The sequence below is a fragment of the Ursus americanus genome, chromosome X (genome assembly GCF_024610735.1).
Source record: "Ursus americanus isolate L20-20 chromosome X, mUrsAme1.1.p, whole genome shotgun sequence".
NCBI classification, from domain to species: domain Eukaryota; kingdom Metazoa; phylum Chordata; class Mammalia; order Carnivora; family Ursidae; genus Ursus; species Ursus americanus.
In genome coordinates, this window is record NC_142164.1 from 15,757,778 (window position 1) to 15,901,508 (window position 143,731).

Consider the following 143,731-nt stretch of genomic DNA (forward strand, 5'->3'; position numbering starts at 1 on the left):
TCCTATGACTGTTACGAGGAACAAATGAATGAATATTTTCTAGAAGGGCTTAGCACAGAGTAAGCTCTAGGTCAGTGTTAAACCAAAGCGAGAACAGGTACAGTCCATGCCCATGCAGATGACATTCTAGTGGGGAAAATGACCCAAAGAGTAGACGTGGTGTCTGTGAAGTGCTGGGAGAGAGGCAAAGCATGTAGTCATGGGCCTCTGGGGAAGGAGCATACGCTCTAGAGGGCGTGGAGAGGTCAGGGGGACACACGGAGAAGGTTCCCTGAGGAGATGACTTTGAAGCTGACACACAAGAAACAAAGTAGCCTGGAGAAGGAGGGCGGGTGGAGGTGAGGCACGGCGCAAGGGGACGAGGGAGGGCATTCTAGTCAGGGAATGGTGAGGTGGGCAAGATGGTGAGAGACATAGAAAGAGACCCAGTAGAAAAACAAAGGAAGTTCTGTATTAAAGGGGAGGGAGGGCAGGGGAGCAGGATGGGAACAGAGGTGGCTGGAGATGAGCTCGCAGAAGTGAGCGGAAGCCGGGCCGCGTGGGGCCTGGTAGGTCCTGCCAGGGGAGTTGGACTTTCATTCTGGGAGCCATGAGGCACCATTGAGGGATTATGTTTGGGTACTATCGTTCTGTCTTCAGCTTGGAAAAATGGGTTAGATGACGGCAAACATGGAATCCAGGAGACAAATTAGGTGTCTCTTTCTTTATTCTAGGTGGGTCAGGCTGTCATGCTAACAAGGGGATGAGGGGAAGCGCATGGGTGCGAGGGACCCTTAGGTGGTAGGATAATCAGGTCTTATCCATTGATGGAATGTGGGTGTGAGGAAAAGAAAGGAGCCAAGGAGGGCCAGTATTCTGGCTTGGGCAACAGGGCAACTGTAGGGCCACCCACTGAGACTGGGGATGAAGGAAAAGATGGAATTTGGGGGTGGCTCAGCCAACAAATGTTTATTAAACATCTACTACGCACCGGGCCTTGTTCCAGGAGTTACACAGACGTCGGTGGGCAAGAAGGGCCAAAATCCCTGCCCTCAGGAATGGAGAATAAATAAACAAGTAAATACCTAGCGCGAGACAAACGCTATGGAGGAAATAAAGGAGGGACACCCGAGTGTAAGTAGGAGGCAAGCTGGTCTAAGAAAGGATAAAAATAAGCCTCCGAGGGAGGAGATGCTGCCCCACTCTGGCAGGTTTGGGGGGAATACATCAGAGTTGTGGGTGCTTTGTTTCTGGAGCACTCACTACATGCCACGCAAGGCGCTTGGTGCTTTGCCCACCTCGTCTCAGGGCAGCAGTCCTGCGAGGTGAGGCCTTCTCATCCCATCCTGCCAGGGGAGGAAACCAGAGTCCCTCAGCTGGTCGGCCACCCGACCCCAGAGCCCAAGCGCTCCTTCCCCACTCTGCAGGAACAATAGCGGGATGAGAGGGTATGAGCGGAGGGCCGGAGAGCCCAGACACGTGTGAGAGGCAGCCCAGCAGGGACGAGCTCACCAGCACGATGCAGAGGGGCCAGAGAGAGGAGGGTGTGAGCGGTCCACCCGGCCCGGGCAGCACCACAGGCCTGGAGACTGGCCTCTCATCCCCCAAACACTGGCCTGCGATAACCCAGCCTATGAGGTCGTGTGGGATCTGGCTTTGCCGTGCTCTGCCTCCTGACACCTGTTGATTTACCCAGGCCCGGGGAACCTTCTTTGTGAAACCTGATGGCAGGAGGGCCGGTGAGGTAACCCTGGGGCGTCTGAGAGCCAGGCCTCTGCCAGTCGAGGGCAGCGGATTGCCCGGCACAGGGGCCTAGCACGGGCCTTGTCAGCTGCTCCCTTCTGCCCTGGGCTCAGACACAGCAAGTCAGACAGACATTTATAGACCCGGGTACTCTGAGAGTTGGCGGAAGCTAAAAGTAAAAATAGCTGGTGATGAAATTTGGCCCAGGGCAGCCCCCAGACAAGCTCCCCAGCGGGTTTTGCCACTTGGGTAACTTCCTGTCGCCAGGCAGGGCGTAGGAGCCTCTGGGCTGAGGGGCTGGGATCTTCTGGGGTGTTCCCCTCCTTCCACCTCACCACCCGGAGGCCGCCGCCCCATTCCCCCATCCTGTGGACCCTCAGTCAGAAAGTCACAAGGCAGGAGCATCTTCACTCTGTCTGTAGTGCTCCCGGGCAGCGCACCACACGCCCGGGGACCCCAGGCCCAGCAGCAGGGCAGCCCGCCCCGGCCTCTCCTGCCTCCAGCACCCTGGAGCCCTCCGCCTCTGCCGTCCCCCGCATCCACCAGGCCTGGGAGTCCCAGGGAGCTTTTACTTTATAGACATGACTCAAGTTCATGTCTCTCCTTATCCCTCCGCTCAGGCCCTTTGCATCTGAGGATCCGATAGGACTGACATAGCTTCAGTTTCCCTTTTTGACCTCTGGGGAGGATTAGGGCTGTGAGGAATTCTTCAGCAGCTTACACCAAGCCGTAGCCACTTAAAAAAACTACTTCCTTTCCTGCTAAAGCAGAGATTTCATCATTTTGCCCTCCTCATCGTAACACTATTTTTCAAATTTTATTTTTTAAGATTTTATTTATTTATTTGAGAGAGAGAGAGAGAGCACAAGAGTGGGGGGAGGGGCAGAGGGAGAAGAAGAAGCAGACTCCCCACTTCGCAGGGAGCCCAAAACGGGGCTCGATCCCAGGACCCTGGGTTCATGACTGGGCCAAAGGCAGACGCTTAACTGACTGAGCCACCCAGGTGTCCCCGCTATTTTTTTTTTAAACAACATATTCTTTAAAATGCAACAATAGTAGGACAGTATTTGTACTTAGGTGTAGGGAGAAGCCCTATAGCTAGTTTGTTTGTCATAAATCACTTCATTTGTCACAGATATATTAACTAGATTTCCCATTTTCCCCTCCTGCTACCTGGCGGTGGAAGGGCTCTGGACAGCAGAGCTGGCTGGCCCTGCACTACCACCTTAAGAAGTCACTTCCCTGGTGTTCAATTCACCAGATATTTATTTAGGCCGGCTCCGCCTGGGACTCTGCTAACTGCTTCGGGCAAAAAGATGGACAGGACATGGTTCCTGCCTTGGTGAGTGTCTCCTCCACGGGGGAGGCTGGTTATAGAAGCAGATACTTTCAGTACAACGTGGTAAATGCTGAGTTACGAGGAGAGTCACGTAGGGTTTTATGTGAATGCGGAAGGGTAGGGTGTAGCCAGCTAGTTATCAGGGAAAGCCTCCTGGAGGAGGTGGTATCCATGACAAAGAAAAGAGGCGGTTGTATTCCAGGATAAAGGACTAGTACGAGCCAGGGTCTGAGGTCCTGAAACAGATTAATGTGCATGATGGCCTTTGACGTGACCAGTGCATCCATCCCACAGTGTCTATGAATGTGGGCTGCTAAAGGCTCACAGCCTCTCTCCCTTCTCTGGAAAGTTGCCCTGAGGGGTGAGAGCCACGTTGGCCCAGAGGTTAGGCACTATGGCATGTGGGAACCCTGCCCACCTCCCCCTTGCCTCAGAATGGGATCACCTTGTGGCGTCACTCACACTTCATAGTGATCCGGGATGTGGCCAGAGCCAGACTCCAAACGAGACCGCATCCTTACTTAGCCCCATTCCCCGCGCCATGGTGCTTTCCTCATTCCCTTTTCCCTGAGAGCTCTCCCTCAGTAAACTGGAAACACCCAGATTCTTGTCTCACTCAGGCTCTGCTTCTGGGGAACCCAACCCAAGATAGTATGTTTGATGAACTTCTAGAAATTTGGCATACCTTGTATTCAAAGTGTGAATCTAGGAATAATTGTAAGAATTAAACCCAAAAATTAGGCAAGGGCCGGATCATAGAGAACCTTGTGTGCCGTGTTCAAGACCTTTGAGTCTTTTTTATTTTTTATTAAGCCTTTTATATTAGACTAAAGCACTCTTCCTCAAATCATGCCTCCCACCTTTAATGATGTAGCCTCCCCACATTTAGTGACTTATTCATTTAGGTCAAGGCATGGGGGACTATGGGGTTCTTAGTTAAATACAGAGCTCTGTGAAAGTGATAATCCATTGAGACATTAATAGTCTAATTCACCTTAAGGTATGATGTAGGTGTGAGAGATTGTATTTTCCAAAGATGGCCACACCTATGGATCTCACCCATGTGCTCATACAATGTGGCTAGCATTCTTCCCACTGCGAGATAAGGTCTATGCTTCCTGCCCTTGAATCTGCGGATGTGGGCTTGTGACTGCACTGGCCAATGGCATGCAGTGAAAGCAGTGCTGGGAGATGTCCGAGGCAAGGTCATAAAGGCAATATGGCTTCCACCTGGACCTCTCCCACACAGGCGCGTGCTCTCTCTCGATCTGTCAGGATGCTCCTTCTTGGAACTCAGTCACGACATTGTGACGAAGCCACACAAAGAGGCCACACGTTGGCATTCTGGCAGACAGTCCCAGCTAGGCCCCAGCCAACACCAGCATCGATCTTCAGACATGTGAATGAGAAAGCCACTCCTGATGATTCTAGCTCCTGGCTTCTGAATCTTCCAGCTGAGGGCACAGACATCATGGGACAGAAACAAGTTTCCCTTAGTGTGCCTAGTCTGAATTCCCCACCCACAGAAACCATACAGATGATACGTGATTATTGTTATTTTAAGTCACTACGTTTTGGGGGAACTTACTTTGCTGCAACAGATAACTGACACATCTGTCTAGACTCTGAAGTGACAATTTCCCCTTCAAAATTACTCCTCTAGTGGGGTGCCTGGCTGGCTCAGTCAGTAGAGCAGGCAACTCTTAATCTCAGGGTTGTGAGTTCAAGCCCCACATTGAGTGTGGAGCTTACTTGAAATAACATAAAATGTAAAAAATTCCTTCTCTAGCTTCCCTACCCAGGCAATTGGTACCCCCATGTTCTTTCAGCGACTGAGCTCTCCATTTGCATACAACTAGCCTTTAGGTCCCATAGATTTTCCTTTCTAGGGTGTCTCTGCCGTCTGTCCTTTCCCTTGGTGCTTGTCTTTCCAGATTAACCTAAAGCCCAGCCCGAATCATGTTCAAACTCCTCAAAAACTGCCAACTTTCACAAAAGCACAGCTTCCACATGGAATTATACACTTCCAGCTGCAATTTATATATTGCAAATAGACATATATTCTGAATATATCTGTACTTAGAGAAATTACATTTTGCTTGTTCGTTGTAATAAATTCAGATTTGTTACAATACAGATTTGTCACAATACAATACAATACAATACAATACAATACAAATGCTGTTATAGTCCAGACATTTGTCTAAGGGTGCATGTCCATATTCTAGGTATGTGTGTATTCTAGGTCTCCTAGGTATATAAAAATATATACACGCACAGAGGTATATGCTACACACACATATACAATAGATATGTTTAAGATTTTTTTTTAACAAAACTAGGATCACAGCACACATTATGTTCTGTAATTTTGCTTTTTTTTTTTTTTTCCATTTTGCCTTTTTACCTAACATTGCTTCCTGGTTATCTTTCCATGACAGCACCTGCCGATCTACTTCATTCATTTTAAGAGTTACACAGTATACTCCACCATCATTTATTGAACCGTTTCCCTGTTGAAAAACATTTGGTTGTTTCTACATTTTGCTACCAACTAGCGCTGCAGTGAGTATTGTTGTGCAAACGTCTTGATGCACTTGTGCTATTTCAGTTGAAGTGGTTGGAATCCTGGGTATGTGACCACTGGATCATAGGGTGTGGACAATTTAAATACTGATAGGGAATGCAAGATTGTCCTTCTAATGGGGTTGGACCAATTTTCACCCACGTACCACTCTAGCCCAAACAGCGCCATATAAATTTGCACTATATAGCCATTAATATGGACAAGGTAGCTCTCGAAAGCACTGTCATGAGAAGATGTTCACCAAAGTGAAAAGGACAGAAGGCATAGTGTAATTCCATTTCTGTATATATGCATAAAATGTCTGGAGGTATATATAACATGGCATTAACAGAAGTTCTTTCTGGGAAGTAGGCAAGTCTGGAGAACTTTAATTTTTTTCCCTTATAGTTAAAAAATTGTGTTTAATACTGTCAGGAAAGATATTTTCCATTTTGAGAAACACTGCATAAATGATGTAAATGTTAGAAATGTGCTATGCATGGATAAAAGAAAAAAGGAACAAGACAGGGAAACAATGAGCAAGCAGTTAGAGATCTACAGTTGACATCAATTCACATCTGCTAACTGTGGGAACCAACTACAGAGACATAATTAGACTCAGCATCAAATGGGCTTTACAAATACACGGCCATTTCCCATTGTTTAACATAGCTCACATATAAGGGTACTGAATAGCTCTTTGGCAAACGTGTGGTAAATCAAAATTCTGATTAAATGAACTCTATTCTAATAAGCTACTGAAACAATGAGACATGTCAGAAAATAACAATTCTCAATTAAAAGAGAAAAAACCTTCAGTGGCTTCCCTTCACTTAAGATGGTGTTTTGTTCATTGTGGGGAGCAAAGCATAATGTATAGACTTGTCGAATCACTATTGTTGTACACCTGGGACTAATGTAACATTCCGTGTCAACTGTACTTCAATTTTAAAAAAATTTAATAAAAAGGAAGTTTTATTAAAAAAAAAAATAGAGAGAGAGAGAGAGATGGTGTTTACCAACCTTGCCGAACAACAAAATCACTCCAGGTCTTATTAAAAGAACAGATACTCAGGCACTGCCCCAGACCTGAATTTGATTATAACCCAGAAATCCTCACCAAAGGAGTCTGGAACTCTATATATGTTTTAATTTTTTATGCATTTATGCATTTTATGCCTGCAACATGGGGCTCGAACTCACAGCTCTGAGATCAAGTCACATGCTCCACCCACTGAGCAACCAGGTGCCCCTAGAACTCTGTCTTTTTAACATGCTCTCAGATGAGTCTTCTAATCAGACAAGTTTAGGACACTACATTTGTGACATACAGAAATAAATACAAATGCTATACCTACACGTTTACAAATGTCTGTGACTCCTGTCCGCGTTCGTAACTTCGTGTGAGGCATTGTTCCAGGCATTGGAACATACTGGGTATCACGTAGGAGGAATTTGTTTTAATTGAGATAGAATTCACATACCATAAAATGCATCCTTTTAAAGAGTGCAATTCATTGGATTTTAGTACATTCACCAAATCCTGCAACCATCACCAAGGTCTAATTCCAGAACATTTAATCAACCCCAAAAGGAAACCCCGTGGCCTTTAGCAGTCACTCACCATTTCTTCCCCATCTCACCAGCCCTGACAACCACTAATTTAAGTTCTGGCTCTATGGATTTGCCTATTTCTGACATTACATATAAATGGAATCATAACATGTGGGTGGCCCTTTGTATCTGACTTCTTTTGCTTTACATAATGTTTTCAAGGTTCACCTATGCTGTAGCATAGACCGGCCCTTCATTCCTTTCCAGGGCTGAATGCTGTTCCATTGTATGGATATAACGCATTTCGATGATCCATTCTTCAGGTGGGGCATGTATGGGTTATTTCCAGGTTTTGGCTATTATGAGTAAGGTCTGGGAAGCCTTCAAAACTACCAAATTTCCAGGTCTCACCTCAGACCAATGGGAGAAAAGTATCTGAGGGGTGGGGGATAGGTGGGGCTGGACATTTTTTTTTTAATTGAGCTCATAGGTGAGCCTAATGAGAAGCCAGAGGTGAGAGTCACTAAATAGATATCCCTAAGGGAGTGGTCTTAGATGCAGTCCCTGAAGAAAAACACATTTCCAAGCCCAACCCCACATGTAACCATTCCGAATATCTGGGGGGTGCACCTAGAAAACCGAGCTTTAACAAGCCCTCCAGGCAATTCTGATGCACACTCAAGTGTGAGAACCACTGCACCTCACACTGCCATCTTCAAATCCCCCAAATTCTGAATTTCAAAACCTATCTGCAGACTTCTGTTTCCAGAAAGATTGAGTAGAGGTGCTTTCCCCTGTCCTCCCATGAAGTATAGCTAAAAAGTCTGGACATTACTTATAAAACAAACCCAAGAAGACACTGAAAGGTGGGAAGGAAAAGACAGGTGGAGGACAAAACTCGGGATACAAAGGAACTCGACAGCAGTGAATTCTATCCGCACTGGGTGCTGGAGAAGCTGGCAACCCTGAATGCCAAAAGGCACAGACAGAAAAGCCCCAAGCTCTCTCTAGCCCAAGACCAAGGAGAGGGGCAGCCTAGCAAGACAGAAACCTTTTAGACAGCAACCACTCTACTCCAGCCAAACTCCACGGAAAGTACTGTGGCCTCAACCCAGCCATGCCACTGAAGTCCCAGTGTAGAACCCAGACTCCCCCTTCAAGAGGCTGTCACAGAGCAGCCTCGTCCCCCGGCTAGGGTGGAAAGGAAAAGGCCTAGTGAAGAGTTAGGACTTCACCACTGCTGGTGGTGGAATATAGGGCACCCTGCACCACCCACACTTCCCAAACATCGGCAAAGAGCATGTAAGGAGCAGTAACGAAGCATTCCAATCTCTCCCAGCCAAGCAGGTATCAGTGGAGACCATAGGAGGAGCCAGAAGTACCGTCCCTACAGAGCACTAATGAGGAGCCGCCCCAGCCAGAAACGTTGCTTCCCTGGATCTTTCCCCACTTATAATATAATTGTCTTAGGTAATTGACAACCCAAGGTAGTGTTTTCATTTTTGCTTCAACTCTCAAACACGGTTTAGAAAACTTGTCATCTTTTGAGTTTTTAAAATTATGTTTTCTACACTCACCCGAACTGGTAAAATGTTGATACCAGAGCAGCCACGACAAAGCTGTACCGAAAGATACATAAAAAAAAAAAACCACTATACATACCTCAAAATGGAATTATAAAATAAATGTTCAAATAACCTACAGGAAGGCAGGAACTACAAAACAGAGAGAAGTATCAGGCACAGAGGAGCATTACATAATGATAAAAGAGCTAATCTGCTAAGAATCCTGAAGATGTATGCACCAAATGGCAGAACTGAGAAGTTCGTGAAGCAAAACCTGATAGAACTGAAAGGAAAAATAGATCCACGATTTTAGTGGAAACTTCAACACTTGTCCCTCAACAATTGATAGGCAAACCAGGCAGGAAATCAGCAAAGATAGAGAAGAACCAAACCATCAGCCAAAAGGATCTAGTCAAAATTTATAGACTATTCCACCCAACCACAGAAGAATGCACATTCTTTTCAGGCCCCTGTGACACATGATACCAAGATAGACCAGACTCGGGGCCATATAACAAACCTCAACAAATTTAAAAGAATTGAAAGCAACACAGTTTGTTCTCTGACTGCAATGGGACCAAACTAGATATTAGGAAGAGAAAGTGAACAGGAACACTTTTAAACACTTGGAAACTACAGAACACAATTCTAAATAATCCATAGATCAAAGAAGAAGTTTCAAAGGGAAATTTAAAAATTCCTGAAACTGAATGAAAATGAAAATCCGACATACAATTTCTGAAACCCAGCTTCAGCAGTGCTAAAGGGGAAATTTATGGCACTAAATGTTTACATTAGAAAAGAAAAGAATCAAATCAAATCTAAGCCCCCACTTTGAGAACTTGGAAAAAGAAGGGGCCCCTGGGTGACTCAGTCAGTTAGGCAACCAACTCTTGATTCTGGCTCGGGTCATGATCTCAGGGTCAAGAGACTGAGCAGGCCTTAGGGCTCCACGTTCAGCAGGGAGTCTGCTTGAGGATTCTCTCATTCTCCCTCTGCCCCTCCCCCCACTCGAGCGCATTGCACGTGCACACACACACACGCACACACTCTCTCTCTCTCAACTAAATAAATAAATCCAAATTAAAAAAGAACCCAGAGGAAAAAAAAAGAGCAGAATAAATCCAAAGCAAAGAAAAGGATGAGAATAATAAAAAGCAGAAGTCAATAAAATTCAAATAGGAAAATATTACATATAATCAATGAAACAAGAAATTGGTTCTCCCAGGGCGCCTGGGTGGCTCAGTCGGTTAAGCGTCTGCCTTTGGCTCAGGTCGTGATCCCAGGGTCCTGGCCTTGAGCCCCGCTTCTCCCTGTCCCTCTGCTCCTCCTCCTCCTCCTCCTCTCTCTCTCTAACGCTCTCTCCCTCAAATAAATAAATAAATAAATAAATAAATAAATAAATAAATAAATAAAATCTTCAAAAAAATCACAGACGTCCACCCTTGTTGTGCCTTGCAGTCTTCTTCCTAATGCAGTATCTCAACCTTGGCTGCACATTTGGGAACTGAAAATATCTGCCTGTCCCGACCACACACCAGAACAATTGAAACTGAGTATCTGGGGGAGGGGAGCCCAGCATATCAGTATTTTTAAAGTCTCCTTAAACAATCCCACTGTGCAGCCATGGCTGGGAAACACAGTGAAAACAGGAAAGGCAGTGACCTGGTCAGGATGTACTCTAACATAGGGAGACAGCAGAGAGAAGCAACGTGATTGGGCCGGGGTGGGACTTCTCAGCCCTGGCTAGGTTGCTAACGGCGGCGGGGGTGGAGATGGAGTCCGAGAAGCCGCTGTGAGCTCGAGCCCCGGACCACCAGCAGAGCCCTGACGTTGTCCTATGCACGTTCTGCAGTCATTCGCTGCACTGGAACAGGACTCCGTGGAGGCAGGGGCTATCTATCCTGATCTCGGCAGTCTCCCCAGCACGCAATGCTCATTAAGTCTTTGCAGTATCAACTAAAGCTTGAGTTTTTTTAGGACCACCTGCCTCCGAATCCCCCGGGGCCGTCATGGAAACAACAGATGCCCTTCACTATTGCCCCACTGCTGTTTCTAAAAATCTGTGCAGAGTACTTCTACGATTGCTCCCTTGTCTTTCTCATTCGGCCCGTCTTCCTAGCAGCCTCCAAAGTACTCCAGCAGAAGACTCTTTCAAGGTGCTTATTAGCAGGATGGGAACATTCGTTCATTCACCAAATACTTACTGGTGAATAAGCACTAGACTCTGGAGAAACAACATTCTAGTAGGGAATATATGCAAGAAGTCTATGGCTACATGAGTAAATATGTAACTATAAATCACGCGAGACGTTCCATGAAAGGAAAGATGATGTGCTCTAAGAATGAGTAACAGGAGAATCGAACAGCCTGGGCAATCAGAAAAGGCCTCTCTGAGAAAGCTGTATTGAGCACATTTGCAAAATGTGTGAGTCAGTCCATTGGAAAGGGACCGAAACGAGTTTTCCAGGCAGAAGAGATGGCCTTGGGTGATTGTCCAGAGTCAGGAAAGAACTTGGTGCTTTTGAACTGAAAGCAAGCCAGGGGCCAGAACACAATAGTAAGTGGAGAGTGGCTGATGAGGAAGGCACGAACAGTTCAAGCAGGGCTTTGTCTGAGAGAGGGAAGAGCTCGGGTGTCTTCCGGAATATGATGGGAAGCCACTGGAAGGTTCGAGCAAGGGAATGGTATGATCTGGTTGACGCAGCTGCTGCGTAGGCAAAGGACTGTAGCAGGGCAGGACTGGAAGCAGGGAGTCCGCAGGGGAGGTTCCCAGAATGCTCTGGGTGGAGTAGTGAAGGTGGGGAGAAGTAGATGGTTGGGATGTTTTTGCTGGAGAAAGGAGTCTGTTTCCCCATGCTGGCCCTCTCCATACTCTGCAAGTGAGACATCACACATACATGTAAGGCCAGACATACTCTGGGAGGGGGAACTGTCTCCGATGCGCAAGAACGGACCGCAGGCGGAGACAGCCTTGCTCCAGCCATCGCAGTTGGAAAGAAAAGCGTCTTAGGAGAGATCAGTGACAAACGATTCTTTCGAAACGCAATTGAGCCATTGGTTTGTGAATTTACTTTTTTCACTGAGGCGGAATTTAATTCAATTAAAGGCACAGAGCCTGCGTGCCCAGTTTTATGATCTTTGAAAAATGTACCCAGCCACGTTGTTATTACCCCTTGTGCCTTTAGCAGTCAGTCCCTACCCTCTCCTGTTCTTTAGCTTTCTATAATTGGAATCATACTGTATATATTCTTGAGTGCCTGGCTTTTTTCACTCATCATAATGTTGTTGAGATCGTGTTGCGTGTAAGAGCAGACCATTCCTTTCCACGGCTGAGTAGCATTCCATTGCAAGAATACATCCCGAGTTGTTTCTCCATCCTTCTGTTCATGGACGTTTGAATAGTTTCCCAGTGGCTAACTGTGGCTCTGAGTTTCCTTAGAGTTTCGTTACAGAGTAAGGCACAGCTTTGACTCACTTTTCTCTTGTTTATCTCCCCATTTTCTACCTCGAATTTCCGTCCATTTGTACGTATTTACCCTTCGATTCATCAGTTCCCAACCTTACAATCTTCCAGCCTTGTCCATGGGAACGCACTTGTGTTTTTATCTCCACTTCAGGGGCATGTTTTCCAGGAATCCACGTATTTTCACTCGGGTTGTGTCTATCCCTAGAAAACAGACGATGAAAGTCGGCTAGATTCTCCGGAAGAAGACTCCCAGATGTGACAGCTATCCAGATAGGTGGCGAATTGTTTAAAAACCTTACACTTTCCAAAACCAAAAGAATTCGTGAGAAAAATGGCATTGTTTTGCATTTTCGAAATTCTCTTCAGTGTCTGGGATAATAAAAGACGGCTGGATTCTCATATTGGCTTCTGTGTTCAATCGGTTGCCACATGTTGTTTTGGTTACAGTACGCAAAGAGAATCAGGACTCATACAGATATGTAGTTGGAAAAAAGACGAGTATTTTAATAACTTTTTCATGTAATTATGCCTATTTTTCTTTGATACTGCACCAGGTGCCGTGTGTTCTGATAGCTCTGGGAACTTTGGAAGGTAAGAGGTTGGAGTGATCTAATTTTGGAAGTTTTGAAGGAGCTATACACTCTCCCATAGATGCTATACATGGTCCTATAGACAGCCCAGGCTTCAACCAGGGCAGGATTTCTCAGCCTTGGCTCTATCAACATTTTGTATTGGGTCATTCCTTGTCATGTGTTGGGGTGGGGGGAGGGATGGCGCATAGTGGGATGTTTACCAGCATGCCTGGCCTCTACCCACTACTCTACTCTACTCCCCCACAGTTGTGACAACCAAAGATGTCTCCAGACATTGCCAAATACCGCCTGGTGCGGCAAAGTCACCCCCCCCCCAATTGAGAACCACAGAACAGGCACTCCAGAAAGGCCCTTTTGGCCGGACTGAACAATTCAAGATGAAAGTTATGTAAGGAACTTCAATAACTTTGCTGACATTTCTCTGTTGGGAATGCAATTGCCAAGAGCTATTTATTAAGTGCTATTAGGCGCCTCACACACATTAACCAATTTACTCCTCACATCAACACTACGAGGTAAGTATTAATATTCCCATTTTACAGATGAGGTCATCAAAACTCAGAAAGATGGCCACATGCCCAAGAGAGGGGCAGAACTGGGATAAGTATCTGTGTCTAATTGACTCCCACGCGTATGCTCCGAAGAAGCAGCGTGTTAGTTGTGTTAGAAATGTGGTTTCCTGGGGCACACACTGCATAACCCTCTCTAATGACCTTATTGAGATAACAGAGTCGTGCCTGATTTTAGGTGGGAAATACAATCGGGGGTGACTTCTTGACCTAGTACCTGGAATAGCTTTGGGGTAAACTTAATTGAAGCATTACTTTGATGGATTGCAGAGACTTCTGGGGTAAGATCAAAGAGACATAAGTATAAGGCCTTGAGGGACCAAATTACCCATCTCATTGGTTCTAGAAGCCATGGCAATAATTAATCAAGCAGTCTTGTGAAGGTGCTGGCAGGACTTTTCCGATACCTCAGATTATCAACCCCAAGGAGGGGGGTGGGCAATACCACCTCTGATTGACCCCAGGCTGGGCTGTTAAGTCCTTTGCTTTAGCTTAGGAGAAAAATGTTTGGGGGAATGGTAACCAGGCACTCTAACCTCTAGGGCAGTGTTCTTCCAACTGCCCATCACAACGTTTTTGGGGTCATGAAATCAATTTAGGGGATGACCAGCAGCATTTAAGAACAAATAAGGAAGACCAGAGCAGAAAGCATCCAGGGTCCCCCCCACATTATTGGCAGGACTGGCTACAGAATATGGAAAATGTAGGGCTCCTTCATCACAAAGCAGGAAAAAGGTGTTTTTAAAGGCACTCAGATATAAAGTTTTTCCTTTCTTCTGCAGTCTCTGGCTTGACTTGTCACGGTGTTTGTTTGTTTTTTTTTTTTTTCCATTTGCTATTTATCTATTTGTTATCCTAAGTAAAAAAATAAAATTTAAAATTCAAAACATGAATTTCACTAGACTTTATTATGTTTTGCAACACCGGATTAAAATGCAAATGTAAGGGGCGCCTGGGTGGCTCAGTCGGTGAAGCGTCTGCCTTCCGCTTACGTCATGTTCCCTGTTCCCAGGGTCCTGGGATTGAGCCCTGCGTGGGGGAGGGGGTCCTTCCTCAGCGGGGAGCCTGCTTCTCCCTCTCCCTCTGCCTGCTGCTTCCCTGGCTTGTGCTTTCTCTCTCTCATTCTGTCAAATAAATAAATAAAACCTTCAAAAAAATACAAAATAAAATGCAAATGCAGAATCACCAAAATTGCACAATTCATATTTTGTAGCTCATACATGCATATATACTCAGTTCTTACCAGAAGAGTGAACACACTGCACAAAATGCGTTCAACTATTCTGATTTCATGTTCTAAATTTTTAGTTACTGTTTTTTCTGTGATTGAGGTGTAATTGACATAGAACGTGATACTAGTTTCAGTGCACAACATCATGCTTTGCCATTCTCATCACAAGGACAAAATGTTATTTCCTTTCTTGATAACATGTGCATTCCACCAACCATCTCTACCTGCAGCTTACGGTGGGTAAGGACAGAGGAAAGGGAAAGGGTGGGTTCATCCTTGCCTTCTGTGTCATTATGTTCAGTGTAAGTGGTCAGCTCACACAGGAAAGCAACCCACTTAAGATCTGCTAGGGTTCCTTGGTCTTCATGTCCCCAGAATTCCGCTGCTATCTTTCTGCACTGGAAACAAGCTCGGGTTGGAAAGGCAAGTGTGGCCTCTCATTTGTCGCCAATAGCGCTCCCCCAACCCCACCCCACCCCCGCCTTACTCAGTTGTAGATGCAACACACTGACCTCGCGCTGGCCCCCAGTCTTGCTGAACTCCCCCCCACCCCCGCTTCATGGGCTCACCGGAGCTCCCTGCTCGTGGGGCATCAGCAGTCATGCAGGCTGCCCGAATCTCATCTGCTCTCAGGCATGCTCCCCCGTTCCACCTGAGTTCACTTGCAAAACACAAGCTCAAAAATAAAACTATTAAGAAGGTCAAGACAGCAACAGCAGAACATTAAACCAAGTGTGGGGGCCCCTCCTGAGCTCGGAGCCCCAGGCTGCCCTGTGCCTAGGAAGCCGGCCCCGATTATAAGGTATTGTTGCTGAATGCTTTGTTTCACGGGTGCGTGTGAGAGTGTGTGCTATGTGTGTACTGGGATGGTCCCCAAAGTGTGACAGCCCCTGCTTCTGCCCTTCCCCTCCCCTACTAGGGGCTGGAGCTTTTTCTGGAAACAGTAAACCGATTTTAGTTAGAAGAGGACTGAAGCCAGATCTTCAGTGTGATGCAAGTTCTGTCTGCATTCTCCCTTAACCCCTGCATCTCAGGTGCCTGTTACAAGACAGACCAGGGTCACCTCTGTTTTGAGCAGGCACCCTTGACCCCACCCAGGGAGGAAACCAGAGTGGGCCAAGGAGAAAAAGGCAGCCCTACCTCCAGCCTAAATTTCTTGAAGCTCAAGGGGCAAGAGGTGCCCCTTGACCTCACTTGTGCAGGCCAGTTTCCCAGGATATTTAATTACTTAGAGGTGCGGTACTAAGTAGGCTCTTTCCTGGGGCATCTTTGGGATTATATCCTACCTTCAGGAATCTGTGGGGGTTGGCCAGCAAGGTGGGCTTTAAGGATCCAGAGATCTTTCGCCATACCTGTCTTTTTCCTGTTCATGTAACAAACCTTGGCATTAATTTTATGTCTTAAATTATAAGTTTTGCAAGTTCCATAAAGAAGAAGATACAGAAAATTATAAAGAAAATGAAAATCTCTTACTGCCTAGAATTCCATCATGACCACTATGAACATATTTTGTGTATTTTCTGCCATTTGTTTTTTTCTGTATTTCGAGTTTATTTAAGTCATCCCTACACCCAATGTGGGGCTTGAACTCACAACCCTGAGATCAAGAGCCACATGCTCTTCTGACTGAGCCAGCCAGGTACGTCTGCTGTTCATTTTTTCTATGTGTCTGCACTACAATTAAAGACAATGGTACACTGAACTAATACAATGTTATGTCAATTACACCTCCATAAAAAGACAATGGATCATATTGTGTATAGAGGTTGGAATCTGGTTTATTCCACTTAATATTATATAAGATTCAGTTTGTCTCTCCCTTAGACTATGCTGCACATGCAACGACAGAATCTCTCTCCTGCTGTCTTCTCTATTTCTTTCGATGCATTAATATCATTGGTTCACTTAAAGTTAAATTAGTTGCTCCTTGTAACTAAGAAGCATTTTTTCCACCTGTTAGTTTCCCTCCCCAAGTTTCATCTTTGCTCTTGTAACTTGCACCCTCTGCCACTAATGGGGAAAGGGAGAAGATTTTTCCCTTGGAGCTAGAACCAGACTTCTACAGCAAGTTCAACTTTTTATCAAAGAAAGAAAGAAAGAAAGAAAGAAAGAAAGAAAGAAAGAAAGAAAGAAAGAAAGAAAGAAAGAAATTTATTACAGGTGCACCTGGGTGGCTCATTCCATTAAGCGTCTGCCTTCAGCTCAGGTCGTGATCCCAGGGTCCTAGGATTAAGCCTGTGTTGGGCTCCTGCTTGTCTCTGTGCCTCCCCACCCCCAGCTCATGCTCTTTCACTTGTTGTCTCTCTCAAATACATAAATAAAATCTTTTAAAAATTATTGCAGCTTTATAAGTTTGAACGCAATACCCATTAAATCTGTTGATCAAAAATAAAACACTAGAGGGGCGCCTGGGTGGCTCAGTCGTTAGGCGTCTGCCTTCGGCTCAGGGCACGATCCCATGTCCCTGGGATCGAGCCCCGCATCGGGCTCCATGTTCCACTGGAAGCCTGCTTCTTCCTCTCCCACTTCCCCTGTTTGTGTTTCCTCTCTCACTGGCTGTCTCTCTCTCTCTGTCAAATAAATAAAATCTTAAATAAATAAATAAATAAATAAATAAATAAATAAATAAAACACTAGAGGCTCCTGGGTGGTGCAGTTGGTTAAGCACACACTCTTGGTATTGGCTCAGGTCATGATTTCACGGTCCTGAGATCGGAGCCCTGGTCAGGCTCTGAGCTCAGCGGGGAGTCTGCTTAAGACCATCTCTCTCAACACGTGCCCTCCTTAATACCCCGTCCTCAATATCACGTGTTGTGATGTGCACTGTGTGTTATACGTAACTAACGAATCCTTGAACACTACATCAAAAACTAATGATGGACTACACAGTGGCTAACTGAACGTAATAATAAATAAATAAATAAATAAATAAATAAATAAATAAATAATAACCATCTCTCTCTCTCTGCCCCTCCCCCTGAGCTCTCTCTGTCTCCCTAAAATAAATACATAAATCTTTTAAAAAATTAAAAATAAAACACTAATTAGGTACAGCTTTTTTAAGTAACTTGGCATCTCTTTCTCTTTTTTGGTGGGGGAGGAGCAGAAGGAGAGGGAGAGAGAGAATCTTAAGCAGGCTCCACACCCAGCGGGGAGCCTGACACGGGGCTTATTCTCACGACCCTGAGATCATGACCTGAGCTGAAATCAAAAGCCAGATGCTTAACCCCGACTGAGCCACCCAGCTGCCCTTGTCCTTTCTTACTTTTAAAACCTGACCTTGGTGATAAGAATTTCTCTTGTCCTTATGCCTACCTGCACCCACCTTGGCCTCTAAACTTTGCACCATTTGGTTCTCTGGCTTCAGCTGTCTGCTCCCCACCTGGGAAGGCAGAGACAGTGTTTTACTGATAAATATAGAACTGTGTTTTAAAATTTTTTTGAGATTTATTTATTTTAGAGAGAGAGAGAGAGAGAGAGAAAGAGTGAGCAGGGGGAGGGGCAGAGGGAGAGAGAGAATCCTGAAACAGACTCCCCACTGAGTGCAGAGCCCAATTCGGGGCTCAATCCCCAGGACCCTGAGATCATGACCTGAGCCAAAATTAAGAGTCAGCAGCTTAACCAACTGAACCACCCAGGCACCCCAGTTTGAAAATTTTTCAAACAGCTTAATTATAATAGTAATTATAGAAAGTAACTACACCTTTCCCCCAGACCAGAACTTTTTTAACACATTTATACAGAAGAAAAACAGAGGGTGCAAAATAAACACAACAGATTTCCTTCCCACTGTTAGAGGACTTCGCTGATCCCATGGTTCTTGAGCTGAACTTCCTCTCCTCATCCTCCTCTTCCTCCCACGTCTAAAGAGCATTACCCAGTTTCCTCATTCAAGTCAATACCAGTCAGAGAGTTGGGATGGTGGGGTCCCGGTTATCCCATTATGTCCAAACATGGAAAGAGCATTTGGAGAGAATTTCTAAGGAAATGCCTCTGTCCCTATTGTGATCGTAAGTATATTCTAGAATAGATGAGAAATGATGGTGGCCACAATCCAAGGATCTCATAGCTCTAGTTATCTTCAGTTTGCAGACTATGAAAGTCATGGAATGTCTAATTCTGGAAATCATCCCATCCTGCTGTTCATTTTGAAGACACGGAAACAGATCCAGAAAGTGAAGGAAATTGAAAGTCACATATCTAGCTAGTGGCGGATCTGGGGCGATAAGGCCAAGTTACCTGACTCTGTGAGTTCAACACTTTCAACTCTGCCAAATCATCTTAAACTGGAAATTCTCCCCTTGCAGAAGGATTTTATTTTCTTTTATTTAAGGATTTTAGGCTCTGATGAGCAGCCGTGTGCTGAATGGCAGAGGAGCTGGCGGCATATGTAAATTGGTGGGGTGCTCGTTAAAAGGGAAATGTATTTATTTGTTCATTCATTCAATTCCACAAAGATTCAAATATTTACTGTCAGCCCGGCAGGTGTAAGCAGTGTGCTGCACACTCTGGGGGGTTGGGACCTTCGTGCAGCTCATCTCTTATTAGGAAGGTCATTAAAAAAACTACTTTGTAAGAAAGTCTCAGTGCCATGAAGGCGGTAGAGACACAACCATGCAGGAGTTTAGGGGAAAGACAGTTTGATGGTTTCTAAGAGGGATCTGGAAGGGCGGTGGGTATGGAGAAAGGACAGGTGGACTTGGCTTTGAAAGGCAAATGGTTTAGGGTTTCTTGAAATGGAGAGGAAGCAGAAAATTCCATCCTAGATCTGGCTACACATCCAAAGCCTGAACTCTAAAACATTTACTATATAAGCCCTTTGACTAGGTTGGGATGGAGGGCTGGGAAACAGCACAGGGCCTCTAACGCCATGCTAAATGATTTGGATTTATTCTGTACGTAACTGGTAGCCATGGAAAGTCTTAAAGCGCGTGGTCCGATGAGCACTGTGCTCTCATTCCAAAAGCACTAAGCACTTAGAACAGTAGGTCCTGAGAACAGATCAAAGACGACAGTGCAAAGGCCAGGGTTCCATCAGAAACTCTGGTGGCCGGGAATTATTCCGCGGCTTTAATTGCTCAGAGCCCTTTGCTAAGCTCTAGTCTGTTACACTTGGCTGGTCAAGTTAAGAGCTGCCAAATCTATTCCCTGAGCTATAGAGCGAACCAGGATTTTCTCAGAAGTCGGGGTTTATTCAAAGAACTTTATTATAGGTTTTCTTGGAGGATGGTTTTACATCCTTTTTTAAATTAGGAAGAAAAATGAATGTCATTTCCTGATTCCAAAATTTTCTAACGTTATGGAACTATGTGAGTGTTAGAGAAAGTGAAAGTGTCCCATAGTCCCAGCCCTCGAGAGAGAACCTACTGTGAAGTTGGTACCTATTCCTCCGGACATTTTGTCTTGTCTGCGTAGTAGCATTTATTAAGAAAAAACAGTTTTTAAACAAACTGTTCATGCCACTTTTAAGCTTTCTCTCTTCGCTGATTTATATAGCAGGAACATTGTCCCAAACCATGTAGATCTACCTAAGTTTTTAAAAATAGTGCTCCATTTGGCACCTGGGTGGCTCAGTTGGTTAAGCATCCAGCTCTTGATTTCAGCTCAGGTCACTATCTCAAGGCTGTGAGATCGATTCCCGTGTAGGCTCCGCCCTGGGCATGGGGCCTGCTTGAGATCTCTTTCCCTCTCTCTCTGCCCCTCCCCCCTCAAGGAAATAAAAAAATCTTTAAAAAAGTAAAAGTGAAAATAACGCACCGTTCTATATTTTCTCAGTTCTTGGGTGAATAGACACCTGGGTTGTTTTCACGTTTCCTGTTACAAACAAATGAGACAATAAACATCCTTGCACATAAATCTTTGCAAGCTTGTGGCAAATTTCTTCTTACCACATTTGTGCTAAATTTTCAGCCCTGGAAATGTTGGATCACTGGGTCCGAAAAGTTCTCTTTCAATACATGCCATCCAATTGCCTTTTGAAAATGTTATACCAATGTTCACTTTGAGTCAGAGGATGCTGGTTTGTCCATCCTCTTCAATACTATCGAAGTTTTAAACCTTTCCTACTACAGTGGGGAAAAAAGATACCTTATTGTTCCAAATCTCAATATATGCTAAACCTCTTATTGAGGGCAAATTAGGAAACATCACTATTGAGGAAGTTAACTGGTCTCTATCGCTCTTCTGTATAACCTGCGAATATCTGCAGAAAGTTCTTAGGGCCATTTCTCAGGGCCTGGCATGTCGGGTGCCCATGCTGGGAACACACACCGAGACATATGTCTGGTATATATTACCTCGTAGAGTTTGTAGCTAGGAAGTAGAGATCCAAATGGGTAATAGGTGTGACTCAGGGTGCACCCTGGCCCAATCCAAGGAAAGAGCCCAATCAGCCATCAAAAGACACAGAGGAAGAAAATCTGTATCAGGTAACAACGACCTAGAGAGTGTAGCGAAAGCGGGTCTGCAACCAAGCCGTTTGTCCTGCTTCCTTTACGCCACGTAGCAATCACATTTTCCAAATGGTGACAAGAGCATCGCTAATACTGTGCCTCGAGCAGTGTAATCACTTTGCCAGATGATTTAGCATTGCTGGCCCAAACCCAAGAACAGATGATGGCATGATTTCCAGTCAGGAAAAACAACAACTGTAACAAAACCATTAAAGCCCAAACCTTTGAGTGCTTGGCTCTCTGGACACAATAAGCCACAAACCCGCTTAGCACACAATGTTCGAAAGTAGTATCAGCTTAGGAGAAGTAGAGCGCTCACTCAGCTGGTGTTGGTCTAACCGGTCCTCTTCTTCTTCGGAGCATATCGGAGGAGTCCCCTTCCCCACGCCCCTTGGCTGCTGGGAGGGGCCAGGTGACTCATTCTGGCCAATGGATGGTGAGATGAAGTGACAGATTTCACGACTAGAGCACAGAATTGGCTGTGGGAGACCCAGCCCTTTCTCTCCGCGCTCCCACAATGATTGTGGAAGCACAAAATCAGAGCGGCAGCGATCACTGAGTCCCCACGTGGAAGAGAGGTCCCCAGCGCGTCTCCCCTTGCAGGGGACTTTGTGAGAGCAAAAAATTAAATGCTATTGTAGTCAGCCACTGAGACTTTGGCGTTGTTACTGCAGCATGACTAATACGGTATCCCTTGGCCAAAATGAATCCGTTAGGTGGCCTCGCAGGTGGAGAGGCAGAAGGGTCAAGTAAGAACCCCTCGTGAGCGCTGCTTCTGTGCCCCGGACAGTGCGTGGTGCATGCGCAGTGCAAACTGCGTGAACCGTGGTCGGACTCCTCAGTCTCTGTTGTCTTCGGTTCCCTGCTTCCCCGGTGCATTCCCCTAACACTCTCACCTTCCCGCTCTCAACACTCTGGCCAGACAGAACCACGGGCGGTTCCGTGCACAGGTCAGGATCTCTCTCTAGGCCTTGGTCAGTGCTGCTCTTTGGACTGGGGATGTCACTTGTCCTCTCCAACTCCCGGCCTGCCTCGCTCTTACTCATCCTTCATGTCTCAGGATCATGACACCACTTCTTGATTCCTTCCCTGCCGCCCCAAGTCTGGGTTAAGTGCCTCTCTCCTGGGCTCCCGCAGCAACCTGGGCCTCCTTCACTGTATTACTTATTGTGCTTGCCTTTTCATCGGCCGGTCACCGCCACCCGGTGACAAAGGACTGGCTTGCTCACTTTTGGGATCTAGGACCACATCAAGATCCGGGCACAGAGGACATCTGCAATACATTTTTGAATGAAACAAATACAATATTCCATCGTAATACGACAATCCGTGAATGAATGAGCTTGCTAGGTTCATGGGGCACCAAAGGGGCTGGCCTGACCAGAGTAGAAGTATGTTATGAGTTACAGGAAATAAAGGCGTGGGGGCAGCTGGGGCGAAGCCTGATGGGGGAGGGTCTTGATAGGCTAACCGATAAGTTTACACTTTCTGGTATTGGCAATCCAGCGAACCACTGAAAAGTTCAGCCCGGGGGAGTGAGTGTCATGGGTGATGTTGAAGGACCATTACTCTGGTATCTGGTCCTGTGGGATGGACTGAAGGTGGGAGTCACTGTGGTTACCCAGGCCAGCGAGTGATCATTCAGGCGGGAGAAAATGACAGCCTGAGCTAGGCTGGCAGAGGTGAGCCTGGAGAAGAATAGACAGTGGATAGAACGTTTTAAGTCGTAGTTCACAGGAGCCTGGGAAAACCGCCTCACAGCGCTCACAACATAAGAGCTAATGTTCTCTCAATGCAAATGTAAGGTTGTATGTCCTTTATTCGTCATTATATTTTCTCAACTGGCCAGATGGCAGACCATCACAGTGGGATCAGAGGAAATGAGGAAGGCGAGAAGCCAGAGAGGAGAAGAATCCCCACAGAGGTATGAATGACCGAGAGCCTTCCTCACTCTCACCTGTGTGGGGCATTTTTATAATAATTGATTGGTACTGGCTCTCTATGATAACCTTATGTACTTTGAAAAAGCTCTCCATATTATTAACTAGGGACTGGAATGTGAAATGATGTTCAAAGGGTTTTTCTCTCTCAATTGTCCTAGCTCAAGATTTGGAATACCTGGGCTGCCATTCAGAAGGTCCTCCATATTTACTCGAGTTTTTTTGTAACAATATGAGCTCTGAAACCAAACTACCTGGACTCAATTACTGGAGGTACCATTTGATAGCTATGCTGTCTTAGGTGATTTACTTAACCTGCCTGTGCCTTGATTTCCCCATCCGTAAAATGGCCACAATAACAGTACCTCCCTCATAGGATCGTTGTGAGGCTTAAGTGAAATAGTCCCCCATGCTACTTTATATTATTATTTTTCTATCTGCGCGTACTGTCTCCCCAACTAGGTTGTAGCACATATCATTGAGGCCAGGACCTGTGTCATCTTTGGAGCCAATGTCCAATAGGCATTCCTTGTTAATTATGAGGAAACCTGAAGTAGTATGTTCCATTAATACATTGAGATTGAACGACAGATCCCTGCAAATGACATGAGGTGGGTTTTAGTTTACTTTCCATTTAAACTGAAAGTAGGTCAATGAAATGGGTCACCTGCCACCTTAGCTTTATAAAACAAAACCAGACACTTCTCAGACAATAATGACTCTCTCAACTACAACTGAGAACCCAGCGCACAGCGTGAAGTTTTGGCTTCATTTTGAAGCAGTTCCAAGAGGTCAAAGTGTTTTTAGCAAAGTAAAGGATTTCTGCTGTGGTTTTGGTAATCTAGGACTTTTAGGTTTGCTTCCTAAAGAAAGTGCGTTGTTCTGGAGAGCATGTAATTGGCTACAGCTGGATCTATCCTGATTTGTTGCCTAGTGACGGCCAAAGGAAGTCACCCTATGGTGAACCGCAAGTCTGTTTGCCATTACTGCTTCACACAAAATGGCCTCGTAGCGAGGTTTGCTGAAAGCAACGCAGGGCTCATTTGATCTCAAAATGGTTTCCTTGGGGAGGTCCTACATTCTGGTTTGCTCTGGGGTGCCCTGGGACCACCAGCGAGACTTGGGATGACATAGGAAAGAGTCCGGTGGCTCCAATGAAGCCTCCTAGTTACTCCACATCAGCCCCCACAAATCTGGGTCTTTCAGAAACTCCGGGGGAACTGACTATTCTATACACCCCCCTCAAGATTACCTAACTGCCTCCGGGGTCTGGACCCAATTAGAATCAACTCTTTAATCAACTCTGATCCTTCAAGCTCTTTGACTCCCTTACTCTCCACATACATAGGGTTAGTTTCGTAGGGCTTCTGTAACCAGCACCACAAACTGGCCGGCCTAAAATAACAGGAATCTATTGCCTCACAGTTCTGGAAGCTAGAAGTCTGAAATTCAAGTGTTAGCAGGGCCGTGTTCCCTCTGAAATCTCTAAGGATTCCTTCTTTGCCTCTTAGTAGCTTCCGGTGGGTTGCCAGCAATCTTTGGTGTTGCTTGGATTATAGATGCATCACTCCAATCCTCTGGCTTCACACTGCGTTCTCCCTGCCTCTTTATGTCGTCTTGCCTCTGCGCCTGTCTGTCTCTGTGTCAAATTTCCCCGTTTTATAAGGACCCATAAAGTCTTATTGGACCAGAGCCCACACTAGTGACCTCGTTTGAACTGGTTTACCTCTGTAAAGGATCCTATTTCCAAACAAGGTCACATTCTGAAGCCCCGGAGATTAGGACTTCATCATCTCTTTTTTGGAGGGAACACAATTCAACCCATAACACACCGTTTGGGGTTGTTTTGGTGTGTTTGTTGGTTGGTTGGTTTGGTTTTTTTACTCTCACCAGATTTCAGTCCCCTGTTTCAGTTCCATGTTCTCCTACTCAATTAACGCCTTTCTGTCTTCAATTCTTTCTCAGTCTAGACTAAATGCACGGTACATCATTCGATGACTCCCTGTCCTATCCCCCTTGTATTTCCATTCCATTTCTCCAGAACTCCGATCCTGGATCCATCCAAATACCTCTGCCTTCTTTCTGCCTCCTTACCCAGGGCTGCTGAGCACTGCAAGAGAAAATCCTGCAACCACGTGGATGGGTGAACTACAGATTCCTGGTCTCCGACCTCAACTCAGTCCTTGATGCCATCCAGCCATCCTTCTCCATATCCCAAGTCAGCAGACTCAATCTCTCTCCACAGGTTCTGTCAGAGTTCTCCAGAGAAACATAACCAATAGGCTACATCTCTACTATCTATCTATCTATCCATCTATTGAGAAAGAGCAATTGTAAGACGGACTCACATGACTGTGGGGACTGACAAGCTGGAATTTGACAGGGTCAGCCAGCAGGCTGGAGACCCAAGGAAAATTTGATGTTGCAACTGGAGTTCAAAGGCAGTCCACTGGCAGAATTCCCTCTTCTTGGGGGACCTCAGTCTCACTCTCAAGGCCTTTGACTGATGAGACTCACCCGTATTATGGAGGGCAATCTCCTTCACTCAAAGTCCACTGACTGAAACACTAATCTCATCTGAATTAGACTAGTGTCTGACCAAATATCCTGGTACAGTGACCCAGCCAAGTTGAAACATAAAATTAACCACCACATTTTTCCATGCCCCACAAGAACAATTCCTTCTCCACTTTTAACCCTCAGCTGTGGCAAAAGGACTTTGCTTCCTACTCTTCAGGGAAAATCGACATTGTTGGGCAAGAAGCCCCTCAGCTCTCTACCTTCCTGCCACTAAAAACTCACCCACCTCAGCAGCCATCCTTGTCTCCTCTCTCCTTGTCACGGTGGAAGACGGGGTGCTGCATCTGAGCCCAGTCTGTCCACCTGTGCTCTGGGTCTTGATTACCATGGCATTTTCAGGATCTTCATAATGCGGGGAATATGGCAGCCCCTCAAACACTTGTTGACTGACTGACTGAATTCTCTCCTGACTCCTCCCTTCCATTTCCACCCCATTACCCTCATTTTCACATTCTTCTCCGCCCTTTAATGTTTCTCACCAGCGTTTAAACAAACCCAAGTCTTTCCCATTAAAACAACACCAACATAATCAACATCTTGACTCCGGCCCTCTCTAGCTATTATCCTTTCCTCTTCCTTCATGGTACTGCTTCTCAAAAGAATTGTCTGTATTTGTTGTCTCGAAATCTTGCTCTCCTATCCACTCCTCAACTGCTGCAAGCTTGCTTCTACCCCAATTACTCAATCGATATTGGTCTTGACAAAATTCAGTCCTTTTCTTTCTGGTCATCTCCCTGGTATGGAATGCTGTTGACCACTGTCCTCCTTCCCTGTGCCCTCAAAATTCTCTTCCTGTGACATGACTTCTTATCTAGGCTGGGACTGCCTGGATAGAATCCAGTCCTTCTATTACTTTCTTGCTCAATTTCTGCCCCCCTCTTACCCTTTCATCTTACCTGCTTGGAAGAATCCCACCACACTTCTGTTACTGAAAGACCTCATGGTTCCCCCCATGGTGTTCATTTTTCCTCACCTGTAATGAGTAATTAACCCAACTTGTTCAACTACAGGTGTGTTCCTGCTGGTCATTGGCTGAAAGGCACTGACACTTTCATGCTGCCTAAATATTTGGGGCATAAGCACTGGCAGACATCAGAAAAAGTAAAATCGAAGTATGGAAAATTTTCACTCCTCTCAAATAAATAAATAAATCTTTTTAAAAAAGAAAAGAATTGTCCCCCAAAGGTTTTTTTGATCCATGTGATAAAGTTGCATCCCCAAACAGGATCTTCCCCCAGTTTCTTTCATATCAATTCTGCGTCCTCCACCAGAGGAATTCATGCATTTATTTCTCATCTTCTGGCAGCGATTTTCTGGCTGCAGCCCTGAGCATCATGCCACTTCCAGCCTTTCCTCTCGAGCATTTCATTCAACCAGGAGGGTCTGAGATGGCACCTGAGACATCAGAATCTACTCTACCTTGGCGTGGCATGACATGAGGCATCTCAGGGCCCCAGGTCGATACACTATATAGATAATCAGCTTGGTTGTATCTTACTTGGCACAAATTAGCTCCTAAGTCATACTTTTCTGACTTTTGGAAACAAACAAAGGTTTTAAACCTGAAACTCTAAAAGATGTGTGCTTGGGAGTGTCATTAGTCCCAAACTCACAGCCTGCAGAGGCGGAAATGGGATCTCAAAAGGCTAAGGGCCAAGTGCACACAGTTAGTGAGCCATGAACTTGGGATGCCGGTCAGCGCTCCCTGTATGTGATGCCGCTGCCTTGTTCCAGCCCGTTTCACTGCAGGCCGGGCTGCTTCTCTCCCATAGCCCTGGCCCTTGGCCCTATCTTGGTTGGCTCCAGGGGCAATTCCCTTGAATCCAATAGCAACAGGATCTATGATGGTTCCTAACATAGCAGTTACTCATTGCCTACACCACACCTCCAGAAACATCCAGCTGTCCTCTCTTCTAGGCTCCACAGCCTAAGACTGGGGTTACTCTCAAAGCTGAGACAGATCCTTCTTCCTGAAAACCCTTCCAGGTCAGGAGCTCGGAAGCACCCTTCTGTCTTATCATGTTTTCTTCTCTCCAGCGCTCCCCTCAGTGCTCCATCCGTAGGGAAGGAAAAATTCTTCCTTTACCCTTCAAGGCCTTCCAGCTGGACTAAGATTTAAATCGACATGAGACAGATTAACAGGAGACAAAAACAAAAATTTTATTACATGTGCACGGAGGCCCAGTAATGAAATTGAGACCTAAAGAAATGACCAAGGCAGGTGGTTTTTATCCTTTTTAGACAGAGACAATAAATCTGTGAGGCACTGGCAGGACAAAAAAAAACTTAACTTTGTGGGGCGCCTGGGTGGCTCAGTCGGTGAAGCGTCTGCCTTCAGCTCAGGTCATGATCCCAGGGTCCTGGGATCGAGCCCCATAATGGGCTCCCTGCTCAGTGGGAAGTCTGCTTCTCCCTCTCCCTCTGCTGCTCCCCCTGCTTGTGCTCTCTCTCTCTCAAATAAATAAATAAATAAATAAAATCTTTAAAAAATTATTTTAAAAAAAGAAAAGAAAACTTAACTTTGGGAGCTTCGGTTAGGAAGGAATTCTAAACAGAATTTCGGCCAGGGTCGTACATTAGTGCAAAGTAACAAGGGTTGTTTCTACAGCCTTCTCTGCTCTGAATTTCCCACCTCTGGGGACAAGGATTTCTCTTTATCTCCTGGTCCCGGAAGGGCACCTTCCACATGGGAAATTTAGTCTCTGCTTTCAAGGAGACAGAGGAGGGTCTGAGTGTCCTCACGCAGGCTCTCTCTTCAGTAACTTTTATTTAAAATGATCAAGTGCCAAAGTGGAACATTCTGGGGCGGCCTGCCCTTGGCCACTACACGTCCTCTGTCTGGATATAGTGTCCAAAAAACTGCAGGTACAGGGATTACCCTGTACTGAGAGCCGTCTTTGAAGAATCTTGGGGGAGGTGGGGGGAAAGGAATGCCTTTCATCGGTCTGGTACTTCCTAGTTTCAATCCAGTAAACCCTTAGATCAGTGGATCTTATATTTCTTTTGGCCACAAGCCACGGCAGGAAACCGATGAAAGCAGCGGACCCTCTCCCAAGTCACATTAGCACAAAATTGTACCTACAATTTTAGGGCCATCAAAGACGATCCGAATCCTATCCATGGTCAACAGATAATTGTGGAGGATTTGATCACAGTGGTTACTTCCCGGTCTTAAGCAGAGATACTTTCCAATAATTGTGGGAGAATTTGAACCCTGCAGGTTACTTCCTGGTCTCAAACAAAACATGAATAATTGTTGTGTCTGGAGTGGGAGGTGGGGAATTTTATTCATGGCAGGTTTTTTCCTTGGCTCATTCACACAGATGGCCTTCTAAATAATTGTGGGGATGTTATCACAGCAGGTGGGTGCCTAAAGCCTTCCTTCTAATGTACTTGCAGGCCCAGGATGCATTATTCTGCACAGTCAAAAATAGTTTCAGGCTCCCGACTGGCCTGTAACAGTGGGCACAAAAATCTGCTTATGATGGCTTCTGGTTCGCTGTTAACCAGAAGCTTCTGGGTCGCTGTTAGGATTAAAGATGAGTTAACTCACAGTTAATTTTGCAAAGAGTTTTCCCTGAAAACCACCAGGGGAAGAGAATTTACACCTGACAAACTTAGAACCTTATAGGCAAAGTAGAGTCAGGAACCAAAGGTCAAATTGTTAGTCTCTAAAAGCTCTTAGAAACGTTTTTTTGGATTTCACTAAAATGAAATGTGAAAGATGGCCTATCAAATAAAAGGAACATCAATGTTTTATAGAGGTCTTAAGCTAGAAACAGTCATAAACAGTTCTGTGCAATTTCTATCTACCATCCCTTAATCACTAGACCATTCTCAGGAACTCCATTCCCATTTGATCTTTAGTTGTACTATATTTTTATTTTTTATAATAATTTTTTATTATGTTACGTTAGTCACCATACAGTACATCCTTAGTTTTTGATGTAAAGTTCCATGATTCATTACTTGCGTATAACACCCAGTGCACCATGCAATACGTGCCCTCCTTAATAACCATCACTGGCCTATCCCAGTCCCCACTCTCCTCCCCTCTGAAGCCCTCAGTTTGTTTCCCAGAGTCCACAGTCTCTCATGGTTCATTCCCCCTTCTGTTTACCCCCCTTCCTTTTTCCTTTCTTCTCCTACCGATCTTCCTACTTCTTATGTTTCATAAATAAGTGAAACCATATGATAATTGTCTTTCTCTGCTTGACTTATTTTGCTTAGCATAATCTCCTCCAGTCCCATCCATGTTGCAGCAAATGTTGTGAAATCGTTCTTTTTGATGGCTGAGTAATATTCCATTGTATATATGGACCACATCTTCTTTATCCATTCGTCTGTCGAAGGGCATCTCGGCTCCTTCCACAATTTAGCTATTGTGGACAATGCTGCTATGAACATTGGGGTGCATATGGCCCTTCTCTTCACTCCGTCTGCATCTTTGGGGTAAATACCTAGTAGTGCAATTGCTGGATCATACGGTAGCTCAATTTTTCACTTTTTAAGGGACCTCCACACTGTTTTCCAGAGTGGCTGTATCAACTTGCATTCCCACCAACAGTGGAGGAGAGATCCCCTTTCTCCACATCCTCGCCAACATTTGTGGTTTCCTGCCTTGTCCATTTTTGCCATTCTAACTGGTGTAAGGTGGATTCTCAATGTGGTTTTGATGTGAATTTCCCTGATGGCTAATGATTTTGAACATTTTTTCATGTGTCTGTTAGCCATTTGTAAGTCTTCATTGCAAAAGTGTCTGTTCATATCTTCTGCCCATTTTTTTGATTTGATTATTTGTTTCACGTGTATTGAGTTTGAGAAGTTTTTTGTAGATCTTGGATACTAGTCTTTTATTTTTAAAATAACACTCTTGTGGGCCACCTGGCTGGCTCAGTCAGTAGAGCATGCGACTCTTGATCTTGAGGTAGTGAGTTCAAGCCCCATGTTAGGGTGGAGTTTACTTAATAAGAAAAAAATTGAAGTAATACTCTTCTAACAATTTAACTGGATAGAAATTCTATAACGTGAAAAACAAAAGTCACCCAAATCTCACTCTCCACTCAGATCATCACTATTAATGGAAGGATATTTGGACTGCTTTCCGTTTTGGCCTTTTTTTTTTTTAGGCTTATTTTTTAGGTGTGTGGTTTTTAGAGCTACAGAGATCACAAGGCTGGATTTGAAGACTCCCGTGAAGCTGGGGAGAAGGGGATAGGAATAGTCCAAGTTCAAAAGCCACAAACCCTGTGTGCTTATTGTGATTCGGCACTTTTTCTTGAATAAAAGCTCCTCGGGCGGTTGCAAGCCTGGGGTTAACATCTGGAGTCCTGAACACGTTGACCTTGACCATTTCTGCCAGTGTGTTCATTGCTTTTCTGGAGGGGCAGGTTTTTGAAGGCCCTCATGCTGCCATTGCAGACTTCCCCTTGCTGCTATCCAAGCCTTTTGTATTTCTCGATTGTTAGAAAATACGGGGGCCACTTGGCAAGGAGCTGTGGCCAGCCCCTAGAAGCTGAGAGTGACTCCCAGCGGACAGCTAGCAAGAGTGCCCTAAACCCACAAGGAAAACAATTCTGGTAACAACCAGTGAGCTTTGCAAAAGGATCCTGAGCCACAAATGAAAATTTCAGCCTGGTTTAAGACCCAAAGCAGAGGACCCAGCTAACCTGCTCCCAGACTCCTGACCTTTGTCCTTTTCATCCTTGACCCGCCCCTTCCCCTGCCAAGGCCCCACTTCAGAACTGATATCCTTAATCCAGAATATTGAAGGGGCTTTGTGATAATGGAGCTTGTTTGCACAAATACCTTCTAGGACCTAGGGAAACCCGAAGTCTTTCATTCTTGGTCCTTCTAAGGAAGTGACCAGGTGGCAAGGAAAGAATTGTTTTTTCAAAGTCACGCTTATTATGCCCCCCAGGTGTGAATAGCCCCACACAATTTACAGAGGCCTGGAGAAATCACTCTAGTCAAGGAATCGCTGTTCACGAACTTCCCTCAGCAGATACTTGTGTTATTCCAATAACCTGACCCAGACGACTCGAAGCAGTCCCTGTCCCCAGACACACTCTGTTCTCGAACAGGAACACCTGAGATCCTGAGATTTATCTCACATTCTTCAAACCTCACTAATAAGTCACCTAATCACACAAGCAGAAGGACGCAAGGCACGGATCTGGCATTGAGGGACGCTGCACGCGAGACCTCGTGAAGGGTGTGGAAAGAGCCTGCTGAACGTTCAGACCTTGCCAGCCTTCTTTCTTACTGCCACGCTTGGAGATGTGCAGGGACTTGAGTCCGGAAATGCTCATAACAGCTTCTTTTTTTTTTTTAAGATTGTATTTATGTATTTGAGAGAAAGCACAAGCAAGGGGGAGGGGCAGAGGGAGAAGCAGGCTCCCAGCAGAGCAAGGAGCCCGATGCGGGGCTCGATCCCATGACTTTGGGATCATGCCCTGAGCCGAAGGCAGACGCCCAACGACTGAGCCACCCAGGCGCACCGCTCATAACAGCTTCTTAACATAAGTCACTCACCTCCAGCAAATCATGCCCCAAATGCCTCAGGTCATTTCAAGAGGTCGTGGGCTCCTCCCTGCTCCAGACCCACGCATCCCATTCCTGCCCTTCTGCTCGGTGGCTTCTAAGAGCCCTGATGTAGTCGACTTGGACCAAGCCCAGGACGAGGGAAGGAGGTCTGGCTCTGTTTCCTTCCCTCCTCACCTCCATCTGCTGGTAGAGTGCTGCATTTCACGGCTGTATGGAGAGTCCGATTAAATATAGAGCACCAGCCTGCGGCGGGCCCCAGGGTACCAGGACTTCACGGAGGGATCCAGTTCTGCGGTCCTGGGTCAGGACACACCACAACACCAGGAAGCCCTATTCCTGGTTTTACCCAGGCCAGCGTGGCCCAAGACAAGGGCTACAGGAAGCATTTCCAGCCTCATGGGAGTGCTTGTGAGATCAGGAATCAAAACTCTAAAGCTTTCTATTTAAGAATATTCTGGTGTCCAATGTTCATAGCAGCAATGTCCACAATAGCTAAATCGTGGAAGGAGCCGAGATGCCCTTCAACAGATGACTGGATTAAGAAGTTGTGGTCCATATATACAATGGAATATTACTCAGCTATCAGAAAGCACGAATTCTCAACATTTGCTTCAACATGGACGGCACTGGAGGAGATAATGCTAAGTGAAATAAGTCAAGCAGAGAAAGACAATTATCGTATGATTTCTCTCATCTATGGAACATAAGAACTAGGATGATCAGTAGGGGAAGAAAGGGATAAAGAAAGGGGGGGTAATCAGAAGGGGGAATGAAGCATGAGAGACTATGGACTATGAGAAACAAACTGAGGGCTACAGAGGGGAGGGGGTGGGGGAATGGGACAGGCTGGTGATGGGTAGTAAGGAGGGCACGTATTACATGGTGCACTGGGTGTTATACGCAACTAATGAATCATCAGCCTTACATCGGAAACCAGGGATGTACTGTATGGTGACTAACATAATATAATAAAAAATCATTATAAAAAAAAGAATATTCTGGTGTATCCATTATGGTTTTAAATGGTCTTTAGAAGGAACGGGGCTGAAATGTCTGTTGTCGGTGGCAGGGACCCTGCCTAACAGACAGCTTTGGCGGAGGCAGAAGCAACTGGTAATCGAATGGCCAAAGAAGTAGACAGAAGTCCCCACATTGCTCATCCCAGAACCTGCCAGAAACTGGAATTCTAATCTCAAACTTCAACCCGCCTGGGGACACCCTGATGCCAAATGTGTACCCTCCTAGGATTTTTCCCATGAGGCTGCCTGACTCATCAAAGACAGTTTTTTTTTTTTTAAGATTTTATTTACCTATTTGTCAGAGAGAGAGAGCACAAGCAGAGGGAGCAGCAGGCAGGGGGAGAAGCTGGCTCCTCACTGGGCAAGGAGGACCCCAATGTGGGACTCGATACCAGGACGCCGGCATCATGACCTGAGCCGGAAGCAGACGCTTAACCACTGAGCCACCCAGGCGTCCCATCAGTGACGGTTTTGAGCAAAGACTGGGGTGAGGAATTTGTAGAGAGGGGGGAATAGTGGGGACCTTTTTGTCCCCAGTCCTGGAGGAACTTGGTATTAGGTAAGGAATTAAGTTATAGATTTAGGTGCAAGGACATGGGACAGGGGCTGTTAGCAGCACCAGGCAGAAGGCTGGGGCTTGGTGGCAGAAACAAAGCATGAGGGGCGCTTGGGTGGCTTAGTCTGTGAAGCATCTGCCTTTAACTCAGGTGATCTCAGGGTCCTGGGATCCAGCACCGCATTGGGCTCCCTACTCAGCGGGGAGCCTGCTTCTCCCTCTGCCTCTCCCCCAGCTTGTGCATGCATTATCTCTCTCTCTCAAATAAATAACATCTTAAAAAAAAGAAAGAAAGAAACAAAGCATGAGCCTGGCCTCTGGGACCAGAGGAGAAACGTGCCTCTGGGCGCAATTGACAAGAGCAGAGCACAAGCGTGGGGCTGAAGGTCAGGCAACCTAGCCCCCACCTCGGCTCTCCCATCTGCTCCCTGTTGTCTGGCTCTGTGCCTGTCACCATGAGCCTCCTTTAGTTCATTTGTAAAACCTTCCTGGAGCCTCCAGCTACCACAGAGCCACGCTTTTCAAATTCTAATGTGGGGGCCTCAGAGTCACAAGCTCCCAGGTGATGCTATTGCTACTGGTCCACAGACTGCACTTGAGTACTAAGCAAGCCTAGAGGACTGCCCGATGGGGGTGGCTCACTGGCTGGTACTGGTGGAAGGCCAAAGGCCGAACTCTAGTGGCCAGCCATCCAAGCTTCAGCCAGAGCAGCTTGCCTTCGATGTGTTTTACATATCAGGGTTCCACCTAAGATCTTATTTGAAAAAAAGGGGGATCCTTTTGTTTATTTTTTTTTTTACAGAGCTTGAAAACCATTGGATTACAGCCCTTTTGGGGTAGGTAATATTTTAACCTACTTCTGTTATGGAAATTTTCTTTTTTTTAACATTTTATTTATTCATGTGAGAGAGAGAGAGAAAGCACGAGGGGGGCAGAGGGAGAGGGAGAAGCAGGCTCCCCGCTGAGCAAGGAGGCCGATGTGGACTCGATCCCAGGACCCCGGGATCATGACCTGAGCCAAAGGTCAACAACTTCTATGATGATGGCTGACTGGATCCTCATTTATGAAGATCCTCAGTAATGAGACTGAGTTTAGACAACACGAACCATAACTTCTAAAGGACACACATCTCCAGGGGCGCCTGGGGGGCTCAGATGGGTAAGTGGCTGCCTTTGGCTCAGGCCGTGATCTCAGGGTCCTGGGTTCGAGCCCCGCATCTCCCTCTGCCTCTCCCCTCCGCTGGTGCTCTCTCCTTCTCTCTCAAGTGAATAAGATCTTGAAAAGAAAAAATAAATAAATAAATAAAAATAAAGGACACACCTCCGGAATGAAACAGCCAGCATGTGGAGCAAAAAGGCAAACACCGGGAACGTAGCATCCAATGTGCTTGCCGTGTTTGGTCAGCCACAGATTTAGGAATTCAAGGAAGTCTTCAACATGACTGCTCAGCACAGAGACGGTTTCATCAGCAAGGATAATTTGCATGCTAGGCTCACTTCTCTAGGGAAGAATCGGACCCGGCGTACCTCAATGCCGCGATGAAGGAGCCCTAGGGCCTGTTAATTTCACCTTGCTCCTCATGACGTTTGCTAAGAAGTTGAATGGCACAGATCCAGAAGCCGTCATCAGAAATGCTTTCACTTGCTTTGATGAAGAAGCAACAGGCACGATTCGGGAACATTATCTGAGAGAGCTGTTGACAACAATGAGAGATTGGTTTCCAGACAAGGAAGTCCGTGAGTTGTGCAGAGACGATTGACAAAAAGGGAAATTTCAAGAACATTGAGTTCACATGCATCTTTAAACATGAAGCAAGGGGCAAAGAGCTCTGAAAAAACTCCAGATAAAAACTTCCAATTACTGTGTCTTCCTTTATTTTATTTTCCAGATGCTTACCTCCCCTCTCATAGAACCTGTTGAATGAGACTTAGTTTCACAACTTTGACTTTTAAAAAAAATGTTTTTATTGCAGATCTTTCTGCCATTGAGCACCTGCATAATGAGATTGGAAATGGAGGTGAGTTTGTAAGCTGTATTGAAAAAGAGATTGCAGGGGCGCCTCCGTTGAGCATCCAATTCTTGCTTTCAACTCAGGTCATGATCTCAGCGTCGTGAGATAGAGCCCCACGTTGGGCTCCGTGCTGAGCTGGGAGTCTGCTTGAGAGATTCTCTCTTTCCCTTTCCCTCTGCCCCTCCTCCCCTCACCCTGCTTGTGCAAGCCCAGGAAAATATATCCATATTTCTGGTCTTGCTGGATTTTTTATTTTTATATAATGAAAACTGGAATCAAGATTATTCTGACTCAAATGGAATATAAAGGCAAGTTAAACAAATGAGTGGTAGTTGGGGATAGTCTTTTTTCAGGTTTTCAACTTCATATAATTCAGATTTCATGGTAAAATGGATTTTTCACATATGTGGGACAATGTCCTTCAACAACTTTAAGGTACACTCACATTATCGCGCCCGGAAAACTGGCTGTGCCTTTGTTTTCTTCACATTTCTAAACGTCAGACATTTGAACTACTGAATGATAAATATAGAATGTATCTGAGAAAATATTCAACATTTTATTGATCTAAGATTCTTTTTTTTAAGATTTTATTTATTTGACAGAGAGATAGAAAGAGAAAGAGTATGAGCGGGAAGAGCAGCAGGCAGAGGGAGAAGCAGGCTCCCCGAAGAGCAGGGAGCCCGATGCAGGGCTCGATCCCAGGGCCCTGGGAACAAGCAGCGAGCCGAAGGCAAATGTTTAACCAACTGAGCCACCCAGGCGCCCCTTGATCTAGGATTCTAAGAAGCAGTAAAATTCTGAACATTTACTATGCATAAGATATTGCACATATATGATTTTCACTGATTCCTCCCAACAACTTCATAAGATAGATTTTTATTAGCTCCATATTTTAAATGGGGGACTCGTTTATTCCTTTTTTAAAAAGATTTTTAAAGAAATCATATGTACAGGGGCTCCTGGGTGGCTCAGTCGGTGAAGCATCTGCCTTTGGCTCAGGTTGTGATCCCAGGGTCCTGGGATCGAGTCCCAAGTGGGGCTCCCTGCTCAGCGGGGAGCCTGCTTCTCCCTCTGCCTCTTACTCTCCCCCTGCTTGTGCTCTCTCTCTAATGAATAAACAAAACCTTTAAAAATAAAAAAAATAATGAAAAAGATTAGAAACAAAAACAACTTAATTATTTCTTGAATGCCTTATGTCTGCCTGACATACGCTGTTCGGTCTCACCTATATTGTCCATAAAGAACACTGTGGAAGCCAACACATCTATGAGGTGCCTAGGTCAGGGCGTTGTTCCTCTTCAATAAATATTATCAGTGATGATGATCAAACCAAAACAAACCAACCCGAATGAAAAGCAACAGCAAAGAAACATAAAGATTATCTTTGGTTTCTGAAATGCTGGGATTCCAAATTCTTCCCACTACAAACAAGCCGGGCTGGAGAGCCTCGCTGGCTGGGCTGGACACACAAGTGGGAAGTAACCGGGCCCTGTGTGGAGAGCTCTCAGGAAGCGGGGACAGGAAACTGCGATGTGTGACAGGGCCTACTTCTCCCTGGCAGAGGAAAAGGCAAAGTCACCGGAAGGAACAGAGTTGGGGCCGGAATGAGGCCAGGCTCCTGTGCTTCGGTTCTCCCAGAGACACTGGAGAGAGAGAGAGAGAGAGAGAGAGGGCACCAAGAGGCTTGCTGCTGTGGCTGCTGGGGGCCAACGATGAGGCTCGCTAGGACTCAGGACGTTTCCAGCAAAGCCGGGCGCAGAGGAAACCCAGGACCTTCGGGGACCTCCCTGCGGACCGCAGCTGCAGGACAACCGTCAGATAGTAGGCGGCTGTCGTTCCCGAAGCTGGACACACGTGGACGGATGGAATCCCCTCTGTTTTAGGCTCTCCTTTCTCTCCGTTTGCATCCCTGCGGCACCCCGGGCCCGCAGCTGAGCGCGGGCGGAGGAGAGGGAACCGACAAGGTGCAGACACGGCGGACGGAAGGAGTCGTGTCCGGGCCCGGGCGCGCCGTGGACGGTGCCCCGGTGTGCAGGGCGCCCCAGCAGCTGTGACCTACCGGGCCCCTCCTCTGCACCCCGCAGCCCGCAGACGGCGGCCTCTGGTCCCCGGGACAGCCTGCGAGGAGGCTGTGGCACATGCTCCTTTTCCCGCCACGAGACTGGGGCTCAGGGAGGCCCGGGGCTGTTCCCACGGCCCCTGAGAAGTGCTACAGCTGCTGTACCCAACGACAAAGTCCGTGGCCTTGACACTGACACGGGGCTGCCTTTCGGCGTCGCGGAGACGGAACAGCCTGTGTGACGAGCTACGAAGGAGGCTCACAGCTAATAAAGACCAGGCCTCCGTTACTGCCGGCTTCCCGGTGGCGGGCTCCGTGCTCAGAGCTTATTCCTTGACGTGCAGGACTTCCCTGATGGCTCGCAGAACCTCGGAATTGCTAATCCTTGTGCACACGAAGGAAGCGAAGGGCAGAGAGTAAGTACGAGAGGCCTGGCACCGCTCGTGACCCGGAGAGCCAGGGTTCCAACCCAGCTGCTTTCCCCCTCGCAAGCCTGCTGGCACCGCAAGGCGCCTCGCTTCGAGATGGGACTAGCCATCTCCCGGTACTAATGGTGTTCTCAGCGGACCCTGCGGACACGGGGCGCCCTGTTCCCCCCGCTGTGCCTGAGAATCACGGGTGTAGCACGCATGGCATCGGAAGCCCAGCATCCGTTCACGGGTCTTCTGTGCTCAAGATCGTGCATCTCGGGTAACTCGAAAACCTGTGCTTCTCCTCCTCACTGTGCACCCACTTACAGGAAGCTAGTTCTGCCAAAGCTGGGTGCAGGGCTCTTTACCCTGGCCCGAGTCTGGGCTGCGCTGAGAGAGCAGCGCCACCTGCTGGCCACTCTTTTGAACCACATCAGAACGCCTGGCGGGGCTGTTGCTCTGGCCTTCAGCGAGAGGGCCAGGCAGCCCGCAGAGCAGTTTTTCCTAAGCGGAAGGGAAGGAGGTCTTGGGGCACAAAAAGGTGGTGGGGGACGTAGGTGTCAAGGTGAGCCTGCAGGGCATCTGCCTTAGCCCTTTGGCTGTGATTCCCGGGGTGATAGGGTCTGACTTTTTCTTGCATTTGACATTGGGGAGGAGCCCACCCCGCAGTTCAGCTGAGAACTGCAGTCCCCCCCCCCCCACAGGTGGCATATACCCTGGTTTCCTCTCTGCCATGTATGTCTTGGTTTGGGGTTAATTTTTGTATGTGATGTGAGGTTAGGGTCAAGTTGCATGCTCACGGGCCCGCTTTTCTAATGTTTCCAGGACTACTTCTTGAAAGTATTATCCTTTCTCCATTGCATTGCCTTGACGCTTCTGTCAAAATCCATCGTCCGTGTAGTTCTGAGTATATTCTGAACTCTCCGTTCTGTGCACTGATCTCCATCGTTCTGCAATAGCACGAGGCCCGGTTGATGGCTGTGAGCCTTGAACCTAGGTAGTGAAGTGCTGAAACTGTTCGTTTTCAAAATCGTTTGGCCGTCTTCCGCCTTCTGCATTTCTGTGTAAACGTTGGGATCAGCTTGGCAATTTCTTTAAGGAGTCCTGCTGTGCGTTTATTGGGAATGCACTGAATCTACACGTCAGTTTCATGGAGTTGACACTTAGCAATACGGAGTCTTCAAATCTATGAGCACGCACAGCTCCGCATTTACACCTGCTCTTTCATTTCTTTTGAGGTTTCACGGTACAGTCTTGTGTATCGTTTGTCAAATTTATCCCTAGGTACGAATCATTCTACAGATGGCCAACAAGCAATGGAAAGAGGCTCAACATCCTTAGTCATTAGGGAAATGCAAATCAAGATCGCAATGAGACAGCACTTCACACCCACGAGGAGGACCATCATTTAAAAACAGGAGAATAACAAGTATCAGAGAAGATGTGGAAAAATCAGAAGCATCATACGTTACTAGCGCGAACACACGGTGGTGCGGCCTCTCTGTGAAACACTGTGGGGGTTCCTCGGTGAGTGAAACAGAGAACAGCCATGCGATCCAGGAATTCCACTCCCACATATGGATCCCAAAACGTGAACTCAGGTGTTCAAACACAACTCGTTCACGAATGTTCCCGCAGCGCTATGCATAAGAGCCAAAAGGTAGAGACAACACAAATGTCCATCACCGGGGGAATGGCTAACCAGAAGTGGTCTATGCGTACGGTGGCATAGAATTCACCCCCTAAACAGGAACAAGGTGCTGACCCAAGCAACAATCTCTCTGAACCTCCGAACCTTATGCTGAGGGAAAGAAACCAGACAGAAAAGGTCACATATTGTACGATTCCATTTTTATGAAACGCCCAGAAGAGGCAGAGAGACAGAAAGCACCGTTTTGGTTGCGAAGGGCTGGGGTAGAGAAGGAATGGACAGCGACAGCTTCCTGGTATGGTGTTTCCGTTCTGGGGTGATGGAAATGTTCTGGAACGTGATACTGGTGACAGTTGCACAACATTGTGAAAGTGTTCCAGGCCACTGGATCGTATACCTGAAAATGGGTAAAATGGTACATTTCACGTTCTGTGTACTTTGCCACAAGAAAAAGTCAATCGATCATATATGTAGGGATACGTTAATAGTCTCTCAGTCTGTTCCGCTGATTTACACACTGATCTTTGCACCAATACCACACTGTCTTTATTACTGTGCTTTATAATAAGTCTCGGGATACCTATGGTAAATCCTCAACTTTGTTTTCCCTTTTCACGATGCTTTAGTTATTTAAGGTCATCTGCATTTCCACCTACATTGTGGAATCAGCTCGTCAATTTCTATAGGAGACTCAGCTGAGATTTGGATAGAGCTTGTGTCCAATCTACAGATGAAATGGGGGAAGATTGCCATCTTGACAATATTCAGTCTTCCAAACCATGAAATGTCTCTATCTATACTTTTCTTTTTAAAGTATTTATTTCTTTGAGAGAGCGAGCAAGTGAGCGCGAGCAGGGGGAGGGACACAGGCAGAAGGAGAGAGAGAATCTGCAGGCAGCCTCCCTGCTGAGCACGGAGCCCCACGCAGAACTCATCCCAGGACCCTGAGATCATGATCTGAGCCGAAATCAAGGGCCTGCCTCTCACCCAACTGAACGACCCAGGCACCCCTCTATCCAGAGCTCCTTTAAATCTTCCCGGCAATGTTTTTCAAATTATTTTATTTCATTTTTGAATTTTTGTTGCTAGTATATAGACATACAATTGCGATTTTAATACTGATCTGGTGTCCTGTGGCCTTGCCGAATGTACTTACGGGTCTAGGGCCTTTTGGTCTCTGTGTAGCTCTTGGGATTTTCTCCATATAGGATCATCTGTGAGTAAAGATCGTTGTACTTCTTCCTTTCCAATCGGAATGTTTTTATTTCGGGGCATGAGGCGCGTGCCCCGCTGGCGGGGCTCTCCTGTGTACTGTGGAAGAGAAAGGGCAGAAGCGCGCCTCCTGCACTGTTCCCCATGGTGGAGAAAACCTTCATCCCTCCACCGTTAAGGATCGTGCATACTCTACGATTATGTGGACACTCCTCCCTAGGTTGAGAAAGTTCCTTTCTAGATACCAGTTGTGTTGGAAATGTTTATCACGGCTGGGCGTTGGATTTTGTCAGCTCTCGCTCCCGCTCCTACCGTAACGGTCAGTTCCCCCCCTTCCTCTGTTAGTACGGAGTAAAACTTTGATTGACTTTAAGCTGTGAAACCAACGTTGCATTGCAGGGAGAAACCCCGCGTGGTCCCGCTATGTATCTCTAGGGTGTTCGGACCAGGCCTGCCTGCTCTCCCTACTGACCATTCGCAAGGGTGTGGTCCCCGAGGCACAGGACAGAGAACCCACTGTTGGGGATAATGAGCGGCCAGCAGGTTCTAGGGCGGCAGCCTTGCTCAAAAGCCTTCCATGACAGGCTGTCATCTTCCTAAGGACCCCACAGGGGAGCCCCCGTCCCCCTGAAGCACATGCAGGGGCACCTGCCGCAGCTCATTTGTCTAGGGCCACCATATTGGTGATGTCACCAATGATGGGAGGAGACAGGAACCCCCTTGCCCTCCGCCTCTTAGTGGCCCCAGGAGCCTGGCTGCTGCCTCCCCGTTGGCTGGATGGTGGCCAGGGCGGGCCCTACACGGGGAGCGCTCGGAGGTCCCCAGCTCAGGGCTCCGGCCAGCTCCTGGGATGGCAGCGGCGCTCCTCGGGGGGCACAGAAGCTGAGACACAGACACAGAAGGCACGGACCCTGAGAGGCCGCTGTGACCACAGAGCATCCACGAGGCAGAGGCTGCGAGAGAGGCAGGCCCTTGGCTCTGTTTTGTGGGGCGGGCCTTGCAGGTGGTGGTGACCTTGGGATCTTGCTCAGCCTTGGGGCCAGAGCTGTGGCTTTCCTCCAGAGGACGGCGGACACTGCAGAGGGGGCGGCCTGAGGCAGCTCGGTGCCCTGCCAGGGGCATCTCAGTCCCTCTGTGCCCCATGCAGGGATCCTCTCCAGCAGGGCTCCCCAACCCCGGCTCCAGGCTGCAAGCGTGGCTCCTTCTCGTGGGCCTGGGGTGGGTGTGATCCCGAGTTCCCGACAGCTGGGTCTGCATCCACCCGAGCCCCAAATTCTCCTGTCCCACCCCAGGGGTGACGGTGCTGGCAGAGAAGCATCTGGGGTGCTTCCGCTCCCCCGCATTTCCCCAGAAGCCCCAGCAGATCCTTCCTGAGGTCCCGGATGCTGGATCACCCTGATTGGAGAGAGGCTGCCTTTGATGTCAAGTACACATGTACTTGAAGCCAAGCGGTCAAGTCCTAGGTCTGTCGCTGTTAGGAGGCCAGAGGCCACACTGAAGCGGCTCACCTTTGTATCCTGAAATCCTGCCCCAGACTCTGGCACTGAAGGGTGACTCAGGGGACACCGGGTCACTGTGCCGGCGGGCACCCGTGAAAACAAGAAGGTTCTCTGGGGTGGCCGGTGGTCCTGCTCTGAAGGGTGGATCTGATGAGCCGAACCCTTTTTTGTGCCAAGCGCTGGCTCAGGGCCACCCGGCCTTCCTGCCACGTGGTCCTCAGAAAACCCCGCAGGGAGGCAGGAGCAGTGGCTCAGTGGCCATTGCCTGCCGTTGTCCCCTGCCTTTGGGGCGCCTCCTTCCACAGGATGAGTGCAGGGTGGGCTCCAGAGTGGAGTCTGGAAGGTTCTCCTCTGTGGTCTGGTGCCCGAATCCACACTCCAGCCGAGTGTGAGCCCTGCAGGGGTGGCCGAGTCTCAGCGGGGTGGGCCGTGGAGGGCTGCTGCTTAGCCCTCTTCTCTCCCCTTCCTCCATGGAGGGGAGCAGCACACCGAGGGGAGACGGGAGGGGGGCTGCGAGCCTGCCCAGAAAGGGTGCGAAGGTGGCCGGTGGAAGCCAGGGCCCGTGGGAGGAGGGAACTAGAGCATTCCACAAAGGCAGCCCGGGAGCCTCAGAGGGTCCCCAGCACGTCAGTGGGAAGCAGGTAAGAGACGGAGGATCCGGCCGGAGTGCTCCCCATGCGGGTAATGAGCTGCAAACACCGACAGGCGGAGACAGAGGGGATCCGGGGGTGACCCCTGTGCTCCAGAAGGGCACTGCCGGTACTGTGTCCTCTCGTGGTTGGCAATACACATAAGATCTTCTAAACTCTAAACTCGAGTTTCTCTTATAAAAGGGGCCACAGAACCTCGGAGGCACGGCTGAAGCAATGGCATTTCCCATTTCCAACAAAACAAACCAAAGACCCACACGTGGCCCAGGACGAAGAGGGGCTGTTGATACTGGGAAAGCCTGCGCACCAGGGAGACGCGTGGTCCCAGCTAGGTGCAGCCACAGCAGTGAGCCCTGGGGAGGAGGGCGGCCGGCCCAGGGGAGGGGCGGAGCACAGCGGAGGGGCAGGCGGGAGGCAGGAGCACAGCGCCAGGGAACTGACCCACGAGGCCTGTCTTGGCGGCTGCCGCCTGAGGACGTGTCCGCACACCCACCTGCCAGAATCAGGGGTCTGTACTGAGGCCTTCACCGGGTTCAGACACACATGCCCAGCGGACGGGCTCAGCCACACCTCACTCTCTCACGGCTGCAACCTCGGAACAGCTCCTCGTGGGGGGATGGTGGGGGGAAGGTCCACTCCAAGGACAGGGGAGGAGGTGAGGAACCTCCTGGCGCTCGGAGCAACCTCGCGGGTCATCCGGGGACCACAGCCTCGCCATGACCTCCTCCGAAGGTGGCCGTGGGGAAGATGGGGAGGTGACGGGAACAAAGCAGCCAGCAGGGCCCCGGGGCCCCGGGTGGGCTCGCCACACCTGCCAGTTCCCTCCGCTTGCTTTCCTCTCCTCCTAGAGACCAGGCTGCTCCAGGTGAGGCCGGAACCAATGTTGAGTAGCCATCGGCTCGCAGAAGGCCACGGCCACCCTGAAGGCTCCCTACAGGCCACGTGAGAGTGCCCGTGGCCGGCCTGGGGCCACGCGATGGTCCGTGACGAGCTGGGCTCAGGACGAGACCCTGGACCACAGCGGAAGCTGCCTGCCCTCCTCAGTGGCAGGGAGGGTGCGCCTCCCTCTCCAATGTGCCCGGGACCCTGAGCTCCTGGGACCCTGCGCTCCGGCCTGACCCCCCCCCCATCTCAGTGGTGGCAGGCTACGTGATCTCTGGGCTGGGGTTGGGACCAATGGCGACTGCACGGGACGGTCTGGACACAGCAGAGGGAAGCTCAGGGCACTGGCAGGGACTGGGGTCCATCCCTCCTGTGGTGGCCAGTGCTCAAAGGGTCTGATTCGTCAGGGTGCTTTGACCCCTGGACGTTCCCAGCAGGTGGAGCACAGCCAAGACCCTTACCCCAGGCTGTGCTCCTCAGGGGGACCATGACCCTGCATCCTCAGGAGTCCTCCCCCAGGGGACTGTGGGCCTTCCTCCTTCTTCTACCTCGACCACTGGGCTCCCCAGGCACCCTCCACCAGCCCCCTGCCTGCCTGCCTGCCCACCCTCAGCCCTACAGTAGTTGGAAGCCATGGCCAGGCTTCTATGGGGAGTCACTAGGCTGGGGCTCTCAAGGGACGGTTCGGGTCTCAGCGTGGGGGAAGGGCAGCAGGCTTCCAGTCCCCACCCTCTTATCTTTTCCAAAACTGGCCACCCACCGGGCCGGCAGGGAGGCAAGGGGGATCTTGCCACCTGCTGCTGCAGACGGGCCTCCAGGGGACCCAAAATGCTGTGCAGGGAGGCTCTTCGACCCCACCTCCCGCAGCCCACCCTCCAGCTTCCACTGGATGAAGCGTTTTCTAAGGCCCGGCTCTAAAACGGAGAGAAGACCCAGGTGCCAGGCTGTTCAAATAAGGTTGTGAAAGGGACAGATCGCCACCCCTCCGGCCAGGCCCGTGGCCCTGCCTTCTCCTCCAGGGGCCCTGACCCAGGCGGGCGGGTCTCCCCGCATCTCCTGACCGGGCCTCCGCCCCGGCCCCGCCCCCTGCAGCCCTCCCAGGTGACGTCACCGCCAGCCCCCCTCCTCTGAGGCGACCGCACCGCACCACAAGAGGCGGCCCCCAGTTTCATGTTATTTTATTGAACTCAGGGAGGGCTGTTTTTTTAACTGAGACTGACAAGATCTGACAACACCGGGAACGAGAGCATTTCTCGGAGCAGCCGGTGCTGCCCGGGACAGTTAACCACGCTCGGGGAAGTGACAGTCACCCTACTCACCCCTGTCTGGGTTTTGTAGAAGCGCTGCCGCCTGGAAAACAGACTGCAAATAAATAAAGTGCATGGAGAGCCCGTCAGGCGGCCAGGGCCCGGTGCGGGGAGCGGGGCGGGGGGTGGGGGGTGGGGGCAGGGCAGGCTGCGAACTACTCAAGGCCAAACCGGTCAGAAAAGCAAGGCAGCAGCACAGGTGGGGGCAGTGCAGCCCCGGCCGGTCCCTCGGGGGGCTGTGCGGAGACTTGCCGGGCCCCCGCAGCGGGGCAGGCAGGGGCTGGGGCGCCCCGCAAGGCAGGGCTCTCCGGCCAGGGCCTTGAGGCTCCCCCCCCCATGGGGAAAAGGAGTCACAGGCCCCAGGGGGCTCCAGCAGAGCAACAAAGCCGCAGCTGGGGAGCAGGTCACCCCGAGGGTGAGGCGGGGCCTTGCAAGGGGCACATCTGTGCATCAGCTAAGGAGGCCCCTTGTCCTCTCTTCTCACGCGCTGTCCCCAGACATCTGCGGATGGAGTGGTCGGGCTGGCAGGCTCCCAGAAGTGGTCCAGGGTGGAAAGGGATGGGGCACAGGAAGCGCCACGAGGACACTTGGCACAAGGAAGGGAGCCATCACACCCTGTCTGTGGGAAGCTGCAGGGGACACATGGTGGCCTCCTCTGGCCTCAGTCCCCGGGCTGAGGTGGGCAGAGCTCTTCACTCAGGACCTGGCCTCCAGCTTCGTAGCTGAGGAGGGCAGGAGGTGTGACACTGGGCCACTCTGTCCCCGGGCCTGGCCAGACTGCTTGGGTTTTCAGTCCCAGGAATTTGGAGCCTGGGGCCTAGAGCAACCAGTGGCAGAGCCGCTGTGGGACCGGGGTCCTTCCTGGCTCCCCTCGGGGCCACGCCTGGCCTTCCTGGTGCACCAGGGAACCCCACACCTGGGGCCTCCAGGACCAATCCAAGCCCATCCAGAAGAGGTTCTCCAGCGGGATCCTGGGCTGGGGGGGGGGGCGAGCCTGGGGACAGAGAGATGGGGTCATGCGTGGGTCCCAGCCCCATCCCAGGTTTTCCCTTTACCCTCCTGGTTCCCTCCTGTCCCCAGGAGCCCTACCCCCACCCTGCCACCCAAACTGAGAGGCTTGTGCCACTCAACTGCTGAGGAGCCCTTGGTCCAGCCTGGGGTGGGGTGGCAGGGGTAGGCCAGGCTCTGTGGGTAAAGACATCCGCCCCGCAAGGCGTTCTAGGACTCTCTCCTGTGTCCATCTCAGCTCTGACCACCGTCTTCCCTGTGACCTCCCACTCCACTCCAAGAAAAGCCAGCTCCCCACACTACCTACCCTGGACCTCACTCTCTCTGCCCCTAGGTCCCCCAGGGGGGCCTTCGGCTCCCCTCCCCCACCCCACCCATGCCAGGTTTTCTCCAAGGCTGGGGGCAGATTCAGCCCCACCACTTCTTATCTGTATGACCAGGCCAGACCTCTCCCTGTCCCAGAGCCAGCTTTTCCAATGATCAGGTGGGAGAACAGAACTCCCTCAAAGTGTTGCTAGGAGCTGCAGTGCTGAGTGACAGGGTGGCATCCTTCCCCATGCCAGAACCGGACCACTGGCTACCCCAGCCCTCCGTGCCTCTGCCGGGAAGGTCCTTTCTCTCCTCCTGGGCCAGGCCCTTCGCCCAGCTGCTCCCCAGGCAGCTCTGGGGCCAGGGGTGGCCCCTGGGCAGGGATTGGAGTCTCCTGACAAGGCCAGACAAGGGGTGGGTCACCACCTACAAACGCTGGTTCCTGAAAAGACAAAGAGATGGAGACTTCACAGTGGCCTCCCCAGGGAGAGTGGTGCCAGTTTGCCCAAGTGCAGCCTCCTCGAAAGCCCCTCCTCCACCCGCTCTCTCCACCCCAGCCTGAGAGCTGCCCTGGGCTCAAGGAGATCCCCATTTCCAGGCTCCTCTGGGTGCACAGGGGCTGCTGGAGGCAGTGTTCAGTGGCACCGGGAGGGCAGACACAGGGGCTGGAGGGAGGGTGGCTGCGATGGCACCAGAGCAAGACTGCAGGGCAGGGACAGGGCCGAGTGGCCTTCCCACTGGCCTCCCCACTCCTAACGTCCAAGTGCCCAGCGCCAGAGGACGCCCCCAGAGCGGGCGGGGAGCAGCAGGCACAGCAGGAGCAGGCCCCGACCCCAGGGGCCTGAGGGCTTAGAAGGGGCCCGACCAGGGCTTTGACCAAGAACACAACCACCCTCCCTGTCTGGCCCCCTAAGGGGTGAAGGGTGGCAGCATCTTTTCCTTCTAGGGCCTTCCCCGGCACCTCCCCCAGCCCATTCCCCTCCATTCCCTGGGGTTCAGGTGGCAGCATCAGGGCCTCTGGGGAAAGCCAGGCGGGGATGGGCTGACCCTCTGAGATGCCCGGGCCGCCGCCACCCCTCACTCCTGTCTGGGAATGAGGACCAGGGATTCCGGGACTCCTGTGGCTCCCCGCCTGAGCAGCTCAGGGGCTGGCTTCCTGGGGTCCCGTCCACAGTTCCCCCTGTCACCGAGATGTCATGGCAAACGCCGCCGCCAGCCCGCGGGTCCAGCCTCTGGCCTCCCACCTTGCGGATCGGGGCCAGTCAAGTACCTGCTGCAGAATTTTTCCTTGCTGCTTCCCGGGCTCTGGCCAATGTGAGGCAACAGGTCGGCCGCACTCAAATCGGGTTTTCTGTTGTTTTTTTTTTTCTCGAGCCCGACGGAAAGGGCCCGTTTGGCGAGTTTCTGTGCAATAGGTTACCGGCGGCGCCGCGGGCAGGCGGGTCGTGGCCGGGGCCGAGCGGCTCGGCGGCCGGGTGGCCGGCGTGGGCCCGCAGAGGTCTAGGGCCCGGGGGCCCGGGCCGCCCCGCCTCCTGCCCCCGCCGTGTCCCGGCGGCCGGCCCTCATGCCGGCGCCCCTGTCCATCGCGGCCCGGCGCGCGGGACCCTCCTGCCGGGGCTGCGGCGGCGCCCGCTCACTCGATCCGCACCTGCAGGCGGACGTTGAGCATCACCGAGGCCACCACGTAGAAGTAGGGGAAGTTCATGCGCAGCCGCCAGGCCAGGTCGAAGAAGGTGATCAGCGTGCGCGTGAGCCCCTTGCAGAAGGCGCCATACGAGCCGCGGGCGGCCGCCGAGCGCGACAGCCGCACCACCAGGCCCGACAGGGCCGCCGCCGCCGCTGCAGCCGACAGAGCCGCCGACGCCGCCATGGGCCCGGGCCGGCGCAGGCCCCGCTGACCCAGGGGAGCGCGAGCGGCCGGGCAGGTGGACGCGAGGCCTGAGGCGCCCCGCCCCGCCCTCGGTCACCCCTTCCCTGGCTGGGCCGGCGATGCAGCCTCCGCGGCCACCGCCACCGCCCCTACGGAGCAGCCTATGGAGAGCTCCGCCCCTCGCCGGCTGCCGGGGCGGCCGCCGCCAGCGTAACCCCGCCCCTAGTGTGGACACGCCCCCTCCCGGGTCCACAGAGCGGCGACTGCCGACACGGGACCGCCCCCGGACCGCCCCCGGGAACGCCCCCATCAAGCCCCGCCTCCTCCTGGGCGCCCAAGGGCACAGCCTGAGGGCAGGAAGGGATTGAAAGGTGGTATTCCCCAGGGATCGCTTTTGGGGATTGTCTGGACCGCTATACTGATTCTGTGCAGATGGCGTCCCGGGAAGGCTCCGCCTGTTTACCTTATCCCCCTCCCCACTGTCTCCACAGAAAACCCGGCCAGCCAACCCATTGTACCTTTCTTTAATTCACATTTCTCCGCTAACTCAGCACTGTGAGTTTTACCAAACCCACAGGCTCATGGTTTTCTTTTTGGTATATTTGCTGGTCACGTGTATTTCTTTATTGGTGAATTACCCGGTTACCCGCATTGTCTTTACCCTTCACCCCATGGTGATTTCTAAGTACTCCTCTTAAGTGTATCTTTGCCCTGGATACTGCACAAGGTCTTCTCAGGTTTTCATTTGCCCTTGTTCACGGCTGTTTTCTTTGCTGGTGGGCTTCAAAGCCCTTTCCTGGTTTCATCCTATCTTTATTCTAAACCAAATCCAACCCAAACTCGACCACGTTTTCAAGACTATTGAAATGATCAAGCTGCATTACAGTCATGACTTTTAAAAAGCTGTCTGCAAGAAGTAGATTCACCATGACCTCATCCCTGTTTTCACAAGGAGGGCTGGCCTGAGTAGTGGGCTCTCTCAGGATGCCTGTTCATCATCATACTTGAACATGTGTGACATCTGTGCAACAGTGGAACTCAGCAGAGTTCTATACGCTGGTTGAGCAATTGTCATACCTACGTGGTCATGAAAAAAAAGACAATTTCTTTTTTTAAAGATTTATTTATTTTAGAGAGAGAGAGCACAAGCAGGGGAGGAGCAGAGGGAGAGGGAGATGCAGACTCCCCGCTGAGCAGGGAGCCCCATGAGGGGCTGTTTCCCTGAACCCTGAGATCATGACCTGAGCCAAAATCAAGAGTCGGACACTTAACCAACAGAGCCACCCAGGCGCCCCCCAAAAGAGAACTTCATAAGCACTATGTTATTGTGTGGCATCATGACTTTATCCACAACGCAACCATGCATGGGTGTGAATGCATAAAAAATGCAAGCGCAGATACATCAAAATACTCAACATTGTTTACCTCTGGTTAAGGCTGTAGGAAGGAAGATGCACTTTTGCTCTCTGTATATATATATGTATATCCATTTATATATCTATATTTGTATAATGCCATGAAAAAAATAATCATTTGAAAAAGAAGGGGCCACAGAAACTCGGGCTTAATTAAGCCGCATAGAAACCTTTTGTTCCGGACTGGATCCAGCCTCATTCATTTGCATAGCTTGTTTCCTCTAATCATTTCTGAAACCCTTCCTTGGCCTCATCTCATTTATTTTTAACATTTTCTTTTGAAATAATTATAGACTCACAGGAAGTTGCAAAAATAGTACAAAAGAACCTTGCGCCTTCACCCAGCTTCCTCAATGGTTACATTTTCTATAGATGCAGGATAATATCAAAACCAGGAAGTTGACTTTGGTACATTGCTGTTAAGCAGCCTATAGGCCTAATTCAGCTTTCACCGTTTTCCTAAACTGCCTTCTTTGTGTGTGTGTGTGTGTATCACTCTAGCCATTGCAGCCCATGTCAGGATTCCTGTAATCACCACTACAATCAAGATACAAAAATATTCCATCAGCACAAAGAACTCCTTGGTGCTCCCTCTTCGTACTCACTCAGCCATGTGTACAGATTTTGTTAGAGTCGTGTCTATTTCATTTTATTTGGAGTGACTGTAAGTGGTACTATGTGTTTAATTTTGGCTTCCACATGTTCATTGTTAGTATATAGAGCAGCAATTGAATTTTTAGTTTTTTTAAATTTTGAGATAATCATAGATTTACATGCAGTTGTAAGAAAAAGTACAGAGAGATCCCATGTACTTTTTACCTAGTTTCAGACAGTCATAACATCTCTCAAAACTGTGGTACAGTATCAAAAGCAGGATATCGACACATCTATCTCTCTTGTTCAGATTTCCCCCAATGTGCAATGTGCTTGTTCGACTGTGTGCACGTCTGTCTAGCTCTATGCAACTTTATCAGATGTGTAGGTCCAGGCATCACCACCACAGTGGACATACAGCATATATATAGCATACAGTTCATTTCTTTTTTTAAATAAAAAGCTATAGTTTAAGGATTTATTTATTTATTTGAGAGGGAGGGAGAGAGAGAGAAAGAGAGAGAGAGAACATGCATGCACAGAGGGAAGGGCAGAGGGAGAGACTCTCAGGCCGACTCTCCGCTGAGCCCCTCTGGGGGCTCGCTCCATCTCACAACCCATGAGATCATGACCTGAGCCAAAACCAAGAGTCCAGGGCTCAACCGACTGAGCCACCCAGGCGCCCCTATGGCTCATTTCTTTTTATTGCCAAGCAGTCTTCTTTGGTACGGTTGCATCATAGTTTGTGTGTTATTCACCCATGAAGGCCATCAGGGTTGTTTTCAGTTTTTGCCACTAGGAATAAAGCTACAGTATTTGTTTATAGGTTTTCACGTGAACAAAATTTTTTATCTGGATAAATGCTTCAAAATTCAATTGCTGGATTGTATGGTAAGGACATGTTTAGTTTTGCGACTCTACCAAACTGTTTTTCCAGAGTGGCTGTAACATTTTACATTGCCATTAGCTATTTATGAATATGTCCAGTTTCTCTGCATCCTCGTCAGCACTGGGTGTTATCACTTTTTTTTTTTTTTTGGCCGTTCTGATGGAGTGATCTTTCATTGTGGTTTTAATTTGTATTTCCATAATGGCTAATGATGGCAAAAATCTCTTTATGTGCTTATTTTCTATCTGTATTTCCTCTTCAGTGAGATGTCTTTTGTCATTTTCTAATAGAGCCATTTGTTTTTTATTAAGTTCTGTGAGTTCTTTATATATTCTACATATAAGTCCTGTGTCAAACGCATGGTTTGCAAATATTTTCCTGCCAGTCTACAGGTTGTCTTTTCATTCTGCTTTCTCAGAGCTAAATTTTTAAATTTTGATGAGGTCCAATTGACTTATGCATTGTGGTTTGGGATCAGATGTAAGGACTCTGTTTTACCAGGTCTTAGGGCCCAGAGATTTTCTCCTGTGCTTTCTTTTTAAAATTTTGAAGTTTCATTTCACATTTAAATCTGTGGTCCATTTTGAGTTAATTTTTTGTGTAAGGTTTGGAGGTTTGGGTGTAGGTTTGATATTTGACAAGAATGTCCAATTGCTAGAGCGTAATTTCTCGGGAAGGTTATCCTTCCTTCATTGAATTTCTTTCCCATCATTGTAAAAAATCAGTTGAGCATATTTCTGTGGATTGCACCATATTCTGGTACATTGGCCCATGTGTCTATCCTTTCTTTAATACCATACTGTCTGGGTTACTATAGCTATCTAGTTTGTGTTAATAGCAGGTAGAGTGATTCCTCCCACTTTCTTTTTCTTTTTCAACATTTCTTTAACATTTCTAGGGCTTGTGTTTGTCCGCACATGTCTATGTATTTAGAAAACCTAACCTATGCTAGAAATAGTGTTAAACTTATAGACCAAGACTTACAGGGAGAATTGACATCATTTCTGTTTTTAGTCTTCCAATCCATGAACACAGTGTGTCTCTTTATTTAGAACTTTGATTCCTTTCATCAAAATATGTAGTTTTCTGCATTCAATCCTATACATGTTTAACAAATGTATTCCTAAGTATTCCTTTTCTTTGAAGCAATAGTAAATGATACTTTTTATTTATTTTATATTTTTTTATTTTTATTTTTTAAAGATTTTATTTATTTATGTGACAGAGAGACAGCCAGCGAGAGAGGGAACACAGCAGGGGAGTGGGAGAGGAAGAAGCAGGCTCCCAGCGGAGGAGCCCGATGTGGGGCTCGATCCCGGAACGCCGGGATCACGCCCTGAGCCAAAGGCAGACGCTTAACGACTGCGCTACCCAGGCGCCCCACGACTGCGCTACCCAGGCGCCCCATAAATGATACTTTTTAAATTTCAGTTTCCACATGCTCATGGTTACTATGTAGAAATTTTGTAGAATTCATTAAAAGTGTGTTATTTTTCACATGTTTGGATATTTTCTGGTTAATTCTCTGCTATTAATTTCTAATTTGATCCCGTTGTGATCAGAAATTGAACTCTGTATGCTTTCAATTCTCTTACATATTTTTAGATGTATTTTATGATTTTAAGAGCATTACTGTGCCATGTCTCCAGAGGAGTAATGTCTCCAGAGCAGTGTGGGTAATAAAAGAACTGGATCCATGTCTTGTGATGAATGATTGAAAGAAATGCTCATAGTTTAGAGAACAAAGACTTATAAAGCAGATGTGACAGCTCTTTTAAATACTTGAAGGTCAGGCGCCTGGGTGGCTTAGTCAGTTAAGCATCTACCTTAAGCACGTGCCTTTGGCTCAGGTCATGATCTCAGGGTCCTGGGATCAAGCCCCACATCGGGCTCCACAGGGAGCCCGCTTCTCCTTCTCCCTCTGCCTCTCCCCCTGCTGGTGCTCTCTTTCTCTCAAATAAAATAAAATCTTTTTTAAAAAATCACAGATGTCAGGGACAGCCTGCTTCTCCCTTTCTTCCCCGCTTGTGCTCTCTGTTGCTATCTCTGTCTCTCTCTCTCTAAAATAAATAAATAAAATCTTTAAAAATAAATAAATGAATAAATAAATAAATACTTGAAGTTCGGGGCGCCTGGCTGGTTCAGTCCATAGAACATGTAACTCTTGATTGGGGGGGGCGAGTTTTGGTGGTTGTAAGTTGGAGCCCCACGTTGGGTATAGAGATTACTTAAAAATAAAATCATTAAAAAAAATACTTCAAGGTCTACCGTGCTCAAAAGGGATTAAACTACTGCTTTACTATTCCATGGTTTAGAATTTAGGCCAATGGGGGGCACCTGGGTGGCGCAGTCGGTAAGCAGCTGCCTTCGGCTCAGGGCGTGACCCCAGTGTTGTGGGATCGAGCCCCACATCAGGCTCCTCTGCTGTGAGCCTGCTTCTTCTCTCCTGCTCCCCCTGCTTGTGTTCCCTCTCTCGCTGGCTATCTCTATCTCTGTTAAATAAATAAATAAAATCTTAAAAAAAAAAAGAATTTAGGCCAATGGGCTGAAACTGTTCTTGGCCAACGTAAGAAATGGACAGGCCTGAGGAGTAATGAGTCTCCCACCATCTTAAGCGTCCTAGAACAACCTGGAAATTAATTATTGGTCAGGGATATTGTTAAATTAAGTTTTCCACGATGAGGCCATCAAACGTCAGTGGCCGGAACAATCCTTTACCATTCCAGGCTCTTTTGCTTCCAAGTTCACTCATGTTTATGTTCATTATAAAATTAAGTAATTTTATTTTGTAATTTATTTGGAAACATATTTTTTGTATAAGAAGCATAAAACTGTGCTTAAAAGTGGATTAATCTTAAATGTAAAATTTAAGTGTAAAAAGTAAAACAAAAATTTAAGTGTAAAAAAAAAGTGACATTCCTGTAGACAGCATGGAGTTGGGTGATGTTTGTAAAAAAAAAAAAAAACACACTACTCTGCTATTTTCTTTTGATTGTCATTCTTACGCCACTTACATTTAAAGTAATTATTGATATGGTATTGATATGTCTGTTATTTTACTGTTTTCTGTTTGCTCAGTTTGTTTCTCATTCCTCTTTCTCTTTTGTCTTCCTGTAGGATACTTGCGCATGTTTTAGGAATCCCATTTTTACTTCTACATAGTGTTTTTTAGTCTATTTCTCTGTATAGCTTTGTATCACTTTGTTTTATTTTATAGTTTTAGTATTTATTTTATAGTTTTTCAGTGCAATGTGCATGTGTACCTAGCACAGTTGACTGGTATCAGCACTCAAACCCATGGAATGACAGAGAGAAAATGTACTTCCATTTAGGTCCCTTTATCCTCCTCCCCTTTAAATAGAAATAGCTTAGCTATTTCCTCTATGTACACCGAATCCACACCAGATGACAGTATAGCTTTTGCTTTAACGGTAAAACAGGAACTTAAAAACTCAGGAGGTGACGGTGATTCTCTTCTATTTACTGCTGCTACTTTTTCTCACCCCATCCGTCTGTCTTCTTGCCTGGAGCGCCATCCTCCTTGCCTTATCATTTGCTTTCTGATTTTAGGGGACTCCCCGTAGCCATCCTTTAAGGGTAGGTCTGCTGGCAACCGATTCTCTTAGATTTCCTTCTTCTGAGAACGTCCTCGATTCGCCTCATTCCTGAAGGATGTATTTGCTGAGTATAGAATTGGCGGTCGGGAGGGAAAGGAGAAGCCGAGTCCTGCCTGTTGTCAGGGGGGGGTCGCGGCGGGGGGATTGAAGGTCGGCTCCCCACCCACCCTTCTGAAACTGCGAAGAGGAAGGTGGGTATTGTCCAAAAGGTGTCCCATTGGGGCGCCTGGGTGGCTCAGTCTGTTAAGCATCTGCCTTTGGCTCAGGTCGTGATCCCGGGATCCAGAGATTGAGCCCCGAGTCGGACACCCTGCTCAGGGGGGAGTCTATGTCTTCCTCACCCCTCCATTTGTGCACGTTCTCTGTCTCTCTCCCAAATAAATAAATTAATTAATTAATTAAAATCTTTTTTTAAAAAAACCACAAAAGGTGTCCTATTCTGTTAGGCCACACTTTTCCCGGCCTTGGGCCGGGGGGGGGGGCAGCTTTCCTTGCAGCTTTTCTTCGTTGGCGGTTCTGGGCTGCAGGCTTCTCTCCAGGCATGTATGGCGGGCAAGGGGCAACCCGGGGAACTCATTGTCCTTCCTCGAGTCCCAAGCTCCCCAGGCAGCCTTCCTTCCACCTTGCAGAGTTTTTCTGTGTGAGGGGCCATCAACATACAATGAAATGTAACTCTATCAGTTTGAGGAGTTCTGTTAAAGTTATACATCCGTGCAGTCATCACTACAATCGAACATTCCATCACAACCGCAAGTTCCCTTGTGCTCCTCCCAGTCACTCCTTCCCTCCGCACCCACGCTCGGGCCTCCCCTGGTCTGTTTTCTGTCATCACAGATTTGGTTTTGGTAGTCACTCCCTTGCGCAGTCCACAGCCTTGAAGGTGGGCTGGGCTCACTGACTTAACATTTAATAGCAACGCTTGCTGGTGTGAATCTTTTTAATTTCAGCCATCCTAATGGCTGGGTACTGATATCTCACTGTGGTTTTCTTTTGCATTTCCCTTATGACTAATGATGCTTAGTATCTTTTCATATGCGTGTTTGTTATTCAATATCTATTTTCTCCGGAAGTGGCCATCCAAATCTTTTACCCCCTTTTAAAAGTCAGGTTGTCTATTATTGAGTTGTAAGAGGCCTTTATATATTTTAGCTACCAAGCCTTTCTGGGAGAGATGTTTTGCAACTATTTTGTCCCAGGCTGTAGCTTGCCTTTTAATTTCTGCCGTGTCTTTCTGTCATGAGCTCCCTAGGAAGGCGCATGCACAGCTCGTGTCTTTGCGCAGTGTCCCCTGTATCCAGTCCTTGAGCACAGTTAACATAATGATAAAGCAGGCTCAGGATCCCAAGCTCAATGACATTTCACCACGTGTTTCACTAGCTTCTTACACGGCACACAGAGCAAAGCACAAGACAAGTCACCCACCAAACGAGATAGGATGGGGGGGGGTAGGAAGTGAAGGAACCAAAAGGGAAGTCGGTCTGTGGACGCGCAGTTGAGCTAAGGCTCGCGCCGGGCCGGGTCAGCTCTCGGCACTCACTGCTTCTGATGTTCCAGCAGCCAAGGATCTCAGCTCTGTTCCGAGATCAATGGGGCAGAGCTTTCTGTGGCAGCTGCCTTTTTAAGTGTCAGACATCGACGGGTCAGTGTCTGAGGAGTCTGACAGTTTGCTGCCAAAATCCTCTTTTGAAAGGCATTTAGTCAGTCTTGGGCCCATGCAGACCTCCTTTACTTCTGCGGGCTGTCACTCCTGCGTGTGTCCCCTGCTGATGCTGGTCTCGCGATATCTGGTCTTAGCAGCTACATCATTGCTTGACACAGGCCCCTGCTTGACAGGAGTGACGCCATCTTGCTCTCTAAGATCTTTCAAAGGCCAGAAGTTTTTAATTTTGATAAAGTTTAAATGATCAGCGTTGTGGTAGGGAGTAAAAACCTTGGCCTGTCTCCTCCCATCCTTGGATATCATGACGTTGCTTACCCTTGACCAAACCCAACTGCCAGCCTGGGGATGAAGGAAGGTAATGCAGTCTGGGAGTTGCAGCCTTCCTGGGCACATAGCATATAGAGATAGTCATATGTACATAGCATGTCCAATAGTCATCTTGTTCAGGAAGAGTTGATGGGAAAAGTCCAGCACTGGGGCGCCCGGGGGGCTCAGTTTATGAGGCATCTGCCTTCGGCTCAGGGCATGATCTCAGGGTTCTGGGATCAAGTCCTGCATCAGTCTCCTTGCTCAGCGGGGAGCCTGCTTCTCCCACTCCCTCTGCCTGCCACTCCACCTGCTTGTGCTCCCTGCCCCATCAAATAAATAAATAAAATCTTAAAAAAAAAAAAAAGTCCAGCACTGGTCAGCCTCTGCGCTTATCCTGTGAGGAGAGTGGAAGCAGAAGTGACTGGAGACCAGCCAGACAAGTACGTACATCTCTATGGAATGAGAGGTGAGGGGCATTGGGCTGGAACCACAAACCATGTCTTATTCACAAGTCTCCCGTGTCCAAGTCTGGAAGCCCCTTGGCTCATGCTCAGGAAACCTCAGCTTCAAGCGTGAATTTCCTCAGCCAAGAAATGGGAATCTCGCTCTGTGGCGAGGAATGTTGCGAGGACCCAGTGTGATTATCTTTGTAAAGTGCCCAGCACACAGGAGATAGTCAAGGAATCGGTAGCCCGTATCCTTAATCCATAATCGGGAGCAGCACACGAATGGTGCCTGGTCGAGCGTTTCTTCCCGCTCCCTCCTCCCACCCCCCGCTCCCCACCCAAGCTTGGGTCAAGATCCCAGGGTCCTGGGATGGAGCCCCACGTCTGGCTCCCTGCTCGGCAGGGAGCCTGCTTCTCCCTCTGCCTGCTGCTCCCCTGCTTGTGCTCTCTCTCTCTGTCAAATAAGTAAATAAATTCTTAAAACAAACAAAAACTCTTTTAACTCAGAAACTCAGTCCTCTTGAGTGCCTTTACTGTAGGCTGGGGGAAGGCCTCCCTGAGTTACTTGGTTTAATGAGCAATCCCACTGAGAACTGGCATTTAAAAGAGGGCAGGTGCGCCTGGGTGGCTCAGTCGGTTGAGCATCTGACTCTTGATTTCGGCTCAGGTCATGATCTCAGGGTCATGAGATCAAGCCCTGCGTCAGGCTCTGAACTCAGCTCGGGGTCTGCTTGTCCCTCTCCCTCTGCTTCTCCCCCCACTCCTGTGTGTGCTCTCTCTCTCTCTTTCTTAAATAAATAAATAAATAAATAAATAAATAAATAAATAAATAAATTCTTTTAAAAATATAAAACAAAGTTAAAAAGGGCAGAGGCGAGTCCAGGAAGGGTTACTCTAATTGGTGGCAATCTCAAAAATCGGAAAACCACTCCCCCAGGGAAAGGGAAGGTCACTCTCCCCCAAATTTATGGTGAGGTACGGCTCCTTGGAGCACTCTCAAGGACTTGACTCCTAGCCGAGCTTTTGTCTTTTCACTCCTGTGCATTCTGTTCAGTGGGTGTTTCCTCATTGGTGGGACTGTTCATTTGCTATAAATTATGGGTGACGTATTCCACAGCAAACAACGTACTGGACTGAGTGTGCTGTCCTTCTCCTTGTTATTACCCTTATTGACAAGAGAATGAATTGCCACTGAAGCTTTAAGGCAAGGCCACTGACTTAAACCCCGTGGACTACCTACGTAGGAAGCACTTTTGCGAGTCATTGATGAAAAAGCAACAATGTCCAAAAAGGTTGGATGTGCTCACTTTTTGTTCTTTTTGAAACGACGTTTCAAACAACAGATGTACTATGTGCTATGCAGAAGGCGTAGAGACTCCGGACATGTACAATGAGATTTAAAATCACCGAAAATTGGGGTGTGTCCGACTCTTGATCTTGGCTTAGGTCTTAATCTCACGGTCGTGAGTTCGAGCCCTGCGTTGGGCTCCATGCTGAGCGTGGAGCCTGCTTTTTAAAAAATATAAATAAATAAATTAAATTAAATCACCCAAAATCCACCTACCTAGAAGTATACCCTCTGTTAGCGTTTTAGCATATTTGTAGTTAAGCTTCCCTAACTCCCTACCTAGACTGGGCGGAAAGTTTTCATGTGTCTACCGTGCTATTGCATAAAGGAGCCCAGAATAGCCTAGTCAATGGCAGATTTCCAAAGAGCAGACCTATGAGCTTCTGCTAGAGCTCTCCTCGCAGGGTCATACCTTGCTTGGACCCTTCTCCATCGGATGACACGGTAACTGAGGTCTGGGCAAGGACTTCACCAGAGGGGGCGGAGCAAGAGATGCCAGGGGGAAGCATGGTGGGAAAGTGGCAGAGAGAGACCAGGACTGTTCCTAGTGCACAAAGGAGCCTGTGTAGCCTCCCACTCAGAGGGTAACTTTATCCCTTCTCTAAATGTACCATCTATGGGGCACCTGGCTGGCCCAGTAGGTGGAGCATGGGACGCTTGATCTCAGGGTCGTGAGTTCAAGCCCCACGTTGGGTGTGGAGTCTACTTAAAAAAATAATACAAATTAAAATAAATAAATAAATAAATAAATGTATTGTCGACCCAACAAACCCAATTTCTTGTTTTTGCTGTTTCCCCCTTGGCTGCTGAGTGGCTGCCTCTCTCAGGATCCTTGTCAAATGAGGATATATGCCAACACCTGAAGACAAGCCTTGTTTTAAAAAAAAATTCTAGGTGGGGGAAAGGCACTCCTCCTCCTCTTCTCTGCCCCCTGCTGGAAATCTCAGGCCTGTACTTGCCACCTTGAGCGTCTCCTTCAATCCTCCTACTGACTAGGTTATTTTTCTGGAGCTTAGGTTCCAACCACAGATGGGAGGCATTAGCCTTGGGGAAAAAATGTAGCCGTGTGTATTCTTTCCTGAGAGAAAAAGGGTTCCTATTAAACCAGCCAACACAGGAACCCCCGCAGCAACAGTCCTTTTGAAAGAGGCAGTAGGAGCACTTGGGTGGCTCAGTTGGTGAAACCCTCCAGCTCTTGGTCTTGGCTTGGGTCCTGATCTCAGTGTCTTGAGATCGAGCCCTGAGACTGAGCATGGAGCCTGCTTAAGATTCTCTCTCTCCCTCTGCCCCTCCCCCTGCTGGCACATGCGCACTCTCTCTCTCTCTCTCAAAACAAAACAAAACAAATCTACAAAAAGAGAGAGAGAGAGAGAAAAGTAAAATGTTTAAAAAAAAAAAGAAAGAGGCACTAACTTGGTGGAAATGACCATTTTGGTGGTGGTGGTGGTGGTGCTGGTGGTGGTGGAGGTGACCCCTATGGGCCACACAACGACTTTTATCTCCCTTTTCACAGAGGAGAGTGATTGTTCCGGCGTTCATCATCATATGTGACGCGCTCCTCGTCCCAGTCACCATCTAGTTGTCACACACCGAACCTTTTGCTTCTCTAGTAGCCATTTTGCTGCCCGTAGTCTCATGTGGGATCGTGAAGTTATTCCAGCAGCCATCCTCACGTCTGTCGTGTTCCACAGAACCTTCCCCTTACCGCAGCCGTTCTCGTCACGTGTGCTGTCTCACACTGACGCTCCTTATTCCAGAGTCCACGCTATGCTGGTTGTCTCACACTGGAACTTAACCTTATTGCAGTGCTCACCTTTGTTCCTGGCCCACAATGCAGTGTGGCCCTTTGAAGTCATTGTCTTCACGCCTGTGGTCTCGGTTTAGAAAATGGGGTGCCTAGGTCAGTTAAGTGTCCCACTCTTGGTTTCGGCTCAGGTCATGATCTCAGGGTCATGAGATTGAGCTTTGTGTCCGGCTCCATGTTCAGAGTGGAGTTTACTTAGGACTCTTTCTCCCTCTCCCTCTGCACCTTCCCCACCTCTCTCTCTCACTCTCAAACAAATAAATAAAATATTTAAAATATATTTAGAAGGGGCACCTGGGTGGCTCAGTAGGTGAAGCGTCTGCCTTCGGCTCAGGTCATGATCTCAGGGTCCCGGGATCGAGTCCCACATTGGGCTCCCTGCTCAGCGGGGAGTCTGCTTCTCCCTCTCCCTCTGCTGCTCCCCTGCTCGTGCTCTCTCTCTTCCAAATAAGTAAAATCTTAAAAAATAAAATAAAATATATTTAGAAAACAAATGTACTTATGTTAGGTTAGCAAGTATGATATTCAATTGTTGGTAACAAAACCCAACAAGAATAAAATACAAGCATTTGTATCTTATGTTTACATGCATCATAAAGACAACAAAAACATGTTTTGAACTTTTACAGGAGATGAATATAAAATATAAATGGACTGCTTTCTATCATCATACCCAAAACAAACTTAAAATTGATTGAAGACTTAAATGTGAGACCTAAAACCATAAAACTCCTAAAAGAAAACATAGGCAGTCATCTCTTGGACATCAGCCTCAGCAACATGTTTATGGATCTGTCTCCTCAGGCAAGGGAAACAAAAGCAAATATAAACTACTGGGACCACACCAAAATAAAAAGCTTTTGCACAGCAAAGGAAACCAGCAACAAAACAACAAGGCAACATACTGAATGGGAGAAGATATTTGCAAATGATATATCTGATAAGGGGTTAACATCCAAAATATACAAAGAACTTATACAACTCAACACCAAAAAACCAGCCTGATTAGAAAATAAGCAGAGAGCTTGAACGGACGTTTTTCTGAAGAAGAGAAACAGATGGCCAACAGACACATAAAAACATGTGCAACATCACTCATCATCAGGGAAATGTAAATAAAAACCCTGATGAGATATTATCTCGCATCAGTCAGAATGGCTGGTATCAAAAAGCCAAGCAATAACAAGTGCTGGTGAGGATGTGGAGAAAAGGGAACCCTCGTGCCCTGTTGGTGGGAATGGAAATTGGTGCAGCCACTCTGGAACATAGTATGGAGGTTCCTCAAAAAGTTAAAAATAGAGCTACCCTATGATCCAGTGATTCCACAACTAGTTATTTACCCAAGGAAAACAAAAACACTAATTTGAAAAGATACATGCAGCCCTATGTTTAGAGCAGCATTATTTACAAGAGCCAAGATATGGAAGCAGCCCAAGTGTCCACCAACAGATGAATGAATAAAGATATGGTAGACACACACACACACACACACACACACACACACACACACACTGGAGTTTTACGCAGCCATAAAAAAGAATGAGATCTTGCCATCTGTGACAACATGGATGAAACTAAAGGGTAGGGTGCTAAGTGAAATGGGTCAGACAGAGAAGGACAAATACCATACGATTTTACTTACACATGGAATCTAAAACGAACAAATAAAAACAGACTCTTTTTTTTTTAAAGATTTTATTTACTTATTTGACAGAGAGAGACACAGCGAGAGAGGGAACACAAGCAGGGGGAGCGGGAGAGGGAGAAGCAGGCTTCCCACTGGGCAGAGAGCCCAATGCGGGGCTCGACCCCAGGACCCTGAGATCGTGACCTGAGCCGAAGGCAGACGCTTAATGACTGAGCCACCCAGGCGCCCCCAAAACAGACTCTTAAATACAGAGAATAAACTGGTGTTTGCCAGAGGGGAGGAGGGTGGGAAGATGGGCAAAACAGATGAAGGGGAATATGAGGTACAAACGTCCAGTGATAAAACAAGTCCTGGAGATGAGAAGTACAGCATAAGGAATACAGTCAGTGACACTGTAATAACATTTGGTGACTGTGCTTATCATGAGAACATTGAGTAATGTATAGAATTGTCGATTCATTCACCATGTTGTACACCTGACACTAATGTAACGTTCTATGTCAATTATACTTCAATATTAAAAATACACATAAATTGGGGCACCTGGGTGGCTCAGTTGGTGAAGCGTCTGCCTTTGGCTCAGGTCAGGACCTCTGGGTCCTGGGATGGAGCCCCGCATCCAGCTCCCTGATCCGTGGGGAGCCTGCTTCTCCCTCTCCCCACCCTCCTCTCATGCTGTCTCTCTCTCTTTCTCGCAAATAAATCTTAAAAAAATGTAAAAAATAGGAAAATCTGTCCCTTGTTTATTTTTACCCCAAATTTTCTTCTCTATTCAGTAAGAAAAATTTTTACTTTTCCAAAGCCTGTGACAGCTCCCAGTAGGAATTTCTCACTCTAAAGTTCCCATTTCATTTTATGATACATGGGTCGGGTATTCATGACGCATTTTTACATGGAATAATTTCATGCCGAGCCCGTGTCACTTCTGTGGAAGCCGAGGCAGCTGACAGCTAGCACTGCCCCCTGTGGGAGCGCCCGACACACGTTGGCCACTACGGCCACGGTAGCCACGGGTGGTGGCAGGTGGCCTTCCTCATTCCTCCGATTTGTCTTCTTCAACCTTGGGGACGCCAGGCACATCAGAGGAAAGTTCATTCAGTCTTTTTCTATAAAGGGTCTTCAGGAAAGGATTTCTCCTCATTTACAGGACCTGATTACATCTTCTGATTCTGAAGACTCGGCCGTCTCTGTGACTCCAAGCACCGCAGCAGTGTGTATTTACAGACGGAACAACGGAAGGCTGGGGCGTCTCAGTTGCTCCCTGGTCCCGTACAGTCGGGCGGGAAGGTAACTGCACGCACTAGACTTCCGGCTGCGGGGCCTCATCCAGCGCCTGGCGGGCTGCAGAAGTGGGAGCTGAAGCACGGCTTGCATGTGGACCAGATGAGCAGATGCCCTCAATGCCACCAGAATCTGGTCCACAGAATGTTCCATCCTGCTGGGATTCAATTGTTTCCATGATCACTTGTCTTAATATAATTTTTCCTGCCACCTTTGCTCCTCATTAAGGCATTTGTAATCAATGTTTTTACTCTTTCCCCGGTTCATTCAATGATCCAGCGCGAGGTGGATTTCTGTAGGAGACCTGGTCACTGAGAGATGGCCGGCCCCTTGGGAGCGGCACCCCGCCCCTGACTCCCCAGGCAGCTCCGATGTGCTGGTGCACTTCCCCCCACCCCGCACCCCACTCCCAGCCCCCGGGACCTGTAGCAGTCATTCTTATGCTGTTGTTGCACACTGGACAGTCACATTATTTGAGTCTTGGTCTCCCGACCAGTAGCTGTTCCCGGTATTATCATCATTCTTGTGGTCTCACAATAAACCTTAAACTTACTCTACCGAACATTCTCAGACTTATCTCACTTTTCACTTAAACTTCTCCCAAGGCCAGCTTCATGCTGTGTCTTAGAGTGAACCTTACCCTTTCCTGAGCTGGAATCCTAATGGGCACCTGGAGAAAACACTGGGTGCCCAGCACTGTCCCAGGCCAGGTCTCCAGGCTGGCTGCGTGACCCTGCTACTCCTCGGCGCCCACCAGGGCACATCGCTGCGGGCTGCCTCAGCGGCAGGAAGCGGTTACAGATGGCACAGGCTTCGCAGCAGGAGAACTGCTGAATCTCCTGAACCACACAGAGCTCCAATCCAGTGTAATTACCCCAGGAACCGTGAGGCCATGACCAAGAAGCAGACCACCTCTGTACAAGTTTATTCGGTGTGGTTTCAAATCAAAAGCAAGACACTCCTGGGGCGCCTGGGTGGCACAGTCGTTAAGTGCCTGCCTTCGGCTCAGGGCGTGTACCCAGGGTTCTGGGATCGAGCCCCACATCAGGCTCCTCCGCTGGGAGCCTGCTTCTTCCTCTCCCACTCCCCCTGCTTGTGTTCCCTCTCTCGCTGGCTGTCTCTATCTCTGTCAAATTAATAAATAAAATCTTTAAAAAAAAAAAAAAAGCAAGACACTCCTGAAACCAATATTGCACCGTATGTTAACTAAAATTTAAATTAAAAAAAATTTTTTTTAAGTAAGACAGGGTGCCTGGGTGGCTCAGTCAGTGAAGCGTCCGACTCTTGGTTTCGGCTCAGGTCATGATCTCAGGGTCGTGAGATCGAGCCCTGTGTTGGGCCCCACGCTAGGCGTGGAGCCTGCTTAAGATTCTCTCTTCTTCTGCCTCTGCCTCTCTCTCTCTCCCCCTCTAAAAAAAAAAGACATTCAGGGGCACCTGGATGGCTCAGTCTTTAAGCATTTGCCTTCGGCTCAGGGTGTGATCCCAGAGTCCTGAGATCGAGCCCTACATCGGGCTCCCTGCTTGGCGGGAAGCCTGCTTCTCCCTCTCCCACTCCCCCTGCTTGTGTTCCCTCTCTTGCTGGCTGTCTCTCTTTCTGTCAAATAAAGAAATAAAATCTTAAAAAAAAGACATTCAAATCCTCCAAGCCCACTTGAAACCATGCATTGTTTATTCCTCGAGGGAACGAGGTCATCACATTACCAAGTGCAGACAAGAAAGGGAAACCTTGAATGAGTTTTGTAAAGTGAAATGCAGAGGACTAAGGCTTCACGGATAAATTTCTGGTAAGCAATACCTCTTTGAGGCAATGCAAGTGCCCTGTGAGAGACCAAAACGACAAATGGGTTCAGACTACCAAGAGCCAATGGCTTTTAGCAGAGGAGAAAAGGAGAGTGAGCCATTTCCTGAGGGCAAATCAGGTTCTCCGTACTAAGGACTAAATCCTGTAGCGACATGCACCTTTACTATGAGCAAATGACTTGTACTAAGAGGCTTTCTGGCATCACTTGGAAGAATTGAATTTTCAGTTCCACCTTTATACCAATATGGGTGACCCATTCTCTTGTGTATGGGGTATGGTCTTGGTACTACAGCTCTATTAATCCAACGGCTTATTGACGCTCTTAACCTCAGAGGCCTTTAAAGAGGTGAATCGGAGTGTAGGGGCATGAGAAAGATAAGACATGCCCTCTGAGGAGAAAACCAGACACCAAAGTGTGGAGATTCCATCGTCAGAACGCAGTGCCTCGAGAAGCAGGTCTGACAGGAACTTGAAGATTGCCAGAGTGGCTAAAAGGCGCGTCCTGGCTTGACCTCATCACTCTCAAGGAAGGTGTTGTGGACACAACAGTTTCATTCAGCTTCTCAAAGTTCTTCAGCAGCTGGAGTGGTTGAAGGATAAGGAGGAAGTTACATTCAGAGGGGTGGTTTGGTTTCTCTATTTCACACTTTCGACTTCTCTAGACACGTGAAATCAGGGTCAGTGTAGGTGGGAGTCAGGGCAGGGGCTTTGGTGAAACTGAGAGAAAAGGAATTTTGTCTTGAAAGGGATTATGACGAAGTGAGCAGTTCAAGGGACATAGTGTGGCGTGAGGTAAAGAGTATTATTCATCTAGACATTCTTCTTTGGCACGTAGCACTTCAAAGTGCAGGCCGTGTGTGGGCACCTGGGTGGCTCAGTCGGTTGACTGTCCGGCTCTTGATTTCAGCTCAGGTCATGACCTCAGGGTCATGGGATCGAGCCCTACATCAGGCTCTATGCTCAGCTTGGAGTCTCCTCGTGCTTCTCCCTCTGCTCCTCCACCACCCCCAATTCCTTGCTCTCTCAAATAAAATCTTTTTTAAAAATTATTTAAAAGAAACCACAAAATGCAGGCCATGTTGAAAGATGAAGAGGTGGTAGGAGTGTCCAAGACAGGGAGGGTCATGGATGGAATCCGCCATTGCTCTGTCAAAGGGAAATTCTGAGTGCCGCACTAAGTGACTGTGTCCCCTCAGCATGAACTACTCATATTGTTCGGTTCAAATAAAAACCTAGAGGGATTCTTCAGTGACTCGGTAGTTGTGTGTCATTTGAATATAACCTGGTTCTCTAAGGTATGAATCAGGTTTTCAAGGCAATCCTTGGAGGTAAAATTTCTATTTCGCCTATCATCGTTTCGTGTATATTGGGAGTTGTGGTGGGTTTCACACATTCAGAGGCAAGAGAAATGATATCTTCATATCTTTGGATCCTCAAAGAATGTGAACGTAGGCCTTGCAAGACCTCTGAGAAGATGGAAAAGGCTGGATAGAGACTAACTTATCCATCACTCTGGCGAGAAAAGCAGCTACGACCACTCTTCAATCCCAGTAGTTAAAATTCCGGAGCTGGGGGACTGAGTGCATTGATTACCAATGCTTCGGAGAGACTAGGAGGTGAGCTGTCTTCCCATCTGTTCCCGCTCTGTGACAGAGGACTAGAAAAGAAGCAGAGGCTGCCCAGGGCTTAAGTGTGAGCTTTGGTTATTTATGAAATGACTCAGCCCATATGCCTAGGCTAGAAATGACAGGAGGCTTCAGGAGGAAAGCTCATGCAGTTTCCTGGAGGTGGCCACGACTGGCTCCTCTTTGGACTGTCGTGTGCCTAGACGTGCAAGAAGACAAGTAACATCTCTCCTCCCCCAGCTGATAGTGAGCCATTTGGGGCCGATTCACCCCTAATCCCCTCATCGCCTGGATTTTAGCCTGGACAGCATCCTCCACACGCTGGGAAGCAATCCCTGCTGATTCAGGAGGGCCACTGTCAGGAAAACCTCAAGGCGCCTTGTGCAAGTTCTCTCTCTGCTTTCAGGGGGAGACAGACCACTAAGGAATCCGAGGGAGCGCCGTCTCTGCTTGGTGCGGATGGGCTGGGCCTCTCCTAGGTCCCTTGGCCTCCTGCTTTTACTGCCAGCCTTGAGAGCTGGGCAGCTCTGAACAATTGCTATATGACATCCAGAATGTACTCCCAAAAGACCTCTTACCAAGGGAACAGGGAGAATGGGGAGCAACCCAATCTCTTCTGTGTCACTGCCCCTTCATAAACACCAAGGACACCCATGAAGACAGTAAAGTAACTCAGAGGTCCAAGGCTGTATTCTAAATGTCGGCCTTACATCTAGAATCCTTACTTTCTAGGGCTTTACGGTGCTCACCGAATTTTATCACATATTACTTTTTTTTTTAAAGATTTTATTTATTTATTCGACAAAGATAGAGACAGCCAGCGAGAGAGGGAACACAAGCAGGGGGAGTGGGAGAGAAAGAAGCAGGCTCATAGAGGAAGAGCCTGATGTGGGGCTCGATCCCATAATGCCAGGATCACGCCCTGAGCCGAAGGCAGACGCTCAACCACTGTGCCACCCAGGCGCCCCTATCACATATTACTCTTAAAAAAAAAAACCTAAATGGGGGCGCCTGGCGGGCTCAGTCCGTTAAGGCGCACGACTCTTGGTTTAGGCTCAGGTCATGGTCTCAGGGTCGTGAGATCGAGCCTGCCGTGGGGTTCCACACTCAGCGGGGAGTCTGCTTCCGAGTTCCCTCTCCCTTGGCCCCTCCCCTGCTCTTGCACGCCGAAGCTCTCTCTCTCTCAAATAAAGCTTCTTTAAAAAACCTAAATGAACTTTATTTTTTTCCTAAATGAACCTTAAAAGCAGAAATAGAATGAAACTCATTTTCTAATCACAATGTGGCAAAACAAAAAGTTAAAAGGAAAACAGCAATATCGTAGAGCTTTGGATCAAAGAGGAATTATAATGAAAGCTGCAATTACACATAATTTTAAAATCATCAGTAATAACACGGTGAGGATTAATGTGCCGACTTGACTGGACTAAGAGATGCCCAGATAGCTGGTAAAACATTATTCCTGGGCTGGCCCGTGAGGGTGTTACCAGAAGACATTATACTAGCATCTGACTCAGTGGCTGAGTAAAGCGGTCTGCCCTCACCAAGTGGGTGGGCAGCACCCCAGCTCGAGGGCCTGAACAGAACAAAAAGGTGGAAGAACGAGCACATTCCCTTGCTCTCTTCCTGAGCTAGGATGTCCGGCTGTCCCTGCTTTCAACACAAGCTCCTGGTTCTCTGATTTTCAGACTCTGGGACTTAACGCTGCAACCCCCCAGTTCTCAAGTCTTCCAGCTTGGACTGGGAGTTACACCATCGGACTGGGAGTTACTGATTGATACCACCAGCCGTCCTGGCTCTCCAGCTAGCAGACAACAGACTACGGGACTGCTCAGTCTTCCTAACTCCATGAGCCAATTCCTGTAATCAATCTCTTTCGCTCTCATTTTCTACACACACACACACACACACACACACACACACACACACACACACCATTGGGTCTGTTTTTCTGGAAAACCCTAACATACAGACATTACGTATAAAACTATGGAATGTGAGTAAGCCAGATTTAGAGGAAAATCCATAACTTAAGTGCTTTTATCATTAAACAGCAAAGAATGAAGAGACGATATCCTGAATGTTTATTGAAAGCCTACACTGTGTAAGGCCTGAACGATACACATTTCATTTAACCTTCAGAGCACTTACGAGATGGTTGCTGGTTTGCGTCCTTCACGGCACTGAGGAGGGAGGCAGGGACTGTATTTTGCCATTATCTTTTGGAAATGTTCAGAAATGTAACTAGGCTCATCCACCAGGATCTCTGTTTCCAAGAATTATTTCACTGTTTCTTGACTCAATGCCACAAGCGTTGATCAGCGCCTGTTACATAGAGGACACTAGAACAAAGAAATAGGTAACAGATGTTCTCTAAGCTGCAAAATCCAGTTGTGCGTTGATGCTATAAATGGGGGGGAGACTGTGTCTCATATGATGACGGCAACTAAGCCTCCTCGCTAAAACCGACCGTCCTGAATGCTCAGAATGATGCGTAAACCCAGCAACCTGGCTACAGAGAGCACAGGGACTGCAACACAGGGTGGGAGCGGGAGGCAGTCGTGGTGCTTGTCGCCACAGCTCAGGGAGGCGGTTCTGAGCTGCGCGAACTACTATTCACGTGATCGAAGCAGGAAGAGCATATGCATTTCCACTTTATTAAAATATTGCATAGATACAGAGCAGTTGGGCACATCCATTCTAAGGCACTGTCCTGGTTTGAATGCAAGTCCACAAGAGAGACAAGAGAAGCCGTTACATTCCATATGGTTCATTTCTACATTCAGACTCCTCCCACGTTACAGGTTTATTGCTACTGGGATCGCAACGTCAACCCCACGCTTATAGCAGCATCGTACAGGGACCCGGATGACAAGAATTAAAGACACACCCTGGCTCTAGCACTTGATAGGATTTGGCACTTAATTCTAAACTCTCTTGCATTGTTCTCCATGTGTTTCCCAACTCTTGTTTAACTAACGATAGTATAAACTCCTTATGAACCTGATTCATGGATTAATGTCTTTACTGGTTTCCATTAAGCCTAGAACAGGACTAGTTGGGCACACAGTAGTTGCCCCTGAAATATTTATAGTCAATATCACTTCCAAGAACTTCAATGGAACAGAAAAAATATATGTACTTTCCCTAATTCTAGGTTAGGGAAAGAATGACTGGTATCTTCATAAAGAGAAAATACTTGAATGTCCTACCTCTTGTATTTTATAACAAGGAACTAGGCTGAATGAATATTTTCAGGTATCAATAGCTATAACTGACAAAGAGAGCTCTTCCCTTGTTACAGGACTTTCAGTCATTACCACGATTACATGAGAAGGTTTATATAAGTAGCAATACGTGTGTGTGGGTATAAGTAAATTTCAAAGAGGCTGAGAATCACTGAGCAACGTGTAAATTATCTCAATTAGTGACCCTCACCTCCTTAAAATGATATGTGTGTGTGTGTGTGTGTGTGTGTGTATTATATCAGAAAAAATGTATATATGTAAAGAACTTTTCATGCCACCCTTGAAACAACCGGAGATAACTAGGCTTAGATATACCTGTTAAAGAGGGTGTGTTCCAAGGAGTATTTGCAGAATACTAGTTCTGTGGGTTATCGCTGGGTGTACATGAAAAAGGGTTCTGGGGTCAAACAGGTTGGCAAAACACTGAGCCAAAAGAGGGGATTTTTTTCCCACCTTTACTGGAGGGCCTCTCAGACATTCTCCTACGCGATGGGCCCTGCGAATCTAGAAAGTGGAGACAGCAGGGAGTCCCAAAGTTATCTGTAAAGCATCTCGTAGAACTGAGGGCTCTACGACACACACTTAGGAGGACACTGCACTAAAGAACGTATAAAATTTTTAAAGCACTGAGAGACACAGGGATGAATACCAAAGGAGAGCACGAGGCAAAAGACACTGGTTCTACTTGTATGAAATCTACTGTCAAATGGATTCTTCCACAAAGAGCTTACTTATTCTGTGAACGAAAGCCATCACCAAATTCATACTCTGCTCTAAGCAGCATCACCCCAGACCGCCAACTAAGCAGATTAGCAAACTCCGCACAATTCCTAAGTGAAGGTTAAAAATCTTAATTTCCTTAAACATAAAAACTTTCCATGGACAGACCCCCGTTCTTACCAGGCAAATGTGTTCCTGACACATTTTTATCATTTGACAAAATACACTGTCTCCTTTCTTGCTACTTAGGACACATAAAGCTTTGAACTAATACGATCGCCTTTAATAACGACAGCAGAATAATTCTGGTGCTGCTACAGGAGACACAATTATCCATCATATTAACCCTACCCTGAAAAGGATTGTCATCAATTATATGCTTTATGCTTTCTATCTACGATACGGTTGGCCTGGGACACAAAACATTTCACTGTCATTAAAAAAAAAAATAAGAGAATAAACCAAATCTGGGAACATTGCAAGAGTAGATGGATATTCTAGAATTCATATACTTTGGAAGATGGGGTTTTAAAATCATTTTTAAAACCTGTTCTCAGAAGCTCAAACGAAAAGATTCTTCCAAGACAAACAGGCTGCTGTTGGTTAAGATTTTTTTTTTTTTGAGTTCCTGTCAATCTCTGTAGGAGCCTGTCGCCTCTCACGATTCTTAGAGAAGTCCTCTAAAGTGAGTGACCTGGTGCATAATAAGGCCTGCCCTCTGCCTGAAGCTTTTTGAACAATGACTACACTTGTATGGCTTCTCCCCTGTGTGAATTCGTAAATGAATAACAAGGCTTGGTCTCTGTCTAAAGCTTTTCCCACAATAATTACACTTAAAAGGTCTCTCTTCCGTGTGAGTTCTCTGATGCAAAGTGAGAGCTGTCAGTCTGCTAAAACTTTTACCACAACTGTGACATCGGTGAGGTTTCTCACCCGAATGCGTTTTCAGATGTCTTTTGAGACTCGATCCGTGACAAAAGCTTTTTCCGCACTCCAGGCATTTGTACGTTTCTTCTTCGGAGTGGGTTCTCTGGTGGCCTATCAGGTGGGACCGCCGAGTGAATCGCTTGTTACACACGGTGCACTCATAGGGTCTCTCCCCTGTGTGAAGCCGCTGGTGTCGATAAAGGTCCGAGCTGCGGAGGAATCTTTTTCCACACTCAGGGCATTTGTGAGGTTCCTCTCCTGAGTGAATTCGCTGGTGCCCTGTAAGTTGTGACTTCCGAGCAAAACACTTTCCACACTGAGGACATCGGTGAGGCTTGTCCCCTGGACTCTTTTTCTTCTGGGGTCTGGGGTTGAGAGGTTCTTCCAGGTTGGAGTTTTCAGGTTTCTCTCCTGCAGAGGGGGCCTGATGCTCTACCAGTTTGGTTAAATCGGTCTGTAAATCCTCTGGGGGACTCTCCCACTGATTCTCCAACTGTACATAGTCCTTCTGCAAAATGGGACCGTGGAGAGCATTCCCCTCCAGAGTAACAATAAACGGGTACATGTTCTCCAGTTTTTTCTGTTTTGAAGTATCATCTTCATTTTCTATCCCAATCTCAAAACCTGAGAGAAGAAACAGAAATGGCAGCTGTCACTGTGTCCCACAGAGGAAAAAAAAAAAAAAAACGAAGGAAAAAGTGAAGAGTTGTATTAAACCACCAGTAGGAATACAGAAATTCTGAAGGAGAATCCCAAACGCTTTATCCTGATCAAGGCTGAATTTTTCTTTGCTTTCTTCTGTGGTATCAGTGCACAATTACTCACCTATCTTGGAATCAAGTAATTGCTTCATTTCTTTGGACTCTTGTAGTTCTTTCACCCACGCTTCTTCCCGAGGCTCCAACGGAAAGCTCACGTCAAGCTTTGGTATTGGGTATCCTGGCCGTAAGAAAGACGAAAAGCGTAATAGTTGACGTCATCAAGGTCCTTCCTTGATGATATACCTTGGACATGTGGCCGCTGAATGTCTACCTCCTTCCCAGTTAGAATCACTCCACCTGGGGCTTCTTACGAGAGTCTCTCTTCTTTTTTAAAGATAAGAACAAAACATGAAATTCAAGGCTACTCTCCTCTAATCTATGGAAGGGAAGTGATTTTTTCTGTGTTGAAATCAATGCACTAAATGATTTCTGTATCTATTTTGATATTCGATTATTCAGGTTAGAGCCAAAATAGGAAGTAAATCTTCATAAAGTTTTGGCATATTAAAACTGAGAAATGTTGCTATTGAGTACCAAGTGAAGAGAGAGCTAAAAGTAGGGGTTATGAAACTGTTTACTAGAATAATTTCCATTGAGATTTTCAAATTAAAATGGAAAATGACGAAGCTGGCAAGGAGCAAAAGCAGTGTTTGTTTCAGCCCAGGTCTAGAAGTGCACTCTCTTGAAATTAACCCAAACAACTCTCAAAGTCAATCTAAGAACAACTAGAACAAAACGGTGCCTGAGTGGCTGAGTCCATTAAGCAACCAACTCTTGACTTCGGCTCAGGTCATGATCTCAGGGTGGTGAGATCGAGCCCTGCATCAGGCTCTGCACTGAGCGTGGAGCTTGGTTAAGATTCTCTCTCTTAAAAAAAAAAAAAAAAAAAAAAAAAAAAGAACAACTAGGACAAGATTCTACACTACTGTCCCCTGTGTCCTATCACCCCTATCCCCACCGAGAGCTATGACTTGCGTTCTCTTTCCCCGACCCTTCCTCACCTTCCTCAGCTCTGGCAAAGTATACTGGTCTGCAATAAAGTGTGGGAGGGAAATTGCTGATTTTAAATCTAAATGCAGGGGCGCCTGGGTGGCTCAGTCAGTGAAGCGTCTGCCTTTGGCTCAGGTCATGATCCTGGGGTCCTGGGATGGAGCCCTGCATCAGGCTCCCCGCTCAGTGGGGAGTCTGCTTCTCCCTCTACCTCTGCCCCTCCCCCCCACTTGTGCACTCTAAAATAAATAAATAAAATCTTTAAAAAAAATTAAATAAATCTAAATGCAGGATTCTGTTTAACTATTAGCATTAGGGTGCTTGAGTGGCTCAGTCGGTGAAGAGTTTGCCTTCAGCTCAGGTCGACTGGGATTGAGTCCCACGATGGGCTCCCTGCTCAGCAGAGAGCCTGCTTCTCCCTCTGCCCCTTACCCTGCTTGTGCACTCTCTCTCGCTTTCTCTCGCTCTCTCTCTCTCTCAAATACATAAAATCTTTAAAAATAAGTAAATATTAGCATTATTTTCTTAAATATTATCATTATTAAAATAACATTAGCAAGTTAATGAAAATTTAAGTTTCAAAACATGTCAAAACAGGAAGTGGACTAAAATACCTTGTTTTATATTTTCATGGAAAAAAAAGACCTTTTAAGATGAACAAAAATGCATTTCAAATAAAATTCTGTTTCAACTCACTATATTGTTTTTGTTTAGATTTCAAAGCTATGAGTGGGATCAAAGGGTAATATGGCAGAGGTCAAACAAAACTGGGGGTCACAGATGGCAGGAAGGCCACCATGAAGGGAAAGTGAGAGCAAAGAGAAACTTGAAATAAGCGGAGCAGCAAAGGCGTCAGCGTAAAATATGGATTTATGACCTAAACACAGCATGGGAGATGGACTTCCAGCATGGTACCATGAGGAGCTATGCAGACTTACCTCCTGCTGAAATTGGTGAAAATTATTAAAAATAATAAAAAAAACAAACATTGGTCCTAAGGGCCTATAGCAAACTAGGAAACATCAATTTTTTTTTAAATCTGCTAAAATTCACAGATAATAGGGAGAGTCTTCAGATTTTACTTTTTCTTAAAGATTTTATTTATGTATTTAACAGACAGAGAGAACACAGGCAAGGGGAGCAGCAGAGGAAGAGGGAGAAGCAGACTCCCCGCTTCACAGGGAGCCCGATTTGGGGCTCGATCCCAGGACTCTGGGATCATGACCTGAGCCAAAAGTAAACACTTAAACGACTGAGCCACTCAGGTGCCCAGAGTCTCAAGATCTAAACTACCAACAGTTCTCTTCAGTGCCTCTCTCAGCTCCACTCTAGACTGGCATAACTGGCATAACTAAGGGCCTGGGGCAGCCGCTCCCCCAGCTCTCTTTCAGAGTGCTACCTTCCTGGGAAGGGCAGGATGTCAGCCTTTCTCATCCTACCCCCAGCTAACCATTGTTGATTCTAAAGTCCAAGCAATGTGGTTGAGAGGTGGGGGCTCCTTTTATCTACCCAGTCCCTGCCGGCGGCGTGAAGGCTCTACCCTGGGTGGAGTATTGCTGCGAATCCTAGAGGACTCCCTGATTGTCCTTGTAAAGCAATTGTGATTGTAAGGCAGTGGTTCTATGCCTGCAGAGGCAATTCAAGACCTGAGACCCAGACCTAGTGCTCAGCTCCTAGAGTGGCAGTGTCACTCAGAGATAAGCACACCATTTCCCTGCCTCCAGAGCGAGGTATCAGGGGTTTGACCTGGGGAGAAAAACAGGCCGTAAAACAGGCAGCACCTACTGTACTGGCCAAGAAACTGATTCACTGGCAACAGAGTGAAAACAGTCAAGCCTAAGGATGCTCTCAAAATGAGCAGAGGTCATAATGCAAGGCGACTGGAAGGAAATGGATAGAGTTATTGACCATACACCGTCAACTGTAGGCTGACTAGTTTGCGGGAGAGAACTGGGGGAAAAGACAGCTAGGAGGTGCCCTCCTGGGATCAGAACAAATCTCAAAAATTGACCTCAGGAATTAGCCCAACAAAGGTGTCTGAAATTGACTGGATTCATCTGCAGAGAAATTATGCTCCAGGGCACTGTTGAAAACAACCGAGCAATTAGCTGGCAACTAATGGCTGGGTCAGGTCAGAGAAAGAGACAGCCGAAGAAAACCCTGCACAAAGTATTGTCATTCAAGGGTGACTGTGTGCACACGCAGGGCCGTGCTCCCCGAGGAGCAACATCAAATGTGCACCATTTCAGGGGTGCCTGGGTGGCACAGTCGTTAAGCATCTGCCTTTGGCTCAGGGCGTGATCCTGGCATTCTGGGATCGAGCCCCACATCAGGCTCCTCCGCTGGGAGCCTGCTTCTTCCTCTCCCACTCCCCCTGCTTGTGTTCCTTCTCTCGCTGTCTCTCTCTCTGTCAAATAAATAAGTAAAATCTTTAAAAAAAAATGTGTACCATTTCAGAGTGGACTAGACTTCGCTAAAATAACGCAGCCATTTACCAAACAAATAAACAAACAAATAACAATAACAAGCCCTGGGGAGAAGAAAGAAGGACAGAGAGTTGCTACAATATATTATCTGAAATGTCCAGTTTTCGACAAAACATGATAAGACACGCATGTAGACAGGAAAGTATGACTCATACACTGGGGGGAAAAAAGAGCAGGCAACAGAATCTGCCTATGTGAGTGACTACATACTAAATTCAACAAAGACTTGAAAGTAGCCACTATGAATATGTTCCAAGAATGAAAGGAAACCATGATTAAAGAAGTAAAATTATGGTGACAAACACCACATCGCATCAAACAGAGAATATCCGTAAATAGGAAGTATAAAAAAAGCATCCAATGTAAATTCTGGAGTTGAAACGTACAATAACTGCAATGAAAATTCACTAGAATAGCTCAAGAGGAGATCTGAACCGTCAGAAGAATTAGTGAACTTGAAGATAGATCAACAGACATTATACTATCAGAGGAACAGAGAGAAAAAAAAGAATAAAGGGAAATGAATGGAACCTGAGAGAAAAGTGGGGTGCCACTCAGTGCACTAACTGATATATAATGAGAACCAGGAAAGGTGTGAGAGAAAGGAGCAGGAAAAAAATTGAACAAATAATGGCCCCAAACTGCCCAAACGTACTGAAATACATTCATCTACACATCCAGGAAGCTCAATGAGTTCCAAGTAAGACAAACACGAAGAGATCTACAAACAGTTGCTTGATAGTAAAACTCCCAGAAGTCACATAAAAGGAAGAAGCCCTTGAAAGAGAACAAGAGAAAAATGACTTGTCACTTACAAGGGAATCCAAATGAAATTAAAAGCGGAGTTCTCATCAGCAACAGTGGAGGCCGGAAGACAGGAGGACAGCACATTCAAAGTGCTCAAAGAAAAATGAAAAATGCCAACCAAGAATCGTAAATCCGGAAAAGCTATCTTTAAAAAATGAATGCAAGGGGGCACCTGGGTGGCTTAGTCATTTAAGCATCAGACTCTTGATTTCAGCTCAGGTCATGATCTCGGAGTCATGAGCTCGAGCCCCGTGTCAGGCTCGGCACTGGACGGGAAGCTTGTTTGAGATTCTCTCTCTCCCTCTCCCTCTGCACCTCTCCCCCGAGCTCACACTCTCACTCTTTCTCAAAAATAAATAATAAAAAATGAATGTGAAATAACATTTCTGATAAGCAAAAACTAGAGGTCATTGGTAGCAGTCTTGCCTAACAAGAAATACTAAACAAAGGAAGTTCCTCAGTCTGAAAGCTAGTGATTCCAAATGGTAATTTGAATCCACATGAAAAAAAAACAAACGGCAAAAGTAAAGGTGATTATGTAATTACAAAAGACAGTATAAATACTAATTTGTTTCTTTTTCCTCTTAAAAGATTTTAAAAGCAATGGTATAAAACAATATGTATGTAGTGCATTGTTGGGCAAGTAATCGAGAAATGTAATATATTTGCACAAATGAGGTGGATGACAGTAGAACTCTCCTGGGCTAAAGAAATGATTCCAGTTAATAACTAAAATCTAAAGGAAAAATGAAGACAACCAGAAATATAAATAAGGTTAATACGACAAAAGCTATAATACCTACTTGCATTCTTTTTCTCTCTAGCTTTTAGAAGTCTTAAAATTATATAAACTAATATCTTTAACAACACACAGTTGAGTGTCAAACTTTTTTGAGTTTCTAACATTTTTAATATAATATGTCTGACAGCAATACCACAAGAAGGGAGAAAAGAGAATAGAACTATATAGGAGAAATATTTTGGGGGGGAGGGGCAGAAGGAGAGAGAGAGGGATAGTCTTTTTTTTTTTTTAAGATTTTATTTATTTATTTGTCAGAGAGAGAGACCACAAGCAGGGGGACCAGCAGGCAGAGGGAGAAGCAGACTCCTCGCTCAGCAAGAAGCCTGATGTGGGACTTGATCCCAGGACCCCGGGATCATGACCTCAGCAGAAGGCAGACGCTCGACCTACTGAGCCACCCAGGCGTCTGGAGAGAAAGAATTTTAAGCAGGCTCCACGCCCAGCACAGAGCCCCACAGTGGGCTTGATCTCACAACCCTGAGATCATGACCTGAGCCAAAATCAAGAATTGGACACTTAACTGGCTGAGCCACCCAGGCACCCCAGGAGAAATATTTCTATATTTCACTAGTATTAAATTAATGCAAGTCTAAAGCTGATTATATTAAGAGGTACGTGCTAATCCCTAGAGTAACCGCTAAGGAAATAACTCAAAAAATGCCAAAAATTCATTTACGTAAAGTGTTACATTCAAAATATTTACTTAGCACAAAAAAAAAAAAACGCAGCAAATGAAAGAAAGAGAAAAAAGATAGAAGACATACAGAAAACAAAAAGTAAAACGGCAGATGTAAATTACACCATATCAAAAATAAGATTTTTGTATGGATCCAATATGTATGGATTAAACAATTCAATCCTGGGGCGCCTGGGTGGCTCAGTCGTTAGGTGTCTGCCTTCGGCCCAGGGCCTGATCCCAGGGTCCTGGGATCGAGCCCCACACTGGGCTCCCTGCTCTGCTGGGAGCCTGCTTCTCCCTCTCCCACTCCCCCTGCTTATGTTCCCTCTCTGGCTGGCTGTGTCTCTCTCTGTCAAATAAATAAATAAAATCTTTTAAAAAATAAAAAAAATAAACAATTCAATCAAAAGGCAGAGACTGTCATACTAGATTTTATTTTATTTTTTTTAAAGATTTTATTTATTTATTCGACAGAGATAGAGAAAGCCAGCAAGAGAGGGAACACAAGCAGGGGGAGTGGGAAAGAAAGAAGCAGGCTCCCAGCGGAGGAGCCTGATGTGGGGCTCGATCCCAGAACGCCGGGATCACGCCCTGAGCCGAAGGCAGACGCTTAACCGCTGTGCCACCCAGGCGCCCCTGTCATACTAGATTTTAAAAATCCAACTATATGCTGTCTATGGGAGACACTTTAGATTCAAAGATACAAACAGACTGAAAGTAAAGGGATGGACAAAGATGTATCTTGCAAATAACCACCAGACAGCCAGAGTGACTACACTAATAGCAGACAAAACGGACATCAAAACAAAAAAAAGTTACTAGAGATAAAGAAGATCATTTTATAATGATAACATGACGAATCAATCAGGAAGATATAACTATAACCATATGTGCACTTAAAAACAAGAGTACCAGGAGCGCCTGGGTGGCACAGCGGTTAAGCGTCTGCCTTCGGCTCAGGGCGTGATCCCGGCGATCTGGGATCGAGCCCCACATCAGGCTCCTCCGCTATGAGCCTGCTTCTTCCTCTCCCACTCCCCCTGCTTGTGTTCCCTCTCTCGCTGGCTGTCTCTCTCTCTGTCGAATAAATAAATAAAATCTTTAAAAAAAAAAAACAAGAGTACCAAATACATGATCACAAAAACTTACAGAAACGGTAAAAGAAACAGACAACTGAGCAATGACAGCTGGAGACTTCAATCCCTCTTTACACTGCTGGATAGAAAATCTAGGCGGAAGATCAATAGAAGACAAAATTTATAAACCAAAATTTATAAATGTCACAGACGTTTATAGAGCACTCCAACCAAAAAGTGCAGAATATGCATTCTTCTCAAGTGCACGTGGAAAATTCTGCAGGGCAGTCACGAGGCTACACCATAAAACAAACGTTCAAAAATGTAAAAGGATCACAGTGACAACGTATATTCTCCCAGCAAAATGGAATGAAATTAGAAATAAATAACAGAAAGAAATCTGGGGACTTCACAAATACATGGAAAATAAACAACACACTCCTAAACAATCAATCAAAGAAGAAATCAAAAGGGAAATTAGAAATATTTTGAGATAAATGAAAATGAACATACAATATACCAAAACTTAGGAACGTACCTAAACCAGTGCTTAAGGGGAAATGTATAGCTATGAATGCCTTTATTAAAAAGAAAGAAAAATCTCAAATTAATAACCTAATTTTCACCTTAAAATATTAGAAAAAGAAGAGCAAACGAAACCCAGAGCAACGAGAAAGAAAATCATAAAGATCACAGCAGGATTTAATGAAATAAAGAACAGTAAAACAATAGAGAAAATCAATGAAACCAAGGTTGGTTCCTGAAAAAAATTTAACAAAATTGACAAAACTTCAGTAAATTGACCAAGAGAAGAAGAGAGAAAACTCAAGTTATTACAAACAGAAATGACAGGGGAGACATTACTACTAACCTTACAGAAATAAAAAGGATTATAAAGTAATACTATAATACATACAGCTGTATGGAAATACATTAGATAAATGAAATGTACAAATTTCTAGAAATATACAAACTACCCAAAATTGATTCAAGAAGAAATATAAAATTGGAATAGACCTATAACAAGTAAAGAGACTAAACCAGTAAACAAAACACTTCTCACAAAGAAAAGCCCAGGCCCGGATGGCTTCAATGGTTAATTCTACCAAACACTTAAAGAATTAACACTGATTCTACATAATTTCTCACTGAATAGAAGAGAATGGGATACTTTCCAACTCACCTTACTGGCATAAGGAAAGAAAAATGTATCAGTGCAATAGAATCAATATTCCAGAAATATCCTTGACATTTAATGTCAACTGATTTTTGATAAAGGTACCAAGACAATTCAATGGGGAAAGAATAGTCCCTTCAACAAATGGTGCTGGGACGACTGGATGTGCACATGCAAAAGAATGAAGTTAAACCCCTACCTCATACCATACACAAAAATTAACTCAAAATGGATCAATGACCTCAATTTAAGAGCTAAATCCACAAGACCCTTTGAACAACATATAGGTATAAATCTTCATGACCTTCAATTAGCAACAGTTTCTTAAATTTCTTAAATCCAAAGTATAAATAACAGAAGAAAAAATAGAAATTCTTCCTAAACATCTCCAAAAACTAGAAAAGGAGGGAAGACTTCCCCACTCATTCTATGAGGCCAATATTACCCTGATAACAAGATCTGATAAAGACAGGACCAAAAAAAACTACAGACCAGTATCTCTGATGAAAATGGATGCAAAAATCTTCAACAAAATACTAGCAAATCAAATCCAGCAACATATGAATTATACACCAGGATCAAGTGGTATTTATCTCAGGAATGCAGTGTTGATTTAACATTCAAAAGTTAAGGAAATAGGGGCGCCTGGGTGGTTCAGTGGGTTAAGCGTCTGCCTTCGGCTCAGGTCATGATCCCAGGGTCCTGGGATTGAGTTCCAAGTCTGGCTCCTTGCTCAGGAGGGAGCCTGCTTCTGCCTCTGCCTGCTAGTCCCCCTGCTTGTGCTCTCTCTCTCTGACAAATAAATAAAATCTTAAAAAAAAGTGAAGGAAACATACCATTACAAAAGAATGAAGCGTAAAAACCACATGGGTCATCTAAATAGACACATTAAAAGCATGTGACAAAATTCACCAGTTTCTTGATAAAAAACACTCAGTAATCCATGAAGAAGGGAATTTCCTCATGCTGATAAAAGGAGTCTATGAGGGGCGCCTGGGTGGCACAGCGGTTAAGCGTCTGCCTTCGGCTCAGGGTGTGATCCCGGTGTTGTGGGATCGAGCCCCACATCAGGCTCCTCTGCTATGAGCCTGCTTCTTCCTCTCCCACTCCCCCTGCTTGTGTTCCCTCTCTCGCTGGCTGTCTCTATCTCTGTCAAATAAATAAATAAAATCTTTAAAAAAAGGAGTCTATAAAGGACCCACAGCTAATATCATAAATAACGACAAAAGACTAAATACATTTCCCCCCTGAAATAAGGAGCAAGACAAGGATCCTCAGTCTCACCATTTATGTTCAATATTGTACTGGAGGTTCTAGCCAGGGTAATTAGGCAAAGAAAAAAAAAGAAAGAAAAGATATTGAGGGGCGTCTGGGTGGCTCAGTCGGTTAAGTGTATGCCTTTGGCTCAGGTCACGATCCCAGGGTCCTGGGATCAAGCCCTGTTTCGGGGAATCCCTGCTCAGTGTGAAGTCTGCTTCTTCCTCTGCTCCTTCCCCTGCTCTTGGTCTCTCTCTCGCTCACTCTCTCTCTCTCAATTAAATAAATAAAATCTTTTTTAAAAAGAATGGAATATGAGAAGTAAAACTCTCTTCTCAGATGACATAATCTTTGATATAGAAAATTCTAAGGAATACACTAAAAAACAATCCGAACTAATAAATAAGTTAAGTAGGATTACAGGACACAAGACCAATACACAAAAATTAATTGTAATTCTATATTGTTTTATTTTTTATTTTTTTAAAGATTTTATTTATTCATTTGAGAGAGAGACAGAGAGAGCTCAAACAGGGGGAGCAGCAGAGGCAGAGGGAGAAGCGGACTCCCCGCTGAGCTGGGAGCCTGATGTGGGGCTCCATCCCAGGACCCAGAGATCATGACCTGAGCTGAAAGCAGATGCTTAACCATCAGGCGCCCCTCTATAAATTTGTAAAGAACAATCCAAAAATTAAATGAAGAAAACAATTCCCCACTGAAAATACTATTAAAAAGAATAAAATACTTAGGAACAAATTTAATAAATGCAGTTTAAAACTTATACTTGGGAAACTACAAAATACTGTAAAAACCAAAATAAGATCTAAATAAATGGAAAAGCACCCCGTGTGCATACATCACAAATTTAATATTGTTAACATGGCAATACTCCCCAAATTGATCTACAGATTCAATACAACCCCCACCAGAATCCCAGCTGACTTCTTTGTAGAAACTGATAAGGTGAGTCTAAATATTATATGGAATTGTCACAAACTCAGAACAGCCAAAACAATCTTGAAAAATAAAAAATTTGAGAGCCCTCACGCATTTGTATTTCCAAATATACTGTAATGCAATAATAAAGACATGTGGTGTTTCCATATACATCAATGGAACAGAAATGACTGTCCAGCAATAAACCCATATACCTGTGGTCAACCGATTTTTAACAATGGGTTCAAGGCCACTCAATATGAAAAGAATGACCTTTTTAGCAAATCATCCTGAAACTGAATATGCCAAAATATATATAAATAGGGGCACCTGGGTGGCCCAGTCCCTTAAGCATCTGCCTTCGGCTCAGGTCATGATCCCGGGGTCCTGGGATGGAGTCCCCATGTTGGTCTCCCTGCTTAGCGGGGAGCCTGCTTCTCCCTCTCCCCTGCCCCTCCCCACTGCTACTGCTCTCCCTCTCAAATAAATAAAATCTTTAAAAATATATATATATAAAAATATATATATAAATATATACATTATTTGGACCCCCACTGTGCAACTTATACTAAAATTAATTGAAAATGAATTAAAGCGTTAAATGCAAGCTAAAACTATAAACTCCTAAGACAAAATTTAGGGGTAAATTTTCATGACCTTGTATTAGGCAATGATTTCTAAGATATGACATAAAAACACAAGCAACAAAAGAAAAAATAATTAAATTTTTAAAACCTATGCTACAAAGAACACTATTAAGGAAGTGAAAAGAAGGGCACCAGGGTGGCTCAGTCAGTGAAGTGTTGGCTTTTGGTCATGACCCCAGGGTCCTGGGATGGAACCCCGCCTCTGGCTCTCTGCTCAGCAGGGGAGTCTGCTTCTCCCTCTCCCTCTGCCTCTACTCGTGCTCTCTCTCTTTTTTTTTTTTAAGATTTTATTTTTATTTTTATTTCTTTGACAGAGAGGCAGCGAGAGAGGGAACACAAGCAAGGGGAGTGTGAGAGGGAGAAGCAGGCTTCCCGCCGAGCAGGGAGCCCGATGCGGGGCTCGATCCCAGGACTCTGGGATCATGACCTGAGCCGAAGGCAGATGCTTAACGGCTGAGCCACCCAGGTGCTCCTACTCGTGCTCTCTCATTCGCTCACTCTCTCTCAAATAAATAAAGTCTTTAAAAAAAGAAAGTGAAATGACAAACCACAGAACACGAAAGAATACTTGCAAGTCATGTATCTAGTAACAGATTTTTATCTAGAATATACAAAGATCATACACAACTCAATAATAAAAACATATATAATCCAATTTTAAAATAGGCCAAAAATCTAAATAGGCATTTCTCTAATGAAGATATACAAGTGACCGATAAGCCCATGAAAAGATGCTCAACACCATTAGTCTTTGAAGAAACACAAATCTCAATTAGACAGCACTTAACACCTACTAAGACGGCTAGAATAAAAACGTCAGATTCTTCTCAAGTGCACATGAGACAGTCTCTGGGATATAGACCATATGTTAGGCCACAAGTTAGTGCCAATATATTTAAAAACAGAGATATCATTCAAAGTACATACTCCAGCCACAATGGGATGAAGTTAGAAACAGAACAGAGGGAAAATTGGAAAACTGACAAACTTGTGAAAATTAAGTAACACCTCTTACACAACCAATGGATAAAGAAGAAATCACAAAGAAAATTAGAAAATACTTAGAGATAAATGAAAATGAAAACACAAAGTACCAAAACATATGAGACACAACTGAATGCGGTACTAAGTAGGGGATTTACAGATAGCTGTAAGCACTTACATTAGTAAACAAAAAGGATCCCAAAACAATAACATAACTTTACAACTTAAGGAACTATTAAGAAAAGAAAAATACTAAGCCCAAAGCTAGCAGAAGGAAGGAAACAATAAAGCATAGGCAGAGATAAACAAAATAAAGACTAGAAAGACAATAGGGAAAATCAATGAAACGAAAAATTGGTTTTTTAAAAAGATCAATGAACTTGAGAAATCTTTAGCTAGATGAACTAAGAAAAAGAAAAAGAATACTCAATTTGTTAAAATTAAAAAGGACAAATAAAGTAAGATGAAAATAGAGAGGGAGGCAAACCGTAAGAGACACTGAACTCTAGGAAACAAACTGAAGGTTGCTGGAGGGGAGGTGGGTGGGGGGATGGGGTAACTGGGTGATGGGTATTAAGGAGGGCACGTGATGGAATGAGCACTGGGTGTTCTTTGCAACTGACGAATCACTGAATTCTACCCCTGAAACTAATACAGTATATGTTAACTACATTGAATTGAAATAAATAATTAAAAAACTAAAGTGGTGATATTACCAATGATTCTACATAAATAAAAAGAATTGAAAGACAACTATGAACAACTGTACATAAACAAATTGGCTAACCAAATGAAATGGATAAATTACCAGAAACACAAAACCTACCAAGACAAAATCATAATGAGCTGGAAAAATCTGAATAGGCCTATAACCAGGAAGATTGAAGCAACGATCAAAAATCTCCTGACAAAGAAAGGCCCTAAACCTGAAGCCTTCGCTGGTGGATTCTACCAAACATTTAGAGAAGAATTAATACCAATGGTTCGTAAACTTTTCCAAAAAAAAAAAAAAAATGAAGGGGAGGAGACACTTCCTAACCCATTCTGAGGCCAATATTACCCTGATACCAAAGCCAGAAAAGACACTCTAAGAAAACGACACACCAAAATCCCTTATAAACACTGATACAAAAAAACCTCAACAAAATATTAGCAAATTGAATTCAGCAGCATATTTAAAGGATTATACACCATGACCATGTGATATTTGTTCCTGGAATGCAAGGATGTTTCAACATATGAAAACCAGTCAATGCAATATGCCACATTAACAGAATGAAGGAAAAAAAATACATTATCATCTCAAATGATGTGGAAAAGCATCTGACAGAATTCAATACCCTTTCATGATAAAAAACACTCAACAAAACAGGAACAGAAGGAAATTGCCTCCACATAATAAAAGCCATATATGAAAAACCCAGAGGGAACTTTATACTCAATGGTGAAAGACTGAAAGATTTTCCTCTAAGGTCAGGTAGAAGGCAAGGATGCCTGCTTTGGCCACGCTATTCAACACAGTACTGCAAGTTCTAGCTAGAGCAATTAGGCAAAAATAAATAAATAAATAAATAAATAAATAAATAAATAAACAAACAAACAAACTGGAATATATAGAATATATAAAAAAAAAGAAATAAAACTGGAAAAGATGAAGTTAAATGATCTCGATTGGCAGATTATATGACCTAATATGTAGAAACCTTGAAGATTCCATTAAAAAACTGTTAAAATTCATAAATGAATTCAGCAAAGTATCAGGATACAAAATGAACATGCAAAAATCAGTTCCATTTCTATATACTAACAATGAACAATGCAGAATTCTCGAAACTACGAATACAATTCCATTTACAATAGCACTAAAAAGAATAAAATACTTAGGAGTTAAGTATGTGAAAGACTTGTACAATAAAAATTACAAAACATTGGTGAAAGAAATTCAAGCAGATATAAACAAAACACATCCCATGTTCATGGACTAGAAGACTTGATATTGTTAAAATGTCAATACTACCAAAAGTGATCTACAGATTCAATACAATCTCTATCAAAACCCCAATGATACTTTTTTTTGCATTAATAGAAAAACCCAGGGGCACCTGGCTGGCTCAGTCAGTTAAGCATCCAGCTCTTGATTTCAGATCAGGTCATGATCTCAGGGTTGTGAGATCGAGCCCCACAATTACAATTCTCTCTCTACCTCTCCCTCTGCTCCCAACTGTTGCTCACTCTCTCACCCTCTTAAAAAAAATTAATAAAAAAATCCACACCTAAAATTTATATGGAATCTCCAGGGATGCCCAAATAGACAAAAAAAATCTTGGAAAGGAAGAACAAAGCTAGAGGTCTCACACTTCCTGTTTTCAAAACTTACTAAAAAGTAACAGTAATAAAAATAGTTTGGGACTGGCATAAAGACAGGCATGTAGACCAGTGGAATAGAGAGCCCATAAATAAACCTTCATATATATGGTGAAATGATTGTTAACAATGATACCAAGATCATTCAACAGAGAAACAATACTCTTTTCAACATATGGCGCTGGAAAAACTGGCTTATGCATGTGCAAATAAATGAAGTTAGAACCTTACATAACAGCACGTGCAAAAACTAACACAAAACGGATCAAAGACCTAAAATTAGGACCTAAAATTATAAAAGTCTTAGAAGAAAGCATAGAAGAAAAGCTTCCCGACATTAAATTCGGCAATGATTTCTTGGATATGACACCTAAAGTATTGGCAACAAAAGAAAAAAGTGGACACAGAGTACTTCACGAAAAATTTAAAAATTTATCCATCAAAAGCTTCAACAGAATAAAAAGGCAACCCACAAATGGGAAAAAATTTGCCAATCCTACCTGATAAGGAATTAATAGCCAGAATATATAGAGAACTCTAAAATGCAACGACAAAGAAAGCAACCTGATTTTGCAACGTGCGAAGGATGTGAACAGACATTCTCCAAAGCAGATATCCAGATGGTCAATAAGCACACGTTCGATACCATGAATCACTTGGGAAATACAAATCCAAACTGCCCTGAGATGCCACCTCACACCGATTAGGGATCTTACTATCACAAAACGGAAAGCAACAAGTGTTGGTGAGGATGTGGAGAAACTGGAAAAGTTATGCACCGTTGATGGGCATGTAAACTGGCGCAGCTGCTGTGGAAACCAGTGGGGCCGCTCCTTGAACAATTAAACACAGAATTCCCATACGATTCAGCAATTCCACCTCTAATTATATGCCCAAAAGGAGCAAAAGCAGGGTCTCAAAAAGATATCTGCACACCCATGTTCATACAGGCGTTATTCACAACAGCTAAAACACAGAAGCAACCCAAGTATATGCTAATGGAACCGGATCGACAAAATGTGGGGTATACACACAGGGACGTATTAGTTACTCTTCACCTGCAGGAAAATACTGACACGTGCAACAACCTGGGTAGCCCTTAAGGACATTCTGCTAAGTGAAATCAACAACAGATGCTGTACGATTCCGTTTATACGAGGTACACAGAGGAGTCCAATTCAGAGAGACAGAAAGCCGAACGGCAGTCTCCAGGGGCTGGGGAGATGCGAAGTTATTGTTCAGATGAGTACGGGGTTTCAGTTTTGCAGAACGAAAGAGTTACGGAAATGGATGGTAGGGATAGTTTCACTTTATGAATGTATTCAATACCATGAACTATAGATGTCAAAATGATGAAGATACTAAATCTTATGTGTATTTTACAACAATAAAAAAAAAACTGAAAAGAGAAAAATAGGCTTCCTGAGCAGGGTCATCAGCCGAAGGGGTTTTGGATCCCACATGATGTCCCCTGGCCATTCCCAGAGCGGCATCCCTCCCCCTCCTCCCGATCACAGAGCCCCGCTTCCATCCACTCCTCAGGGTTTCTAACCCAACCCCAAGCCCGGGGAGCTCTCGAGCTCTCAAAACACGAACCACAGAAAGGCAAGCAAACCCTGGCCTTACCAGGGTCCAGGAAGGGCTGGCAATCCCCCGCAGCACCGTAGCCCAGCTCCGGCAGCCCCGCCTGGGGGATCCAGGCCTCCGCCACCGGGGCCTCCGGGGCAGGCGCCATCACCTGCAGGGCCGGCGACTCCAGGTGGATGTCGGGTGGCACGTGTGCCGGTCCCACTGGTGCCAGCTCCTCCAACAGCATTTCCTGCCGATCCATCTGGGGGAAATGGCACAACCCGTCACTCTCCAGCCTACACCGGCACCGCCCGGTGGCAGCAATGGGAGCCGCCCGCGTCATTGTAATTTTCCAGGACCCACATAAAAAAAGAAGACGTGCGTGATTACACCCAATAGGGCTAAAATATCACACTGTCAGAATGTAATCAGTATGAACGAGTATCCACGAGACATTTCAGCCACTTGGTCTTCCATACTCAGTCTTCTGAATGTGGTGAGCATTTTATACCTGGAGCACTTCTCCGTTTGGACCAGCAGGTTTCTAGCGCTCAAGAGCCACGCTTGGCTGGAGGCTACCACGCTGGGCAGTGCACGGTGAGGCCACAGGCAGATCAAATTCTACAGAGCAAGCCAAACCCGGGAGACAGAAAGGAAGGGAACACCATAAATTCATTCTATCCTGGGGGGGGGGGAGGCGGCGGGAAACTCTGGAAGACTCTGGTTTGGGCAGGCTAACCGCACAGCCTTATCGACACCCAATGCCGGGCCCCTACGGCCCAACGGGAAGCCCTTTCTCCCTTCTGCCAAAGGTTCTGCCCTGTGCCAGGTGCTTCTGGGCGGGGTGGGGGGGCAGTGGCGCCGCCACCGAAGGCTGGTGTGGCGCGACGGCAGGTGGCTATCAGACCTCAGCAGGCGGAGACGGGAGTAGGGGTCATTCCCACTGCGGAACTGCTCCAGGTCCCCACAGCTTTGGAGTGTCCCCGCACAAACTTTCATCTAGGGAGAAAGAGCTGGCAAGAACCTCGCCCTGCTGCTCATAGAGACACAAGGTACTTGGGCATGATTTAGCACCACTTGAATCTCTAGGAAAGCCCGGCTCTGGAAATCAAGCAACCACTCTGTCGCTTACTGTGCAGATCTCCTGACCCGTGTGGCCACTTTGGAAAATCACGGAGCAGCCGTGCCGCTGGCTGTCGCCTTCACAGTGAGTCTCTGCACAGACGCGAGCACGTGACCACCTCCTGAGGTCTTCCGGTGCCTTCAGGCCCCAGCGTGTGTGTTCACACGCTCATTCGATCATGACAGACTACCCTCCCTTTCCTTTATATCCGTTCTGGGCTCCACTGGACTCGGGTTGGCAACATTTTCTTATGAAGAGCCAGATAATAAATAATTTACACTTTGTGGGGCATGCTGGTCTACTGCCTACAGTTCTTGTATAAACAACCCTTTTAAAGGGTAATAACCAGGGACACCTGGGTGGCTCTGCCTTCGGCTCAGGTCATGATCCCGGGGTCCTGGGATCGAGTCTCACATCAGGCTCCTTGCTCAGCGGGGAGTCGGCTTCTCCCTCTGCCTGCCGCTCCCCCTGCTTGTGCTCTCTCTCTCGCTGAAAAGTAAATAAATAAAATCTTTCCAAAAAATAGAAATAAAAAGGTAATAACCATGATTAGCTCACAGGCAGCAGAAAACAGGCCATGAGCTGCATTTGGCCCACAGACGACAGAGCACTTCTTAATAGTAATGTTTCTGGTTTTGTGTAAGTAGGTTAGATTATACATAAGTTTCATTTCAGGCCAGTAGAAGAGGCAGTACCAAATATTTGCTACAGAACAGGAGTTGGGTTTAATAGTTGAGACTCCCTGAGCCCTATACGCTAATTCCTGCAGAAGGGAAAACTGAAAATTACTTCAGGGAAAGCATGGAGCTCAAAACGCAATGTCTGATCTAGTATCAGATGTCTCTGCCACTTCTATTTGTCTGATTACCAAGATCCCAGACTCTTTCCTCACCTGCTGCTCTGGTATGTCAAGTTCTCTCTGTAAGTCTTCTATCAGCGACACGACTCTCTCTCTGTTCTCTGGGCAGTGTTCCCTCACCCAGGTCTCTATCTCCGTGGGCAGAATGGTTAGAAACTGCTCCAACACCAGCAGCTCCAGGATCTGTTCCTTAGAACGCATCTTTGGCTTCAGCCATTGACAGCAGAGCTCCCAGAGTTTGTTGAAGGCTTCATGAGGCCCGGCTGCTTCCTTGTACTGGAACTGCCTAAAGCGCTGGCGGAAAACTTCACAGTCGGCATCATAGTCTTGAAACACGGAGCCCTGATTCAACGAGGCCTGGATTGCACAGCCCAGGGCCACCGCCATCGCCCCGTTCTGGCCGTCTGCAATTTCTCTGGGGCCTGAAGTCTCAGATTCCAATCTGGTTCTCTTTGTAGGCGTGAAGGGGGAGCCACCCACAGCTGAGGACAGGACAGAAGCAGAGAGGAAGAACAGCAGTGGTTACCCCAGGCCATACTCACTTCCCTTAACCGGCTTACTTTCTACCAAGCCCTGGAGCAGCAGACCTTAATCTTTGTTGGTGATATTGAGAATCTACTGAATCACTGTGATCATGGAATCACTTCCTAGAAAAATACACAGGCACGTCTAATTCTGCATCCATTTCCCAAAAATTTACAAAATGTTCTAGAGCATTCACGGCCCCTCTAGAACTCCGCTACCCAATATGGTGGCCACAAGTTCCATGTGGCCGTTTTAGTTTAAATTCATTGAAATTGCACTTTCAAGTTCTCATTCAAAGTAGCCACATTTCAAGTGCTCCAGAGATATCACTGTAGAAAGTTCTATTGGACAGCTCAGCTCTAGAATTCCAATGATCCAAGGCTAAGAACCTCTTCCTGTAAATGAACCACAATAGATGTGCTGGGCTGTAACCCCACTCCCAGTCTAATACAAGCTGTCTTCTGTCTCTGAATATACACAGGCCACAAAAGAAATGGGGGAGTACTGATGAACAACCCTGAAGGTCCATGTGCCTTTCAGTGACCCATGGTCACCGTCAATCACCAGGATCTTAGCTACAGCCTTGCCTCCACAGGTTGCGAATCCACAACCCTTCGTTCCTCTCCACTCAGCACACGTGCGCTCCAGCCAACATCGGCCTGACCCCCGTCCTGCGGTGTCATGCCAAGTGGCTTTCTCCTGGGAAAGATACACTGCCCCAGGGCAGGCCGCCAACCATCTGGTCTGAACGAGGAACGAAGGACACTAATCACGTTCTTCATGCCATGTCCACGTGCTGTTCGAAGTCTCCTGCATATATTAGGTCACACGGGCCTCACCCAGAGCTAGGAGGTGGAACTAGTATGATGCCCTGAATACAGATGAGGGGACTGAAGTTTGTAGCTCAGGAGGATTGAATAACTTGTCCCAGGTCACACAGTCAATGCCAGAGGAAAATGGTGAGAAGGTTAGAAAGAACAGATCTCTGCAATGCTCATGTCTAATATCATCCAAATGTTCTTAGTGCAATGTCTGATCACAGACGTGGGCACACGCGGGTTTCAATACCAGTACCCACACTATGCTACAGATCTCTCTGTATTTGCCAAGATGCCTCACGTATCTGTCCTCCTCCCTGGAGTGGCACAATAAATAAATAAATCCTTTATCTTGATGCTAACCTGACCTTTAGCAGCAGACCCATCCCCGTATGATAACCTGCTCACTTTGTGACCCTGACACCCAGCGCATCTGTCTTTAACATGAAAATAATCGTAGCATCGATATAAAATTCCCTGTGCTGCATCCAGCTGCGTGGAAGCGAGCGGCAGCGTGCCTGGCCTGGCACACAGGAAGCGCTCAAGCAAGCTTATTGCCCCCCCCCACGACTCATTCCTAGAAAGCTTCCACGTCCCCAGCCTAGGCACCGAACCCTCCTCGCTGGAAGGCATCCAGGAACCCGCAGGCTGGGGCTGTGGACCCGCCCTGACCATGCTCAGCCTCACAGCCCGCCGCCCTCCCCAGATGGGCCCGAACCCTCCACCACGTCCAGCAGGGCCCCGATTGTCCCGCCGTCCCTCCATCCGCCCTTCCGCAGGCAAACCTCACTGCACCCCAGGACTCACGGCTTCTCCCCAAACCGGCCCGAGCGAGCCCGCGCTCACACGGCCCACGGATAAAGAGGGTGTGTGCAAAGCGAGCACTCGGGGAAAGGCGAGGGGGGGGGGGGACACGTCGCGGGAACTTCTAAAAGCCGGTTACAAATCGGCTGCCCCGGGCGCGGGCACGGCCCCAGCGCGCTCCCCACAGGATGTCCCTGCGCCCCGACGGGTGCTCCCGACCCCGAACAACCCTGGGAAGGCCCGGCCGGGTCGCAGGGAGCGGCGGCGGGGACCCGGGCCGGAGAGGGGCCCGCCGCCGGTCGCTCGTCCACGCGCCCGCCGCCGGGTCAGGGTTGGCGGCAGCCAGTTGGCGTAGCCCTAGCGGGAAAGGAGCCCCGCCGCCCGCGCCCGCGCCCGCGCCCCAGGGACGGCCACGCCCTCTGGCCGCTCAGGGACTCACCGCCTCGGCGCCCACGGCTCTCCCAGGCTCCCCGGGGCAGCTGCGCAGGACGCAGGCGCGCGCCCGCCCTGCGGACTACACTTCCCGGCAGGCCCCGAGACACCCGCCCTGCCGTCTGGGCCCGTGAGCATGCTGACGTGGGAGGGACCGCCACTTCCTTGGCCTCCTAGGGGCCTCCTGCCGCTTTGGAAGCGTTCCCGTTTCCGGTCTTAAGCGCCTCCAAGAGCCCAGGGGCTTGGGTGGGACGTCCCCGGTTCCTGATCCTAGCAAGGTCTTCTTTTCCATCCGCCCCAGAGTAACCCGAGTGGTGGGGACCTCCTTTAACTCTTTTATGCCTGGGTCACTGATTCTCAAACCTCTCAGTGCAGGAAGAATTTCTTGGGAGGCCCTGGTAAAACTCCAGGTTTCTGGGCCCATTCCCAACACCCCGACACACCGCATCTCGCATGAGCTGGATAATTCGCATTTTATTTATTTATTTATTTTTAAAAGATTTTTTTTATTTATTTGACAGAGACAGCCAGCGAGAGAGGGAACACAGCAGGGGGAGTGGGAGAGGAAGAAGCAGGCTCCCAGCGGAGGAGCCCGATGTGGGACTCGATCGCGGCACGCCAGGATCATGTCCTGAGCCAAAGGCAGACGCTTTAAGGACTGTGCTACCCAGGCGCCCCTATTTATTTATTTTTAAGATTTTATTTATTTATAAGAGAGAAAGCAGGAGCACAAGCAGGAGAGAGGGGCAGAAGGAGAGGGAGAAGCAGACTCCCTGCTGAGCAGGGAGCCCCACGGGGCTCCAACCCAGGACCCTGGGATTATGACCTGAGCCACCCAGGCCCCCTGAGAATTCGCATTTTATTTTATTTTATTTATTTGAGAGAGAGCAGAGGGAAAGCAGAGTGAGAGACCGCAAGGGACAGGCAGAGAGAGAGGGAGAAGCAGACTCCCCACCGAGCAGGGAGCCCCTCCCAGAACTCTATCCTTGGACCTCAGGACCAAGCCCGCAGCCCAAGGCAGACGCTTAACCGACTGAGCCACCCAGGCGGCATGAAAACTCGCAATTTAATAAACTTTCCTGGGCTTATGCCTCTGGTCTTGTTCTCACGGGTCACGCTGGCCTTGAGCTACCTTTCTAGTGTCCTCTCTTGAAGACCCGAGCTTCGACCCCGCTACCCAGATCGCTCCTCTCCAATCTCCGCCGCCACTCGAGGGCTCCTGGGTGTTTGCGTTCCTCCCGAGGCCCGCCTTGTCTTCCAATCGGCTCCACTTCTGGGGTCGCATTTTCCCTCCTGGGTGAGTTGGCGCGAGGCCGGAGACGATACTGTCACTGGGGAGACGTCGTCCTCACACTGGTCCCCAGCTGGTGCCGTTGGTGTTCGGACACCAGACTTTAGTGCTGGGACCTCCCTGGTGGGAGCAGGACCTGGTCTTGCGTGGGCTCCGGACAGAGGGGACAGAGCTGCTTGCGACTGTGCCTCCGCACACCGGGCGGAAGCGGGTCGAGGGGGCAGGCGCCCCACCACCCTGAACCCACAGAGGCCACGGCCCTAGAGACAGCTCCGCCAGGGCTGGGGTTGGGCTGCTGCGCTGGGACTGGGAGCCCCGGGCACGCCGATCCTGCTGTTCATTGCCTCCGGGCGCGCCTGGCGCCTTCGACGGCGGGTCGCAGCTGGTTTGGGGGTCAGGAGGTCTAGGAACCTGACCCTGGCGTCTGGCCCAGGCTCTCAGGAGCGAAAAGCCTCCTGATTGAGACACCCCGGGAGTTAAGGCGCCTGCCGCCCGCAGCTGCCCCCCCCCCAGGGCGCAGCCTGGTGGCCTCCTGGTGGCGCCTGTGGCTTCTGCCGCTGGGTCCTGGGAAACCATCAGGCGGCTCCTGGAGCTTTGCCACCGCTGGGCGGCTTGGGCCTGAGATGCGCGCCCTGGAGCAGGTCCTAGAGCTGTTGGTGTCCGAGCAGGTGCTGGCCCTCCTGTCCCAGGAGAGCCACAGCAGGGTGCCGAAGCTGCTGTGCCTCTTGCAGCGTCTATGCAGAGAGCTTGCGAGATGAGGGACTAGGTCAGAGAGACAGCAAGAGCGGGCTTTTATCTGGTTTGGGTTGGTCCCGAAGACTGAGACACCGCCGGCTCTCACTTCCTCGTTCGGATTTTCTGGATTGCCCTGAGTAGACCTTACTTGGGCAAGTGCCTGTTTGTAGATCCGTCTGGAACTTGGATGCTCCAGATTTTCCCGGGCGCAGAGGGAGCGGGGAAGAGCGCCTGTCTCCACGGGGAGGCGGTGTTGCTGCTGCCATCGTCAGGGTCCGCTCGCCTTCCAGCCAGGGGGCTCGATCCTGACTCCGCTCGCTGCCCAGTAACCGTGGGACTCTGGGCAGGTTACTGTCCCTCCCTCGGGCCCCACTTCCCCGTGGCTCAAAGGCTCCTGGGGTGGTTTTGAGGACGAAGAGGGGAGCAGCGTGTACGTTGGACGACGCGGCTGGTGCGTAGTTGGTGCTTACGACTCGGCTGTCCTGGCGTGGTGGCCGCGCCCAGAGTCCCAGCGACTCGGGAGGCTGGGGCGGGAGGATCGCTTGAGCCCGGGAGCTCTGGGAGGGCGTGCGCGGTGCTGGTTGGGTGTGCGGGCTGCGTCCGCAAGGTCGCCGGCACTTTGGTTAAGCTCCCAGGAGCGGGAGACCGCCACGTTGCCCAAGGAGGGCCGAACCCGCCCAGGTCGGAAACGGAGCGGGTCCAAGTTCGCGTGGGGACCGGCGGTGGGCTCGTGCCTGTGAAGAGCCTCTGCGTCCAGCCTGGGCCACAGAGGGAGAGCCGTCTCTCAAAGAACACAGCGCTTGGCTGGGGCTCTGCCAGGGTCCGCGTTGGGCTGTCGCCCGCGGAGCTGGGTCTCTGTGAATGGTGAGGTCAGACAAACAGTTTGGCCCTGAGGCTTTGAGGTCACGCTCCCCAGACCGCCCAAGTTAGCTTACCTAGCAGTGAGGCATGGGAGCAACGGGAAAAGGTGGGGAAGGGAAAGAGGGAGGGCAGAACTTCAGAAGATGGGGGGGGGAAGGTGTGCACTGGGAAGGAGGTCTCCCCACGCCCTCCTCATACAATCACATACACACATTTTCACTCAAACCCCCGTAGTTTAAGCCATTCTTTTTCTTGTGGAGTCCAAAGGGACAAACTGTGGTCTTTTTTTTTTTTTTTTGTCAAGGTTATATTTATTTATTTGAAAGAGAGAGAGAGAACAGGAGTGAAGGAAAGGGGAGGGGCAGAGGGAGAGGGAAAGCATACTCTCCACTAAGCAGGGAGCCCTGACCTGAGTGGAAGGCAGATGCTTAGGGACTGAGCCACCCAGGTGTCCCCAAACTGTGGTCTTCTATTGAAGGTTTGCCCTCAGATCCCAGTGATAATTTCCCTTGCTGTTGGGCCCTTTTATGATGATAAGTGATGGCAGGCTGACTTCTGGTCTGAAACAATGGGCTGGGGACAGAATGCTTTTGAAGGAAACTTTGCCTCAGGGAACAGCATGAAGGTCCCTGATCTTCAAGCTGGAGCCAGTGGACACTCAGGGAAGCCCTGAAGTCTAGAGTAGTTGCTACTTCTTGCTCACTAGGTCCGATCAGCTTGTAATCATCAGTGTAATAGTCCTTTGTGCTATCTTGTGGAAGGGAAAGTTGACCAAGTTTCCAGGAATTAAATTAGGACCCAGGATTAGAAAGTTGAGAAATCCCTGGGGTGGGACAATGAAGACACTGCTGGCCTTGCTGGTGGACCTCAAAGGCTCTGATGGTCTTTACTAACAGTTATTGAGAGAAAAAGAAGCGTTAGCCAGGTCAACAGCTGCATACCAGCTACCCGGTGACGTATTAATTTGCTCAAGCATTGAAATCACATCTGAAACAGTAGCTACAACTGAGGTCCCCACCTGCTTAAGGTTACAATAAAGCACTGCGGTCCCTGAGATCACCACCGGAGCCGAAACCAAGAGTGGGGCACTGAACCGACTGCGCAGGCGCCCCAAGATGTATTTGTTTTCTACAGAGGCTAAATATGCAAGATGACTAGAATTTAAATAAAGATTTGGAAAAGAAAAAAATATGCAAGGTGACTTGGGGTGTAGTGGGAATCACCATCCCTGCATGTTTCAAGTCCCTGATGGTGGTACTAATCTCTGAAATCCCTCGAGGAATGCAGCATTGCTTTTGGATTACTATTTTCCTAGGTAAAGGAAGTTCTAGTGGTTTCTGCTTGGCCTTTCTCACCATAATAGCTGTCACTCCACAGGTCATGGAACCAATGTGGGTATTCTGCCAGTTCCTGAGTATATCTGTTCCAGTTATAGTCTGGAATTGGGGAAATAACCAGCAGGTGAGTTTGGGGACTTAATGGGCCCACCGTGAGTCAGTAGTAAGCTATGACTCCATTGATCCCCTGACCTCCATGAGCCCCTACGCTGACTGGTGGGCCACAGCAATGCTTGGGGCCTCCTGGAATTAGTGTCAGCTCGGAAGCATTTTTCACTACTCCCCCAAAAGTCTGGTTGTTTCCTTTACCCTAATGCACAGTCACCCTGCTAATAGGTCCCTCTGGGGGAAGGCTGGCAGAGAAATCAACAGTATGTGTCTCTGGCGGTGTAGTGAGAGCTTTCTTCAGGGGACCTGGCCTCCCCTTCATCCAAGGGGTTTCGGGTCTATTAACTGGCTCAAACCTGGGAGTCAATTGAGGGGCCATGACTCTGTTTTGCTGATTGAGATTAGACTCGAGTGCACTCCACCAGGCACTCTTCCGGTTAAACAGCTCAAGTAAGAATTTAGTGGACGGCCCACTTGTTTCTCTTCAAGGATTACCGTTATCAACTACGACAATAATCACTGATTTTGGTGGAGAGTATACATTGTGCACTGTCCAAAGTCGGGGAAAGTCTTTCTTAAAAAATCATGGTTCACACTCACCCAGGGATGCAAAAAAAAAAGGGAAAACCCCGTAAAACGACCCATGTGCCTTACAATCACAAGCACATCGAAGCACCGGGAAGAAAGAATAACCCTTCAATCTGCTTGCGTGCATCAAGTTCAGGAAGTGAGTCACAACTGTAAAAACATCGCCACTAAATCTGCAAAGGGGTCACAGCTTCTGTTTCCTTTCACCGAGACGGGTCTCCACTGTCTCCACGTCCCTTTTCAACCGCTCTGCTGCCCGAAGTCGAGCCCAGCCGCTTCGGGGAGCGCCAGATCTGGAGAGGAGTCCAGATCCCCACTTCCTGGCGCTGGGCTTGTCTGAAGTCTGTCTGCTGGCGGTGGAGGGAGGGTTCGCGGCTCCTCTGTAGCCCAGCACCCCCAGCTGGAGTGTTGTCTTGACTTCATTTTCCTCTGGACCCCAGGTCCCTTTCTGGTTACCCATCTTTTTTTTTTTCTCCTTCTGGAGTTTCCCAGTCACATGTAGTTCTATTTCACATCGACACATAAGAATTAGGTTCTTGGAGCACCTGGGTGGCTCAGCTGGTTAAGCATCTGCCTTCAGCTCAGGTCATGGTCCCGGAGTCCCTGGATAGAGCCCTGCATCGGGCTCCCTGCTCAGGGGGAGCCTGCTTCTCCCTCTCCCTGTGCCCTCTCTCTTTCACTCTCTCTCTCTCAAGTAAATAAATAAAATCTTAAAAGAAGAAGGAGGCTCTTTTTATCATATTAAACCTAGGCTTCAAGGTGTCACCTGTCCACATTGTAACCTCCCCCAGGCGGATCTGCCCGTGTCATCAAACTGAGGCATTGCACCTTGAGCCTAGAACAGTGAGGAGCCCCAGACACCTGAGAAGCACTAGAAAGCACCCCAAGGGGAGCCCTCGCCCGGCCCCCAGTCTTGCGCCCCTGCTGGCAAACGTCCCAGGCAGAGCTGTTCTCTGCTGCTGGCATGAGGTGGTGCTGCACGAAACATCACATGTAAAACACTCAGCACAAAAACATAATAAAATAAAATAAAATAATAAAATAAAATAAATAAAACACTCAGCGCAGAGCCTGGTGAACATGTGCCAACTGGGGGCAGATAAAGCCGGCAGATCTTTCTTCGAAGTCCCTGCCCCTGGGGTCAGTGTAAGGTAACACTGGCAGGACTTTCCCCTGCGGTGGGAAGTCAGGATTGATGACCTCCCATTCTCTCCTAGTCGTATTTCTAACAGCAGGTCCAAGCCCCTTCCTCCAGGATCCCGTGAGGTCACTGCAAAGGACAGCTAAGTTTTTTATATTCCTACTTTCACATCACACACTACACACTTTCATGCTCTAATATTTCTGTAAAAGAAACCGGAACAGATTTCAAATGGTTTTATATAAAAGTGAGGTCAGTGCTGGGGACAATAAAGATCCCCCCAGTAAAGGTCCCTAAGACCCAGCGGGCACAGCAGAGTGTCTGTGAGACCTGGACTGACCCTGCACGAGAGCCACGCCTCCTTGTGCACAGGTAGCAGGAGAGGATGGCAGGAGGCTCCCGGCTAGAGAATCGGTACCACATTTATGTAACAATGGAAACAAAGCCCTCATACCAGACCTAGGGCAGGCAGACGGAAGAAGTTTTATAACCAAAATCACTGAATTGTTTGATTTTTTTTCAAGAAGTCACTTTATCTAAAAAAATTTTACTGCAGCAATTAAGGAACGTATGGATCCAAACATCATAATCAGAAATTTGAGGTTTTAGAGGTGCCTGGGTGGCTCAGTCAGTGAAGCGTGAAGCATCTGCCTTTGGCTCAGGTCATGATCCCAGAATCCTGGGATCAAACCCCACCGGGGGTTGGGCTCCCTGCTCAGCGGTGAGTCTGCTTTTCCCTTTTCCCTCTTCCTCTGCCCCCGCCCCCTGCGCACTCTCTTTCTCTCTCTCTCTCTCAAATAAATAAAATCTTTATAAAAAAAAGAAATTTGGGGTTTTAGACTCAGCAGCCTTTTAAGAAGAGGTTAGAAAGATTAAGAGTTACAACTTCTCCAAACATTTCACAAGCAGTTGAAATAACTAAGTCTTAACATATGTTACAGGAAAACCTACTAGCAAATTTCATAGCAGTCGAAGACTTCCTAACTCTGAGTGTCAGGAGCTCAGGAATAGCAAGAACAGCTGAAGGGGGGAAATATGCATGTATTTTGAAACACACTTTAGCCTTCCATCTAGCTTGCAAGCACTTTAATAAAAATCCACTTCCTTTCTTGAAAGGAAGTCTCGCTTCTTTCTGATGATATTATTTCTTACTAAGGGTAGAGTATATACGTTTCTTCCACAAGAGAAAAGGCGTAGGGTTACCACTTGCCTGACGGCGATACACAGTAGGGGTGCAGAGAGGCCGGCTTAGGTGAATCTTCCAGTGAACATTAATATCCTCAATTTATTCCTCAGCCTCATAGAGTATCTGTGAAACACCCACAGCTTAATGGTGAAAGAATAAATCCTCAACCCCCATGATCAGAAACGAGACAAGGGTATTTTATAGATTTCCCTATTCTATGAATGAAATCGTATAAAATGTGCCTTTTCTTCCTGGCTTATTTCACTTAGCACGTTTTCGTCCATCTTGTAGCATCGATCACGATATCATTCCTTTGCATGGCCAAATAATATTCCATTGTATGGACCTACAATTTGTTTATCCAATGAACCTCTTGTTGGACATGTGGGTTGTTTCTTCTAGTGGGCTATTATGAATAAAGGTAAATTCACATTTGTCTGAAAGTATTGGTGTAGACATATGTTTTCGTTTCTCTTGGGTATAAGCTAGGCCACTGGTAACTCTATGTTTACTTGTTTGAGGAACTGCTGGACTGTTTTGCAAAGTGTCTGTACCATTTTACATTCCTGTAAAGTATGAGGGTTCCAGTTTCTCCATATTCTCTCTAGCACATGGCAATTTCTGTTTTGTTTGGGTTTTTGGCTAACCTAGTGCGTGTGAAATGGTACCTTATTGTGGCTTGGATTTGCATTTCCCTAGTAACTAATGACTGTTGAGCATCTTTTCCTGTGCTTGTTGGCCATTTGTATATCTTCTTGGAGAAATTTCTTTCTTTTTTTTTTTTTAAAGATTTTATTTATTTATGTGACAGAGAGACAGCCAGCGAGAGAGGGAACACAACAGGGGAGAGGGAGAGGAAGAAGCAGGCTCCCAGCCGAGGAGCCTGATGTGGGACTCGATCCTGGAACGCCAGGATCACGCCCTGAGCCGAAGGCAGACGCTTAACGACTATGCCACCCAGGCGCCCCCCTTGGAGAAATTTCTATACAAGTCCTTTGCCAATTTTTAAATTAGGGTTTTGACTTTTTGTTATTCAGTCCTAAGTGTTCATTATATATGTAGAATATTAGAATAATCAACTGATTTTTGCCAAAGACACCCAGACAACTCAGTGAAGAAAGGAAGATCTTTTTAACAAATGATCCTGGGACAGCCGGGTAGGCACATGCAAAAGGATAAAAAAGGACTCTACCTCACATCATGTACAAAATTTAGAATGGATCAAAGACCTAAATGTAGGTCGTAAAACTATAAAACTCTTAGAAAAAACGTAAGAGGTGAATTTTCATGATCTTGGGTTTACCTGGTTTATTACCTACAATTCCAAAGCACAACTAACAAAAGAAAACAAATAGGTAAATTGTGCTTCATCAACAATTCTACAATTTTTGCATCAATGGACATCAGGTGCCCCTGGGAGATGCGGGGTAGACGGTACCTGCCGCCCTGGGGCGTCCCGGGTGCCACCTGCCGCGCCGGGCGGGTCGGGACCCTGTGCGCACACGTGTGCGCGCACGCCGCCTGGCATCAGAGGACACGTAGCCACAGCCCCCTGCGCCGAGCTTCCTGTCGCTCGAGGTGATGACGGTGGGACTCGCCCGAGCGTCCCGGCCCGTCGCGCCTCCGTTAGCTGTGAGCCGCGCCGCACCGGGTGCGCGAAGCCGCCACTCCGGGGACCCCGGAGGCCGAGTCGGACCGCGCGCGCTAGGGGACAGGCCCGGGGAAGAGGTGGCGGGACGGGGAGGGCTGGAGTGGCGAGGAGGAGCGGGCGCCCCAAAGTGAGGGCAGGCGGGTGGTGGGGGTGGGGTGGGGGCGGAGGACCGTCCCCGCCCATCGGGGGCACAGGGACAGGCAACGACCCCACCGCCTGGGACATGCGTGCCCGTGGCTGTGCTGCTCCCCTGGCTCTGTGCTCGTTCGGGTCCCCTGGTTGTCCCCCTACTCCGTTCTCCCCCCACCCCCAGCTGGCTGCGTCCCCACGGCGCCCCCCTCAGCTGCAGCCCACTTCTCCACGCCCCACGTCCTCACTCGCGTGCGCGCTTCCCCGAGGGCCTGGCGTGCCCCGCAGCCTCCCCGCGGCTCTCCCGGGAGCCGGCGCCCCAGTCCTGCTGAGATGGGCTGGGGCCTTCGGTCCGTACACTCTCCGCAGCCAGCTGCCGCCCGCCCGGCTTTACCCCACCCGCCGAGGGGCCTGACCATCCCCACCTGGGGGACAGTGACAAGAGCCCTTACCTTCAGGAGGCTTGAGGGTATTGGTACCTGACGGAGAACTGGTTCCCAGCTCAGGGTCAGCTCTCGCCAGTGAAGAACCAGTACTCGAGAGGCAAGTGATGGTGGGAAAGGAAAGGTTGCTTTATTCAGGAGGCCAGCAACCTGGGAAGGATGGTGGGCCGAGGGCTCAAAGACCATCTTCCCAGTCCAGGGGGAGCCTGGTGCCCGGGTGGTTAGTCCTATGTTGACATGTCCTTGGACAGACTTGCTGGCATCTGCCAGGGCTGTTTTCCAAGGCGGTCAGGCCTTATCTTCTGGGGAAGTCTGGTCCTTCACTCCTCAAGGCCAGTGGTCTGCAAATCTCGAGGAGAGTAGGTTAGTTCCACTACAGACCAAGGGACTTAGGTCAGTAAGCAAGAAGTGCCTAAGCTTAAAGCAAGTTCACCCTTAACACCGGTTGGAGTGTTGTTACAATGTAATGTTCCCATATTAAAATGCCCTATGCTCTGATTTCTTTTATATGAAATAGAGCCAACAAAGACATAATGCTGTAGTGTCTAAATGATACTCCCATGAGCCTCGGAATAAAAGAAACCCAAACCAGTACCCTAAACTTCCCAGCCCACTCGTGGCCCGTTCTTAAACAGTGTCTTCCACCAGGGTAGCAACTAGGTTTTCCAGGGTAGCAACTAGGTTTTCCAGGGACACTGCCGGTGTCTCCTCAAATGCCCAGGGAGAGCAGTCCCTGTTCCCTGGAGGGACCCACTTCTATCTCCATCACCCGTCCCTGGCTTTTGTTTCAGGTGAGAGGTGGAAGAGCTGTGACCTGCTGTGTGATCTCACCACCTCCCCGGCTGTGAGCGCTCCCGCGTTCCACGTTACCATGCATGGAATCCCCTGTCCAGTGTAACTAACCCAAGAAAGCTGCTTGGCCATAAAAACGTATCAAACCATAGGAGTGAAAACGCAGCTTTTATTTGAACAGCTGAAGCAAGGCTACTGTTATTCTAAACCGGTTTTTTTGCATTTTCCAAAATTGCATGTAGGCATAAGCAGGTACGTTATGTGATTTTTTGGCAAGGGCCACCTCCACCCCGGTGTGGCTCGTGTCAGCATCCACAGCCACTTTGACAGATCCAGATCGTTTCTGTGGCTCCCTAGTTGCCTACCAAGTAAAAAGCTCAGCACGTTTTGGGAGGCCAGGGTGGGTTTTACGTATTCATCTGCCTTCCTCTTGATGCTCGGGATGGGTGTGCGGGGATAGACTTCAGAGCACCCTTTCTGCATGACTCGTTGACGCTACAGATGGCTTCGGAAGGAGCACAACGGAGGAAGCCTGAAAAGATGACGGAACTCAGTGGATTCTGTGGCCCCCCGGGGGCCTCTTTCCCCTGCCACCTGCCCGCCACACATACTGTCCTGCACAGTCAGGGGATCTGTTGGGAAATGCCAAGCCCGTCATTTCCATTCTGTCTGTGTCTAGAATCTATTCTGCTCTGCTGCCATATTTTCAATTCCTGTTTTAATCGCAAAGTCTGTGGTGTAGATTTTCATATCTTGTCCAGCAAGCTCACCATCACAGCTACTCCCACATATGTTCTCCCCATTAAAATGAATGATCAGCTCATTTTATTTCATGGCAAATGAAACCTGGTACGGGTTCATGAGTGTGCTTGCACTGAATTGGTGAATTTATTTTGGGAAAAATGTATAGGGTCACAATAATGAATTTTCTTCTCCAGCAAGAAATGGTATTTTTTTTTAAGATTTTATTTATTTATTTGAGAGAGAGAGAGAGAGACCGGGGGATGTGGGGGGAGGAGCAGAGGGAGAGAAACAAGCAGACTCCACGCTGAGTGCAGAGCCCTAAGCAGGACTCGATCCCACAACCCTGAGAAACCAAGAACTGGACACTCAACCAACTAAGCCACCCAGACACCCCCAAGAAATGGTATTTTTAGCATCAAAACAGTTGGCTCATAAAAACGTTTCATGCATATTTCCCTCTATTTTTAAAAAGATCAGGGGCACCTGGGTAGCTTAATCAGCCAAGCATCTGCTTTCAGCTCAGGTCCTAATCTCAGGGTCCTAGGATGGAGCCCCATATCAGGCTCCCCACTCAATGGGGACTCTGTTTCTCCCTCTCCCTCTGCCCCTCCCCCTACTCGTGCACGCTCTCTCTCTCAAATAAATAAAATCTTTTAAAAATAAAATAATAAAAAAATTCACATGTTTTGTGGCCAGTGTGAACTGGGTATGTTATTTCTACTATTTCATATTTTATTCTTGGAGAAGTATACTCCAACTGAGCCACCCAGGTGCCCTGCAACATCTTCTTCCATGTCTTTAATTCGTATCTAACCTTACTTTTTGGTAAAACATCCAGGTGAATGGCTTGGCTATTCCAGAAATATTGACTTAAGAAGAGGAAGGCAATTTTTCAAATTTCCTTATGTAAATAAACTCTAATATCTCAATAATATGAAGTAAGATTCAGCTGTTAAAAACGGTAGAAAGGGAGGTGCCTGGGTGGCTCAGTCGGTGAAGCGTCTGCCTTCGGCTCAGGTCGTGATCCTGGGGTCCTGGGATCGAGCCCCGCATCGAGCCCCACATAGGGCTCCTTGCTCAGTGGGGAGTCTGCTTCTCCCTCTGCCCCTCTCCCTTGCTCGTGCTCTCTCTCAAATAAATAAAATCTTAAATTAAAAAAAAAAGGTAAAAGGGGTCCTCTATGCACCAACACGGAAACAATCTCCAAGAAGTAGTAATTGAAGAAAGAAACCTGAAAAACAGTCTGTGTCTTACGCCCTCTGCTTTTTCTTCACCGTGTCAGCTATACAGCTGAAAGTAAATGCAAAGAATAAGATCTGAAAAGTTTAGCAAGCTGCTAATGCTGGTTCTTCTGGTGTGGGGGTGTAAGGTGGTGAAGCATAGGAAATGAGAGGTTATGAATTGATCTCTATAAATGTAATTCTTGTATTTTCTCCAACAAGAATGCAAAAATATGTGTAAGCGAGTTCTGCAAAATTCTTTAAGTAGAACAAGATTCCTCGGAAGCATAAATGTGAGACAGCACCAAGGCAGGTTGACCCACATTCATCTGCTCTGCCCGTTTCCTCCAAGGGAAGGGCGCTGGAGCTCAGAAGAAAGGCACCCAAACCCAAATCAAATGAACAGGGAACCAAATTCTAAATGGAGTTCAAGGTGAGAGAGCCCACCTAGCAGGAAAGATTCTCCACCCTCGTCTGTGACTCTAAGAAGTTTCGCTCAGGAGGGAGAGGGGCGTGCTGACAGCCACTGTCTGCTCTCTTACACGCAATAGCTCATTCAACTCTCACAGCATTGGTGGGTGCTGCTGTCACACCCATTTATCCGGCGCAAGGAACTGAGGCCCAGGAAAGGTACGTAACTGGCCCAAGGTCACATAGCTAGCATGTGGCACAACTAGGATAGGAACCCGACTTGTCTGGCCTCAGAGCCCCATCCTTCCCACCCTCGATCCTCGTGGAAGTCAAGGAAACAATTTCCATCCTTCTATTTGTTTTGCTCACAGAACACAGTATCTTTGCATCTTTACATGGTTCTATCCGGGATGGGAAGAAACCTGGACGACTGAGCATCCCCTGCCACTCAAGAAAAGGAGTGTGTGACTGGGTCCTTCTTCCAACATCTGAGTGTCCTCAGTTGTTATGGGAGACTGAGTGGGGCCGCCAGTACGAAGGCAAATCACATCTCCTAACAGCCAGTTTTGCCCTTCAGCAGGGTAGCGCTCTAGCAAACACAAAACCCCGTCCTCCCCATCTGTTCTCCAACATCCTGTGAAAATCCATGTCCTACCTCTAGACAACACCCACGGGGGTCACACTTCAATGTCAACAATACAGCCGTAGGACTCGCGGCTGAAATTCCCGCAATGGCACGTGCCATTTCTGCGAACTGCTATTTCAAAAGCAGGAATCTAAGAGTCATGGCCACGGCTGGATCCAGAGCTCGGGGAAGAGTGGAGAATCCTACCTGGGACTGAGTTCCCTTGCAGCTTTCACTGGGTGATTGGATCTCGAGGCCAGAGTCACTGACCATTGCCCAGTGGACCTGTTGAAATGCAATGAACGCTGTTAGGGCATTTTGGTGAGCCCCAACGGGAAAGCGTTAGTGGAGAGAGTTCGCATCATCCAGCGAAGAGGTCTGAGACAGCGGTGCATTGCAGGGAGCGGGTATGGCGATGGTGCCCACGTATCGGTAACAGCTGCGCCCTCTTCCAGCGCCTCTCCCCTACTCACCGTCTTTAGCCCTGAACTAGAAGTAACCCAGGTGGTAGTGGTCAGTGTCCATATCCTGCCATCCATGGCATGTGGTCACAAAGTTCTGAGACCATTGTGAGTCACCGTGACTCCTCTGGGCGCTTAACCAATCAGGCCCTGGGACTTAGAGAAAAGTAGAGGGCAAAAAAGGAAAGGGGATTTTTTCCCCCTCCTTTGCTCTCTCTTCCAGACCAGTTGCTACTCCTGGAGGAAACGTGGCTACTCAAAATAGCTCCTGTGGTCTGGGTAAAACACAGCTAGCTAATGCTGCGTCTTCATCTGCCTTCACAAAATAAACTGACTTGACGAACCCTAACCCCGCTGGGTAATAGTTGCAAGGAGGACTGACACTTGCCCACAGTAGTAAAAAGCTGCTGCATGAAGCAGTTAGGAGCCTACGCTCAGGGGACAGGCAGTTTGATTTCCAGTCCAAGGTCGTGTGACCTCGGGCAAAAACAAATAAAATCTTGAAAAGAAAAGATTCTCTCTCCCTCTCCCTCTGCCCCTCCCCTTTACCCCAGCGTGCTCTCTCAAAAAAAAAAAAAAAAGAAAAAAAAAAGAAAAGAAAAGAAAAGAAAAAGAAAACTGAGAGAGGTCCATAGTTTGACCCAACTGGAAACCCAACATTTACTAGAATTTTATATATATATATACATAAAATTAAAGGATGCTGATGAGCTTTCATGTTCTGGGCGTGGAATGAATCTGTCATCAGCTACAATGCACCAACTGGTGAACCTTCACAGCCTTCATCAGTATTGGGACTCAAAATACAATTGTACCTGGGGACTCCACTAAATTTAAACAAAGTACCTCCATACTCTTAGGGTAGTTACCAAACATAAATAGAAGGTACATAAGTATAAGTCACCGAAAACACTGGAACTTTTTCTTTGCCTACATTTTCCATGGTCAAAGGTCCCATTGCCCTAAAATATCCCATAGTGGGCATGGACGCTCTGACCCACTGAGTAAAAAAGTAGAATTAAGTCTTTGGCGCTTACAATTGGCTTGACAAACTGGAACCCCATGGAAATCCCCTTTCCCCTGCCTGAAATCGTTGATGAAGCCCAATATAAATTAAATTACATTAAATTAGGGCCTTAGGGGCGCCTGGGTGGCCTTCAGCTCAGGTCAGGCTCCCTGCTCAGCAGGAAGCCTGCTTCTCCCTCTCCCACTCCCCCTGCTTGTGTTCCCTCTCTCGCTGTCTCTCTCTCTCTGTCAAGTAAATAAATAAAATCTTTAAAAAAAAATAGGGCCTTAGTATTGGAAGTTATTATGCATGACCTATTTATAGAGGTGGTAATTCTCCCCACTGCCTCTCCATTTAACAGTCCACCCGGGCCTGTTCTTTTTTTTTTTAAGATTTTATTTATTTATTTGACAGAGAGAGAGACAGCCAGCAGCCAGCAAGAGAGGGAACACAAGCAGGGGGAGTGGGAGAGGAAGAAGCAGGCAGGCGCCCAACGACTGAGCCATCCAGGCGCCCCTGGCCTGTTCTTAAGCTTAGAAAAACTGAATGGCTCTCCATGGTGAATTTCCTCAAACTTGACGTCAGGGTCCACCCATTAAGTCCCCTGTATTAGTTTTCTGTTGCTGCTGTAACAGGTTACCACAAACATAGTAGCCTGAAATACTACAAATGTATTATCTTAAGTTACTGAAGTCCGAAGTTTAAAATGGGTCTGCAGGCCTGCATTCCTTCTGCCGCTCTAGGGAAGAACCCATTCTCTTGCCTTTTCCAGCTTCTAGAGGCTGCCCACATTTACTGGCTAACAGATCCCATCACTCCAACCTCTGCTTCTGTCCTCACAGCTCCTTCTCTGACTCTGATACGGCTCTGACTCCTGTCACAACCCTCTCAGCACCCATAATGTTAAAATAACCCACAAAAACCCTTCAACATCTTTCAGTCACTTTTAGTGTGTGGAAACAGCACATTCTTCATTTAAAAATTTCACTTAAAAATAAAACTAAAGGGGTGCCTGGGTGGCTCAGTCGATTAAGCGTCCAACTCTTGATTTCAACCCAGGTCTTAATCTCGGGGTCATGAGTTCAAGCCCCTCTTTGGGCTCCACACTGGGCATGGAACCTACTTGAAGAAATGAATACTTAAAAATAAAATAAATACCTAAAAAATTTTAAAATAAAAATTGTATTTATGCCCATTTATGCTGATACTTTCTCATATGCCCACTTTGAATACAGTGCCTTCCAATATAAGGCCCTAGAATCTGTCCAAATTGCAGTACAACAGGCACTCCTATTAGTGCCCCCCAGAGGCCTTTTCATTGTAGAAGCTTTAGAATAGGGTTTTTTTTTTTTTGTTTTGTTTCTTTTTTTTTTTTTCACCGCTGGCAGTCTCTGGACCCTATGTGAGTCCAGTCTTCTGATGCAAGCACTTGGCCCCATGCTATATGCTATAAGAGGGGCAATCAGTGGCCACATAGTGGACTGTCCTGGAAATGGGCCCTGAGCCTGTGACTCTCCATACCCAGCTATCAATTATGCCTTGGGTCATGGAAGCAGCACCCCCAAGCTGGGCACAGACACCAAGATCTCCGTGCTACATGGTACAGCCAGACCTGGTCCCTCTGGCATATCCTACCTGCAGGAGAGGGTAGCATTCTCTGCCCTCACTCTCTTGCCAGATACCATAGTGCGGAAGTAAGTCATCCTTACCCTGGAACCCTTGACCTAATGTGGAAGCCCACGGGATCAACTGACTGAAAGGCAAAGGGGGTTTGTACACCTTATCACCACCATCGCATGCAATGGAGCTTGACCAAGAAGTCTCTAAAAAGGATGAGATGCAAGGATAAACACATTTGATCGTACTTCAGACAGTTGCCCTTGCCAACAATCTCCTGAATCGGCAAATTGTCACAGACTCTTTGGCCATCGCCAAAGGTCTGGCCATCTGAGCCAGGCAATGGCCGGAGTAAAAAGTTCTTATCTAGGGCTTCTGACATCGGGGTGAAGAATTCTGGCAATGTCTTGCCTCATGGATGCCAAAACCATAAATCAGGTATGCGAGGCTCATTCAACATTTGAGGAGTGATCGTGTCATCCATCACATCAAGGAGGGGGGTGGCGGCAGTAAACCTGGTCCCATACCGGAGGGGACAATGAAGAGCATAGGCCCCTCCAGCCAACTTGGGGTGTCATGGACCCTCTAGGGCCAATGGCAGGAGGAAGAAGGACAGCAAAGAAGGCAGGTGAGGCTCAGAGGGCATTGCCAGGAACGATCTGCAGCCACAGGCCTTCAGTTCTACAGTAGCATCTGTGCTGACACACTTCCAGGCTTCCGGTTCTTCTAGAAACCCAAAGGGCTCGACACGTGATGCCTGGGAATACCACTTGGTTTGTTTGTCCCTAGAGCTGACTCTACCCTTGGGGGCATGTCCTGGAAAGAAGTCACTCTCATGCACATTTAGCTGACATATATTCTGAACACTATACCAGGATGCTGGAGACACAATTTTGAAAAGGACACGAGTGGTCCTCCAGAGCTCACAGCCCAGCGGGGAGCACCCGAGGTGGTTCTTAAGCTAATGAGAGTGACACACAGGTTGGGGCGCCTGGGTGGTGCAGTCGGTTAAGCGTCTGCCTTCAGCTCAGGTCATGATCCCAGGGTCCTGGGGTCGAGCCCCACATCGAGCCCCACATCGGGCTCCCTGCTCAGCAGGGAGTCTGCTTCTCCCTCTCCCTCTGCCTGCTGCTCCCCCTGCATGTGCTCTCTCTCTCTGACAAATAAATAAAGTCTTTTTTAAAAAACATGGTGATGTTTCTAAGGAGATCTTTTTCTTCTCCATCTGTTCGTTAACATTGTTTGCTCATCATGGTTTAAACTCTCTGCACTTCTCATGAACCTTTTGGCTTAGAGATGTGGTGGGGGGACTTTGTTCGTTTAGATTTTGACCATTTAATTATTTTTGAATATGTCACTTTTTGCAAGCTAGGACACAGAATCAAACTGCAGCAATCTAGTCTTCTTGGGATCCAGGCCCCATCTTGCCATCTTCAGCCAAGTGACATCCTAATACAAGGTGCTAAGAACAGGTTTATAATCTCTAAATAACACCCACTTATCTATATTTTCCCTCAAGAAACCCCCCAAAGTCCAGTCATTAAAGGCAGGTTACACAGAACCTCGTGATCTACGAAGGACAGAATGACCCAAATTATACGCTGGCCAACGTATTGGTGAACCAGATTAGAGGTGGGCAAGGACTGGCGAACAGAGAAAGTGTTTACATTTTGAAAACTGGCTCTGAAGTTTTAAAAATTGCCTGTTACTGGGGCGCCTGGGTGGCTCAGTCGGTTAAGCATCAGACTCTTGATTTTGGCTCTAGTTGTGACCTCAGGGTTGTGAGATCAAGCCCCGCATGGGGCTCTGTGCCTGGTGTGGAGTCTGCTTGAGATCCTCTCTCTCCCTCTCCCTCTGCCCCTCCCCCTAACCGCTTCTCCCTCTCTAAAACAAATTGCCAGTTACCATCAAGAAGAAAGCAAGTAAAAAATATAGCAGATGCGCCCACGCTGACACTTGATTTTGGCGAAGTCTTCCACTAGAACTCAGGGTTAGAGGTGAGTGTCAGTGATCAGATACTTGGCTTCAAAATACATTCCTTAGTAATAAGAAATGTGACATACTGGGGCACCTGGGTGGCTCAGAGGGTTAAGTGTCTACCTTCAGCTCAGGTCATGATCCCAGGGTCCTGGGGTCGAGCCCCTACATTGGGCTCCCTGCTCAGCGGGAGTCTGCTTCTCCCTCTCCCTCTGCCCCTCCCCACTGCTCCTGCTTGCTCTCTCTCTCTCAAATAAATAAATAAAATCTTAAAAAAAAAAAAGAAAAAGGAATGTGACATACAGCATCCCTCCATTTGCCACCGGAACTGACAATAAGGATTATTTAAAAGAAACGCTCAAGCTATAAAGGGTGGCGGAAGCAACACTTCCCACGACACTTCCCACGACAGGATAACCTCCAACTTTCCCGTAGGAGTAATAGGGCTACTCTTCTAGGATGGATATTCGAGTGGCCAAACTTGTCAGGAGCTTTTGCCAGGGCCAAGAGGTGAAAAATAGAGCTGAAAAGAGTGTCAGCTGCTAACTGTAAAATCCGGGTCAGCTAACGCCTTCAGAATGAACTCAGAATCCGCCCACTGTTTGTGAAACATGCGCAGCATTCATCTGTGAGTCCTCTGCTAGAGCGAAGGAGAGGTGCTAAATCTTCAAAGTCGGGAATGTCAGCAGTAACCCCAGGGGTCTTTGGATGCACATTAAGTGACACTCCAGTGGTAAACTGTCCCTCCCTGCTGCTCTGGGAGCACAAGGATACCAAAGATCAGGACGTCAAGGATGGGGATGGATGGGCCCCGCCTGTTTGCACCCCCTCCTTGCCTGCCTGCTGGGGCGGGGACGCCTATGATAATGAGAAAGGCGCCACTCAGAGCCAGCACACGCTAGCAAGCACAAAGGCCTCTGTGTGATCTTAGGAGGGCTTTTCTTAAACAATGTAGCCCTAGTCTGTGCTGGAGAACCTTAAGCATTTCGCTTTACTACTGGGGATTCCAGCAGCCAGGCTGGGTTGGGAGGGCATCCTACCGGGCTGCTCCGGCCGCAGTCAGAGCAAGCACGCCAGGCCACCCACCCCAAGCTCCTCATGGCCCGCAGCTGAGGCTCCCGACGCCACCTGGCACGCCGCACCTCGCTGCCCCAACCGGGCTGCCCGGCCCCCAGATCCAACCTGCAAGGCACCCACACAGCTCATATGTATTGTTTGGTATTTCAACGACCTTTCCATGACGGCTCCTGCTAGGCGCTGTTTGAGTGGTGCACATCAGCTCCCGAAAACCTCTGCATCCCCCTGCAAGAAAGAAGTTGTCATCCCCTTATTGGTGGTCAGAAACCTGGGTTGTAAAACATCGAGTTACTTGCCCAGAGCCAGAATTCAAACTCAGATCCACCAAACTCCGGAGCCCTTTTTATTCACCTTTAGACCACACTGTCTCCCTGTGAGAGAATAAAATATTATTTTATGATTACTCATGAAACATGGATGTCACTTTCTCTGCTGATCTGTGAGGCTCAAAATGGGCCGTGCTGGCCAAAGTTCTCATGCCTGGATGGACGAAAAGGCCTCTGTGTGACTGGCCAGGAATCGAGGCTTCCACGAGTCCCGATTGGCTGAACTTAGCTCCTGTTCGGTTGGCCTGTGTGTGTTTTATATTTCATAGAGGACTCCGTCCTTTTGGTGTTTCCCTGTAGCTATCAAGACTGAGTTCACTGAATTGTGTTAATAACACCCAAGCCCAGCACATTTCATGGAAATGGATGAACCCCAAAGGGTATTTATAATGCAAACAGCAGATATGTAACCTCGGGTTGAACCGGAAAGATTGTACTGCGCTCTCGCCAGGACCAGGAAGCACCTTAAGGACCCTGAAGGTAGCTGGCTCACAGCCAGCCTCTGGTGGCTAAGGATGGGAACATTATGCAATGAAAGGTACACACAGGGAAGGGGGAGCTCCTGGAGCAGCTGACCTGCTTTGCTCAACCAGGGCAAATCTCACTGGAGTCTAAGGCACCTATGAGATAATCTGAGATGACCAGAACTTTTAAAAGCAGGATGTATTGAAATAGCAGAAATATTTTTTGAAACAGGGGCAAATTAGCGTCCACGTGATGGAACGCATCACTATTTCATTCTTTTCTATAGCTGAATGCTCTTCCATTGTATGACATTACCATGTTTCTTTATCCAGTTATCAACTGATGCCTGTAGGGGTTGTTTCCTCTGGTTATCATGAATAAAGGTGCAATAAATATTTGTATACAATTGCTTGCGTGCACATAGGTTTTGAGTTGTGTTGGATATATACTAGAATGGAATTTCTGGGTTATACAGTAATTCTATGGTTAAATTTTTGAAATATTTTAATAATTTATTAATTTGATCTGGTCCATGACATCCCTCAAGTTTCTGGTCTCTCATGTGTCTTAAGCCTAAACGACAAAACTCAAAAATGCAAATTTGAGCACAATCGGCTAAATCCCCAGGAATACTTATTAAAAAGCCCATATTGGAGCCCAAGCTAGAAACAACGACTCAAGGCATCCAGGTGTGGTGAAGAAATCTAAATGTTTAACAAGGTCTCCCAAGAGTTTCTCCCCCGCCGCAGTGGAAGGTAGAGAGCGCTGAGGCGGAATTTAGGAGATAGTGGGGTCCCTGCCCAAGCCTGCCCCTCTCCTCCTCCGGGCCTCCAGCTGAGCTGGCACCTGGGGCAGAACCCCCCTGGCCCCACCCGGTGCCCCCAGGACTCCCCCACCAGGCCTTAGCGGCAACAGGCCGAGGCCAGGTGACTGCCCCCCAGCAGCACCGGACCCAGCAGCGGGCCAGCACCAGAGAGCCTGGAGGCAGTGAGTCCTGGAGCCGGAGGCACGAACTCCCTGAGGGTGGGTGGCAGAGCTCCCTCGGGTGGCTTGGATCCCGGGACCACTGTCCCCAGCGCTGCCGAGGGGCAAGCGCGCTTAGAAGAGACAGCACAGGTCCCCTGTGTCCCCCGATCCGGGAATGAAGTACCATGGCCTGGCTGGTCCCTGTGTATCCGTGGTCCCGAGAATGGAAGGACCGTCACGTGGATCATCCCTGTGCGTCCCTGGACAAAGGAATGGAAGGGGCACGCGTCCCTGCGCATCCCGGGGCTGGGGAACAGAAAGACCATTTCACTTCCACACAGCTGGATCCAGCACAGGGAACTTCATGAAGCTGGTGTTACAAGGAGAGACACTGGGTGTCCTTTAAGAACCTTGCCCAAGGTGGGCGCTGGGAGGCTCAGTTGGTTGAGCTTCTGACCCTTGGTTTCGGCTCAGGTCAGGGTCTCAGGGTGCTGAGGTCAGGCTCCAGCTCAGCCGGCAGTCTGCTTGCCATTCTCACTCCCTCTGCCACCTCCCCGTCTCGAATAAATACATAAATCTTTAAAGAAAAGACACTTGTCCAGGGACGAGATGGGAACAGTGTTGTTTTCCATGCCTGGGCAGGAAGAGCCATGAGTATGTTTTTACTTGATGCCCCCCAGGGAAGAGGCAGGTCCACGAGTTGTGTTAGAGCAAATAGAGGGAGGGTACCTGTGGCACCTGAGACCTGTGGAGATGGGCACGTGACCACCTCTGTGACCACCTCTAACCACAGGTGTGGCCTCAGACGTTGCACGTAGAACATTTGGACGTTTGTAGACATGAGCACTGCAAGGTCCATGCATTCTAGCCTCGTCACCATTTCTCTCTGGCTTGGACCGTGTGACCTGGGACAAGTCATTCAGTGCTCTTGAGCCTCCAGCCACAGTCCCCTCATCCGTATTCAGGCCATCATACTAGTCCCCAACTCCTCACTCTGCATGAGGCCCACGGGACCTGACACATGCGGGAGACTTCCAACAGCACGTGGACATGGCATGAGGAACGTGATCACTGTCCTTCGTTCCTCATGCAGCCCAGATGGCTGGTGGCCTTCATGGGGCAGCGTATCTTTCCCAGGAGAAAGCCACTTGGCGTGACATCGCAGGACGGGGGCCAGGCTGATGTTGGCTGGAGTGCACGTGTGCTGAGTGGAGAGGAACGAAGGGTTGTGGATTCACACCCTGTGGAGGCAAGGCTGTAGCTAAGATCCCGTGGCTGAAGGTGACCAAGGGTGACTCAGAGCCACATGGACTTTCAGGGTTATTCACCAGACTTGTAAGCACTGCTCCCTGTTTCCTCTGTGGCCCATGTATCTGCAGAAACAGAAGATAGCCCACATGAGACTGGGAATGGGGTTTCAGGCCAGCACATGGGTGGTGGGTTCTCCTTAAGGCAGGTGCTCTTAGCCTTGGTGAAATTCTAGAGCCAAGCTGCTCAAGAGAACTTCCCACACTGATGGCTGGGGAGCGTGTGAAGTGTAGCGAGGACCCGAATTTTATACATTAATCACTTTGGACCTGAATGTCCCCATGGCTCTAGTGGCTACCCTATTGGACAGCACAGTTCTAGAGGGCTTGGACATTCCATGAACCTTTTGGAAACTGGATGCAGAACTGGACGTGTCCGTGTACTTTTCTAGGAAGTGAGCCCATGGCTTTGCCATCCGCGTCTCAAACCCACTAGAAAGCTCAGGCTCTGCTGCGCTAGGGCTTTAGTGGAGAGTAAGCCAGTTGAGGGAGGTGAGAATGGCCTGGGGTAACCACTGCTGTTCCTCCTCTCTGCTTTTGTCCTGTCCTGAGCCGTGGGTGGCTCCCCCTGACGCCTACACAGAGAACCAGATTGGAATCTGAGACACGGAGGCCCAGAGCCATGGCACCCCACCAGCAGAGGGTCATGGCCGTGGGCCTGGGTTGTGCAATCCAGGCCTGGCTGGAAACGGGCTCCGGCTTTCAAGACTGTGATGCCGCCTGTGAAGCCTTCCGCCAGCACTTCGGGCAGTTGCAGGACAAGGAAGCAGCCGGGCCTCGCCAGGCTTTCCACAGACCCCGGGAGCTCTGCTGTCGAGGGCTGAAGGCAGACACGCACCCCAAGGGCCAAATCCTGGAGCTGCTGGTGTTGGAGCAGTTCTCGGCATCCTGCGCACCGAGGCGGAGAGCCGGCTGAGGCCGCTGGGGCTGCGGCACAGAGGACACGTCGTGTCAGTGAGCAAAGACTTCTGCCCAGAAGCAGCGCTGCCAGAGCAGGGGCGGATGTCACCCTTGGCGTCTTGGGGGTGAGACCCTGGGAAGGAGTGGAGGCAGCTGGCCCTGGGTCACACCTTTGTCTCCGTGCCCTGTTCGGCCCCAGGGTGTCGGCCCCGTCCTTTCGACTTGTGTTCTGCGTGGATCGGTGTATGGCGCACTTCTGCAGGTGTCAGAGCCAGTCCCGTCCTATAACTAACACTCTGTCGTGTCCCCGTAGATACACTGGAGTGGAATTCACAGGGAACACACCCTACCCACACCCATCCTCCAATAACATCAGTATTGTGCTGTGGGGGGTGCCGGCCAGGTCTGGCCACAGCCTGTGTTTGTATACCCAGGAGCTGTCGCAGTGTTACCCTGTCAAAGGGTTGCTTGGTTGTTGTTGTTGTTTAAGGTTTATTTATTTATTTGAGAGAGAGAGAGAGAGAGAGAGAGAATGAGCCCGAGCGGGCGGGGCAGAGGGAGAGAGAGACTCTCAGGCTGACTCCGGGCTAAGTGCAGAGCCTGATGCGGGGCTCGATGTCAGGACCCTGAGATCAAGATCTGAACCAAAACCAAGAGATGCTTACCGCTTGCACCACCCAGGAGCCCCCAAGGGTTGCTTTTTTAAAACAAAGAAAGGCAGCAAGGGGCAGACTGAATGGGGCTCGCACAGCCTAAAATGTGTCCTGTCTGGCTCTTCATAAGAAAATGTTGCCAACCCGAGTCCAGTGGAGCCCAGAACGGATATGAAGGAAAGGGAGGGTAGTCTGTCATGATCGAATGAGCGTGTGAACACACACGCTGGGGCCTGAAGGCACCGGAAGACCTCAGGAGGTGGTCACGTGCTCGCGTCTGTGCAGAGACTCACTGTGAAGGCGACAGCCAGCGGCACGGCTGCTCCGTGATTTTCCAAAGTGGCCACACGGGTCAGGAGATCTGCACAGTAAGCGACAGAGTGGTTGCTTGATTTCCAGAGCCGGGCTTTCCTAGAGATTCAAGTGGTGCTAAATCATGCCCAAGTACCTTGTGTCTCTATGAGCAGCAGGGCGAGGTTCTTGCCAGCTCTTTCTCCCTAGATGAAAGTTTGTGCGGGGACACTCCAAAGCTGTGGGGACCTGGAGCAGTTCCGCAGTGGGAATGACCCCTACTCCCGTCTCCGCCTGCTGAGGTCTGATAGCCACCTGCCGTCGCGCCACACCAGCCTTCGGTGGCGGCGCCACTGCCCCCCCACCCCGCCCAGAAGCACCTGGCACAGGGCAGAACCTTTGGCAGAAGGGAGAAAGGGCTTCCCGTTGGGCCGTAGGGGCCCGGCATTGGGTGTCGATAAGGCTGTGCGGTTAGCCTGCCCAAACCAGAGTCTTCCAGAGTTTCCCGCCGCCTCCCCCCCCCCCAGGATAGAATGAATTTATGGTGTTCCCTTCCTTTCTGTCTCCCGGGTTTGGCTTGCTCTGTAGAATTTGATCTGCCTGTGGCCTCACCGTGCACTGCCCAGCGTGGTAGCCTCCAGCCAAGCGTGGCTCTTGAGCGCTAGAAACCTGCTGGTCCAAACGGAGAAGTGCTCCAGGTATAAAATGCTCACCACATTCAGAAGACTGAGTATGGAAGACCAAGTGGCTGAAATGTCTCGTGGATACTCGTTCATACTGATTACATTCTGACAGTGTGATATTTTAGCCCTATTGGGTGTAATCACGCACGTCTTCTTTTTTTATGTGGGTCCTGGAAAATTACAATGACGCGGGCGGCTCCCATTGCTGCCACCGGGCGGTGCCGGTGTAGGCTGGAGAGTGACGGGTTGTGCCATTTCCCCCAGATGGATCGGCAGGAAATGCTGTTGGAGGAGCTGGCACCAGTGGGACCGGCACACGTGCCACCCGACATCCACCTGGAGTCGCCGGCCCTGCAGGTGATGGCGCCTGCCCCGGAGGCCCCGGTGGCGGAGGCCTGGATCCCCCAGGCGGGGCTGCCGGAGCTGGGCTACGGTGCTGCGGGGGATTGCCAGCCCTTCCTGGACCCTGGTAAGGCCAGGGTTTGCTTGCCTTTCTGTGGTTCGTGTTTTGAGAGCTCGAGAGCTCCCCGGGCTTGGGGTTGGGTTAGAAATCCCGAGGAGTGGATGGAAGCGGGGCTCTGTGATGGGGAGGAGGGGGAGGGATGCCGCTCTGGGAATGGCCGGGAACAAAGCGGGGGACATCACGTGGGATCCAAAACCCCTTCAGCTGTTGACCCTGCTCAGGAATCTTTTGACCAAGAATGATATACAGGAAACCCTGGGGAGTATGGATACTCCGGATAAGGTTGATTTCGCCAGGACAGTTTAATTAATGGATCGGTGACATTGTGGGTTCCTTAGTTGCTCTTATGGGCTAGAGCCTCGTTCAAATTGGTACTTTACAAATATACTCGCTTCAGATCCTTGAAGAGGATTTAATCACTTACCAGAGCATAAAGCTAATACATAGCTCATTCGATCGGAACCTACAAGAGCATTACTCCAAGTATAGCAAGCAGCCTATGTGTACCAGGGTCACCTGGGTGCGTTTTCTCCCCCAAGTTCTCCAGGTGAGTCCTATACGCAGTACAGTCTGAAGACCACGGCTCCAGACCCTCCTAGAGTTTATACTAGAATGAGAAAGTCCAGGCAGAGAAAGGCAGCTGGACTTCGTAGCTCTTGTGTCCCTGCGTTTCACTTGCCTTTGGCGACTCTCCTACAGTGCTACCAAGGATCCTTGTCTACCCATCACCACTCTGCTCTCCCCGCCCCCATCAACTTTGGCCCGAGTGTGGCCAGAAACCTCCTTTCTAACTCTCTCAGGCACCTCTTCAACATGTTGGCATTTTTAAGACACTGAAATACGGAGAAAACAAAGAGACATAAAGAATGAATATATCGAGAATACTCCAAGTTACAAAACATTGGTATCTGGTTGATCCATAACCAGCCCAGTGCCTGGGCTTTGAAACCATGCCCCTTTCCACATCTTAACATTTATTCATTCGACCAATAGATCTGAGCACCTATTAAGAACTAGGCACTGCTCCCATATGTAAATAGGACTGTAGGTCCTGTGTGTGATGTAAATAGGACTGGAAAATGCCGTGGGAGTCCATGGGAGGGCTGCCTGACCAGCTCAGTGCAGACAGGGAAGTTGTCCTGGAGGAAGGGAAACCTGTGGGATCAGGGAGAGTAAGCCCGCCGGCTGGTGGAAGTGGGGAGGGGAGAGGGCTCTGGGCAGAAGGCACAGCAGGTGTGGCTCGAGGGGCACAGAGGAGCCCAAGTGGCACTGAAGAGGCTGGAGAGAGAAGCAGCATCCTGGATCATGAACAACCTTGGGAACCATTTGGGAGGTCGCTGCAATCACCACAGGCGAGAGGATGATTTTCTAAACCAGGGTCGTGTTAATGACGATTGAGTGAAAAAAGAGGGACCGATTCAAAAGCTAAGTGACCTGTGTAAAATTCAGGACTTGGTGCTCAGCTGGGCACTGGGTGATGGAGAAGAGAGCATTGAGAACAGAATCTGGGTTTCTGGTTCATGAACTGGTTAGATGACAAGGTTATTCACAAAACACAAGTAGAGAGTCAGATTTGGGGGGTCAAAGTGAGTTTCGATTTCAACATGAGGAATTTGAGATGCTTCTGGGTCTCCAGGTGGAAAGGGCCAATGTGGAATCAGAGCTCAGGAGAGAGATGGGGGTTTGGGATAGAGATGTGCAAGCCAAAAGCTTATAGAAGGTGATAGAAGCTTCTAGGATGGTCGACATCTTTTGGGGATTGTGTAGAATAAGAAAGCACGAGGTCCTCTGGGCAGAGCCTGGGAGAGAACATGTCAGAAATGACCATTTTAAGTGAATTCAAAGCTCTGTCAAACCTTCAGTTACCTTGTCTGGCTTCCCTGCTTTCCAGGGTCCTCTCTGGCCACCTGAAAACACATCTCCTAGATGCTTTGACCCATATGCCCTTGAAGCTAACAGATAATTCTCACTCTGGTGCTTACCTCTGGCTTCCCCCCCCCCATTTCTTCTGGTTTCCATTCAGAGTGCCATCTCTCTTCTCCAGGTGCCTGGCCGACTATGGGGGAGGGCACAGGTGGGACTCCATGCTCTCCTTGGACAGAAAGGTTTGGTCCTTGCACACCTAACACTAGGACTGTACGTTGTCTATGCGGTGCCGTTAAGTCCCATGGAATTCAACTCCTACCAATACAGTCTGCCTGCTTGGCGACTACTTTGTGCCCCGTTCTACATTTAATCCATTTGTCCAGATACCGTATTTTGTAGCTTACTCTAACGAGTCCCAGGGATGTAGAAGACATGGACTCTGTCTTGTTTTTAATTGAGGTGACAGAGTGGGTGCATGGCTGGCTCATGCAGATGGGAGAACATGCAGCTCTTGGTCTCAGGGTCATGAGTTCGAGCCCACGTTTGGTGTAGAGCCTACTTAAAAAAAAGTAGAGGTGACAGAGGAAAAACCCACAAGTACATACGTGTATCTACTATGGTCAAAGTCAAACTATATAAAATATTGTTATTTATATTCCAATCTTTGCCTTACCTACATCTCTGCTCTGTCATCAAGGTTTTTAAAATCTGTGTTTTGTGTGTTTGCCTGCAACCAGGGGCAGAACCCAGCCAGTCATATTTATTTATTTATTTTTAAAGATTTTATTTAGGGGCGCCTGGGTGGCTCAGCCATTAAGCGTCTGCCTTCGGCTCAGGTCACGATCCCAGCGTCCTGGGATCAAGCCCCGCATTGGGCTCCCTGCTTGGCGCGAAGCTTGCTTCTCCCTCTCCCACTCCCCTTGTTTGTGTTCCCTCTCTCGTTGGCTCTCTCTGTCAAATAAATAAATAAAATCTTTAAAAATAAATAAATAAATAAATAAATAAATAAAATCTTTATTTTTATTTATTTATTTGGGGCAGGGAGAGAATCTGAAGCAGACTCTACACTGAGCACAGAGCCCAACTTGGGGCTCAATCCCACAGCCTTGAGATCATGACCTGAACCTAATCCAAGAGTCAGACACAACTGACTGAGCCACCCAGGCGCCCCAGCCAGTCACATTTAAATATAAAACTTTCTGCATGTGCACCACCACTCGCCATGCTAATTTGCGCCAAGTACCAAGATCACATATGATGCCCGGCGGCAATATTGCTCTTGACTGTAATACTTTGCTCTGGAAAGCTCTGGAAGGTCCAGTATATTCAACAAGATATAGGATGAATTCAACGAATAAAATACACCTCAAAGGAACAAAGGCAACGACCCCTTTCTCATCACTGTTTAAGGTGATATAATATGCTCCATCCTGCTGACTGAGAGGACCTCAGAGCTACTACCCCCTGATCACCAAAATCCCATCCTGCTTACCGCTTGGAGGGGGGTCTGAGAGATCTGGGGGCTGAGCAAGGAAAAAGAATGACCAGGAGGTGGCAGTAGCACGCACAAGGTTTGTGGCAACCGCCAGGTTGGCTTGCAGGCAAAGGCCCCAGTCAGAAGGCGAGGGAGGACAAGGGAACTCCCCAGGAAGCAAGGGCTCACAGAGGGGCCTTCTGTATCTCGTGATCTTATAGCCCAGTAGCACACCGGGCAGTTGACGGGCCAGAGAATTCTGAAAGGCAGCCGAGGCGTGGGGTTATACAACCACAAGGCTCCATCTGTTCAATGGCTGGCAGATGGGGGGTGAAGTTTCCTGGGATGTGCAAAGTAGGTGGGATCTAAATGGCTAACAGTGTGCTTCTGGGGTTAATTTTAACTTTTTAAAAAATTTTATTTATTCGAGAGAGACAGTACGTGAGAGAGAGTGAGCACGAGCAGGGGGAAGGGCAGAGGGAGAGGGAGAAGCAGGTTCCCCGCTGAGCAGGGAGCCTGAGGACCCTGAGATCATGACCTGAGCCCGAGACAGATGCTTAACTGACAGAGTCACCCAGGTGCCCCTGGGGGCTAATGTTTAAATCACTGGATGTGTGAGAGTTTGACTTTGGTACCAGCGGCAGGCTTCTGAGCTAAGGAATCTCAGCTTGCGGGCAAGAAAGTGTAGGGGCCAATACAAGAGGGCACGTTCGTGCACTTAGGCTCATTTCTAGAACAACCCGTCTGGTGGTTGGTTATGTGGTAATCCAGACTGGCTGGTGATGAGGATGAAGAGAGAAGACTCACCAACAGAAGTAGGCATAGAGCCATGACTTCTGACTGCCCATCAGTGTTGACCAACTTGCCCTGGAGCCAAGGCTGTAAAACACAGGGAGCATCCTTCTACGGGCATGTGTTGGCAGGACACATTTCTAGAATAGGAACAGCTGGTCAGTGATCATATACATGTAAAACTTTAACAGATAGGGTCGAATGTCCTCCATAATGATTGTGTCCATTTACGCTCCCAGCACAACACAGGAGAGAGCTAGTTTCCGCTTGCTTTCGCTCACCAGCTTTGTCTTGTGACGAGCACCATGGCTGTTTTCCCCATGTTAGCAGACGGAAGGCGGGCTGCTCCCTATGCACACCTTTTTACCAAGCATCAAGTTCATTCAGCATTCCTGATGGTATTCTATGGGACGCGTGAGAGTAGAGGATGGAACTGAGGTCAGAAGGGTGGGGGACGGGCCGGAAGGGGTGGTGAGTGGCCTTAGCTGGCAGGAGTTAAGGAGCCGGCCTTGCTCTTCCCTCACATGCAGTCAGTAAGCCAGTGTTTCCCGGTTTGAGTAAGCCCGCGCTGTAGGCAGAGTGACTTCGCGCTCTGGCTTTCACCTAAATCCACTCGCAAAATGATGTGGAACTCAGTCCGTGCACTGACTGCACCCCAGGATTGGAAGACAGTGGGATCTTCCTCTCCCCTCGTTTGGGTTTTGTTCTTTTTTTTTAAATTAAATTTTATTTCAATTCAATGAAGTACCATAGAGTGTATTATTAGTTTCAGAGGTAGAATTTCGTGATTCATCAGTTGCCTAGAACACCCAGTGCTCATTCCATCAAGTGCCCTCCTTAATGCCCATCACCCAGTTACCCCGTCCCCCCACCCACCTCCCGTCCAGCAACCCTCAGTTTGTTCCCTAGAGTTAAGAGTCTCTTACGGTTTGTTTCCCTCTCTGATTTCATCTTATTTTATTTTTTCCTCCCTTCCCCTAGGGTCCTCTGGTTTGTTTCTTAAGTTTCACATAGGAGTGAAATCATACGGTATTTGTCTTTCTCTGATTGACTTATTTTGCTCAGCATAATACCCTCTAGTTCCATCCACTTGGGTTTTGTTCTTATCCTAAAAAACAAAAGCAAAACAAAACAAAAGTGATGTATCAGAGGCTCCTGGTGAGGCAACGGTGAGAAGGAAATAGATAGCGATCTAAAGGCCACATGGCCAGGAAGCAGCCCAGACTCGGGAGAAACCCGTGGCCACTCCATGCACCCCTCCTCCCGTCTCTCCTCTGGCCAGGAGAGCCAAGACCAAAGACTGACCCAGGGTGCCCAGCAGAGCACAGAGAAGAGCCACAGTGCAAGGAACTGCAGGATTCCAAGGAAGTGAAAGAACAGTTCTAAGACCCCAAAATAGGTGGGTGAGGGTTCGTCAGGCGCTCGGGAAGAAAGAGAGGTTCGACCTTAATCCCGGGGTCAAGAGGTTCGGGGTGCCACTTGGGAGATTCTGTCTTCCCGCAGGCTGTTGAAGATCTCAGTCCCCATCTCCATTCTCCTTGGAACATGGTGACATGTGCAATTTCCATTCCTTCCCTCAAATTTTGATAACGGGGAGTGGAGGGTGGGGGAGAAAATGAAAAAAAGACGTCAAAGCAGAAAAAACTAGAGAGTGTGCATCCACTTTCTGTGTCTTTAGATGGAAATGTGCTTCTTGGTCCTAATTCATCCAAATTCTCTGAATGGTTAACGAATCCATTGGGAAACGCGGCAGAACAGCTACCCAGGGATGGCACAGTGCCTGTCGGCCATCAGAACCTCTCTCTACAAGAGACAGCTGGGAGCTCCAGGCGGGAAAGACCGCTCAGCCCCACGGCCCAGGAGCAAAACGGTCCCAGACAGAAGCCATGCCAGTGTATGCGGTGAGGGAAATGTTTTGCTAAAAGGAAGCCACTTAATAAGCCCATGCAGGGGCGCCTGGGTGGCTCAGTCCTTAAGCGTCTGCCTTTGGCTCAGGGCGTGATCCCAGCATTCTGGGATCGAGCCCCGCATCAGGTTCCTCCGCTGGGAGCCTGCTTCTTCCTCTCCCACTCCCCCTGTTTGTGTTCCCTCTCTTGCTGGCTGTCTCTCTCTCTGTCAAATAAATAAATAAAATCTTTAAAAAAAATAAGCCCATGCAAATTCGCTCGAGACAGAGCTCCCTCACGAGTGCCTGGAACGTGGGAAAAGATTCCTTCATAAATCAGACCTCTTTAGGCACCATCGATTTCACAGAGAGGAGACACCCTAGGAACGCTCTGTGTGTAAAAAGCGACGCACTCAGGGGTCCCACCTCATAGTGCACCGGAGAGCCTATCCCCAGCAAGAAACGAGCCAGTGCCTTGACTATAAGAAAAGGTTTTGTGATAGATCAAGTGTTATGAGACATCAGAAGATCCACGCAGGAGGAAAGCCCCCCAAATGTCTCAGCTGTGGGAAAAGTTTTCGTCGGCAGAGGGGTCTCACTTTGCACGAGAAAACGCACACTGAAGAGAGACCGTTTATCTGTGAGTATTGTGGGAAAAGCTATAGACAGAGATCAAGCTTGGTTAATCATTTAAAAAAACACAGAAAGGAGAGTCCCTGGAAGTGTAGTCATTGTTTAACGAGCTCGTAAAGCAAGCAGGCATTTGTCTGCACCGAGCTGCTCACTTGAGAGAAGAATCCTGTGACAAATGGTTGAGGGAAAACAGCTCCTACCCACATCAATCCACGCTCATTCATAAAACCGTCACCTGCACGAGGCTGTGTCGGAAGAACCGTTTTGCTGGAGCTTATTGCTAAGAACGGCTTGGTGTTTTACTATGTTTCAAACCCATCTTCCAAGGCCTGCAAATTCTAGAGTATTCGCGGACTCTTATCACTGTCCCAGATCTGTTTACTTGTTATGATGAAAATGTCTTTGTCCCACGCCAACCCCGGCATAGATGTACATGAGAAGCCTTCCTTTCAGACTTAGGGCCAGTATCCCAGTAAATAGGGATGCGCCCCCATTGACTTGTATCTGTGCAATATTTGAGTTACGTGGAAATGTATATGCTCGGGGGACCCCTGGGTGGCTCAGTTGGTTAAGGGTCTGCCTTTGGCTCAGGTCATGATCCCAGGGTCCTGGGATGGAGCCCTGCGTTGGGCTCTCTGCTCGGCGGGGGAGCCCGCTTCTCCCTCTGCCTGCTGCTCCCCCTGCTTGTGCTCTCTTGCTCTGTCAACTAAATAAATAAAATCTTTTAAAAAATGTATACACTCTTCCTGTTTTGTCCCCACTAACTGGTTGTCAGAGCAACACGCAGATGCCTCCCTAACAGTGGCAAAGGGCACTTCCCTTGACTCCCAGGTACATCACGTGTCACGGTCACTTTCTCCTGTGCACCCATTGCTATGTTTACGCCTCTTTGGAGCCTTTGACACAATCCATTTTTGAAATGTGGAACAATGGGGCGCCTGGGTGGCACAGCGATTAAGCATCTGCCTTCGGCTTAGCGCGTGATCCCGGCATTATGGGATCGAGCCCCACATCAGGCTCCTCCGCTATGAGCCTGCTTCTTCCTCTCCCACTCCCCCTCCTTGTGTTCCCTCTCTTGCTGGCTGTCTCTATCTCTGTCGAATAAATAAATAAAATCTTAAAAAAAAAGAAATGTGGAACAAGGGGCAGGGAAAACTGTCCAACTCATAAAGTACTACGAATGGTGGGGAACAGTACCCACAGCACAAGTACCAGGAAGAGGGGATGGAATACTTAGCGTGGAGGTCCCACCCAGAGTGACCTTCCAACAGGTACTGTATTTTCTTTCCTCTTTGAAATGTGAAAGCACTGAAGGCAGCAAACTTTACCTGCCATCTAGCTTTGGTCACGTTCCACAGATTGTATGCAAGGTTATTATTTATGATCTTGCAATTGTTCGTTATTACCGTTTTCACCTTATTTCCTCTTTGCCCCAAGAGTTGGGCAATGTTGATATTTTCTTGTCCATTTCTGGTTATAATGCATATTCATTAATAAATGACATTTGTTCTATTGCTGCTCTGAAGTTCATGTAGTTTCTTGAAGACTGACCTCAAGGCTATAGAGAATAAGGGTCCCGTTTGCAGGTCGTGCCCTAGGAGTGCGCCCCGTGATCTACATTTATTCACCTTATCTAAATACTGGCAAAATGTCCTACAGATCCCTTCTCCCACTCTATGGCCTGTGGTCTCACTCGCTCATTAGCGTACCTCGATGAAGAGAAATTCTCGGTTGTGACCTATTTCGATATAACCTTTTCCTCCTTTATTATTAGTGCTGTTTGAATCCTGGTGAAGACGTTTTTTTCCATCCCCAGATCATGAACATATTTTCTACATCTTCCTTTTAAAGTTGTCTCATTTTACCTTACACATCGAGACCACATTTCACCTGGATTTGATTTCTTTTACAGATGGTATGAGATCCACGTCAAGATAACTTGAGAATGGGAGAGTACTTGCCACTTCTGTTTTGTCCTTGGCCTTTGGGTCTTAGGGGAAAAAATGAGACAGTAAGAGAACATTTTTGCCAGCCTGTCACATGGAGGCAAGCAAGAATGTTAAGAATAGCATCCCAGGCAGCAGGGATGTTTCCAGAAAGTCCTGAGGACGGGGGTGCAGAGGGGCTGGAGAGCAAGCTGGAATGTGGGGCAGAGGCCAGGTAATGGTGGGTCTGGTAATCCGTCTGAGGGAGTTGAAACTCACTCTACAGTCCCGGGAAGCCACGGGCTCTAGCTGAGAAGTACAGGTGAGCTGTGCCTTTTAGAAAGCTCCCTTGGACTCCTGGATGGGCATGTGGGGAGACGAGATGTGGGACAGGGAGAGTAGTGAGGACGCTGCTGCAGATGGGAGAGGTGGGCTGAGATCAGGGCGGTGGTGTGTGCACACCAGGCAAGGATTTGAGAGGCGCTGGGAGGCAGAAGCCACAGGCCCCTGTGATTGCCTGGATGTGGGGGGTGTGACAGCCAGATCTGGGTCCTGAGCACCCAGGTGGGGAGACTGGGGGAACCCCTCGTGAAAAGGGAATGCAGGCCCTGTTAGCTTTGCTTCCCTGTTTCCCTGGCCAACAGGTTTAAAATCACTACGTTTAAACTCACTACAATTTTCGATGCTGTCAACCCTGTTTACTCTCCTAGACTGTCTCCTATCCACAGTGATTCATTCCTTTCATAATCCTCAGGGGCCTCTTTTGTTCTTAAGAAAATGATAGGTACTGGGGATGACTGAGTTCCAGTCCTCAGGAAAATCAGTTTAGTAGGAGAAGGCTAAATCTTAAGCAGATAATTTTATGGCAAAGCGGTCAATGCAGCAACAAACAGATACGTACAGGTTAATACTGGAGCAGAGCAGAAGAATCAAGTGGTACGTGTTTAAGTGAAGCTTCAAGATGCATAGAAGCAAGCCTGGCAAAATAGGACAACGCTGAGTTACTGATCCAGTAGTGCCTGAGGCCATCTCTCTCAAATGGGTTTCCACTGGGTGAGACAGCTTTCATAAGCTAGTTTTAGTTGGATTTCTGTTACGTGAATGGAAAGCCTCTGGACTATAACAATATCTAGGCCCTTCCCCAAATGAGCTGGGCACACAGGTATGGCAGGTAGGTCCGAGCAGGAGGGGTGGGGCTGGGGCCTGGGTACAAGGCCAGATGGTGCCAGAGAAGGGGGGGCAGGCCTGAGTGGGGGTTCGCAGCTTATACAGGAGTCAGGCAGCAGGCTGGCAGGATCGGTTTGGGTACATAGAGGGGAATGAATATAATGAGAACTAGATTTGCCTTGTTGGAGGGGCAGATGTGGAAAGGGAGAAGACTAGAATGAACTCTACTATTGCACTGGAACTGGAGGTCTTGCTTTGAACGTTTTGGGCGCTGTGTTAGTTTCCGAGGACTGCTGTAAGAAATGATCAAAACTGGGTGGCTAACAACAAAAATTATTCTCGTACATGTCCAAGGGCCAGAAGTCTGAAATCGAGGTGTCAACAGGGCTGTGCTCCCTCTGAAAACTCTAAAATCCTTCCTTGACTTCCTGGCTTTAGGTGGCTCCTGGCAATTTTAGGCACTCCTTGGCTTCTAGCTGAATAACCCCAATCTCTGCCTCTGTCCTCACATGGCTTTTTCCTCTGTGTGTTCTCCTCCTCTTGTAAGGACACCAGTCTTTGGATTTGAGACCCGCCCTAGCCCAGTATGCGCCCATCTCAATCCCTAACTACTTACAACTTCAAAGACTCCATTTCCAAATAAAGTCATATTCTGTGGTTCTGAGTGGACATGAACTGGGGGGGGGGCACTATTCAATCGTATATATGTATATTACGGTCTGTATGTATGTGTACACACACACACACACACACACACACGTGTCTAGATGTACACATATCCCAGCACTGCCCACTGAGAAAGCCACAACACCCCAATAGCAGCAAGCACACCTATCTTGGTTTCAAAAACACCACAATTTCCACCAAAAAGAACCAGGACTCTTTGGACAAATGGCTGATTCCCCAGCGGGGGCAGGGAAACAAGATGAGTCTGGAACATCTTGTTGTTCCAGAAAGTAAGGAAACACTCAAAGAATGATGGCACAGAAGCCAGTTTGGAGGGGCTCCCGTGGACCAGTTGTGGGACAATGTGAGTGTTGAAATAATGACAGTAACATATCATAAACGTCTGAATAAGCAGGGATATGAGTCCACAGTGACAGACATAAATGAATGAATCAGTCAATGGGGGAGAAGAGGGAGGTCTTCCTTATAGTAGGTACCCAACTAACAAATGTAGAAGGATTGGTGATATCAAAAAATCACCATTGGTCAATAGTAATTACTTCAGTCAAACTAAAAAGCTTCTACATAGCAAAGGAAACAGTCAACAGAGTCAAAAAGAAACCTACAGAATAGGAGAAAAATTTGCACACTATTTATCTGATAAAGGGGTTAAACTGCAAAATATATAAGGAACTCCTATAACTCAATAACAAAAACAGGGGCGCCTGGGTGGCACAGCGGTTAAGCGCCTGCCTTCGGCTCAGGGCATGATCCCAGCGTTATGGGATCGAGCCCCACATCAGGCTCCTCCGCTAGGAGCCTGCTTCTTCCTCTCCCACTCCCCCTGCTTGTGTTCCCTCTCTCACTGGCTATCTCTGTTAAATAAATAAATAAAATCTTTAAAAAAAATAGCAAAAATAAAAACAAACCAAAACACAACAACCTAATAACCCAAGTTAAAAATGGGCTAAGGACTTAAATATTTCTCTAAAGCAGACGTACAAATGACCAATGGGTACGTGAAAGGATGCTCAATGTCACTAATCATTAGGGAAATGCAAATCAAAACCATAATGAGATAACATCTCACACCTGTTTGGATGGCTATTATCAAAAAAATAAAAGGCAACAAGTGTTGGCAGGGATGTAGAGAAATTGGAACTCTCATACACCAGTAATAGGCATGCCAGATGGTGCAGCCACTATGGAAAACAGTACGAAGTTCCTCCAAAATCAAAAAGCAAGTTACCCTATGATACAGGAATCCCACCTCTTGGTAGTTATCCAAAAGAACTGAAATCAGGATTTCAAAGAGCTATTAGCACCTCAATATTCATGGCAGCACTATTCTCAATAGGCAAGATGTGGAAACTACCTAAATGTCTACCAACAGATGAATGGATAAAGAAACTGTGGCCCATACATTCAACGGAATATTATGGAGCCTTAAAAAAGGAGGAAGTTTTGCAATATACAACGACATGGATGACACTTGAAGACACAACGCTGAGTGAAGTAATCCAGTCATTCCACGTACTTGAGGAATCGAAAAAAGTCCAACTCTTAAAGTCAGAGAATAGTATGGTAGTTACCAGGGGAGGGAGAAATGGAGAACTGCTCCTCAATGGGCTTAGAGTTTCAGTTATGCCAGAGGAGTATGTTCCGGAGACCTGCTGTACACGTTGTGCCCATAGTCAAGGACCATGGTGAGCCACTCTCCATCCAAGGACACGCTCCCCCACATGAACCGGGTGGGAGAATACGGGGGGTGGGGAGAATCCACGACCCCTGCATCTCTCCTGCGCAATGGTGGGCTTCTCTGTGGTTCCCATGGCTGTGGTGCTGCTTTAGCAAGACGACTTTCAGGGGGACCTGGAGCCGACACTGCTCCCACCTGCCCCACGTGCCCCATCCTGTTCCGTGACCCCATGGCTCAGGAAGCCAGGGCACCAACAGAAGGCAAGTTCCATCAGGGCAGGAATTTTCCCCTCTTGGTTCAAAACTAAATCGGTGACTACAACAGTGCCCAGCATATAAAAAGGAATCGGTAAGAATTGTGGAGTAAACCCATGGGTGAAAGCCTACATTCTATGGGATACTCACTCCTACTATGTACCCACGAAGAGAGAAACACTCCACTGGACGGTCGGGAGGTCCCACTGGCCCTGTAATGCAAACTCAGTGGCAAGCTTTATTTACCAACTGAAAGGCGATTGTGGCACCAGGAAGGCCGGGGTCCTGCTGGGAGGATAGGCCGACCACAGAGGAGAACCTTCCAGACTCTGCTCCAGAGCTCGCCCTGCACTCATCCTGAGAAAGGAGGTGCACCAGAGGCAGGTGACCCACGGCAGGCAATGGCTGCTGGGCCTTGGGGTCTGGGTGACACCAGCCAGGTTCCCTGCTCTCCCGTGGGCGTGTGTCCCTGCCCCGGCTGTAACGTGGACGTGACAATGCTCCCGCCTCCCTGCGGGGTTTTCTGAGGACCACGTGGCAGGAAGGCCGGGTGGCCCCGAGCCAGCGCTTGGCACAGACAAGGGCTCGGCTCATTAGATCCACGCTTCAGAGCAGGACCGCCGGCCACCCCAGAGAACCTTCTTGTTTTCACGGGTGCCCGCCGGCACAGTGACGCGTGCCCCAGTGTCCCCTGAGTCACCCCTCAGTGCCAGACTCTGGGGCAGGATTTCAGGATACAAAGGTGAGCCGCTTCAGTGTGGCCTCTGGCCTCCTACCAGCGACAGACCTAGGACTTGACCACTTGGCTTCAAGTACACATGTATTTGACATCAAAGGCAGCCTCTCTCTAATCAGGGTGATCCAGCATCCGGGACCTCAGGAAGGAATCTGTTAGAGCTTCTGGGGAAATGCGGGGGAGCGGAAGCACCCCAGGTGCTTCTCTGCCAGCACCTATTCTTTCTTGGGTATTAAACCCTGATGGAGATAAATGTTTAAGATTATCAACACGTTAGGGGCGTGTGGGTGGCTCAATCAGTTAGGGTCTTCCTTCCACTCAGGTCATGATCTCAAGGTCCTGGGATCGAGTCCTCTATCGGGCTCCCTGCTCAGGGGGAGGCTACGTCACGCTCTCTCTCTGCTGCTCCCCCCAGCTTGTGCATTTTCTCTCTCTCTCAAATAAAAATATGGAGTCTTAAAAAAAAAACAACAAAAAGGAAATCAAGCAACCACTCTGTCGCTTACTGTGCAGATCTCCTGACCCGTGTGGCCACTTTGGAAAATCACGGAGCAGCCGTGCCGCTGGCTGTCGCCTTCACAGTGAGTCTCTGCACAGACGCGAGCACGTGACCACCTCCTGAGGTCTTCCGGTGCCTTCAGGCCCCAGCGTGTGTGTTCACACGCTCATTCGATCATGACAGACTACGCTCCCTTTCCTTCATATCCGTTCTGGGCTCCACTGGACTCGGGTTGGCAACATTTTCTTATGAAGAGCCAGACAGGACACATTTTAGGCTGTGCGAGCCCCATTCAGTCTGCCCCTTGCTGCCTTTCTTTGTTTTAAAAAAGCAACCCTTGGGGGCTCCTGGGTGGTGCAAGCGGTAAGCATCTCTTGGTTTTGGTTCAGATCTTGATCTCAGGGTCCTGACATCGAGCCCCGCATCAGGCTCTGCACTTAGCCCGGAGTCAGCCTGAGAGTCTCTCTCTCCCTCTGCCCCGCCCGCTCGGGCTCATTCTCTCTCTCTCTCTCTCTCTCTCTCAAATAAATAAATAAACCTTAAACAACAACAACAACCAAGCAACCCTTTGACAGGGTAACACTGCGACAGCTCCTGGGTATACAAACACAGGCTGTGGCCAGACCTGGCCGGCACCCCCCACAGCACAATACTGATGTTATTGGAGGATGGGTGTGGGTAGGGTGTGTTCCCTGTGAATTCCACTCCAGTGTATCTACGGGGACACGACAGAGTGTTAGTTATAGGACGGGACTGGCTCTGACACCTGCAGAAGTGCGCCATACACCGATCCACGCAGAACACAAGTCGAAAGGACGGGGCCGACACCCTGGGGCCGAACAGGGCACGGAGACAAAGGTGTGACCCAGGGCCAGCTGCCTCCACTCCTTCCCAGGGTCTCACCCCCAAGACGCCAAGGGTGACATCCGCCCCTGCTCTGGCAGCGCTGCTTCCGGGCAGAAGTCTATGCTCACTGACACGACGTGTCCTCTGTGCCGCAGCCCTAGCGGCCTCAGCCGGCTCTCCGCCTCGGTGCGCAGGATGCCGAGAACTGCTCCAACACCAGCAGCTCCAGGATTTGGCCCTTGGGGTGCGTGTCTGCCTTCAGCCCTCGACAGCAGAGCTCCCGGGGTCTGTGGAAAGCCTGGCGAGGCCCGGCTGCTTCCTTGTCCTGCAACTGCCCGAAGTGCTGGCGGAGGGCTTCACAGGCGGCATCACAGTCTTGAAAGCCGGAGCCCGTTTCCAGCCAGGCCTGGATTGCACAACCCAGGCCCACGGCCATGACCCCCTCCTGGCGGGGTGCCATGGCTCTGGGCCTCCGTGTCTCAGATTCCAATCTGGTTCTCTGTGTAGGCATCAGGGGGAGCCACCCACAGCTCAGGACAGGACAAAAGCAGAGAGGAGGAACAGCAGTGGTTACCCCAGGCCATTCTCACCTCCCTCAACTGGCTTACTCTCCACTAAAGCCCTAGCGCAGCAGAGCCTGAGCTTTCTAGTGGGTTTGAGACGCGGATGGCAAAGCCATGGGCTCACTTCCTAGAAAAGTACACGGACACGTCCAGTTCTGCATCCAGTTTCCAAAAGGTTCATGGAATGTCCGAGCCCATCCCTAGACCCTCTAGAACTGTGCTGTCCAATAGGGTAGCCACTAGAGCCATGGGGACATTCAGGTCCAAAGTGATTAATGTATAAAATTCGGGTCCTCGCTACACTTCACACGCTCCCCAGCCATCAGTGTGGGAAGTTCTCTCGAGCAGCTTGGCTCTAGAATTTCGCCAAGGCTAAGAGCACCTGCCTTAAGGAGAACCCACCACCCCATGCTGGCCTGAAACCCCACTCCCAGTCTCATGTGGGCTATCTTCTGTTTCTGAAGATACATGGGCCACAGAGGAAATGGGGAGCAGTGCTTACAAGTCTGGTGAATAACCCTGAAAGGCATGTGGCTCTGAGTCACCCTTGGTCACCTTCAGCCACGGGATCTTAGCTACAGCCTTGCCTCCACAGGCTGTGAATCCACAACCCTTCGTTCCTCTCCACTCAGCACACGTGCACTCCAGCCAACATCAGCCTGGCCCCCGTCCTGCGATGTCATGCCAAGTGGCTTTCTCCTGGGAAATATACGCTGCCCCATGAAGGCCACCAGCTATCTGGGCTGCATGAGGAACGAAGGACAGTGATCACGTTCCTCATGCCATGTCCACGTGCTGTTGGAAGTCTCCCGCATGTGTCAGGTCCCGTGGGCCTCATGCAGAGCGAGGAGGTGGGGACTAGTATGAAGGCCTGAATACGGATGAGGGGACTGTGGCTGGAGGCTCAGGAGCACTGAATGACTTGTCCCAGGTCACACGGTCCAAGCCAGAGAGAAATGGTGACGAGGCTAGAATGCATGGACCTTGCAGTGCTCATGTCTACAAACGTCCAAACGTTCTACGTGCAACGTCTGAGGCCACACCTGTGGTTAGAGGTGGTCACAGAGGTGGTCACGTGCCCATCTCCACAGGTCTCAGGTGCCACAGGTACCCTCCCTCTATTTGCTCTAACACAACTCGTGGACCTGCCTCTTCCCTGGGGGGCATCAAGTAAAAACATACTCATGGCTCTTCCTGCCCAGGCATGGAAAACAACACTGTTCCCATCTCGTCCCTGGACAAGTGTCTTTTCTTTAAAGATTTATGTATTTATTCGAGACGCGGAGGTGGCAGAGGGAGTGAGAATGGCAAGCAGACTGCCGGCTGAGCTGGAGCCTGACCTCAGCACCCTGAGACCCTGACCTGAGCCGAAACCAAGGGTCAGAAGCTCAACCAACTGAGCCTCCCAGTGCCCACCTTGGGCAAGGTTCTTAAAGGACACCCAGTGTCTCTCCTTGTAACACCAGCTTCATGAAGTTCCCTGTGCTGGATCCAGTTGCGTGGAAGTGAAATGGTCTTTCTGTTCCCCAGCCCCGGGATGCACAGGACCCGTGCCCCTTCCATTCCTGTGTCCAGCAATGCAGAGGGATGATTCATGTGACGGTCCTTCCATTCTCGGGCCCACGGATACACAGGGACCGGCCAGGCCATGGTACTTCATTCCCGGATCGGGGGACACAGGGGACCTGTGCTGTCTCTTCTAAGCACGCTTGCCCCTCGGCAGCGCTGGGGACAGTGGTCCCGGGATCCAAGCCACCCAAGGGAGCTCTGCCACCCACCCTCAGGGAGTTCGCGCCTCCGGCTCCAGGACTCACTGCCTCCAGGCTCTCTAGTGCTGGCCTGCTGCTGGGTCCGGTGCTGCTGGGGGGCAGTCACCTGGCTTCGGCCTGTTGCCGCTAAGGCCTGGTGGGGGAGTCCTTGGGGCACCGGGTGGGGCCAGGGGGGTTCTGCCCCAGGTGCCAGCTCAGCTGGAGGCCCGGAGGAGGAGAGGGGCAGGCTTGGGCAGGGACCCCACTATCTCCTAAATTCCGCCTCAGCACTCTCTACCTTCCACTGCGGCGAGGGAGAAACTCTTGGAAGAGCTTATTAAACTTAGGACGTGTTAAATTTAGATTTCTTGGCTCTAGTTTGGGCTCCGATATGGGCATTTTAATAAGTATTCCTGGGGATTTGGTCCACTGTTGCACTCAAATTTCGTTTTTGAGCTTTTTTGGTTTGTGAAACATGAGAAACCTGAAAATACGAGAAATAACGGACCAGTCAGATACCGTACGATCTCTTATACTTGGAATCTTACAAAGCCAGGGGTGTTTGGGTGGCTCAGATGGTTAAGGGTCTGCCTTTGGCCCAGGTCATGATCTCAGGGTCCTGGGATGGAGCCCTGCGTTGGGCTCCCAGGAGTCTGCTTCTCCCTCTACCTCTGCCTCTCCCCCTGCTTGTGCTCTGTCTCTCTCTCTCTCATGAATAAATAAAATATTTTTTAAAAACCACACCAAGCTCATACAAACAATGGTGTTTGGGGGGGTGCTGGGGTAGTGGGAAATGGGGAGATATTGGTCAACAGGTACAAAATTCTCACTATAATATTAATTATAACTTAAATAACTTAAATAATTATAATTTTATATCTTTATGTAATTTTATAAATTTTATATAGCTTTATATAATTTATATAATTTTGTAACTTTAATTATAACTGCGTTCTGAGGATCTCATATACAGCAGGATGTTTCTTGTTAACAATACTGCATTATGTGTACTTGAAAACTGCCAAGAGAGTAAATCTTAAGTATTCTCACCACAAAGAATAAGGTAACTATGTGAGGTGACGGAGGTGCTAACACTATTGTGATAACCATTCCAAAACATGTACTTGTATCAGATCACGTTGTACACTTCAAACGTATGTAATGTTATATGTCCATTAGAGCTCAATAAAGCTGGGGAAAAGAAAGAGGGTAGGGAGGGGAGAGAAAGGGAGAGAGAGGAAAAAAAGTGAATCTTACGGAGGGGGTCAAAGTCTCATGTCTCTGTTTCACAAAAACTTAGCCACAGTGAGAGGCTTCTGTTAAGGACTGAACCTGGGGCAAGCATGCATGGCCCCAGGAAAAGAACGGCTGCACTGTCTTCAGCAGCCGAAACAACAGAAATCCTGTTACTGTTTCTGCCTCTCCTCCCGCCTCCCCCTCCTGGGGGTGACCCTAGTTCCTGTCCCCACCCCAATCTCTGGATGTGCCTTTATGGTCATTCCACGTACTTTTGGTCACGAAGGCGAAAATGCTGTGTGTGGTTTCCACACCCTTTCTCCTCTGTCTGGGATCCCCTGTTGGTCCATAGACATAGTTATCTCCCTTTTAGCTGGCGATATAGCTTTTTTACTTCTTTATAAAACATGGCCCCTGGGATGCCTGGGTGGCTCAGCCGTTAAGCGGCTGCCTTCAGCTCAGGTCATGATCCCAGGGGCCTGGGATGGAGCCGGCATTGGGCTCCCTGCTCAAGGCTGGGGGGGGGGGGGCTTCTGCCTCTGCCAGCTGCTTCCCCTACTTTCGTTCTCTTGCTCTCTCTGTCAAATAAATAAATAAATAAACAAACTATAACTCCCATTTGTAATGGCACGGATGGAACTAGAGGGTATTATGCTAAGTGAAATAAGTCAATCAGAGAAAAACAAGTATCATATGATTTCACTCATATGTGGAATTTAAGAAACAAGACAGAGGGGGGCGCCTGGGTGGCTCAGTTGTTAAGCGTCTGCTTTCGGCTCAGGGTGTGATCCCGGCGTTCTGGGATCGAGCCCCACATCAGGCTCCTCCGCTATGAGCCTGCTTCTTCCTCTCCCACTCCCCCTGCTTGTGTTCCCTCTCTCGCTGGCTGTCTCTATCTCTGTCAAATAAATAAATAACATCTTTAAAAAAAAAAGGAAACAAGACAGAGGATCATAGGGGAAGAGAGGAAAAAATACAACAAGACGAAATCAGAGAGGGAGACAAACCATAAGAGACTGTTAACTCTAGGAAACAAACTGAGGGTTGCTAGAAGGGAATAGGGTGGGGGAACGGGGTAACTGGGTGACAGACATTAAGGAGGGCAGGTGATGTAATGAGCAGTGGGTGTTATATAAGATTGATGAATCACTGACCTCTACCTCTGAAACCAACGATATATTGTATGTTAATTACTTGAATTTAAATTAAGAAAATAATGCTGCAATAAAAAAAATGTAACACCTGTATCATTGCCATGGACTTTGGGGGAGATGGGAGGATTTTTTCCCCATTGAAAGATGACCATCCTGATATGAACTGACCTTTTCTCCCCTCATGTAACATATCAGAAATCAGGATTTGTATTATAACCAATGATGTTTTAGGGAAAATGTGATATAGAATTTTGCAGTTTGTTAATATTTGGTTTACACTCTTCTATGTATAAATAATTGGCCAGATTTGTAACATTTATATATAATCTCTTTTGGTTTTGTCTGTTTCAAAGGTGGAGAAAAGCAGAATTCTTTAGCAAAGGATTGATCTGTTGATATAAAGGTTGGATTGGTATGTATGTGTGTGTATGTATGTATCATAAGGAATTATCTCACAAGATGATGGAGGCTGAGAAGTCCCAACACCTGCAGTCAGCAAGCTGGAGACCTAAGAGAAGCAATGATTAGGTTCCAGTCCACAGGAAAGAGAAGACGGATTGTCCTGGCTTAGGGAGTCACGCAGAATTTCCCTCTTACTTGGCCTTCGACTGCTTGGATGAGGCCCACCCACATTGGGGAGGGCAATGTCCTTCACTCAGTCTACCAATTCCAATGTTAATCTCAACCAAAACTGCCCTCACAGACACATCCCAAGGAACGTGTGACTGAACATTTGTGCACCCCATTGCCCAGGCACGCTGACGCCTAAAATTTACAATTACACCTTCCTGAATTGCAGTCATTGCAAAGTGAGTGGTTTTCTTTCCTGTCTTCCTAAAGGATGGGCCAGTTTTAGGGATTGTGAAGAGACAGGCATCAAACCGAAAGTTTCACCACCTTTGTCCCTCTTAATGAGATGTGCAAAAAAGGGAAGGGTGACTCTGTGTGTGTGTGTGTGTGTGTGTGTGTGTGTGTGTGTGTGTGCGCACACGCGCGCGCAACCTTCCCCTCCCGCCTGCAGCACTCTCAGCCTGCGGTTGAGAGGCGGCGCCAGCCTCGGGAAACCTGAACCAGGGCCGCCAGTCCTGCTCTTGGCTCCTTAGCCCTTCCTATTTCCTGGCTTCTCCAGGGGAGGCTCAGCGTCATCTTTTCTTTGAGCGCCTTAAATCTGGAAATGTCACCCTGAAAAATCACACTAGGAAAATAAATGCCAGCCAGCCCTGCCGAATCATTGCTCCTTTAGAGAAGGCGCTAACCCACCTTCGTTTTGCTTTCCCCAAGTCCATCTGTAGCCGTGACTGCATGGTGGCTCTCTCTGTCCCTTCCTAGCCAGCACTGTCACGGGAGCCCCCCCCCCCCGAGTCCTGAGGAGATGGACTAGTATCCTCCCAAGTCGGAAATGTTTGCACAGCTGGAAATTCACAAGTAGTTAAATTAGCTGCTTGTAATTCTTTAGTGGCTTTTTTCTTCTCCATCGCACAGTACACTCTGCAGGGTCACAGACCTGCGTGCTTGCTCGCCCTGTAATGCAGTGCCTGGTACACATGGTAGGTACTCAACAGACGCTGTTTGCACAGGCTGAGCCTTTCCTGCCGCAGATGGGTGTCCCATGGAATGTCGATTTCCCACGAGGAGAGTTTTCTCCACAAAAGGAATCCACATGCGGTCAAATCATGAGAAAAGAAACCATTGACTATCACCGCTGCCAGTCGGCACGTTCCTCTCCCCTCTTTCTCGTTCCCCGTGCTCCTCAGTAAGAAGGAAAACCACAGAGCCTGCGCTCCCCTTCTTACGCTTGGCGCATTTGGAGAGTAGGTGAGAAGGCAAACTCCTCGACCCGATAATGAGAATGGTGCGAATAATAACCTTGGATAGTTGTAAACGGATTGGTAATTAAAGTGTGATTTCATAGCCATAAACGTGATCCTAGAAGCCGTCCAGTAAAGTGCGTAGAGCCCATATGGTTGCCTTAGCTCAGAGAGGCAGAAACACAGGCTCGTTGGAGTAACGTGACTTGCTCCAGATCTCGCAGGTCAATAGGAAACATGGACACCCCATTCTCTGACCTTTGACTCTTATTCCAGCACCCCTTCCATCTGGGCACACCACATCTTAGCACTTCACAGTGGCGGAAGAGAGCACAAGTGCTTCCTAAGAAACCCATGTGTATTCATTGTCAAGGGCTGCCATAACAACGTGCCACAGACCCAGGGCGGGGGGACGGGGGGAGGGGGCCTACACAACAGAAAGTGACCATGCGATTCATGATGTCAGAGCTACACACGGAGTCTACACTGGTCTGGCTTCCTAGACCTCCTAAGCTAGGCCTGCAGGGCTGAGCTGTCCTTATTTGCATCAGACGGACATGGAGAGGCCGTGACTTTCTTGCATCGGGGCTCTTGATGGCTGACTCCCATTTAGCTATCCCTGCCTCTAATCTGGACTCAGGGGAAGCAGGGGCAAGAATATGACCCACCTCCTACTGGCTACATGGAGAACATACAAAGAGTTGGAGAGTAAGAGGAAAAATGTGGAAAAGAGGGCTCTGTGGAGATGAAAAGGAGGAGACCAAGGTATGTGACAAAAAGAAAAACAAAAAGAAAACATTCACAGCCTTATTACAAATTGTTGAGAGCTTGCTTGGAAAAAACATGGAGGTGTGTGGCATTGGCTGTGGACCAATGACTCAAATGTGATCCCTGCCATCTCAGGGTCTCTTTTCTTGTATTCCTCAGAAAATTCGGGTTGCGGGGCAAACTGCCACCCTAAAATCTAGGGACAGTGCCAAGACCGACTATCACAGTCAGAGACAACTGCTTTGCCTGGAGCCCAAGCCACTGGAACCATACACTGGTAGGAACACTTACCCAGGACCTTTGACAAATTACTAGAGGCCGAGCAGGACTAGCAGGAGAGTGAGAGAATCCTGGGGGCTGCGGTCTTAGGAGGGCCATCGTACTTTAGGGAGTTTTACCTCCAGAAACTCCACCAACTTTTCTCAGGAAGATATAGGACACCTCATGTTTCTGACAGACCGGCTGGAGGGGCCGTTAAACATTCTGAAATACAGGCAGAAATACAGGCAGTGCTTTCTGCATGGCAAAGTTCCCCTATTCAGCAGGGAAAAAGACTTTACCAGGGTTTTGTCATACCTGAGAAGGGAAATTACTCAATTCCACCCCCACTCGCCTTTCAGTCTTAAGTAAAAGGAGGGGGTAAAAAGCTGAGAAACTGCCAGCGAAGGTCACAGCCCAGGGACATGGGCCTACTAAAAGATAAAGATTTAAACATAAGATTATAGAACACTTGACCCCCCCCCTCAACCGTGCATCATACCACCACAGTAACGGGGTCTAGAAGAATAGCAGTAGATTATCAGACTGTTATACTGCAGTGGGAAGGGCTGCCAGGTCCAGATTCTTACTTAAGAAGGATTTTTGAGAGATGGCCAAAGACAACAGGAAAGAGACAAACAGGGATGCTGGAGGAATTTGCAGCCTTGGCACTTAGAGCCAGACAGCTAGAGCAAGCACCGAACAAAGCCCAGCTCCCAGACCGATCAACATAAAACCTCACACCAAAGCCTATTTCTTTAGCTCCTATTATCCAATGTGTCGTTCCGGCTTTCAACAAAAAATTACAGCGTATGCTATGAGGCAGTAATAGACAGAGTCTGAAGGACAAAGCAAACATCAGAACAATATTCAGATATGGCACAGACTTTTGAATCATCAAACAGGGAATTTTAAACAACTGGATTAAACATGGGAAGGGCTATAATGGGAAAAAAAATAGGCGATGGGCGGGAACAGAGAGGTAGAGTACCCTTAGAGTGACATCAGCAAAAATAGTCAAGTAGGGAATTTGAAGGGCCTGCCCCTTCACAGAAACACCAAAAAAATGGGCCAAAATGGTCAGATTTAGTCAGACTCTAGGAAACAAAGATTTATAGCAACTAATAAATGCTGAATAAATGAAGAGAAGACTTAGGATACGAGAGCTTTGTGAGCCTTGCCCCACTGCCCCCCCCCCATGCCAACAGTCTTGAAGACGACAGCTGGCATTCCTCGCTGTGTAGGTATCTTGTTCTGGAAGGAGCAGAGGAGACCTTGTTCCCAAGGAATTATATTTGTCTACTTTTAGCTGTCTGGAGTATCCCTGAGGACCGATGCAAGGGGCTTGCCTTTTTTCACCTAACTTCAAACTCTCTCATGGTGAGAGAGTGGCTGGATAAAGGCAAAGAGAAAGAGAACCCTGAGAGCAGCAAGACAGAAGGGACTCATTAGGTTGAAGGAAGCCTCAAAAGGATTCAGTCAGTTTCTCATAAGAAACCACAGAGGCCAAAACATGGTGGGACTGCCTATTTAAAATGCTGGCAGAAAAAAACCAAAAAACCAAAAAACCCTGTCCATCTGTCAACCAAGAATTTGATATCTGGCAATTCTATGCTTCCAAATGGAAAGAGAAATTAAGACATCCCCAAATACACAAAGGCTGGGAGAATCCTTTGCTAGTAGACCTGCCTTACAGGAAAGGCTACCATTAGTCCCACCAGCTAAAACGAAAGGATCCTAAGCAGTAAATGGGAGTCATACAAAGAAATAAAGAAAAGTGGTAAAGTAACAATCCAAGTAAATATAAAACCACTTGTATCATGTTTCTGGTTCGTAATGTCTCTATTTCCCCCACATGATTTAAAATGCAAATGCATAAAACAATACTTATAAATCTGTGTTAATGGAAATAATATATAAGAATGTAATTTGTCACAGTAACAACAACACTGAGGACAGAGCTGTATAGGAGCAAAGCTTTTGTGCACTACTGAGGCTATGTTGGTATTAATTCTAACCAGATTGTTCAAGTTTAAAATGTTCATTGTAGTCCCAGGATAAACACTTAGAAAATAGATTTAAAAATACTGAAAAGGAAATGAGAAAGCAATCAAGATGATACCTGCAAAAAATCAATTATAAAAAGAAAGCAGTATTGGAGGAATTGAGGAACAAAAAGATATAAGATACATAGAGAAAGAGAACCATGAGAAAATGGCAGAAATCCTTCCTTTTCAGTACTTTTTTTTCACTACTGACTTTAAATGTAAATGTATTAAGCTCTCCAATTAAAAGGCAGAGATTAGTAGAATGCGTTTAAAAAACAAACCATGATCCTTCCATAATCTGTCTACAAGACTTTCATTTTAAACCCAAATACATAAATAGGTTTAAAGTGAAAGGATGGGGGGCGCCTGGGTGGCACAGCAGTTAAGCGTCTGCCTTCGGCTCAGGGCGTGATCCCGGCGTCCCGGGATCAAGCCCCACGTCAGGCTCCTCCTCTATGAGCCTGCTTCTTCCTCTCCCACTCCCCCTGCTTGTGTTCCCTCTCTCGTTGGCTGTCTCTATCTCTGTCGAATAAATAAATAAAATCTTTGAAAAAAAATAAAGTGAAAGGATGGAAAAGATATTCCATGCAAACTGTAATCAAGAGACCTGAGGTGGCTATGCTAATATTAGACAAAATAGACTTTAATCAAAACATGTTACAAGAGGCAAAGAATGACATTACATATCGATAAAAGAGTCAATTTATCAAGAATTAATATAACAATTATAGGCATATGCACACCTTACAAGAGAGTCCCAAAATATATAAAGCAATATGTGACAAAATCAAAGGGAGAAATAGTTTTACAATAGTCCAAAAATTTTACTTCTCACTTTCAGTAATGGATAGAACACGAGAGAGATCAATAAGGAAATAGACGACTTGAACAACACTATAAATCAACTTGACCTAACACACATATATTCCACCCCCCAAAAGTAGAACATACATTTTCATGTGCACATGGACTATTCTCAGGATAGACTATATGTTAGGTCACAAGTCTGTAGCCCACTTTTTATTAGTTTTTTTGCTGTTAAGTTATAGGAGTTCCTTATATATTTTGGAAGTTAACCCCTTATCGGATATATGGTTCACAAATATTTTCTCGCATTCCATTCCATAGGTGGCCTTTTAACTCTGTTGTTTCCTTTGCTGTGCAGAAACTTTTTAGTTCGATATAGTCTCACTTGTCTATTTTGGCTTTTGTGGCCTGTTCTTTTAGGGTAATATTTATGAAATCATTG

At 47.9% G+C, this 143,731-nt stretch overlaps 2 protein-coding genes and 1 pseudogene across 3 annotated transcripts; 1 reads left to right on the plus strand and 2 right to left on the minus strand.

The window, feature by feature from the left end:
- Positions 1 to 45,241: 45,241 nt before the first annotated feature.
- SMIM10L2A (small integral membrane protein 10 like 2A) lies at positions 45,242 to 48,724 on the minus strand. The gene is made up of 2 exons (XM_087859495.1): positions 47,974 to 48,724; positions 45,242 to 47,145 (listed from the first exon to the last, which is right to left on the minus strand). The coding sequence occupies exon 1, from the start codon at positions 48,571 to 48,573 to the stop codon at positions 48,337 to 48,339; it is 237 nt and encodes a 78-aa protein (XP_087715621.1). The 5' UTR covers positions 48,574 to 48,724; the 3' UTR covers positions 45,242 to 47,145; positions 47,974 to 48,336.
- Positions 48,725 to 69,391: 20,667 nt separating this feature from the next.
- On the minus strand, positions 69,392 to 93,066 carry ZNF449 (zinc finger protein 449). 2 transcript variants are annotated; one of them, XM_045776772.2, is made up of 5 exons: positions 93,011 to 93,066; positions 90,458 to 90,906; positions 88,500 to 88,704; positions 72,733 to 72,846; positions 69,392 to 72,531 (listed from the first exon to the last, which is right to left on the minus strand). In XM_045776772.2, exons 2-5 carry the CDS (start codon positions 90,809 to 90,811, stop codon positions 71,648 to 71,650), a joined length of 1,557 nt encoding a protein of 518 aa, XP_045632728.1. In that variant the 5' UTR covers positions 90,812 to 90,906; positions 93,011 to 93,066; the 3' UTR covers positions 69,392 to 71,647. The 2 variants fall into 2 exon arrangements, with proteins under 2 accessions (XP_045632728.1, XP_045632729.1); XM_045776773.2 differs by lacking the exon at positions 93,011 to 93,066 and adding an exon at positions 92,575 to 92,944.
- Positions 93,067 to 116,113: 23,047 nt separating this feature from the next.
- Positions 116,114 to 123,975, plus strand: LOC123779037 (zinc finger protein 449-like; annotated as a pseudogene).
- The last annotated feature ends 19,756 nt before the right edge of the window (positions 123,976 to 143,731 follow it).

Excerpts from the sequence above, each read along its gene's own strand:
- SMIM10L2A (XM_087859495.1), bottom strand. The coding sequence starts at position 48,573 with ATGGCGGCGTCGGCGGCTCTGTCGGCTGCAGCGGCGGCGGCGGCCCTG.
- ZNF449 (XM_045776772.2), bottom strand. The coding sequence starts at position 90,811 with ATGGCGGTGGCCCTGGGCTGTGCAATCCAGGCCTCGTTGAATCAGGGC. Across the intron at positions 88,705-90,457 it reads TTGACATACCAGAGCAGCAG|ATGGATCGGCAGGAAATGCT; the intron begins GTGAGGAAAGAG and ends CATTTCCCCCAG. Across the intron at positions 72,847-88,499 it reads CCAGCCCTTCCTGGACCCTG|GATACCCAATACCAAAGCTT; the intron begins GTAAGGCCAGGG and ends TCTTACGGCCAG.